The 132,686-nt window shown below is 38.0% G+C and overlaps 1 protein-coding gene across 6 annotated transcripts; it reads right to left on the bottom strand.

Moving 5' to 3' along the window:
• Positions 1 to 31,186: 31,186 nt before the first annotated feature.
• GOLM2 (golgi membrane protein 2) lies at positions 31,187 to 115,822 on the bottom strand (the record flags this gene model as incomplete). 6 transcript variants are annotated; one of them, XM_084239646.1, is made up of 10 exons in its annotated part: positions 31,187 to 31,257; positions 38,171 to 38,338; positions 56,134 to 56,292; positions 57,463 to 57,561; positions 69,856 to 69,936; positions 70,513 to 70,657; positions 74,860 to 74,950; positions 82,576 to 82,678; positions 87,523 to 87,577; positions 115,496 to 115,822. In XM_084239646.1, the coding sequence occupies 10 exons, from the start codon at positions 115,820 to 115,822 to the stop codon at positions 31,187 to 31,189; spliced, it is 1,299 nt and encodes a 432-aa protein (XP_084095772.1). The 6 variants fall into 6 exon arrangements, with proteins under 6 accessions (XP_084095772.1, XP_084095773.1, XP_084095775.1 ...); XM_084239647.1 differs by having other exon boundaries at positions 70,513 to 70,654; XM_084239649.1 differs by lacking the exon at positions 38,171 to 38,338.
• Positions 115,823 to 132,686: the final 16,864 nt, after the last annotated feature.

The following is a 132,686-nucleotide window of genomic DNA, read 5'->3' as shown; positions in this document are numbered from 1 at the left end:
GGAATTTACAACGTAGTGGAAAAAACCCTCAAAGAATGAATTTATTCCATGAACAGGATTCTAATAATCAACAATTAATATGTTAACAAGAACAGTTTTATCACTTATGGGACTGATCTTACTGTACACAGCAATACTCTAAAAACTGATTCATTGGGGGCCTCCCTGTTGGCGCAAGGGGTTAAGCACCACACTATGAAGCAATCCGCAGCCTCTGTAGCACGAGTTCGATCCCCAGCCGGCCAGCGAGAAACCTACACGTTGCAGCAGACCTCTCCTGTCTCGCCTGCTACTCCCCTTAGCAGTGTATTTCAGTCTGCCTGCCTGTTCTGTTTCCCACTCTGTCTCTGGTGAATCCTCTCACCTCTCTCTCTTTGGCCTGTACCACGGCTCTTGTATGCATAAATAAATAAATCTTAAAAAAAAATAAAAACTGATTCACATCACTAAGAAAACATGAGAAAATCTAACTGAACTCTCATTTTATGAATGAGAAAATTAGTGGTTGGCAAAATAGTCCTAAGAAGACTCAGAAAGAGTTAAGAAAATACCCTGAATCAGAGTTTGTGAAACAGAATACGGAAAGTGCTAAACTGAGAATTAAGAGATATGAATTCAAATCCCACTTCAATCATTGCTAAGCCATAATCACTTAATGGCATTTTTGTCACCTGGTAAAGCCTTTTATCATACTACCATCTTGAGGTTCAAAAAAAGGTACCAGAAAAAGCTAAACAGTGCAGTGGACTATTCAAAGTGATTGCATTCACAGAAAAGTCTAATTCCATTTAAGCACTCTAAACTATTAAGAGTGGAGAAAGTTCTGGCAAAGAGTAGGGTCTTCACTGAGAACCTTAATAAGTTATGCCTTTGCTTATACAACACAATGGTCATAGAAAAGAAGTTAGAAATCCCTTTTTAAATACAGAAACCACATATATAGTATTTAATTCAACAACCCCCCACCACCTCCCGAACTCAAAGGATTCACCAGAGGAATTGCAAACAACCATTATTTCCTATCCCCAAAACGGTGCTCAGTTTAAAACTGCCAGTCCCAGAAAAATAAATACTGCCTTTTCTACTACAGAGTCAATGTTAACTTCTAACGGGATTTATCATTCAAAGTACCTATTATTTACTTAATAGCTCTATTTACTGTTTATCTACAGTGCATAAATTCTTTTTTTTTTTTAAATAGAGGCATGTCTTTTTTTAAAATTTTTTTTATTTGTTTGTTTGATTGTTTTGTTTGTACATGCACTGGGTACAGTCAGAAGCGCGGGAGGGTGAGAGAATTCACCAGAGCCAGAGCGGGGAGCAGAGCAGGCAGAAGGACCTAAGTACACTGCTGAGGGGAGCAGCGGGCGGAGAGAGCAGCGGGCGGTAGGAGAGGTCTGCGCGCCATGCGGGACCCTCCTCCGGTGGCCGGGGAGCAGCCAGGGATCGAACCGGCGCCGCAGAGGCTGAGGGCAGCTTCGCAACCCAGCGCTCAACCGCTGTGCCGCCGGGGAGGCCCTACAGTGCATAAATTCTTAATCCTTTTTTTTCAGCACAGTACTCTGTAGAAAAGGAAAATTCCCATGTAGCAATGCATGGGAGAATTTTTCAAAAAGGTTATTTTTAATCAATTTTTGTATATTTTAACGAAGTCTTTAAAAAAATCCATAACCCATTAAATAAAAGTATAAAACTTTTTTAAAAAAGATTTATTTTTATTTATCTATGCATACAAGAACAGGGGTAGAGGCCAGAGGAATGGGGGGGGGGTGAGAGGATGCACCAGAGACAGAGTGGGGAACAGAGCAGGCGGAATGACTGAAATACACTGCTGAGAGGAGCAGCAGATGAGACAGGAGAGGTCTGCTGTGCTATGTGGGTCAACTCCCTGGCCAGGGATCGAACTCATGCTACAGTGGCCACAGACAGCTTCATAGTGCTGCGTTTTAAACCCTTGTACCACCAGGGAGGCCCATATAAAGTATAAAATTTTATGAAATAATATACTAATATAAAGTAGGTCTTAAAAAAACTAAAGACATAGTTATTCCGTTTTATGAGGTTCATTTCATTAAAATTTAAATACTTACTGGTCATCTACTATCAGAATGGTAATAAAAGGATAATACAATAACCTCTGCCCGTAAGAACCAAAAAGGCTAGCAGTTAAGTATATAGCCATGTAATGGCTATATGCTCCGACAACGTAAATAAAAACAACTATTTAGGAGGGCAGGAGAACACAGCAAAAAAGAAAGTGCGGAATACAGTTTCAGTAATCATACATACAGTGATAGTACTGAGATTGCTATTCTAAGACTTGTAGATCAATATTATTGTTAGATTTCTAATTTCAAGTCTGTCATCCACTAAGTCCTTTGGAACCAATACAAAGTATGGAACAAGAAGACAGAGATGTAAGATAGATGTTAAATAAAATCCTCAGAATTCTGCCACCAAGTTAGTAAGTCAACAATTCTCCATCCAAAAAAGCAATCACACAGTTGGACAAAATGATAAAAAATGCTATTTTAGCACTCTGCAAATCAATAAAAGGCATACAATAATCTGAGAACGCCCAATTTTGGGTAGTGACATTGCAAGTCTGTGCCATTCTTGTCTGGTACTCCTCTGCCCCCTCTCCCACTCCCCAAAATCAGATGATTTGGCAGACTGAGCAAACTGGCAACTTTGAAATCAACATAAAAAAGACACATGATTTAGAGAAATTAGATAAAGACCACACTCAGTGGTGTCAACAGCATAAATGACAATTTTGAAATAAGTGATCATCTCTGTGACAGGCAAACTTGGAAGGCTACTAGCCTGAAGTTGCAACACTCACCTCTGGGCAGCACACATGCAGGGCAGACTAAAGGTACAAGCTATCCACATTCTTGGCCAACCAGAGAGTTTCACATAGGACATGGGATAAGGAAACATACAAGTGAAAAATAAGAGCCGGGATAGGAGTACTATCAAGCTATCCTCCAGCCATTGCGGCCTAACTTCGATCCCAGGCCAGGGAGCTGACCCATATGGCGCAGCAGACCTGTCTTGCCCGCTGTTCCCCTCAGCAGTGGAATTCAGTTGATCTGCCTGCTCTGCTCCCCACTCTGTCTCTGGTGAATCCTCTCACACCCTGGACCTCTGGCCTACATCCCAATATGCATAAATAAATCTTTTTTTAAAAGATTTATTCATTTATGCATATAAGAGCTGGGTACAGGCCATAGATGCAGAGGGGTGAGAGGATTCACCAGAGACAAAGTGGGGAGCAGTACAGACAGACTGACTGAAATACGCTGCTAAGGGGAGCAGCAGGCATGACAGGAGAGGTCTGCCTCGCCACGTGGGATTCTCCCTGGCTGGCCAGGAATCGAACCGGTGCTGTGGAGGCTGCGGATTGCTTTATAGTGTGGTGCTTAACCCCTAGCACCAGCAGGGAGGTCCTGCATAAATAAATAGTTTAAAAAAAAAAAAAGGAGCTGGGATAGATGTGGAAAAGGTTGAACTGTGAATACACACCCTGACACAGATGCATAGGCAGAAACAAAAGTCTTACCATGCAAGATATTAGGACAATATTTGTCCAGGCATTAGCTGACCACAGGCTATGCATACTCAGGGGTGAGTCCTACACTAAGCCAAGTTTAAAAATTAAAATAAAATACTAAGTAGAGATATTAGTGGCTGCATACTGTAGAAGGACAGATCTCAGATTTTGCCTACGAAAGTTACCAAACAACAACCTGCAGAGAAAAAAAATTTTAAATCCAGAGTAATGTTATCAAAAAAGTATGAGAGATGCAAAGAAACAAGAAAATAACCCAAACTCAGGGGGAAAAAATACAGTGAGTGTATATTATTTGTCAGGCTTACAACAACCCAAGGAGAAATATAGGTAACTATTTACATATGACGAAATTCACTCCTGGATCTCTTCTGAGTCTGAAAAATTGTCTATTTCAGATGGATACAAGCTTTTTGTCTGATTACAAAATATACACTTTAGAAAACTTTAAATATACACAAAAATATGAACAAAGCCCACAAAATTCCTCAATACAGATCCAAAATATACATGATATAATATTCTGCTTGTATATATATTTTTCATTGATACTTAGAATTACATTACATACAGAATGGTATAACTTAATTTATTCCCCTTTTATACTATAAACTTTTAACAATCTGAGAATTTTTTTAAAGATTTATTTATTTATGCATAGAAGAGCTGGGGTATAGGCCAAAGGTGCGGGGTAGGGGGGAGGGAAAGAAGGGAGTAATTCACCAGAGAGAGTGGGGAGTAGAACAGGCAGATCCACTGAAATATACTGCTAAGGGGAGCAGTAAGTGAGACAGGACAGATCTGTTGCGCCATATGTGGGTTAGTTCCCTGGCTGGAGATCAAACTGAGGCCGATCTGAGGTGACAATACTGAGATTTCACCCCTACTCCACTAAGGAGATCCAAAATCTTGGAATTTTAATAGTTACATAATACTCCAGGTATGATCACTGACCTTTTGGAATATTAAATTGTTTATACTTACTCACTAACATATCACCTCAAGTATTTTAACTTTGTACATAAATTTCCACCCATATATCTGATTTTTGGGTAATGAATTTAATAGCTCAAAGATAGTTAAAATTATTAGTACCTCTAAAAATACTATCAAACTGCTTTTTGAGAAAGGTAGTTTCAATCAGCAGGATATAAAGAGTAGCTATTTGACTGAATCTTACACCAGAAATATTTGCTTGTTGAAAGTAAAAATTTTAAAAAAGTGAAAATAATTTTAAATTTAATCATAACTAGAAAAACTAAATGTCCAAATTATATTTATGTAATTATAGTTACCTCTTATAGTTTCCATTTTGTTAAATACCTGCTTATGTCCTTTTCCTATTTTTGCCTAAGACTCTAAAGCTGAAAATATGCTAGTTCAAACTCCCCAACCAAAGTAAAAATCTTTTAAGTAGCATTCCTGTTGAAAAGTAACCTAAAGTCTGCTTGAATGACTAAGGAGACATGTAACTGACTACTTCATAACACAAATATTTACAAATGTTAATATAAATTTTCTGAACAGAATGGAATCTGCAAATATTTTCTGTCAATTCCCTTACTTAATAATAAGTTCTAAGAAAAATTTAGCAACTTGGCATAATTTTCCTTGTTTTAAGCCCCAAATTTTAAAACAAATGCTCATTTTAATGCTTAAAATGAGATATTCATGTAACTTAAGTACATCTTAAGAGTTTACATATTTGAATTATTTCTACCCCATCTCCCAAAATAATGGGACTATATTTAAGGGCCTCCCTGGTGGCGCAACAGTTGAGCGCTGGGTTGCGAAGCTGACCGCGGCCTCTGAAGCGCTGGTTCGATCCCTGGCTGCTCCCCGGCCACCGGAGGAGGGTCCTACATGGCGTGCAGACCTCCCCTGCCGCCCGCTGCTCCCCTCAGCAGTGTACTTTGGTCCTTCTGCCTGCTCTGCTCCCCGTTCTGGCTCTGGTGAATTCTCTCACCCTCCCGCACTTCTGACTGTACCCAGTGCTTGTATAAATAAATAAATAAAATAAAATAAATCTTTAAAAAATAAAATAAAATAAAATACTTTCCAAGGATCTCGATAAATATCTGCAAAATTTAATCTCATTGCATTTTCTGCTTATTACTAAAATTCTAAAATAAAGATTTAAATGATTATGCTTACTTGAATACTGAAACAAAATCCAATAAAAGACACTACTAAAACACTGTATAAGAAATAGTGTTATTTTCTAAGAAGTTCCTTACCTGCTGACTTCAGAAAAACTATCCTTCAATCTATTATTTTCAAAAATAAAGTACTTGTTTTAACTATATCTGAACATGGGAAAATCAAAATGATACATAGGCAATTAACATTCCTTTATTAACCAAAGTATTGTCCTCAATGCTTTCAAATACATTATTACACTTAATCTTTCAACAACATAGTGTCCTTTATTTGCATTTTAAGACTGAGGAAAGTGAAGAAAAAGGCATAAGTGCTTTAATTAATAATTTCTGTATATTGATAGAAAGCCAGCAGTGTAAAAATAGTATATTTATCATCAATAAAAAATTTTAACTAATTAAAAATTACTCAAAAATACCAACTTCCCATTACTCTCTAAAGTTTGTGTTTTTTCTATTTTTCCAAACAGTCGTCCATAATGAGTGATTTTCCGGCAGAACCCCTGGTAACGAAAGTCTTAAAATAGGGTCAGACAGTGTCCAAACACCTGTGTTTTCAAACTGGCACTAGGGAGCACAAAATCAAAGTTCTCATAGAAATTATGTTACAAATGGGTGGGGGGTGTTACAGCTCCAGGGTAGCATCTATGGCATATTTCTAACCACAATATAATTGAATAGAAAAAGCTAGACTAACCCTTCACACAATGTGAAAAACCATATTACATATTTCAACACAAGGCCTTATTCGTATCCACACCAGAACTATAGACTCATGTTGCTAAGAAAACTGAATATCCAAATGGAAAAAAATGAAGTTATAACCTTATCTTATACCATATATAAAAATTAACTCAATGGATTAAGACCTAACTTAAAATTACAAACTCTTAGAGGAAAACTTCATGATACTTGTTTTGATAAGTATTTCTTGACTATGACACCAAAAGCACAGATCTCACACACACACACACACAAAAATAGTACACCAAAATTTAAATCTTTTGTGCATCAAAGGGCATTATTAACAGAGTGAAAAAGGAGCCTATGTAAGGCGAAACACTACGTGATATGCACATCAAAGACATCTTTACAGACACATCACCCAAAGCAGTGATAGTGAAGGCAAAGATAAACAGCTGGGACTACATCAAATTAAAGAGCTTCTGCACAGCAAAAGAGACAATAACAAAAACAAAGAGAAACCCCACCGACTGGGAGAACATTTTTGCACAAAACACTAATGATAAAGAACTGATCACAAAAATCTGCAAAGAGCTGATGAGACTCAACAACAAAGAAAATAATCCAGTCAAAAAATGAGCAGAAGAGCTAAAAAGAAACTTCTCTGAAGAGGAAAACCAAATGGCCAACAGGCATATGAAAAAATGTTCAACATCACTTGTCATCAGGGAAATGCAAATCAAAACTACCATGAGATACCATCTTACACCAGTGAGAATGGCACATATTAAAAAAACTAGCAACAGCAAATGTTGGCAAGGATGTGGAGAAAAAGGAACTCTCCTGCACTGTTGGTGGGAGTGCAAACTGGTCCAACCACTATGGATAACTGCGTGGCGGTTCCTCAACCTGCTAAAGATGGAGCTTCCATATCACCCAGCAATATCCCACTCCTAGGTATTTACCCAAAGGACACAGAAACATCAATTCCAAAGAACACCTGCACCCCTATGTTTATAGCAGCACTATACAATAGCTAAGCTTTGGAAACAACCCAAATGCCCAAAAGTAGATGACTAGATCAAGAAGATGTGGTCCATATACACCATGGAATATTACTCAGCATTCAAAAAGGATAAACACATGCAATTTGCAGCAACATGGATGGCGCTGGAAGGGATCATGCTCAGCGAAATAAGCCACAAAGAAAAAGAAAAATACCGCATGGTCTCACTCATAGCAGGAATCTAGAAAACTTAAATAAGGGACCAGGAAAATGAATAACTATAAGAAAGTGAAAATCAAAATCAACAAAAAAACTATGAACCAGAGACACTCTATGGGGGAGGTGGGGGGCGGGGAGGGGAGGGATTGGGGTCAAAATAAAAGGGTTGAATTGTATGGGGAATATAAAAATAAAGTTTATTTAAAAAAAAAAGGAGCCTAAGTAAAGGGAGAAAATATGTACAAATCATGTATCTTCACAAGAGGTTACTATCCAAAATACATAAATTCTTAAAAATGACACTTCAACAAACAAAAAAAAGCAACCTTACTCAAAAACAGGCAAAATACTTGTATAGACACATTTCCATAGATGATAAAATTGTGAAGAAACGCGTGAAAAAAATCCTATCATTAGGGAAATACAAACCATAACCATATACTCACTAGGACAGCTATTATCAACAAAAAGCAAGTTTCAAGGATGTAGAGAAATTGGAACCCTTATGCATTTTTTAAAACAACACTAAGTTTTAGCGGGGCTTTTTTGGCACAAAAAACCTGGGTGTAGGCCAGAGGTGCAGGGGGTGGGAGGATTCACCAGAGACAGAGTGGGGAATAGAACTGGTAGATTTACTGAAATACACTGCTGAGGGGAGCAGTGGTCTAGACAGGAGAGGTCTGCTGTGCCATGTGGGTGAGCTCCATGGCAGAGGATCAAACTCTGGTCACAGTGGTGATAGCACTGAGACTTAATCCCTAGGCTACCAGGGAAGCCCGCCACTCGTGCATTTTTGTTGGGCATGTAAAATGGTTTAGCCATTTCCCATGCTGTGGAAAACAGTATGGCAGTTTTCAAAAAAATAAAAATAGAATTACCAATACTAGGTATATATTTCAAAGAATTGAAAGCAGGGGCTCAAAAGGTTATTTGTATACCCACATTGAGAGCAGTATCATTCACAACAGCCAAAGGTAGAAGCAAAACTCATCAGTAGATGAGTCAATAAACAAAATGTGGTATAAACATGAAATGAAATATTCAGCCTTAAAAAGGAAGGACATTTTGCAATGCGCTGTAATGTGGATGGCACTTAAGGTAAATATGCTATGCAAAATTAAGTCAGTTTTCATAACTGACAAATATTGTATGATTTCATCTATATGCAGTGCTCAGAGTAGTCAAATTCATAAACAAAAAGTAGATGGGTCAAGAAAGGAGGAAAAAGAGAGTTGCTTAACATATATGGAGTTCTCGTTTGGGAAGATGAGAAAATCGTCGAACTGTAGAGTGGTAATGGCTGGACAGGATGAATGTACCTAATACTACTAAGCTATTAATCTTTAAATGAATAACATGGCAAATTTCATGTTAATGTATATTTTACCACAATAACAACATTTAAAAAACTACAGATCTCTACCTAATCCCTCTTTCAAAGACAATGTAAGGTAAAGGTTTCCAATAGGGTGAGAGATGGGGGAAAAACAGAATCTATTATTTTTTCCTTTTTGACAAACTATAATGAAAAGAGACTAAAATGGTGATAACTGAAAAAGATTTCTAGAAAATGAAAAGGATTTCTAGAAAAAGGGACCTAGAAAACACTTATTCTGCCTTTTAAATATTAACTTCTTATAAAAGAAATGACTTAATCTGTAAACCATAATGATGGACTGTCAAGAATACAAAGGACAGAAATATTTCATCTAAATTTCAGATTAAAAAAAATCAAAATATACCTATTTTTTCTGGGCATTTCATAACAGGAAATGGAAGGACAAGCAGGGCTGGGAGAAAGCGAGGTTCTGGGGAAAGATAACAAAAAATTTAGAGGAAGAGCTGACCACAAGATACTTTTGGGCAAACCAGAGGAAAAGGTAACCTAGGTTATTTAGAGAATTATTCTTTCTATATCTAGCCAATTTGATAATTTGGTCTAAACCTTTTCTTTCCTGAGATCTAAGCCAAAGAGCAAACAAGGAAGTATATACCAACCAACCATATCAAATAAGTCACAGAATTACAAACTACAGCTCCAGAAAAGAAGAAGGTTCCAATGACTAATTGGAGTTTTGTCTAAAGAGCCATTTTTACACATTAATTGGGTTCTGCCTATGCAATATGTCACCAGCCTGCCAACAAGAAAAAAAAAAAAATGGGATGAACCATAAAATTAAACTTTCTTAAACTGATAAGAGCTGAGAACTCAGGACAATTAAAGATTTAAGAAAAGCCAAGAAACGGGATGTCAGCATTGGCTCACCTGTGGCAGAGCAAGGGAAGAGAGAATGGTCTGATAAAAACAGATACAAAGAAGTAATCTAAAATTGTTAATAAACCCCTAAAGGCAGAGCAAAGGCTAGCATAAGCATGTACTTCTGAGAGCTTTAGAAACAATGGGAATTAAAATGTGTTTGTAGGATTTTTGCCACAGACCTCTACCAGATGCTCACTATATGGGTACATGAGACTGAATGAGGCTGAAGAGTCCTCTTCTGTGGTACAGGGCTGGAAGAGGTGAGCAGCCTCTACGAATGGAAAGTCCAACCCCTACCAGATCCTTCTTCCCTAAGGAACAAAAACTTTAAGACTGAAGGAGCATCAAGTCCAGTTTTTGTCCTATTCATGATACCCAGCATTGAAAAAAAACTGCAAGGCTCACAAAAAGGGAAGAAAATACAACCTACAGTGAAGAGGCAAAGCACTGAACAGAATCAAAAATCAATGAAGTTGAAAACAAAAAAGTCAATGAAACCAAAGATAGACTTAAAAAAATAAATCAATAAATTGAGAAACAAGAGAGGAAAGGACACAAGTTACCAACATCCGGCATAAAAAAATAAACACTACTCACCCTAGAGGAATGGAAAGAAAAAGTATGGAATAATACTTTATACCCACGCATCCAATAATTTAAATGAAATGATCAAATTACTCAAAAAAATGTGAACCACCGGGCCTCCCCGGTGGCGCAGCGGTTGAGAGCTGGGTTGTGAAACTGCCCGCAGCCTCTGCGGTGCCTGTTCAATCCCTGGCTGCTCCCCGGCCATCGGAGGAGGGTCCCACATGGCGCGCAGACCTCTCCTGCCGCCCGCTGCTCCCCTCAGCAGTGTACTTTGGTCCTTCTGCCTGCTCTGCTCCCTGCTCTGGCTCTGGTGAATTCTCTCACCCTCCCACGCTCCTGACTGTACCCAGTGCTTGTATACATACATACATACATACATACATAAATCTTAAAAAAAAAAAAGATTAAAAAAAATATGAACCACCAAAGTTCACACTAGAATTAGTCCTATATCTATTTTTAAAAACTGAAATCATAGTAATATAAAAAACTCTAGGTCCAGGTAGTTTTACTGGAGAATACCGCTATACTCTGCCATTATATATAATTACTACTAGCTCTCTCATTCTTTGCACTCCATTAGTAAGTTTCCTGCTTACATAAAAGAGATAACTGCTTCTGTTCCCCTGTTAGGGATGGATTTTTGATTGCTATTTTTGATTGCTGAATAGTATTCTATTGTGTATCACATATTCTTGCTCCAGTCATCTATTTTGGGGCATTTGGGTTGTTTCCATATTTTACCTATTGTAAATAGTCAGCCCAAGGGGCCTCCCTGGTGGCCCAGGGGTTAAGTCTCAGAGCTGTCACCACTAATAGACTCAGTTCATCAAGGGCCATTGAGCTAACCCCACATGTGGAGCAGCAGACTTCTCCTGTCTCCCCCACTGCTCAATGGAGCAGTGTATTTCAGTAGATCACCTCTTCTGCTCGCTACCCTGTATCGGGTGAAAACTCCCTCTTGGCCCCCAGCACCTCTGACCTATACCCCAGTACTTCTACCAAATAAATAAATTTGTCTTAAAAAACTAAAGTTCAGGGCCTCCCTGGTGGCGCAGTGGTTGAACGCTGGGTTGTGAGGCTGCCTGCAGCCTTTGCAGCGCCAGTTCGATCCCCGGCCACCAGCGAGGGTCCCACATGGCATGCAGACCTCTCCTACTGCCCGCTGCTCCCCTCAGCAGTGTACTTCATCAATCTGCCTGTTCTACTCTCTCTGCTCTGGCACTGGTGAATTCTCTCACCCTCCCTCGCCTCTGACTGTACCCAGTGCTTGCATAAATAAATAAATAAATCTTTAAAAACAAACAAACAAAAAAAAAAAACTAAAGTTCAACCCAAGTACTAGGCATCCCAGTAAGTAACTACCTCTACACCAAGTCTATAAAATTGGGATTATTTCACCTTACTTCTTCATAAATGACACTGAAATAATCTGTTAACATATTTTTAACTATACTAGACTCAGTCTTGAAGGCAGAGATCTTATCTGTAACTCCTTTAACTTGGCACACAAGATAACTCAAATTTTGTTGAAATGAGACATAATTTTTCTCATTTTCCTCAGAGAATAGAGAATGGAGGAAACAACTTTATCAATGAAACACAAACAATCCTCACTATAGAAACCAATCCTGCTCACAGAAAAGGGCCTTAAAAAAAACTGAAATTGTTCCTTCCTTATGACATTTCCTTCCTCTTCACAAAATCCCTGATCCCAAGTAATATTTGAGGCAAACAATTATGGTTGCAAATTGCCTTGTGTTTAAAAAAAGACTGTAATAATGATAAAAGCATAAACCCAGTTGATAATTTGTTATTCAGGTCTGAAGTACACAAATCTCCATCAAAGCAACAAAATAGCTCAATTATTCTTAACAAATTATCTAGCACTATGCTAATACGCAAAAAAAAAAAAGTTTCTTAGTAAAGGAAAGAAGGAAACAAAAAGCGAGAAAGTAATATGTATAAATATTTTATAAAGAGGTCACAAGCCAAACTTTAAAGGAACAAAGTCTAGATTTTTTCCATAAATTTTAGGTATATGTAAATTGTAAGTTGCCTATATAGAGATTAATACATGCAGACAAGATTCTGGAATAGCCTCCTGAGGGAGTTATAAGAGGAATAACTTCCAGTTTAGAAGGTATCAGTCTCTCAATCGATCACTATTTAGCTGCGACACTGATGAAGTCAGAGAATCATTCTAGCACTTCATTTCCTCCACAGTCAAAGAAGTTATAGAATGTCAGACCAATGCATTTCACTACATATAAATTTTACCTTTAAAAAAAAAGGTGTCAAAATGGGAGATGAGTCATTCATCTCTGCTGTCTTTATCCTTCTGCCACATACACTTTATCCCACATCACCCTAATTATGAAAAACATTTACTATGTTATAAAGTTTTCAGAATGGTTCATCATTAATAAAACAATTACTGGAGTAGAAGACTCCTTTGTCTCCTCTAGCTCTAAATTCCTATGGGTTGCAAATTTTACTCTATTGCAAATGACATTACTACTAAATTTATATTATAACTCATTCTAAAAGAAAAAGCTAAAAATCACTGCGTTGGTAGACACAAAATGACATTTTCAGCAATTGTTTCCATTACCTGTATTTCTAGACTAATATGAGGCCAAGAGTTTCAGGTATTGTAACTGTCTACTTTTACTCTCTACTATTACTTCCCTAAACTTTCATTGAAAGACTTCAGAAGAGATTTCTCTGTTCCTCCTAATTGCTGCCTAATAAAAGTCAAAAGTTAACTAGGCAGAAGGAATAGTAGAGGAGTACTATATAAAACATCAAGACAGAAGATTCTTTTCACTAAACCCTTTCCGATAAAGTGTATGCTGAAGACCACTGGTCTTTTTGGTCCTTACTACCTTTGATCATGACTTTTCATTAGCTAATATTATAAGACTCTTCAGAAACTACTAAATAAACTATACTAAAAAATTTGCAAAACCACAAGGAATATACAAAAAAGAAAAGAGCTGCTGAGATAGGTTGGTAAAAACTACAGCTTTTTCCTTCTTAAAGTTTCCTTCAATGAACAACTAGAGGATGTTTTTTTCTAAAACTATCACCCATTACTTTTTCTTTAGAAAAACAAAACATATGTGTTGTTAGTTTGACTAAAAAGTATAAAAATATGATTTTTTTAAAGATGGCTTTGTTCAGCTGTTGATCACTGAAAATACTTAAGGTACAGTGACTCAAATACATGTTTTAAAATAGTTCTAGCACCCAAAGCTGAAACCTTGTATGTCCTCAGCAGAAATATTAGGGCAAAGTCATTACTGTTATGAACAAAATGAGACAGAATGCCCTTCTGCTGAGGATATACTTTATTTCTTTAATTTTTAACAGAACAATAATTTGGAATCTTTTAACTACCTTCTGTAAATAAAATTTAAAAATCTTGTAAGAAAGAGCATCCTAACTGCATGATATGAAACAAATTCATACCAATAAATCTTTATAACACCACATGCTACTTTAACAAAAATGTTATAAATTCATAAGAAATGAAAAATGAACTTTTTTTTATTTTTTATTAAAGATTTATTTTTATTTATTTATTTTATTTATTTATACAAGCACTGGGTATAGTCAGAAGCGCGGGAGGGTGAGAGAATTCACCAAAGCCAGAGCAAGGAGCAGAGCAGGCAGAAGGACCGAAGTACACTGCTAAGGGGAGCAGCGGGCGGCAGGAGAGGTCTGTGCGCCATGTGGGACCCTCCTCCGGTGGCCGGGGAGCAGCCGGGAATCGAACGGGCACTGCTGCGGGCAGCTTCGCAACCCAGCGCTCAACCGCTGCGCCACCCAGGAGGACCGAAAAATGAACTTTTTTTCCAAAATGTTCATAGGAGACTTGTCACTCCAGTCTATCACTTTTCATCACATTACTATTCTTTCTATAATACACATATATATTCCAACATATTTTTAAATTTACTGATGTCACTTGTATACATACAAGTTACGATGCACTTACTGGTACATCAACAAAGAAAATTTGAAGATTAAAAAGTGAACTTAATTTGGGCAGAATTTTCCAAAGAATGCTTTCTACTTAAGTAGTCCTCACCAAAACTGGGTGAGAGGGCAGAGATATAAATGTTTATTTATACTCTTACCAAAAAAATTCTATTTAAAGAAAATTTTTCATTAACTGTAGTCTCAGGACAGCAGAAAGCTGAAACCCTCAGCACACATTAATTTGGTAAGAAAAGAATTAACGAGATGTTGACAAAAAAAGTTATCCACTTAAAAATCTTTAAAATTATGAAGTACAGACAAAACATCAAGTCCTTTGCCCAAAATAAAATTTGCACTGCATATAAGAAATATTATTATTATTACCACCTTCCATGGAAAATTAATCATTATGGTTAGGATAAATTGAATGCAAGAGTTTCTAAAGATTGCATTTTTTAGGGCCTCCCTGATGGCTCAAAGGGTTAAGTAGCAGCATTATGAAGCCACAGGAGTTCAATCCCCAGGCAGGGAGCTACCCACATGACTTGGTAGAACTCTCCTGTCTCGCCTACTGTTCCCCGAAGCAGTGTATTTTTGCCCATTTTGCTCCCCACTCTGTCTCTGATGAATCCTCTCACTCTCCCCATGCCCCAACACCTCTGGCCTATACTCCAGTTCTTGGATGCAAAAATAAAATGAATCTTAAAAAAAAATTGAATTTTTATTTAAATTACTAGTAAAAGAGGACTATAATTGTAATTTGCTAAAAGAAGTTCTCTCTTATTTGCTACTACTAAAATAAAATTAAAAATACATGATTACTTGAAATGTGATTGTGTGTGTATATATATATATAATTTTTATCAGTACATCAAAAAAAATTAAAGGATTATATAATTATCTATTTAACAAAAAATACAGGATTACCTGTAAGGTTAGTGAGAGGTTAATCACCTTCACCTGAACAGGATAATCATATATGGTGAATACCAGGAAGAAAGCAATTATTACTAAAACAATTAATAAAAATAATAATAGTTTTACTCAACTAAAAAGACACCTATGTGTTCTGGATAATTTTCTTTAACAATATATTCTTAATGGAACAGTTTTTGGCAGCTCCCCTGCCCACCTGTGTCTATGCAGGCATCCTCGCCTTTCCTTTTTTTATATAATAAACCTGCCCTTTTGGGTATTAAAAAAACACATACTTTAGGGCCTCCCCGGTGGCGCAGCGGTTGAGCACTGGTTGCGAGGCTGCCCGCAGCCTCTGCAGCGCCGGTTCAATCCCCGGCTGCTCCCCGGCCAGCGGAGGAGGGTCCCACATGGCGTGCAGACCTCTCCTGCCGCCCGCTGACTCAGCAGTGTACTTCGGTCCTTCTGCCTGCTCTGCTCCCTGCTCTGGCTCTGGTGAATTCTCTCACCCTCCCGCGCTTCTGTCTGTACCCAGTGCTTGTATGTATCAACCAATCAATCAATAAATCTTTAAAAAAAAAAAAAACACATACTTTAAATTCCTACTTAAACATTACTTTAACTGGCTCCGTGAGAAACTTAAACGATCAGGTTATTCAGCTAAAGGGTCTTAATCTTTCCCTTACATATTTTTAGCAATGTCTCTGCTTTTTCAGTTTCCAGTTTCTCAGTATAGAAGTATTTAGTCCAAAGAAAGAAAGCTATGTATTCCTATAAACTATTCTTAGAACTTTAGAAATATTTAGCCCAATGAAACCCATTCTTCCTAAACTATATGTCACTATTACTACTATTATTTCTGAAGTATCCAAGTGCCTTTTAATAGTAGTTTTATGGTTCTTTACTCAAAGTAGTAAACACATTTCTTTGCTCTAAAATTATTATAATCATGAAAAACTGATTGCTAGAACCACAAGTCAAAGCACTTTGGATGATTCATGTTTAATCTAGACGTACTTCCTTTTCTACAATCTCTCTAAATTAACACAGGAGAGCCTATGAATATTATAAAATATGGGGTTGTTAGACCTTATATTAAAGTTAAGACTTTTTATGTAAATATTTTACAACAGATTTTTCAATGGCATTTTAGTGTTTCCATTCACATTTTCTCTAAAAATGCTCTACTAACTGGAGGGCCTGCAAATGAGGTAAACAAACAAAAGGTTGGCCAAATCTATAAACCATATTTGTCATTAATATCCTATAATTATTCTTAGAACCACACTTAGTCTCACCCTTCATTACTGTCAGATTCACAAGATTTCCAAAGAACCTCAAGAGGTGAAGCTTCTCACAATTGACTACCTCCATCATGCCTTTCTCCCCAAGACAATATACCACAACACCCCTGATCATAGTGCAAAAAATGTACTTTTACATTCACACTGCCTCTGAACCATTACCTGTTTTGTGGCATCAGCAAGTTTATTTGATAAACTCATCTGTGCTAATATTGTTGATAAAAGACAACAGTTTAAAGTTTCTTTTCCAGAGAATATAATTTTTGACAGAGGATTTGAGAAAGAAATCCATTAATACAAGAGAGACAAAGTTTGGCATTGGCAGTTCTTAATACCATATGCAATGTAAATCCAATTATAAGTTTAAATTAAAAATTGATGTAGAGATGCAATCAGTAGTGAATGTATGTCTGGCTTAGATATGTGCCTCATGGCAAATGTCAAGAGGAAACTAAAATTGCTACTGTATGGTTTTATTGTAAGTCCCATATCTGTTAAATGTTCTGATCTTCCATGTGGAACAATGACTTCTTATAATCAATCCAGGTAAAAGGATTAGGGAACTTTTTTTTAAAATTTTTTAAATTGTTTATTTATTTATTTTTTAAGATTTATTTATTTATACAAGAACTGGGGTAAAGGCCAGAGACACGGGAGGGTGAGAGAATTCACCGAGAGAGGGGGGAGCAGAACAGGCAGATGGACCGAAGACACTGCTGAGGGGAGCAGCGGGGGAGACAGGAGAGGTCTGCTTTGCCATGTGGGTTTCTCCCTGGTGGGCCAGGAATTGAATCGGTGCTGCAAACCTATGCAGAGCCTCACAGCTCAGTACTCAACCCTCTGAGCTAAGGGGAGGCCCCCCCGGGTCAGGTAACTAATCTACCCAAAGAATTAATCCACATTGGTCCTCCCTGGTGCCACAGGGGTTAAGATGCAACCTATGAAGCTGTCTGCTGCAGCGTGAGTTCGAGCCCCAGCCAGGGAGCTACCCACATGGCGCAGCATACCTCTCCTGACTCACCCGCTGCTCCCCTCAGCAATGTATTTCAGTAGATCTGCCTGTTCTGCTCCCCACTCTGTCTCTGGTGAATCCTCTCACCATCCCCCCCCGACCCCACATCTCTGGCCTGCACCCAGCTCTTGTATGTATAAATAAATAAATCTTAAAAAAAAAAAAAAAAAAAGGGCCTCCCCAGTGGCGCAGCGGTTGAGCGCTGGGTTGCAAAGCTGCCCGCAGCCTTTGCAGCACCAGTTCGATCCCTGGCTGCTCCCTGGCCACTGGAGGAGGGTCCCACATGGCACGCAGACCTCTCCTGCCGCCCGCTGCTCCCCTCAGCAGTGTACTTCGGTCCTTCTGCCTGGTTTACTCCCCACTCTGGTTTTGGTGAATTCTCTCACCCTCCCGCACTTCTGACTGTACCCAGTGCTTGTATTAAATAAATAAATAAACAAATCTTTAAAAAAAAAAAAAAGAATTTACTTTCACATCACGTGTAGGTCCTCTCAGCACTTAAGCAGACTTTGAGTCTTAAGACACTTAAGGTGTTTTCACAGTAACTTGGTAAATTATAAATATAACTAATATTATTTATTTCACATTCTGACAAACCACTTTAATCTTTAATGCACTAATGCAAAGCAGTCTCCTATAACTAAGAAAACTTAACACCATTTTATCCAATCTGCAATTAATCCTTTAGTTTTAATAACAGTCTAAGTACATCCTTTCTGAAAAACAGGTCCAAGATATTTTTTAAACAGATCTGGATGGATTCTGTTACATGATAATCTTGAGAAGAAACCTCGTTACCAGAAATATCAAACATGGTATTAACTAGATGAATTTGGGAAAGAGAGAACTTCACCAATTCTTAATTTCTCACCAACGATAAAAGAATAACATTACTAGCTCAAATGAAATGCCGGAGAGATACTATGTAGAAAAGATCATATTGGGTTTTTCTATACAATACTATATGAAATTTCTACACAACTACAAGTCCACAAACATTAATAATATACCAGTAAAGAGCTTTTATATACATCCTTTCAACCTAGACTAAAAAGAGTATTAAAAGACTGCAGACACTGATTTAATTAAAACAATTTGGGAAAATTCTGGAATATAAATCTACATAATAAAGTGTGTTCTACAATTCAAATCTTATTGAAAACATTAATGTTTTATAAGTTATCCCAAAAGGTCATAAAAACAGTCTACTCTAGACCAACAATTTATTTTACATCATTTTAACTCACATATTTGGCCCTATTTTTAAAATGCATTAACAAATACACCATGCACTCATTTCTACTTCCCACCTCCTCCTCTTTTGGTCCTAGAATTACGAAATTCAACTCTATCCTAAAAGACTGCTCAATCTAAGAACTACATTTTGCTTTGACTTTCTTTATGACCTTGGAGGGGGGAGAGAAACCTACCAAGTGATGACTGTAATGATGTTTATGAGTTGCTATTTATTATTGAAATTTAATCCTCATCTCATGTTAACAATAGTGAAGTCTTCTAAACTACCTAAAGAATGGAAAACTTGTTATATGCATCAAAGATAAGCGACATGAAGCCTATTTTTAAAAATTTACTATTTAAAAAAAAAATTCTAAGGTCCCAAATTCAGCAAGATTGAAAAATAAATTCTGAAAAACACCAAGACCTATGGCTTTTCCTTCTAGACAACTGGCCTGCAATGGGGGGGGGGGGGGGGAGGAGAAGGGGGAGGACCACTAAAACTAGTTTTAACTTGCCATTTCCTTGCTTTTATAATGACAACAGCTGGAGGACAGGCGAAAATTTAAAACTTGGCAAGGAACGGGCAGACGGTTATACAAAGAAATCTACAATCTGAAAATTACCAAGATAAGTTTGTTATTCAAGACACTAATTTGTATAACCCATGTATACAAATCACCTTGGCACTGTTTATTAGCATTAGAAAGATCCCTGCCTTGGAGGAACATCTACTAAGCACATTTCATTTCAGGATCTTAGGGCAGTTTACGAGCACTATCTCCTTAGGCATCCCTAAGGTACTCTAAAGTGCTTAACATCATTCACACATGCAGCCACCACTAGGGTGAAAAGTAAGTAAACACGATTTACTTATGCAATTATTTACCACAGAATTCTAGTCAAGAATGCAAAAGTAAACACCGATACAGGCATTCAATACCCAAAGAAAGCGTAGAATACCACGGCTCATAAGTCACTCTTAACTGATCACGGAAAAGGAAAAAAAAAAAAAAAACACAGGGGCCAGAGGCCTTCCACATGTCTGTTCTTTACTATCGCTCTTGATCTGAAAAAGTAGTAACAACGTCAACTCGCTATTTTAACAGTACAGAAGATAAACACAAGTTAGTGAAATCTCTCCCTCCAGAGCCTCACAACATGTTTATAAAAATTAAGAGCAACGCCCCCTAAAAAACACTCTCACTAAAAAAGAAGGAAATATCGAAAACCCGAGGTGAACCAAGGTGAGAGAAGCTGACTGAACCCCATTACCTGCAGAGACCCCAGGGTGTGGGACCAGGAACGTGAGATCGGGGTGGGGGTGGGTAGCAAAGTGAAATCTAACCCCAGAAATCACAACACAGGCCGCAGCCTCGGAGCTGAAGCTGGCGGGAAGTGAGCTCCCTTTCTATTCTTAGGAGAAAGTCCAGAAAAGAGAGGCTCTCCCCAGCGGACATCCGAGGCGCCCATCGTGCATGCCTACCTCGGCGCCGGAGCCGCTGGAGGACCCGGTTGAGAAGGGGAGGAGATCCCGGCAGACGGCCCTGGAAGAGGAGGAGGACTAAGGTTAGGAGCAGCGGCAGCGTGTGGACGAGGGGGATTACCTAACTGTGACGACAGAGAAAGTGTCCTCAGGCTCCGGCGATGGTCCGGACTGCGCAACGTGTGGTGTCTTTCCCGCTTAGCCCGCAGCAGCAACACAACCAGCTCCTTCAGCCAGTCGCCATTTCCCGCCTACCGACCTGCTGCACCGCACGGACAGGGACCCGGATGGAAAGCGGCCTCTCCGCGCAGGCGCCTTGACGTCCTCCTCCCCCTCCCGCCACAATTCCGCGAGGCGGGAGGGAAGGAATGCGGCCGGCTACAGCTATGGGGGGGGGGGAACCCCACAAAAACAACAACTTTTACTTCCGCGAAGAGCGGTGGCGTTCCTGCCGCCGGAAGAAACTCGGGAGGTGGAATTTCTCACAAAAACTGAACGCGAGGCCTTGACAAGGGATGGAGTAACGAGGACAAAACCTACGCGGCTACGCCGGGCCCCGCGGGATGTTTGTACTTCAGGAGCCGCCGTAGCCGCCTGTGGTGGTCGCAGGGGGAGTAGGGAGGCGAGCGTTGAGAGTGGAGAGGCGGGGACCCGGAGGACGGTTTTCCTCCCACTGCTAACGGAACGGCTGAGCCGGAGCTGGGAGGGGGAGTGCTCGCCCGGCCCGGAGGCGGGGCCAAGGAATGCGCCGCGCTCCCTGGCGGCGGGGCTGAGGGAGCCGGGCGCGCCGGGTGGGTGGAGCTGAGGGAGCTTGGGGCGGGGCTAACGGCTTGGCGCGCTGGAGGTGGCGTGTGGCCCCCGCGACCGTGGCCGAGGCGTCGCGGGTTAAGCGTCTTTTCTAGGAGCCTGGTGACCCCGGAAGGGCCGCTTTCCCGCACGGTTCCCAGAGGGCGCAGCGTTGCTCGTGGGTCTTATGGGCGAGCCCGGGCTCTTGGACTCCACGTGAAGGCGGCAGCGGCTCTGCTAAGGAGTCGTATCGTCATGCAGACAAATGGGTTCCTGCCTGTGCAGGCCTGGGCCAAAGGAACAGTCCGCCTCAGGGGCTGCAAAAATGTGTCCATCTTGAACGTGCAGTCCTGGTGGAGTGTCGGAAAACCAAGCCTCGTAGCGGGCAAGCATTGTGTTTACTCAAACTCTGCACCACTCTTATTATACAATCAAGAATTTATTGAAAAACTACAATGTGTTAAGAGCAGACTAGAGCTGGGGTGTAGAAAGGTGAACAGGCAGACACGGACCCTGCCCTTACCGGAGTTCCGTCTGTTGACAATTTAAATACGGTGTGATTAAATGACCAGGAGTTGTAAGAGCACAAGAGAGGTGTGAGAGAATCTTGGAAGGCTTTCATGAAATGACTTGTAGGTGAGAACAAGAAGGAAGAGTTGCTTTTACAGAGGAAGAACTACTTAGGTAAAGAGAACAACGGATGGAAAAGTCCAAAAGGAGATTTCATTGAGCAGTTGGAGTAGTAGTTCTGGGCGCCTGGGACAGAGTAATTTGGGGAATGATAGCGGAGAGAAGGCTGAGAAGTGAGCAGAAAGCCCTGGTGACTCTGATTCTTTCTCGGTGTGGAGCCAGATGGGTGGTCTTCTGAAAGCCTTAATGCTACAGATCTATCAGACCTCAGCGTTCATTTGTACCCTAAAGCTTCCTTGTGAAAGAATGTTTTGAATGCGAGTTATCGAGAGCCTCCATGGCACACAGCTCGCAGAACTACAAAATAGTTCACAAAATAAGAGAGGCCTGAAAAAGTAGTTGGGAATCAACATCTGATTACCTGGTTACATCTTGGGAGGTAATAGAACATAAACTAAACAACCTAACTGATAGTAAAATGACTTTTAAATCAGGTAAGAATTGGAAATATTCCTGAGATATTCCTGAGATAGTCCGAGTAATAGTTTTTTCAAACCTTCAGTCTCCCAAAACTTTACATGTAAAGTGGCCCGTTCACAAAGCATTTTTATATACGTTTTGATTTTCCCAACAACTCCGTGAGAGAGGTGAAATAGATACATATATTAGACCTCCACCCACTACTCTTCAGTTTAAGACACTGAAATTTAAAAAAAAAAAAAAAGTGGGAGGAAGCTAAGTGACAAATCCAAAGCAGCCAGTAAGATACACAACCAGAACTGGAGCTCTCCTTGTGCACAATATACCACATCCTACAGTCCCCTATGACAATGTTACTATTGGATGTTAGATTTAGAAAGGATGCTGATAGCCTAAATGCAACGTTTTTAACACCATTTTTTCACAAAGGATAAAGAGTGTTTTTCACCTTACTCATTAAAGAGTCAGTGGTCCCTTTTACTGGCCTCTTTTCTGCACTATAGTGGATTGTTGTGAAGATCAAATGAGATTATTTATGGAAAGTACTTAGCAAGGTGTTTTCCTTGCTCCTTAAATGGTAATTGTTAATGTCAAACTTTAGTTATAACAACCCTTTCCAAGATTTCAGAATAAAGGTCAAAAATACGAACTTCAAAAAAAAGTATGTATTTAGGTGCAAAGCAGTAGCCACAGGGGAAAAAAAATATTTTTCAAAGATTTATTTACTTATGCATACAAGAACTGGGGTATAGGCCAGATGTGCTGGGGCTGGGGCAGCGGGGAGGTGAGAGGATTCACCAGAGACAGAGTGGGGAGCAGAACAGAATAGGTAGATTGATTGAAATACACTGCTGAGGGGAGCAGTGGTGAGACAGGAGAAGTCTGTTGTGCCATGTGGGTTAGATCCCTGGCCAGAGATGGAACTTGTGTGCAGTGGCTGCAGATAGCTTCATAGTGCTGCTACTTAACCCCTTGCACCACCAGAGAGGCCCAGAAAGGAATATAATTTTAAAAAACTAATTACATGCATGCTTTTTAAATTATTCAAAACTATTGCTATATGAAAACATTAATGCAACAGGATGTCCACTAAGGAGTGCAATAAAAGTATCTTGGATCTTTTAGTAGGTTCCTATTTCAAAGTATATGTAGTGATTTACCTTTTACCTGATAATAGAAGGCTGCAGTATCTCATAATCCATTTCTATATTAATATTCTATCTCTATGAGTTATATATTTTATCACTTGTTGCAATACACTAATAAATATTGAAATATTGTAGCTGTCATTTTGCTGGAATATTGTAATCACTTGATGGCAATGACCATCTGAAACTTAACATTCAAAACAAAACTCTTTTCAACTTGCTCTGTGTTCTCCATTTTGTAGAATAGAGTTATTCCCCACATTTCTAATATTCGATCCATTGCAAGTCCAATAAACTTACCTTCAAAATATATCCTGAATCCAAACACTTATCTCAGCTATCTCCTAGTTCAAGAACCATCATTTCTCACCTAGAATACTATAAAAACTTTTAAAAGGTTTTTTGGTTATTGGGTTTTTTAGATTGTATTTTTTATATTATTTTTAAAAAATTTTTACATCATGTTCATTTTTAAACAATATTTGCTTCCCCCCACCCTCTCAGGTGTAGTCCTCATAGAGTTTCCTTCCCCAATGCACCCGTGCACCAATGCACCCGTGCACCCGTCCACTATGCTCCTTTCTCCCTCCCTCTGATCCCTCTCCCTCCTCCTCCCCAGCAGTGTGTCTCTGGTTTATAATTGTCCATTTTTGCTTTGTTGTGTTTTGTACTGTTTTTTTTTTTTTTACACTGTTGTCTTATTTGGTTCCCCTCTAGTCCTACTATAAGTGAAACCATGGATATTTTCTTTTTTTCCTTCGGGCTTATTTCACTGAGCATAATTCCTTCTAGCTCCATCTAGTTGCTGCGAATGGCATGTGTTTAGTTTTTTTTTTTGATTGCTGAGTAATATTCCATTGTGTATATGTACCACATCTTTTTGACCAGTCATCTATTTTGGGGCATTTGGGTTGTTTCCAGGTTTTACCTATTGTAAATAGTGCTGCAGTAAACATAGGGGTGCACGTGTTCTTTTGAATCAGTGTTTTTGTGTCCTTTGGGTAGATCCCTAGGAATGGAATTGCTGGGTCATATGGTAGCTCCATTTTTAGTAGACTGAGGAACCTCCAGATAGCTTTCCATAGTGGTTGGACCACTTTGCACTCCCACCAGCAATATAGGAGAGCTCATTTTCACCCATCCTCGCCAACATTTGTTGTTGCTTGTTTTTTAATGTGTGCCATTCTTACTGGTGTAAGGTGGTATCTCAATGTGGTTTTAATTTGCATTTACCTGATTAAAAGGGATGTTGAACATTTTTTATATGCCTGTTGGCCATTTGTATTTCCTCTTTGGAGAAATGTCTTAAGTTCTTCTGCCCAGTTCTTGACTGGATTGTTTATTTTGTTTTTGTTGAGCCATGTGAGTTCTTTGTATATCTTTGTGATCAGTCCCTTATCAGTTGACTGGAGTGTAAAGATTTTTTCCCAAACAGTGGGGTGTGTCTCTGTTTTGGTTAATATCTCCTTTACTGTGCAGAAGCTTTTCAGTTTGATGTAATCCCAGGTGTTTATCTTTTCCTTGACTTTCTTTGCTTTGGGTGATGAGTCTTTAAAGATGTTATTGCAATGTATGTCTTGTAGTAAAACTGTTAAAGTTTTCATGTTTTACTCTTGAATCTCCTTCAGTCTTTCCAACATAGCAGCCAGAATATGTTAAACCTTTTTAAATTTTCCATCATCTTATTATGACACACAAGGCCCCTCTTCAGCTATCTCATTGACTACAGTCTTTGCCTCTTGCTTTTTGTACTCCATTTATATTGGACAAACTAACTGTCCTTTTGAAAAGTGTTTTCCTGTTTTGTATTTGTTACTCCTTGTGCCTTCATTCTCTTCCCCTAGGCCTGGGCCATTTAATAGCCACTAGCCAGTAGCCACATGTAGCTACTTAGCACTAGAAATGTGACTACATGTGACTGAGGAACTTAATTTTTAATTTTAATTAATTAAAAAATTAATACTTGAATAACTGTTTAACAGGGCTTTTATTTGGAGTGATGAAAAACCACTAGATAGTGGTGATGGTTACACAACATTGTGAATGTACTTAATGTTACTCAGTTGTGCAATTTAAATGTAAAAGTACAATTTTATGTGTATTTTGCTATAACACAAAAATCACTCTTGGTATTTACCCAAATGAGTTGAAAATTTATGTCCATACAAAACCTGCACATGAATGTTTATAGCAGCTTTATTCATAATGGAGTATCATTCACATAAAAAGAAATGAGGTATCAAGCCTTGAAAAGACACAGGGGAATCTTAAATGCATATTACCAAGTAAAAGAAGCCAATCTGAAAAGGTTACATACTATATTATACCAAATATGTAACTTTCTGGAAAAAATTAAACTTTGGAGACAATAAAAATATCAGTGATTGCTGGGGTTTAGGGGTAAGGAAAGAGAAATCAATGGAAGACAAGGGATTTTTTTAGGGCAGTGAAACTATTCTGTGTGGTATTATAATGGTGGACACATGAAATTATATATTTGTTTACACCCATAGAATATACAACAAAAAGTGTGAATCCTAGTGTAAACTGAGCAGTTTTATTGATAACGATGTATCAGTTTATGTTGGCTTATCAATTTTAATGATTCTACCCTGTTGTAGGATGTTGATGGTGGGGAAAGGGATATGTGTGTGTGTGTGTGTGTGTGTATAGGAATGAGGTATGTGGTGACTCCATACTTTATTTTTTTTTTAAATAGCATATTTTTTCCTTTCTTTGTAAACATTTATTTATTTATACAAAAACTGGGATACAGGCCAGAGGTGCGGGGGGTAATGGATTCACCATAGACAGAGTGGGGAGCAGAACAGGCAGACTGACCAAAATACACTGTTGAGGGGAGCAGCAGGCCAGGAGAGGTCTGCCACACCATGTGGGTATCTCCCCCAATGACTGGGATCGAACCTGCACTGCAAAGGCTGCGGACAGCTTCACAACACAGCACTCAACCGCCTGTGCCACCAGGGAGGTCCAATACTTTCTTCAGTTTTACCATGAAACTAAAACTGTCCTAAGTAAAGGTCTTTGAAAATTCAGTAATACTTGATTCAGCTATTAGATTTTAAGTATGCTTGGAGCATGAGTATGTAAATACACTTATTCAACAGTAAATTTTTATGAACTCTAAATACCAATCAAATACTTCTCATGGGGGCCTTCCTGGTGGTGCAAGGGGTTAAGTATCAGCACTATGAAGCAATCCACAGCTACTGCAGCAGCAGTTAGCTCTGATGCAAGGGAGCTAATCCACATGGGGCAGCAGACCTCTCCTGTCTCACCACTACTCCCCTCAGCAGAGTATTTCAGTCAATCTGCCTGTTCTGCTCCACACTCTACCTCTGGTGAAACCTCTCACCCACCATACCCCAGTGCTTCTATGCATGAATAAATAATCTTAAAAAAAAAAAAAGAGAAACAGCACTATATCATTACTGTTCCTGTATTCTGATTTACTTTTCTCGTATCACTTTACTCTAGCATATAATAACTACAGGAAAAAATTCTATCTCCCTTAGGCATTTAAATTCTGTGAAGAAGCGGGCTTTGTCTCTGCTTTTTTTTTTTTTTTTTCTTTTTTGGCGTGGAACTGGCGTGTATGCTAGAGGTGTGGGGCGGGGAGGGGAGGTGTGGGTTGCTCCCTGGATGGCTGGGGATTGAACTCATGCTGCAGAGGCTGCGGATTGCTTCTTGGTGCTGTGCTTAACCCCTGAGCCACCAGGGAGGTCCTATGCCAACAATTCTTGACCTCTGGCATCGTTCTATTCTCAATTCTGTAGCAAGTTACCACATAAGCATCAAGGGTCTTACTCTGATTATATACAGACACCTTTCAGCCATGGACTTGTGGGGACACCTCTGATGAGGACTCTCTGGTGCCATAGTGTCCAACTGCTTTAATTGCTCCCCACTATGATCAGTCTTCTCAATTCAGCATTTCAGCTCTTTTTTTTTAAAGATTTATTTTTATTTATTTTTACAAGCACTGGGTACAGTCAGAAGCACGGGAGGGTGAGAGAATTCACCAGAGCCAGAGTGGGGAGCAGAGCAGGCAGAAAGATCGAAGTACACTGCTGAGGGGAGCAGCCAGGGGCAGGAGAGGTCTGTGTCCAATCGGCGCTGCAGAAGCTGCAGGCAGCTTCGCAACCCAGCGCTCAACTGCTGCACCACCAGGGAGGCCCTGCAGCACTTCAGCTCTTTATACTCAAGGCAGTTGTGTGATTATGGAGCTCAACTGCTTAAATTTCCCTTCTTTCAGAAAATTTATATTGTCTGAAAACAGTTGCTTAACATATCTTGTCCAGTTTTATAGTTGCTTTTAATCCAGGAGGATTAGTCAAGTTACTCAATCATAACCAAATGCAAAAGACTTCCCTCAGATATTTTGAAGTGAAACTGAAGAAAGAGGAGGTGACCTTTTCAGGTGGCAAAACTAAGAAAGTAAGATCTGCTAGAAGTTTTGGTTAAAGCTTTAGGGGGAAGTTGGTTGAGAGAATGATGGTAGTAGCAAGTAGAAAGAAGTAGAAATAGGAGTTGGTGCAACAAAGTTGGCAGAATTTAAGACTTTGTTTCAACTGTCCTCATATTCAGGAGATTCAGAAGATTTTTGTCCTTTAGTTTGGACCAGTAAATTTCCCTTTTTTGGAATAGTTTATTGCATTTTAATTTGGGAACTGTAGTAATATTGATGGCCCAGATTTGATGTTAAAATTCAATAATCTAGACTTTGGAAAAAGTAATGTTAATGTCACACTATCTTATTGGAACCATGAGGTCAGACGTGTGAAAGAATCAGTTTCCCAGGTCAGTCATTATGGGAAGTAACTATCCTTCAGAATTATTTTTTTTAACATTCTTTATCCTTATAATCCAGCAAATTTAGTTTTATAGAATTAATCTATTGAGAAGACAAAAAGGCACATAATCTTAAGATTTTTTTTCAAGAACCTTAGAGATTAGAATCTTGGAACTTTTATTTTTTTTATTTATTTATTTTTTTTTATAGAGGCATGTTTTTATTTATTTATTTATTATTATATTTGTTTGTTTTGTTTATACATGCACTGGGTACAGTCAGAAGCGCGGGAGGGTGAGAGAATTCACCAGAGCCAGAGTGGGGAGCAGAGCAGGCAGAAGGACTGAAGTACACTGCTGAGGGGAGCAGCGGGCGGCAGGAGAGGTCTGCGCACCATGTGGGATCCTCCTCCGGTGGCCGGGGAGCAGCCGGGGATCGAACCGGCGCCGCAGAGGCAGCGGGAAGCTTCGCAACCCAGCGCTCAACCACTGCGCCACCGGGGAGGCCCGGAACTTTTATTTTTAATAGCTTATCACTATTTAAAATTAGTTGGTTCATGTGTTTACTTGTACATTGTCTGACTGCTCCCACTTGAATGTAAGCGCCACGAGAACAGAAACCTGGTCTATTATCAACTACAGTATTCTTACTACTTAGAGCAATGCTGGGTACGTAGGAAGCAACCAATGTTTGTTAAATAAACTAGCCCTAGTGTAAACATTTCTGCCATTTTAGTTTAGCTTAAAATGAATTCTAGATTTACTCAGATTTTGGCGTTGAAATGTAACTATTTGCATCACATGAGGGTGAGTGTGTGTGTGTATTGTGTGTGCGTGCGTATATAAACATTTATATATATATATACACACACACCAGATTCAGCAGAAAAGTTGAAACAAGTTTAATTTTTAATTTATTAGAACCCAGTAAGTGATGATTTTAAAAGCAGAGTTTCCATCAAATTAACACTTAATTCAGGGCAAAAATACATTAAAAAAACCTAAATCTTAAGGCAGAAGTAAAACATTATAAAATCAGCATGTCTAATAAAGACTGCAGAATATCAGACTTTTAAGAGTCACATATTTTATAGTGCTAAAGTGTTAATACAGTCAGAAATATTATCAATTGGTCCAAGATTTCTCAGTTTATAAAATGTCTAGACTGCTAATTCAAATTTTGCTGTGTAAGTAATAGCTTCCAAAAAAAAAAAAAAAAAAAGTAATAGCTTCCATAGAGTCATGTGATTTTTATGACAAAGGAACTAAGGCAGAGAATTTTATGATTTTCATTTGTAAAGATTTTACAGTATTAAATATAAAGTATTAGGAGTAATTTTTAGATTCACCTTCTCATCCTAATGCCTAAAAGATGTACAACAATTCTCTTTAACTCCATTTTTAAAAATTTTGTGAAATACCATAACTACTCATTGTAGGCCTGACTCTACCATTAGCAAAGGCATGAGTTGCTTACTTCGATACAGTGGGAAAAACAATTTCACCAAATCACTACATCTTTTCAAACTAAAGTCTAATAATTTTTCACCTTCAATAAATGAACAATCTGTTTTGCTTTACCTCTATAAGTTTGAATTTTTACTAGAACCTGTGTATAGAAAGAAAAAAAAAATCACGTTTATACACAGCTAATAACTTAAAAATTTCTCCTTGTGATCAAAGCCTTTTATTGGGGGGTCAGGGAAGGGACTTAAATGTTTTAAATCAGAACACAAGAATTAGCTAGCTTATATATTCTACTGAATAGTGTCAAGACAAATGTGTTTCAAATAATTTTGTAAGTCTAGCAAATAAGGTTTATGGGTTCTTAACTAACATTAAGTAATTACAAAGATTCTTCATCTTTATTACAAACTTTTAAGCTATTTTAATAAAATGCTATAGACCTCATCACAGTACTCTATTCATCTGTGCATTAATAAAAATCTGTTAAAACTTCTTACTTAGTACTTCTGAAAAAGTCTAGTCAAATAAGAACACAAAAACTACCAGAGAGGCTAGTTTTACTGACTAGATTTACCAATTATAGATTCATTTCAAAGTTGATTTAGCTAGCCTCTTTCAGAATCTGACATTTAAATAATGAATACCCTCATCAACTTGAACTCTGAAAATATAAAAATTTTAGCCAGTTCTAGTTACACAATACTGGTATTATGTGGGGGGGAAACCTGAAAATATATTGTCAATCATGCATTTCACAATTTCATGGACTAAAATAAGTCATATATATTGTTAAGTCTTTGCAGGTTATCTCATGTTCCATTAGGCCTCAGCTGAAAGCCTATCTGCCAAAACACATCAGTACTCATGTAAAACAAAAGTAGGGAAGTGATTTTGCACATATGATGCCCAGTGTTTGCTTCCAGGTTCCCCTCTTATTTAACTATTCTCAGTATAACTCCTTGAAGATCATGAGAAGAGGGACAAATTGTACAGAACACCTGTTGAGCTAACAAGAATATGTTAGTATGTGAAAATTTTTCTCAGTGGAGGAACTGTTCTCACTGTGGTTATGCTATGCACAACATATAAACTGTACAACCATTTTTTCCTATTTGTCTATTTGTGGAAAGAATTAGCCTCAATAAAATGTAAAATATACATTAATTTGCTTTAAATGCAAAGGTTACAGTTTTGCTTACTTTGTTTTTGGCTCGACTGTATAATAACCAAAAAGTCTCTTCTTTGATAATACAATATGAAAAAGTTCACATATGTACATGGGTACATTTCTTCATTAAAATTTTTCCTTAAATCTATGTCAATGTATCTTTACAACTGATACAACTGATCTTTACAACAAAAGTCAAAAACAATATAGTAGAAATGATTCCATTTTACAGCACTTTAGGTTTTACGAAGTTTTCCTGTAGGGTTCAAAGGACATCATTGAAACGTTGCTTTCCATAGTCTGCAGGATCCATTTGAAGTTCTCGTTCTTCATCATCTGTAAAGGAAATAATTATGTATCAAGAATATTGTTTTTTAAATCACTTGTGGAATTCAAATATGCCTCATTCTCAGTCTTAAGGTAGTTTTCTGTTTGCTATTTTATGCCTTCTACAAATAGAGTTCTATTTGTTAGTTGCTTCTCTATAGAGGGAAAAGTGTAACTATTTTGGAAGATTGCTTAATTTTAATAACTGTTGATGACAGGAAGGAAGAAAAGAAGAAGAATGGAAGAAGAGCTAGAGAGTAAAACTTCAGGAACCCACAAACATTGAGGAGTTTGATCCTTTTATATGAATATAATGTTAATATATAGATGAAGATTAGTCTTTCAAATTAAAACTTTGGTAGAAACTTATAGATACATTTTCATGCCTTTAAAATCAATTTTTTAATTGTAAAATTAATCCATCTTCTAAATTTCTAAATAAGTTTAGAAAATAAATTTTCTAAATTTTACATAGTCACCATGTAATTTTACATAGTCACCATGTAAAATTTAGAAAATAAGTTACCCATAATCCCAAGATATAACATTTTTAGAAATTTTGTTTCTCTGCAGAGCTTACCAGTAACTTCCTAAAAAGAATATTTGAACCAAAACTTAATCTGTTCTTTACCAAAAGAAGAGTTATTACATTATATTGTTAGAGAATAAGAACCTCAGAGTCACTTTGAATGGTAATAGTAAACGACCCCATATAGAGTGTGACTTTTTGGCTATTAGCAGGTTTTTCTGGCTCCTTGACTATCAGCTGTCATTTCACATTAAAAACTTTTCCTTCTTGTTTTAACATATTTTTTAATACTTTGACCAGTCTTATTTCAAAAACTATACAGCAAAATTAGAAGAACTACTATCTGCAGGTAAACTGACAGTAAATACTAAGTATGTGTATTTGTACTATGTGATATATATGCTATGTATTAACTTTCCATAAGATGTTATTTCTTCTTTACATTTATTCATAAAAAAGGGCAAAACAACATTTTCTTGCCTTTTGATAACTTTCTTGTTAAACTTACAGAAATTCTTATTTAGAATTGCAGACCATTTTTCATCATATTCTAATAGAGTGATATCTTTAATAGTGTAGTTCACTAGGTATGACAGTGCCAAATCTGTCATGTGTAAAGGTTGAAATTATATTCATAATCACTTGTATTTTAAAAATATGCTGATAAATCTCTTATCAGAGGACTCCTTTGTAACTTTAAAAAATTATCATTCTTTTTTTTTAAAAGATTTATTTATTTATACAAGAACCAGGGTACAGGTCAGAGGCACGGGAGGGTGAGAGAATTCACCAGAGAGAGGGGGGAGCAGAACAGGCAGATGGACCGAAGACACTGCTGAGGGGAGCAGCAGGCAAGACAGCAGAGGTCTTCCATGCCATGTGGGTTTCTCCCTGGTCGGCCGGGAATTGAACCTGCACTGCAGAGGCTGTGGACAGCTTAACAGCATGGCGCTCAACCCACTGCGCCACCGGGGAGCCCCTATCTTTCATTTTTAAAAAGAAAATAATCATTGGCATCTCTCCAGAAAGCACTCACTAGGATTCATGTTTTGGGACTTCCTGTACAGATATAAACACAGCCTTTTTTTTTTTTTTTCAAAGATGTATTTATCCATGCATACAAGAACAGAGGTATGGGCCAGATATGTGAGAGGGTGAGAGGATTCACCAGAGACAGAGTGGGGAACAGAACAGGCAGACTGACTGAAATACACTGCTGAGGAGAGCAGCAGGTGAGACAGGAGAGGTCTGCTGCACCATGTGGGTATCTGTGGCTGGCTGGGATCAAACCCATAACGCAGAGGATGTGGACAGCTTCACAGAGCTGTGCGCAACCACCTGTGCCACCAGGGAGGCCCTGTATATAAACACATCTTTCAGGACTTCACTAATTAATTAAATGAATACCCAATTACCATGAAGCATTGGAAAAACCTACTTACATATATAAAGGAGAATTTCTAGAAAAGTAATAGGAAATTTATTGAAGGAAAACTACTGCTACTTTTTTGGATTTTTAAATGAATAAGAATAAAGAGAAAACAAGGTAATAGTAAAGATCTAGGAATAGAAAAATTGAATTATACTCCTGATTCAGACACTTAACAAACCAAATATATTTCCTATGCCTCTTTGGACCTCTAATTACCTTCTCAGTACAATAGGGCTATCAACTGCTTTTCCTGCCTCAAAAAAAAAAAGTGTCTAATGGCAGTCTTTACTTCCAAAGTCCTATAAATATAAGGAGGAGTTTGTAAGGAGGAGTTGGTTGGTTTTGTTAACTTACGCTACTTAGCAAAGTTTTAATATGGTGCCTTCATATTGTTTTTCAGAAGTATAAAAGACAAAAGCAATAGTGCATTCTTCTTACATTGAACTATCATTTACATTAACTAGAGTCCATTTTCAGTGTATCTGATACCAGAATTCAAGTTTCTACCAACAATTTTTGTAACAATAAAGTATGATGAAATTACCTAACCAAATCTGACACAGAATAACAGATAATGACGAAATATTATTATATGGGCTAATATTTTACAAAACAGCAAAGTCTACAAATAGCTCATCAACATAAAATAATTATTAAAGGAAATAAAATATAGACATTCATAATTTATTACATAATTCCTAAAATCCTTCAAGTCAAGAAAGGATCACTCCGTAAAGTAAGCCCTACCAAACAAACATAGACATTAATCCATAGACCAAGTGCAATTATCCACTAAAGCAAGCAACCCAGAGGAAAAAATTCTAGATTTGCATTTACTTATTATTATTAAACAATTACACAGTGCTTACTATGTGACAGACCCTGATCTAAGTGCCAAATATTCAAATCATATAATCTACATAACAACTGTTGAATTAAGTAACTATATTTATCCCTATTTTACAGAGGAGCAAATAAAGGTATAGAAGTCAGGTAATTCACAACATCACATAGGTAGTAAGTGGTGGAGCTAGAATTCAATTTCAGGCAGTCTGGCTCCAGATTCCAGGGGATTAAGCACTATGTTAAGCTCCCTTCCATAGACATTCTTTGTAGTATTTATGCATTTCATATTCTGTTAAACAAATTTGGAACTTCTATGAATTAAAAATACAAGTAAAGGGAATCTGTAAACATACATTGCCTTATTATAATAAAGAACGAATTAAAAGATATCCATCATATGTGTAGTGTTTGCAGTGTTAATTTTTAGTTTATCTTTGTATTGAGTAATTAAAAGTCAGAGAAGGTTTTTACACAAATGTAAATAAAAAAATATTTCTTTTAGGATGCTTCAGGAATCAAGGGATTAAAAATAAAAATAAACCAGTATTGTACACAGGAAAAACAGGCTTCACTAATTCTAAAAGAAAACACAAATTCTAATCTACAGGTAGTGCTGACCAAGTGACCTATACATACAAACAGTCATCAGAAAGATAAACCTGGAATCCTCCATTTGGCAGAAATGTTGTCAAAGCCTCTATTTCATAATTCTGATTTTCAGAGACCAAAGCGATGTGTCCCTAATTGATGCCAGAACCTCAGTCTTGTAGCCGGAGTTTCTAATCCTAGGAACCTGACAGCTTGGGGGGGGGGGGGGAACAACACCAGGGAGAACAAAGAGCTTCTACTGCTAGAACCCTAACAGCGCTTCTGAAGCATATGCTTCAAATTTTTAAAAAAGATTTATTTATTTATATATACAAGAACTGGAGTGTAGGCCAAAGTGCAGAGGAGGGTGTGTGAGAGGATTCACCAGAGACAAAGTGGGAAGCAGAACAGGCAGATCTACTGAAATACACTACTAAGGGGAGCAGCCAGCAAGACAGGAGAGGTCTGCTGCATCATGTGGGTCACGTCCCTAGGGCAGGGAGGGGATCAAAAGAACTGCTGCAGTGGCTATGGACAGCTTGATTGCTCTGTGTCTTTAACCCCTGCGCCACCAGGGAGGCCCCAATATATGCTTCAATTTTTGATATCTCTGGCTGTAGAGTCTCAATGACAGCAGTCAAATTTCTATTTTCTCTCCTGAGTTTGGGGAAAGATGTGTTTCAGCAGGCAGAAATCTGAAACAATTTCCCATAGTAGTACTTGTATTATATATATAGTGATTCCACTGTGAATGTGACCATAGAATTTTAGAACTGAGAAGAACCATTTATTCTAGCTTAACATTCTCACATTAGATGAAGAAATTGTGCTCACAGTGTTTAAGGGACTTGAAAAGCAATACACATCTGGCCTCCTAACTCTCAGGCTAATTTTTTTTCTATTCTATTTCAGTGACTGCTTTGACAAGTGCAAACTGGCCGAGGAACTCAACCATTAAATCTACATTGAAGCTATAAAGAAATCTTTTAAATACCAAATATTCTAACAATAATAAACTTTTGGAGCAGCAGCTTGTTGACAAAATGAGGAACAGCCACAATTCACTCTCCCAGCATTTTGGACAGTTAATACCATACCTAAAGAATATCTGAAAATATGTTTAAAATCATTTGGGTCCCCACTGTTCTTTCAGTCACTTCACCTAAACTTATCCCCTTCACTTACTGGAGCTTATGTTTTCACATTTTTCCACTGATATGGGATATCATTTCCTATGATAAGGGAGTCTCCTTAGTAGCTGCCCTATCCTGCTAAAATCCAGAGAGCTTCAAAGTGGGTTAAATAAAGGGCCTCCCTGGTGGCGCAGAGGTTGAGCGCTGGGTTGCGAAGCTGCCCGCGGCCTCTGCGGCGTCGGTTCGATCCCCGGCTGCTCCCCGGCCACCAGAGGAGGGTCCCACATGGCGCGCAGACCTCTCCTGCCGCCCGCTGCTCCCCTCAGCAGTGTACTTCAGTCCTTCTGCCTGCTCTGCTCCCCGCTCTGGCTCTGGTGAATTCTCTCACCCTCCCGCGCTTGACTGTACCCAGTGCATGTATAAACAAACAAACAAATAAATAAATAAATAAACATGCCTCTATTAAAAAAATTTTTTAAAAAAAGTGGGTTAAAAAATGTTAAATGATAACACTAGCTTAAGTAAGAATCAACTGAAAGTGAGGAAACACCCAAATTTAACAACTCCTCCCTACCTCACTAAAGATATCATCTTAGGTCATTATATTTCTTAGAATCGATGGATTTATTTTCTTGTGTAAGGAAATACAGGACAGCAAGTGGGTACTGGGGATGTACGGTAGAAACTGGCAATAAGAACTTGGGGAAAGGAGAAGGGTATAGGAAAGAGAGATGGTACTAAAGATAAATGAATCTACTATAGATAAAAATAATAAGCTGAAATCTTGTGATAAAAGTCAGCAACTTTAAGGCATCCACGAAGATAAGAAATGATTTTCAGTTATGGTTGAAATTAATTGTTCTAGTGAAAAATGTCAAAATCATCTAATAAGATGATATAAGCCCTTATGAAAGAAAACTAGAACATTTTAATTGAGCCAAGCAAGCTTATAAAACCTGAAGTTAAACAATGATTATTCCTACTCACAGTTATAAGACTAAAATCTCAATGAGAAAGGCATAAAATTATCAGTTAACAACACTTACTGAGGGCCTATGTGTACTAAGTATTATGGGGTGATGGGGTAAATATGAAGGTAGAAAAGAATACCAACAAACTAAAAGGCAAAATAAAATTCCTGCCCTCTAAGAGCTCACAATCTAATTGGTGATATGATGTACAGGCATAAAAAAGCCTTACAGCAACATTACAAATAAGTGCAAATAAATATAATCCAAACAAATCACAAAATGAGAATAAATGATAAAACTTAGGAAAAATGGATGATAATTAGTATAATTTATTCAATAGAACCAAAAAGTATTTGTGAGTTCTCATTAATATGTCCTTATAGAACTCCTAGCATTTAATTTCTATGTCTAATAATCATTCTTCCCAAACCAGAATGTGTTACCAAAACAATGCCTGGGTGAAAGTCAGTCTTTAGTTTCCCTTTTCCTACTAACTATATGGCATTCTAGAACAACTACCTTTGTGAATCTTATAAAAACAAATCTTAAGTTATTCTAAATAAATTTTAATTACTTTTAACGAGTTTAGGGAAAAAATTAGGTTATATTGAAAAATATTTCATGCATATTATAAAATCTAATACACCACACATTCAGTTCATAATCAGTTTTGATAGAAAAGAAGAAAGCTCCACAAATACTATTAAACACTATAAGCAGGCAGAAAATAGGCCTAAAATTTTGCAATTGAACAACATACTCTGATAGCATGCATAGGCAGGGCTGCATGCACACAGGTAGATTCTGAACTTTCACAAAATTAAAAGCTCAGAAGTAACACAGTTAACAAGGAATATATGTTGAATCTGTGTATTTAACATAAAGCAGACAAATTTTCACAAATTATTGTTAAATATAAATTTTAAGCCTCTCAGAAAAAATTTCAGTAACAGCCTTCCTATGCTGAATCAGTAGTGAAATAAACTTATCTTCTTGTGGAGGAGACCAATCCCTTCGTGGCTTCCCATATAACAAAAAGGCTGATCATATTGGTACCAAGAATAATAAAATGATTTCAGATGAGAAACTGGAAATAATTCTTTTCTGGGAGTGTTTGCCATATGTAAAGTCTTGAGGCATTTTAAACAATTCAATTCTAAAATTTCTGAAGTTCCTGAGTTTCGAATTGTAACTACATCAATAAGACATATAACTAACAATTAAAATAATTTAGAAATGACTTATTTACATTTCTAAAAATGCCACTATCACAAAATGGTTTGAAAATAAAATTGAAAAATTGGACAGAACCTCTTTCTATTAAGATTTTGCTGCTAAGTAGGGAAAATTCTACACAAATTCAACCATAAAATGTAAGTGGTGGGTTTCACGGTCACAGCATGGAAGCCAGGCCCACGCTCACCTTGGACGTCTTCCTCTCCACCATCACCATCTTCTTCCTCATTGTAAGCCAGCTCGGCCTGCTTGTCTGCCTCATACTCACCTACGTTACCATCATCCCCATTATAATCCGCCAGTTTAGAGCCATGTTGCGGATCAACAGGGGATTCATTCTCATCAAAGAATCGGCCTGTGAAGTAGGTAGAGGATTAATTCAAAAGTAAAGAGAGTAGGAAAAAAGGGACCTGGAGACAGACCAGAAAAAGTAGACAAGTGAAACCTGGCAATTTTCAGGGTACTGGTGATAACAAAAAGATCCATTTTGTGAAGATTATCCAAGATAAAAGGAAATCAGAATGAAGACTGAAAATAATCTTTATTTCAGACTCTTTTGCGTTAATTTTAGTACTTGCCACTTAAGGACTGAATATATTCTTAAAGAAAAGTTTGCCATTTTCAAGACTGTTTTGCTAATAATGACTTCTGATAAAAGCATTTCCCTAACATTTTAAGAGAAGAATAAGTACTTGTATCACTAGATATAATACATATTGAAATTAGTGCTTTTCTGTTGCTTTATTAAATACCACTTTCCATAAATAAATTTTATAAGTAGTTTTTAAATAAAAATAAGTACTGGGAATGCTAGTTTCTTTGTTGGACACTAAGACTAACACACCTGAGGATTAGCTCACATTCCTTCAGTAACAGTGATTCACTAGGATTTCCAAGGAAGGAGGGTAGAAAGAGCAAACTATCAGAATCTGAACTGGGAATGTGTTTTGAAGAAACACCCTTAATAATTCGCATGTATTCTTTTTCATTTCCTAAACCAGATATTTGAAAGTCAGTGATATAGGAAAAGTTGACCTACAGGTGGCCATTATATGGTACAAATTCCTAACAATTAGAAATGAAGGAGAAGAACAATAGACATAACATCTACTGGAGAAAGCTATGCAACAATTAGACACTGAAAATAAAAGTGTAAGGCACACTAAGATCTGATTCAAAAATACAAGTTAAACTCTTCTTGACACTAGTAAATAGTGTCTTGTAAAGACACTACTTTACAAGTAAAAATTAATTTTATTTACTTTCCATGAATAAATTTTATAAGTAGTAAAAATAATAGTAGTAAGAAGTAAATTTTATTTCAATCCCTAAAACTAACACACTTAGAAACTTAAGACCTAAAAATTATAAAAACTTTCTGTGATAGGTTAAACTTTTTACAATTATATTTTTATAATTTACACTGCATTTAGGACATTTAGGGGGAAAAAAACACCTACTTTTGCTTGCAAAGAAAGGTTAAGTACAAATGGAAAGAATTATGCAGATATTAGTCAATTTTACAGATGGCCTGCCACATGATGAGGTCAAAATACTTCTAATTGGTAGACAGAGTCAAGCGGGAAAATAAGGATCAAATCACACTTACATAGACTTTTAAGGGAGTGGGGTATTACAACAGGACATAGAAGTAATTGGGACCAATAAAATGAGCCTCTATTCTAAAATAAGATTGGGCATATATATTACATAAATATATGAAGTTGGTGAAACAAAAGAAATGGATATGCAAGAGTTGAAAAAGGAAAAACAAGAATAGGTAGGCTATTTGAGAAAAAGATAACTTGTCTCTTAAAACAGTAATGCAAAACAAAATGTTCTGGTGGCTTTTTTTTTTTTTTAACTATAAATGATGCCAACGTAAGCAGGAAAAAGGGAGATTTATGGAAATCTATGTTTTCTTTTTCTTAATATGCAGTATTTACTCTGGACAAATCAGCTGGATCAATTAATCTTTATGCAAAGATTAATTAGTTACCAGTGAGTTCCTCAAAGTATCCTATTTTTTTCCAAAAACACTTGGAAAAAATTGCATTTTTCACATCAGAGTTATGAAATAGAGAAAACTAAACAATTAGTCTAAAACTTACTGCAAAATATAATTAATTAGTACTATCAGACATGGTACATTAACTAAAGAAATGGCCCACCTGCACCTATTATTAGTACTTCAACATAACCATTTATAAAGTTTCTTTTTCTTTTTTGAGGCACTCAATGATATGACTAACCCGAATTCAGTCATAAAACTTAAATACTACAATTACAGTGACACTTAGGTAGTCAGTCAGAAAATCAATAACAAGCACAATATTTGCCCATCTATCCTTTGTTAAATAGCAATTTATGCTATCATATAAATAAAATTTTCAACTATGGAGAAAGATGTAAACTTTAATATTGGGTTTCCAATACTATGATAGACAACAAGATAGAAGGAAAACAGCTATCTTGCCAGTCAAGTTAGGAATATCAGAGGAACAGTGAATGAATATGACATAAATAAAAATGCGTAATGCTAATCAATATAACAGAATGCTAAATTATATAACTGCTAGATAACATATTTGCAAAAAGCTATACAAGGGAGAAATCAGTGTGGATTAGAACTAAAAGGAAAGTTTTCAAAAAAGAAGTAAATATACTGGACCGTGACAGAGTGAAGGGAAAAGGCATTCAAAGAATTGGTAAGAATGAACATGGAGGGCCCCTCTGGTGGTGCAAGGGGTTAAGCACTGCACTGTGAAGCAATCCGCAGCCTCTGCAGCACAAGTTTGATCCCTGGCCGGCCAGGGAGCAACCCACATGGCACGGCAGATCTCTTCTGTCTCACCCGCTGCTCCCCTCAGCAGTGTACTTAAGTCAGTCTGCCTGTTCTGTCCCCACTCTGTCTCTGGTGAATCCTCTCACCCCCCCCCAACATCTCTAGCCTGTACCTCAGCTCTTGTATGCATAAATAAATAAATCTTTATTTTTATTATTTTTTAATTAATATTTTATTTTATATAATTCTTACATCATTTTCATTTTTGCACAATGTATGCACTTTCATTTTGGTTATATTCTTCATACAATTGCACCCCCCCTTATTTTGACCCTAATCCTTCCTCTCCCCGCCCCCGTTCCCTCCCCCATAGTGTGTCTCTAGTTTATAGTTGCTTGTTGATTTTGATTTTTAATTTGTATTAATTAGTCTTTTTCCTGGTTCCTTATTTAGGTTTTCTAAATTCCTGCTATGAGTGAGACCATCTGGTATTTTTTTTTCTTTCTGACTTATTTCGTTGAGCATGATCCCTTCCAGCTCCATCCATGTTGCTGCAAATTGCATGTGTTTATCTTTTTTGATTGCTGAGTAATATTCCATGGTGTATATGGACCACATCTTGATCAGTCATCTATTTTGGGGCATTTGGGTTGTTTCCAAAGCTTAGCTATTGTAAATAGTGCTGCTATAAACATAGGGATGCAGGTGCCCTTTAGAATTAATGTTTCTGTGTCATTTGGGTAAATACCTAGGAGTGGAATTGCTCGATCTCCCATTATCCACTTTACAAGGTCATTGTTAGAATGAAAGGCAAAATATATTAAATTATCTACAATGTTCTTTCATCCATTGAGGCAACAAAGATTCACTGATGTATGTGACGGATACTATGACACAAAAATAAATTCGCCATCTCCATCTCCAGTATCTCAGTGTAGTAAGGAAGTTAAACATGTAAACAAAGAATTAGAAAGCGATCCTTTGTATGTTGTAACCCCAATGATCTAGAAAGTGATATTCGAACATGGAGTCTATTGCTACTGTTGGTTTCCATTTGACAGATGAAGTGTGCACTTTGTAGGAGGCATTAGGTATTAGTCATGATTTTTTTAAAAATATTTATTTTATTTATTAATCCATACAAGAGCTGGGTATAAGTCAGAGGTGGGGGGTGGGGAGGAGTGAGAGGATTCGCCAGAGACAGAGTCAGGAGCAGAACAGGCATATCCACTGAAATACACTGCTAGGAGAGCAGCGGAGGAGACATAAGAGTGTCTGCTGTTCCATGTGGGTTAGCTCCCTTGCCGAGGATTGAACTCATGCTGCAGTAGCTGGTGATTGCTTGACACTGCTGGGTCTTAACCCCTCGCACCACCAGGGACGCCCTATAGTCATGATTTTTTTTAAAGCTCTCTGAGAACAGGTTGAATCTGCCTTAAGTACCACAGTATCTTTGATGTCTATTCAGGTAACAAGCTATGAGAACTAAGACTAGGAAGATATCAGAATAGGTAAATCAAGTTTATTTTGAAATGATAAAGTGAATATATAGCATAAGGGGGGTGGGAAAGAGTCAGGAATGATTCTATAATTCTGTACTAGAAACTAAAAATAAATAATAGTGTCTAGCTCCAAAATGGAATAATTGGGAAGATAAGGGAAAGCAAATGCCACTTTAGGTATACTAAGCTTATGATTACACTAAGACATCCAAATAAAAATGTTTCATAGACAGATGGAAATATGGACTAGATTCAAGGTGGAAAGCGAGGGCTAGATGTATAGAGTCAAACTCATAAATGTAAAGGTAAGTTAATTATGAGATCATTTCTTTTAGGAAGTTTTTACAGAAAATGCCTAAGTGAAAGAAATGCTTTTGGGGGATGACTACAAGAAGGGGAATAAAGTAACAAAGGTGAAGTTATCCCCTGATGTGTTTCAATAGGATTTAAATATTTGACTTCATCACTGAAACATTTTATCTACATAATGATTTTTAATTCAGTTCTATCTCTCAGTAACCAGAATACTAAAGCTGTACCCAGCTAAATATGGTAATTATATTTAGTTTGGACTGCTCAAATTTCCTTAAATTATAGCAAAATTCAATTGTGCACTTGAATATTATTTATAGTGGCTGGTTGAAAATGATTAACTTAGACTCTTTAGTAACAAAATAATTTTATACCAACAATTTAAACATGAGAACACAAAGAAAGAAGCAACATATACTAGCTACTGAAAAACTGGGAATATCAAACTGGAAAAACATATAGTAAAAGATTGTTGATAAGCTTTCAGTTCAGTTCACTTTAAACAGTGTAACAGAACTTCACATAGAATGATAAACAGCGAAATAGCTCAAACCTTAGGCTTGCAAACTTCAAGCCAGCAGGAAATTAAAGGATAAAGACAACTACATTTCTCAAACACAGAAGGCATTTTAAGTCAAGAAAACTAGACTGTGTATTTTAATTCTATACTATAAATAAATGAAACAACACGATAAGCCATATTTTTGCTTCATTAGCTTAAGATTCCTTTAAATGGGGTTTTAATTTCTCAATTATCCTATTAAAGAAATTTGTATTTGCATGTCATTCTTTTAGTACTTTCACTATTATAACAAAATAAATCAGTCTAAGTTGGTTATAACTCTACAGAGAAAGAAAAGGAAATTTTACTATAAAGAAAGCAAACTTTTTTCCCTAGCTTTCATCCACTAGTAATATCCACTTTGTGCCATTCATTTGACACTTAACACATTCAACTGATTCGTACATTAGTCAGTTCAACATGTACAAATGGACTACTTCAGATATGCCTGAGGGTCCATGACATATGATGATTTGTAACCCGTTAGGTATGAGTTAGTCATGAGTGCCAGGAAGGTAAGTGTGCAAATTGTGACAAAACTATTACTGCAGGCTTTCCTCACAAAAAAATTACATAGGAAAAACTATGATTGGCTTTTTAATTACTTACTTTGATTTCATTATCAGGAATATACTGGGGCAAAAACATCATAATTATTTTTTATCTAAGACATAGGAACTGTATGTAGTACACACAAAAAGGAATCTATTAACTGACTAGAGTTCTGGAAAGTAAAGAGAAACCAAGGGATTGAGAGAAGCCTGGTAGTTAGAATTTGTGACTAAAAGCATCCAATCTTAACACCACCACCCCCAATCCCAAGGCAAAGCAGTCAACCTCCCTTCTTTACATTATTCAATGGCTGCCCTTTCCTTATTCTTTCAGACTAATTCTGTGAAGGGGAAGGGAGGAGAAAGGAAGGGAAGCACACGATTTGTTGTATCTCAAGGTCAAAATCTGTTCTCCTTTGCCTCTTCCTTTTTTGTTTCACGAAAACTATCAGGTGAGCCTTAGCACCGCCTAGGCTAAAGGGGCCCAAAGTGGGAAGTAATTTGCTACTTTTTGAAGAAGTAATATCAGGCATATATCAAATATGTATGACAGTTACATTCATTTTAAGTGCTTTAAATATTTGGACAATCCAATGCCAGAATAAATATGGCCATAATATAACTGATTAACAAGTTCTGGTATGCCAAACTTGATTATCTTTGTGAACCCACATCAAGAAAAAAGTCACCTCAAGGAAATACTGTAGCATATTTAAGAATGGAGCAAACCATTTTTCAAATATTTCACAAAAAAAATTAATGTAGCTCTGTGATTTATGTTATAGAAAAGTATAACAGGTTTGTTTATTTTATCATTAAATATTTTCAGATCTATAAGAAATATGCAGAACATAACATACATGTCCACATCATCTAGAACTTTGTCAAATGTATTATTTTTTGACATATTTGTTTCGGAGCTTATAAAGTTATAACTTATAATGAAATAAAATATTACAAATACAATCAAAATTCCCTGGGTACCTCTTCCTAGTATTCTCCCTCTACTACAAAAGCAGCCTCTATCTTAAATTGGGTGTTAAGCATTTCCATAAAGTTATATATTCATTAAAAAACAGTATTGATTGACAGGCCTTTTAAACAATATATTTAGCTTCTAGGCAGGAAATGGTTAACTCAGAATGCTTAGTTTGATTAAAGGCAATAGATTGCAAAGAAAGGACCAGTCCTTTACTAGGTCTTGGGAGATAACTAACTACTGAGCTCTGAGAGTATTCTACCTGATAAGTACTTTTGTATGCTTAAGGGTTTGGCCACTGTCTTTAACAGTTTGATCAGATAAGTTTATTTCAACAAAGTGATTTATGGGGAACATTTATTTTTCCTTGTTGGTGATGAAGAGAAAGCTGGGTTATGAATAGCTGAGGTCAGTGATAAGTGCACTGCATAACTGGATCCTGATAAAAACCCTGACACCAATAGAGTCCAAGAATCAAGTGAGCTTCCCTGGTAGGCAACACTTCACACATGTTGCCACACATCTTCCTATGGCAATTAAGCACATCTCCATGCACACAAGGAGGGGGCACCTGAAAATTTGTATTTGCTTTCTTCTGGACCTTGCCTCATGAGTCTTCCATTTCTTGATTTTAATCAGTATCTTCTTGTATTAAACTACAACTGTGAGCATAACCACTCTTCTGGGTTCTCTGAGAATCTGAGGGTGGTTTTGGTCCCCTATTCATTTTTAAGTGTACATTTCAGAGGCACTAAATACGTTAACATTGTTGTGTCATCATCGCCACCATCCACGTCCAGAACTTTTTCTGTCATTTCAAACTGAAACTCAGTATTCATGAAACAGAACCCTGGAACAATCACCACTCTACTTTCTATCTCTATGAATATGACTACACTCAGTACCCCATATAAGTAAAACTGTATTTGTCTTTTTGCAACAGGTTTGTTTCACTAGCATAATGTTTTCAAGGTTCATCCATGGTTAGCATGTGTCAGAATTTCCCTCCTTTTTAAGGCTGAATTAATAGTCCATTGTACATGTATGTCACATTTTATTTATCCCTTTACCTATCAGTGAACACTTGGCTTGCTTCCAGCTTTTGGATATTATGAATAATGTTGTTACAAATATGGGTGTATATACATATCTGTTTGAGTCTCTGTTTTCAGTTCTTTTGGGTATACACCCCAAAGTGAGAGATACCCCTTAATGTCCCTTTATTTCCACATTTTCTGTGTGTATGTGTTTATGATTTAGTTGTAAATACTATATAGCTGATTTTGTTTCTATATCCTTTTTTCTCTGTCTTTTAACAGACAACTTTAATCTGTTTCTACATATGGTTTTTGTAGTATGTGACCTTGTTTTTTAAAGATTTACTGCTTAGACTACCATTTTGGGGTTTTCTCCATCCTTTCTTTCAATATTGTCTCCTTTTCCTCCTCTTCTCACTGTTGGATAGAACTACTACACTATTCTTTTAGTGATTACCTTAATTTTTAAACACACTATAAATTTTTCTAGCAAAAATCCAAAAGTATTCAGTATTTCTATCCTCTTTCTGAACACTTGAACAGTTTCTCTATCTTTTATCATTATTATTGTTTTTGCTGTCTTAACAGAACAATAGTTTTTTTATGACTTTTTTACTTTTTTAAAATTTTTATTTATATATTTTTTTTACATTGTTGCTCATTTTTGTACATTGTTTGATTTCTCCTGTCAGGTGTAACTGCCATAAAATCACCACCATCAAGACAACTGAGAACTGTCACCATAGTCTCTTGTGCTCTTTCCTCCCCGATTTTGCACCCTCCCCTTCCCCTGCTGAATGATAGTTTTGTTTTGTTTTTTCTTTATTCCTGATCTCTTGTTTTAAGTCAACAATTAAGTTTACCAATAGCTTTCTTTGATTAATCTGAGTTTCCTTTTTTTGTGGGGAGGTCAGTTGTTACTATGCCTCTTCAATGTTCTTGTCACTGAAGAATTGTTGGAGGGAAAGGACGTCCTGAACAAATTCCACAAATAGGGCTTATGGACCCCACCCCCAGGCCAGACCAAAGATGTCCAAGACACTAAGAACTATAAATCCCATAATGTCATCACCACTGAAGGGAGGATTACTGGGAATAGAGGGTGGAGTTAAGCAGCCAGGGTTGGTACATAATCAGACATGTGGGCCTTGGGGGTGCTTGGTTTTTCCCCAGCTCTCAGTGTGCTATTGGGGTTCCAGCCCAGTGGAACTGGTAGGACACATTCACCAATTTATCTCTCCCTCTTTCTTCCTGAGTTTTTCATTTCTTCATTTCCCCTTTTTGTAAATAAACCCTTTGTTAACCTTTTTGTGTGTGCCTACAGTTGAATCTCTCTTTTTTTTTTAAAGATTTATTTATTTATGGGGTACAAACCAGAGGTTGGGGGAATGAGAGGATTTACCAGAGACAGAGTGGGGAACAGAACAGGCAGACTGACTGAAATACACTGCTGAGGGGAGCAGCGGGCGAGTCAGGAGAGATCTGCTGGGCCATGTGGGTAGCTCCCTGGCCAGGGATCTAACTCATGCTGCAGTGGTTGTGGATAGCTTCATTGTGCTGAGACTTAACCCCTGTGTCACCAGGGAGATCCCAGTTATAAGTCGCTTTTAATTGCATGGGTGAGGACCCACAGTCAGGCCAACACATTTCACATTGGGGTTGCCCTGTAACAGAATAGCCTTTACACTTGTTTCATGGAGGATCTATGAGGGGTAAACCCAGTCTTGTATAATTGAATGTCTTCATTTTATTCTCACTGTCCTCAGCAGCTAGTATAAAACTCTATGTTGGCAGTAATTTTCACTTATCATAGTGATGATATTATTATACTAAACCTTTGGCATTTGGTTTGCTGATGAAAAGTCTGCTGTCAATATAATTACCATTCCTTTGAAATAATTTACATTTACATTTTCTAGTATTAAGATTTTTTCCTTTATTGTTTGTATAATCCGAAGTCTTGCTACAATGCCTAAAAGCAAGGATTTATCCTACTTGACATTCAAACAAACTTAGCAAACTGCTACATAAAATTATTTTCATGTTTCAGTTATTGATATGTTGGCAATCCTCCTTAGCATTACTATTTTTCATGTTTTGGAATTTTGCTTTCCTGATTAATTTTCAGTGTGTAGAGGATATATATGCTTTTTCTTTTTTTCTGTCTGTTCACCCATATTATCTTGTTACTTTAAAGTTGCTTTCACCAGATCCCCTGTCTGAGACTTTACAATCACATTTCAGATTCTATTTTATGACGGTACTGTGGATAGTGAAGATTCAGTATAAAACCAATTGGTAGTATAATTTAATGCAAGTTCCTATCTCCATAAGTCTTTTATAGCTAAACATTGCAGTTTTTGATTATAGTCAACAATAGCTTAATATTCTGCACCCTCTGCCAAAGAACCCAGGGTAATAATCACATGCTGGCTTTAAGCAATAAGCTTGGCTTCCATTTTTAGTGGCACCATTCTATCCTTGTTGCTCTTAATAGTCAAATACCTAGAAACTTGATTTTCAGACCCATAGCCTAATAAGTCTAATCATTCAATTCCTTTCAGCATTTTGTAATTTTCCTTTGTTTTCTGATCACAGAAGCGCTTAATATATTTTTGAGGCTATTGATAAATGTTCAGTTTTTTTTGTATTATATCATTGCTATGTATGTGAGCAGGGAAGATATGTCAAAGGTTAATTCGGAGTCATCTGGACTAGAAGTTAAAAAAAATACTTAAAAAATCCAAATGTAAAAGAAAATTTTAAAAAACCCAGTGTATTAGTATTCTCTAATACACTAGCTTTTCTCTCAAATGCTGTTGAGAAACATTAACAAAGGTTAAATAAAACAACCCCGGCTCTATTACCACTGGAGCATGCAATACAGAACAGCCTATAAGAGAAGCGGCTCTATCAACAACCATCACTTACTGTTTGGAGTAACTGCCCTTGTGACTTTTCAATATGGAGCTGACATTTGAAATGAACTGTCTTTTTATTTAAAACATGTAAATAGGGCCTCCCTGGTAGCACAAGGGGTTAAGCAGAGCACAATGAAGCTGCCAGCAACCACTGCAGCATGAGTTCAATCCCCTGTAAAAGTATCCCTCCAGGAGACTTTTATTTTTTTAATAAGTTTGCTTCCTTTTTTAAAGATTTATTTATTTATTTATTTATTTATTTATTTATTTATTTATTTATTTATTTATACAAGCACTGGGTACAGTCAGAAGCGCAGGAGGGTGAGAGAATTCACCAGAGCCAGAGCAAGGAGCAGAGCAGGCAGAAGGACCGAAGAACACTGCAGAGGGGAGCAGCGGGCGGCAGGAGAGGTCTGCGTGCCATGTGGGGCCCTCCTCCGGTGGCCGGGGAGTGGCCGAGGAGCCAACCCACGCTGCAGAGGCTGCGGGCAGCCTCGCAACCCAGCGCTCAACCGCTGCGCCACAGGGGAGGCCCAGGAGACTTTTTTTTTTAAGAAATATTTTATTTATTTATGCATACAAGAACTGGGGTCTAGGCTATCACCAGCCACTAAAGCCTGAATTCAATTCCCAGCTAGGGAAGTAAGGCCAGAGAGATAACCCATATGGCACAGCAGACCTCTCCTGTCTCGCCTGCTGCTCCCCTCAGCAGTGTATTTCAGTAGATCTGCCTGTTCTGCTCCCCACTCTGTCTCTGGTGAATCGTCTCACTCCCCAAAGCTCTGGCCTATATCCCAGTTGTTGTATGTATAAATAAATAAATAAATAAATCTTTAAAAAAAACATCATTTTGTAACCATATGAATTAATTGCTTTTATATTCATTACCTATTTACATTTCTACTTTTAATATGTACTTGTTGATCTCTCCATATATCTTTGGTCTTTAGGTGAAGTAAAATCAAATGAAAATATTGATTGAGATAACTATACTGTCTCCATGATGCAAAAGCAGTTAAGTGGGAAAGAAAAAGAGATTCCCTCACATACTCAGACTCTTTCTTCCTATTCCCACTTCGTAGTTTCCTTTTATTAACGAGTCTTCGTTATAATGGTATTCTACCTTTGGCATTTTCATTGTAGTACCATTTTAAGACCAGGATCTCCTCATGTACCATTTTTAAATACAATTTCTCAGTCTGATGCTCCTTAGTTGCTAAATTTCAGTTAATACTTCCCTCTCAAATACAGTCCAACCTCATGTACCTGTCATGAATTCCAAATCGCTAAGCCCTTGGCCTGAATCAACTACAAGGTTTCTCTTCTATATGTTCATGTAATATAAAAGGGGCCACAAACTCAAATACCTACAGATATCAGACAAGTAAAATAAATGGATGTACTGTGTCAGAGTAGGGTTATGAGAAACAGAGCAGGGCATATTTCATTCTAAGGGGAACAGTCATAATTACTTATTATGTCAAATTACTTATTAGTGATTACATCAAACATTCTGATTTAAAAGAATCCAGACTCTGGTAATTTTTTGTGAAATGTCTTGATTTTTAACTTTGGCAACTATTTCAAAATTTAAACATCACTGTAGAACAAACCAAACCCCTATGTTGGCATGATATGATGATGGATCTTCAGTTTCCAATCTCTGCAAAAGATTACTTTGGCGATTTAACAAAGATTTGGAAACAAAACACACAGATCTACATTAATATAAGATCAGATTCTTCAAATTTGATGAAAGCCTGGCTATTACTATAAGTCTCAATCTAATCTCCTTAATGAAGAAACAGGTTTATCCCTCACCTACTACTCTAGATCCTACTCTTTTTTTACCTATTCAGAATACAAATGGAGAAATGAAACCAGAAAGAAAAAAAAAGTCCTTAAAGTTTCTTTATGGAAAACAAAGTCTTAATAGAGTGACAAAATATTCTTAAAAGACAGTAAACATGAAATATAGTATATAAAAATTTGTATTCAAAAATTCAAACAAGAAAGGAAAAACTGGGGTTATAAGTGCATATGGTTTGATTAGCAGTCATTTAATAAAAGTTTAAGTGAAGAATTTGCTTTTAGGTATCTACCTAAAGACATAAAAAGAAAATAAAGTGACAAGTCCCAAGTAGTGAATTTTAGAGTAAAGAAATTAAAGGTAGGGAAATTCTCATAATTATGTTAATATAATTTATGACCAAGGAAACATTTGAATATAGTAACTAAAGAAATATAAAATTCCAAAACCGATGTAATAAGTAACAAATATTTAACTAATGTGTACTATGTACTAAAAGACTTGGAAAATAAAAATAAGAAGACAGTTTCTGCTCTCATGGGGTTACCACTTTAATAGAGAAGACAGACATATAAATAGTTGCAGGATTCAGGGCATGCCATCCAACACTGTTGTCTCTTCAATGTTTTATTTTCCAGATTTAAGGAAATTTTTCTCTTAAGCTATTTATAACTTAACAGCCAGTAGTAGAGTATACCTTTATGAATAAAAGTGAAACAACTGTTTTTTTCTCCCTAACTGATCCCTCTAGAATTTGGAACTCTTTTAAAAGTTTATTTATTTATTAAAGGTTTGTTTATTTAATTTTTAATTTTATTTTTTTTTAAAAGATTAATTTACTTATGCATACAAGAGCTGGGGTACAGGCCAGAGGTGTGGGGGTGATGAGAGGATTCACCAGAGACAGAGTGGGGAATAGAACAGACAGATTGACCGAACAGAACAGCAGCAGGTGAGTCAGGAGAGGTCTGTTGCACCATGTGGGTTGCTCCCTGGCTGGCAGGGAATGAAACTCGTGCTGAGTGGCTGTGGATTGCTTCAAAGGTTGCATCTTAACCCCTGTACCACCAGGGAGACCCTAAGGTTTATTTGTTTATGCATACAAGAATTGGGGTGTAAGCCAGAGGTGCAGGGGGTGAGAGAATTCACCAGAGAGAGTAGGGAGCATTACAGGAAGATCTACTAACATACACTGCTGAGGGGAGCAGCAGGTCAGACAGGAGAGGTCTGCTGCACCATGTGGGTAGTTCCCTGGTAGGCTGTGGATAGAATTCCTGTTACAGTGGCTGGCTAGATAGTTTGAAAGCTGGTAGCGAAGGCACCAGCAAGACCCCAGAATTTGGAACTCTTAACGAATAATCTACATTCATGGCAATACAGTTATTTATGTAAGTTCCTATTTTATGCAAGTGCATACAATAAGACACATGTGATAACTTCATTTATATTATTACTAAGACTGACAAGAATGCCATATTTAAGAATGATGCATAAAATCAGGCATAATCAGAAAGGTTTAGGGAAATAACACTGAATTTAAAGAGCTGATGCTCATAAAAGAGCCCTTGGAAAAACTAGTCTATACCTTGCATACAGGGTTTCCAGGCAGCCTTACAGGTGAGTTATAAAGGTCACTTCCTGGCAAACAAAGGCAACTCTGGATATGCTGGGAACCTTGAGTAGAGAAGAATTCACATAAGTGTATAATTATTGTAGACGGAGTCTCATAGAGAGGCTTGGCTTGGCTTCCTAGCCTCAAGATGTTTTTCAAAGTCCTATACGTGATTCCTTATGAAAAGTTTCAGTAAAACAAACTGAAAATATTTATTTGGCCAATCATTTTAGTGCAATCTTGTTGCTAATATAAATTACCAGACCAAGTTTAATGAAACTAGACTGATTTTGTAAATTAGTCTTACTTTATTTATCTCTACAGCAAATGGGGGTCACTCTCGAGAGAAAAATGATGCTTCAGTAGAAAACTACAGCATTGCCTGGTGGGTATTAAATCCTAGTTGAATTCACTGTTATTACCTTCCTGAACTCTTTAGTTTTCTCCAATATCTGACTACAACTTAAAAGTTTCCCTTGTCCCAAGCCCTACAGGCTAAAGCTGAACAATTTGATATAAATTTAGGAGAAATTATGACAGCATGTGGGTCACTCAGAAAGTTCACTGTTACATATGGGTCGCTCAGAAAGTTCACCAAATCAATTAACAAGATCACCAGAGAACATTCAAAGTGTACAGCAGGAAAAGAAAGTCTATCATCTGGCAGTATTTGTCTCATTTCATCTAAAGACATGTCAAAGCAAATCTCTAGGACATCTTCGCAAATGACTGATCTTCTGGACTAAAAAGCTGAGTTTATAGTTTGTTCCAAACACTAACTTTTGTATTTCTTTTGTTCCCACAGAAATGCCCAGGGTTGTGAAAAAGTTCAATGCATAGATATTATGGGTGATTTTGCCAACTCAATTTCAGGTGGGAGATTGACAAAATATGGTACCTTGGCATATTAAATACTTCAAAGTAAAGAATTTGACAAATGGGATGTGCAGGAAGGACTTTCTCACCTTTCCCTGAAGTGGATCATAAAACCCTCAAGTGAGAGAAGTCCCCCCATATCTGGAGGACAGGAACATCCTTATATTCAAGATCATAAAACACTGAGAAGAATCTAAACACAGAGACCTTGAGGGTCTAAATATAGAGAATACATAAAAAACAATTAAAAACTCAACAACAAAGACAAACAGCCCAATTAAAGGACTTAAACCAACATTTCTACGAAAGGAATATCCAAAAAGCCACAAGGACATGAAAAGATGCTCAGTGAAAAGATGGACATTAGGGTAATACAAATGAAATCACAATGAGATCCCACTTTACACCCAAGGCGGCAATGGTTAAAAACAAACAGAAAATAATAAGTATTGACAAAAATGTGAAGAAATTAAAATTCATGCATTGTTAGTAAAATTATAAAGTGGTGTAGTCACTGTGGGATATAAATTTTCAGTTACTTATAAAGCTAAACACAGAATTACCATATGACCCAGCAATTACACATCTAGGTATACACTTGAAGAAATTGACAAATGTTCACAAAAACTTGTAAATGAATGATTATAGCAGCACTATTCGCAATAATCAAAAAATGGAAACAAACTCAAATGTTTATCCAATGGATGATAGGAGAAAGAGAATGCATTAATATAATTGAGTATTATCCATCATAAAAAGGAGTAAAGTACTAATACATGCTACAACATGACTGGACCTTGAAAACATTATGTCAAGCAAAAAAATCAGACAGAAAGGCTATATACCATGTGATTCTATGTATATCAAATATCCAGAATAGGTGAATCCATACACTCAGAAAGAAGATTAGCTATTGCCAAAAACTGTGGGTAGGAAAGAATGAGAGTTAAAATGGGTTTTCTTTTGGGGGAATAAAAATGTTATGGAACAAGACAATCAGGATGATTGCACAGCATTTTGAATGTACTAAATGCCACTCAGTTGTACACTTTGATGAATTCCATGTGTATTTTACTACAAATTAAAAAAAAATTAATAAAAAAATAAAATTCTTTAAAATATTGGCATGCTAAAAAACTGTGATAGGATAATTTATAAAAAGTACCTTAATTATTTATAAAGGTTCGATACAAAGATATAGTATCAGTCTCAGAAATTATCAGGCTAGGTAATCAAAACTGATGCACAGATTATATACCAAGAAATAATTATTGCAAAATTCCTCACATAAAAATGGACAGGCTACCAGAAAGTAAATGCTCATTGAAACATTATATTCCAAATGCCTTATAAAAAAATTTAAAAGTACATATGACCAGGCCATATGGAAATAAATTTATTTTTTTAATTTAAATTTTTTTTTTTTTTTTTTGCAAAGAAGAATTGGGTATAGGCCAGACATGCTGGGGATGAGGACCCACCAGAGACAGAGTGAGGAGCAGAACAGGCAGATTCACTAAAATTCACTGCAAAGGGGAGCAGTGGGCGAGACAGGAGAGGTCTGCTGTGCCATATGTGGGTTAGTTCGCTGGCCAGGGATCAAACTCAGGCCATAGTGTGATAGTGCTGAGACTTACCCCTAGGTCATCAGAGAGGCTCCATATGTAAATAAAGTTAAACACCTCCAGTAACAAAGTGAAGTTTTTCAACAGAACAGTCTCACAAAATATAACAGGAGCTAATCAAACAAATTAACCTAGTAATTTCAGTTTGGGTACTGTACTTAAATGAATGCCCAAGATAGAGGACAAAGGAAATGCTTTGGAAAAAAAGACACTCATAGCCATGACAACTAACATGAGAAAATATAAGTTAAATAGTAAAAGAGGAGGGTTAAATCAGCTATTATTATTGCTTAAGCACAATGGAATAAAGAGAAAGATCATATACATATATGTGTCTATATACATGGGTCTATACATATGTGTCTATGTGTGTCATTATATGTATAAATATATATAAATGATATATAAAAATATATTTAAAATAACTACACAACTATGGTAGTGTAAGAATTTAAAATTCAACAGGTTCTTTTTAAAATAAGTTGTAGTACAACTATAAGTTTAGAAGAAAATCTTAAGCAACCAAAGTTATTTTATTTTGTCACACCCTTATTCTAAACCTTTTTTTGTTGAGATAAATGTTTTCAAACTAATCCTTCCAACAAGATTTTGAGGAAATATTTTTTTCATTGTATTAAAAATATTAGCCACATTCTTATAAGCTCATACAATAATTTGGTCAAGAACATACATATGCTTTAAAATTTCAAGGAAGGAAAGTCAATCATGTGCAAGCTATATATTCACATAATACAGAAATTTGAATAACTATGACAAGACCAACAAAAATAACTTGAAAAAAACAAAAAACGTAATGCTGTAGTTATCACTGAACAAGTAATCTACAAATGACTACCTCTGAACAGCTGTTGCCATAGAAGTCATCATAACAAACAAAAATAAACTGGAGCTTTTAGACAATCTGTCTTTTCAGAAATTGAGGAAAGGAAGAGGCCTTGAAAAAGCAGAAGTGGTAAAACAGAATAGTAAACTGACCTAAAATATACTGTCCTGCCTCAAAGTATCTACTTCTTATATTTCTTGAGAATTCTAAACTTAGAGTTATACAGATTAATAAGCAATGTCCATTTAACAAAATTGAAATTTCTGAATCATTAAGTAGTCATATCTCATTACAGGATATTCTGAATTTGACCATGTTCTTCCATTTCTCGACTAACACCTAAACGGAGCAAACTGTAATTACTAGGGATCAAAAGAGCAGCAGCATTAAGCCTTCATTTTTACTAGCTTAACAAAATATATCTTTTCGACTTTTTCTACAAAGAAACTTATAGTAATATGAATTAGTAACAATTTTAAAATTAACTCACCTGAAATTTTATTATTTAACTTTGGTGAACAACAGAAGTTTTTTTAAAGTCTTCTTTAAAGAATCTCTATTTAAAACTTGCTTTTCTTTTATATTTTAATACCATCAAACTTTCTCTTCACCAGGGTATTACAACTATACATTCTTTTGTTAGAGATTATAATAATAAAAACCGTAATTGAGCCTTGTAAACAAACATATTTAAAGAAATCTTTTCAGCATAATATTCATCAGCTGATTCTTACTTTGCTTCAACTTATGGAAGTCACCAACTCTCTCCTTGGTAGCCAGCTTTAGCGTATCTGCTTGAATTCTGGATTCACTCTCCAAGTTTGGGCCTGGAATTAAACGCTGAAGAGGATTGGAAGGTTTCTGTTTTGAAGTACCAGGGTTTCCATGAGAATCTATGACATAAAAACATCAAATTAAGTTCATATTTACCAAAGAATTTCTTAGAAGAGCTAAGACATACTGTTGTCTGATAGTGAGTAGTCGTATAACTTTTTAAAAAAGTGCTATTCTAATTTCTTCAATCAAATCTTGTAACCAGTGTGGTTTTAGCTGAGTGAAATCATTCCCCCTTATCTCCAGTACAGATTTTAAGTCTATCCATGAAAGGACTATATAGTAGAAACACAGAGATTAAATGGCAATGACCTATGGATTTTTTTTCCTCCCTCCAAATTCTACATTGCTGTCAGAAATATTCAAAATCCAGTAAGGCTTTTAGTACTTCTAATATCTTAAGTAATTTTCACTAATATACTCTCACAACTATTAATTCTTGATTCTTTTTCTTCCCTAACATCCTGTTTTCACTCATCAAAACCTGGATTTAGATCCTTATAATAATTAACTTTAGTCATATCAACTCTCATTTTCAGGGAACATTTCTGTTAAATAGAATAGGTATTTAGCAGAAAACAAATAGATGCATTTATAAATACTAGGTAGAGTTTAATATAGGTTAAATATAGAAATTTATAGAAGCCCTCTAAGATACAAATTTGAATACAGTTTGAAGAAATACAGACTGGCAGAGATGAAAGGTAATGTAGCCCATAGTGGCAGAACAAGTAATTCTTCTGCTTTCAATAATTCATTAGACAAAGTGCATTTTTATTTTATTTTTTTAAAGATTTATTTATTTATGCATATAAGAACTGGGGTACAGGCCAGAGGTGTGGGGGTGAGAGGATTCACCAGAGACAGAGTGGGGAACAGAACAGGCAGACTGACTGAAATACACTCTTGAGGGGGGTATCAGACAAGACAGGAAAGGTCTGCTGCACCATGTGGGTCACCTCCCTGGCTGGGGATCAAACTCGTGCTTCAGTAGCTGGGGATTGCTTTATAGGGCTGACGCTTAACCCCTTGTGCCACCAGGGAGCCCCCAAAGTATATTTTTAAATCATTATTTCTCCCAGAGCTCTTTTCAAGTCATTAGTAAATATATAATATTACTTATAATAATGAATACTACTTTACTATGCTGCTAAATAATATGTTTTAGTCACTATATAACAATAGTGGTCCAATTAACTGGCTTTTTTCATAAGAATAAGACTTCATACCTGGAACTAAATTTGAGGAGAGAGGTTGTCTAGTTGCGAGATGAGAGACTGCTTGATGACTTTCATATTGAGAGACAGAAATTGGGGGCTTCCTTAAAGCTAAAAGAAAAATTAGATATATATTATTTCCAATTATACTGAACTAATCCTATGATTCCTATTCTAATTTTGTAATCTTTACAGTTGATATACTAAATAATTTATGGTCAGTAAATTAGTTGATTGGCACCTAACAAGAACACAATGAAAATTCAATGAATGAGTGGATAAATGACTCTCTTTAGATACAGTGATTTTTCAACAGTAGGACTTTTTTACATAGAGTGTAAATAATTGGCATTTACAGATTAAGTGAAGCAATGAGAATATGCTATTTTAAGTTGCTTATATTTTATTATTTTTTTAAAGATTTATTTTTATTTTATTTATGCATACAAAACTGGGGTGTAGGCCAGAGGTACGGGGGTGGTATGAGAAGATTCACCAGTGGCAAAGTGGGGAGCAGAACAGGCAGAACTACAGAAATACACTACTGAGGGGAGCAGCGGGTGAGGCAGGAGAGGTCTGCTGTGCATATGTGGGTTAGCTCCAGGCAACCAGAGAGGCCCTAAGTTGATGAGATTTTAAATAAAGATTAATATGACATGCAACATGTTGAGATTTTATTTTTGAAGACACGTTTTATGTAAAGGACTTTACTAACAAAAATGTACACATTTATAGTTGCACTTTCTTCTCCTATAAGAAAAGAATGCAATAAGGAAAGAGATTGTTTTTCATTAACTACCACTGTACTACAAACTGGGAAGCTTGCAGAGAGCAAAGAAAGAAACTAGAGAAAAGGGAAACAGATAAAGAGAAAAAAAAAATAGAAAGTCCACTTACAAGATATGACTAGTGGCACATTTTAGTGGCAGGGACAATGCTATGTGATCCTATTTCATTGCATTTTTCATTTTTTTTTTTTTAAAGATTTATTTATGTATACAAGAGCTGGAGTACAGGCCAGAGATGCTGGGGGGACGGGTGCGGGGGGGGGGGTTGTTAAGGATTCACCAGAGACAGAGTGGGGAACAGAGTAGGCAGAATGACTGAAACTCCTGAGGGGAGCAGCAGGCGAGACAGGAGAGGTCTGCTGCACCATGTGGGTTGCTCCCTGGCCGGCCAGGGATCGAACTCGTACTGCAGAGGCTGTGGATGCTTCATAGTATGATGCTTAACCCCTTGCGCCACCAGGGAGGCCCCTCTTTGCATTTTTCTTGAGCGCACAGGAAAATCAGTCTTCCACTGATAAGACTGGGTTCTGAACAAGAGGATGTAGGTGAAACTGAAAGTTCCACTTCCAAGTCTAGAGATAAAAATCTATGCAAATCACCTACAGCCTCTCTTCCCTTTTTACCATAACTTAGAAAGCTACATATGAAGATGTTGTCATCAAATAACAGAAGGGGTCACTGCCTCGAGAGAACTGCAGTGAGCAGGCATCAGACTAATATGAATAGTAAATAAAACTTTATTGTTTTAAGTCACTAAAATTTGAGGGTTGTTTGTTAATATATCATGGCCTAGTCAATCCTAACTAGTACACTTGGGTTATTTTTATAAACCTCAAAATTCATTTCAGTGACAATATTTCATTTATTATTACATGGAATTCTGAACTTAAGGATACAAGAAATTAAAAATTTTCTCTAAGGAACAACCTACTCAAATTTATGGAAAGTTGAGGTTTTCTGTATCTCACTGGGTTCCCATTACCTTGTTCCTATTGCCAGTTAATGATGCCCAATATCCACTTGTGCACATAAAAATAGCTAATTAGCAAAAATCAGCTAACATCTTAAAAGAGCAGTACTTTGCCAGGTTTGATTTGCTAACACACTTTGATGACACTAGGGATCTGGTTGATATATTTGGAAAGAGGAGTCAGTTACAATCTACAAATCTGTTGATTTCTGTTAGACCCTATCTGGTTTTAGCACTATACAAGCCAGAAAGACAAGGAAAGGCACCTCTATTACTAAACAAGAATTGATCATTCATGTCATTAACTTTTATAATAGTGCCCTATGATTTAGATAGGTAGAACAAAGCTGGATTTAAAAAAGGTTTTATAAGCCATAATCATCAAAACAGCATGGTATTGGAACAAGAACAGACATACAGACCAATGGAATCAAATAGAAAATCCAGAAATAAACCCACAGATCTATGGTCAACTAATCTTTGACAAAGGAGCAAAGACTATGCATTGGAGCAAAGAAAGTTTGTTCAATAAATGGTGCTGGGAAAACTGGGTTGCTACATGCAAAAGAATGAAGCTTGACCACTACCTCACACCATACACAAAAACCAACTCAAAATGGATTAAAGAACTAGACATAAGACCTGAAACCATAAAATACATAGAAGGAAATATAGGCGAAACACTACGTGATATTCACATCAAAGACATCTTTACAGACACATCACCCAAAGCAGTGATAGTGAAGGCAAAGATAAACAGCTGGGACTACATCAAATTAAAGAGCTTCTGCACAGCAAAAGAGACGATAACCAAAACAAAGAGAAACCCCACCAACTGGGAGAACATTTTTGCACACAACACTAATGATAAAGGACTGATAACAAAAATCTACAAAGAGCTGATGAGACTCAACAACAACAAAGAAAATAATCCAGTCAAAAAATGGGCAGAAGAGCTAAAAAGAAACTTCTCTGAAGAGGAAATGCAAATGGCCAACAGACATATGAAAAAATGTTCAACATCACTTGTCATCAGGGAAATGCAAATCAAAACTACCACGAGATACCATCTTACACCAGTGAGAATGGCACATATTAAAAAAACTAGCAACAACAAATGTTGGGGAGGGTGTGGAGAAAAAGGAACTCTTCTGCACTGTTGGTGGGAGTGCAAACTGGTCCAACCACTATGGAGAGCTGTGTGGAGATTTCTGGACCTACTAAACACAGAGCTTCCATATGATCCAGCAATTTCACTCCTAAGTATTTACCCAAAGGACACAGAAACATCAATTCCAAAGAGCACCTGCACCCCTATGTTTATAGCAGCACTATTTACAATAGCTAAGCTTTGGAAACAGCCCAAATGCCCAAAAATAGATGACTGGATCAAGAAGATGTGGTACATATATACCATGGAATATTACTCAGCATTCAAAAAAGATAAACACATGCAATTTGCAGCAACATGGATGGCGCTGGAAGGGATCATGCTCAGCGAAATAAGCCAGAAAGAAAAAGAAAAATACCGGATGGTCTCACTCATAGCAGGAATCTAGAAAACTTAAATAAGGGACCAGGAAAATGAATAACTATAAGAAAGTGAAAATCAAAATCAACAAAAATCTATGAACCAGAGACACTTTTTGAGGGGTAGGGGGCGGGAGCGGAGGGATTGGGGTCAGAATGGGGGGGTTGCAATTGTATGGGGAATATAAAAATAAAATTTATTATTTAAAAAAAATAAAAATAAAAAATAAAAAAGGTTTTATAAAACAACCAGAGGAACTTAGAACTGATACAATAGAAATAAGAGTATTAAGGTCCCCTTACAAGTGTGACATTAATAATACATGTTTCTAAGAAGTCTTAAAAAATAGAAAAGTCCAAAGAAATATAACAATAATCTATGATATTCAAGCAGTTCTAACTATGTATTTCACTCCGGTCCTCTCCACTGAAGATCACTGGGAGTAAGGAGAAAATATGTATGTCAAAAGAGATTAACATGCTGTTATCAGATATATCATTAATAATCATTATTAAGGACAAGTAAAAAAGATAAAATGATAAAATCTATTTACCATAAAGAAAAAAGACAGGATACCAAAGGCACAGAGCACATAGATTTTATCCTGATACTTATGGTCCTGGGTTTTCTATTTCTTTTTTTTTTTTTTTTTTAAAGATTTATTTATTTATTTATTTATTTATACAAGCACTGGGTACAGTCAGAAGCACGGGAGGGTGAGAGAATTCACCAGAGCCAGAGCGGGGAGCAGAGCAGGCAGAAGGACCGAGGTACACTGCTGAGGGGAGCAGCGGGCGGCAGGAGAGGTCTGCACGCCATGTGAGACCCTCGCTGGTGGCCGGGGAGCAGCCGGGGATCGAACTGGCGCTGCAGAGGCTGTGGGCAGCTTCGCAACCCAGCGCTCAACCACTGCGCCACCGGGGAGGCCCTGGGTTTTCTATTTCTTACAAAGAACTACTGGTATGGAAATTCATTCTACAATATTAAGTGTCTACTATATACTAAGTATTGTGTCAAAATATGGAGATTCAGCAGTGGGGGGAAAAATAAACCCAAACCAAGTTATCACCCTGAGAAGATAGCATTCTTGTTGGGTAGATAAAAACAAGTTAATAAAAAAGTATGAATAGAACATAAATGTCAGAGTGAAAAGTGTTATGTAGAAAGTAAAATAGAGAGGTTTATGACAGAGTGGTGGGAGATTCTATTTTAGAAACGAAGGCATTTTTGGGGAAGAGTCATTTGAGCAGAGGTATGAAGAAGAACATTTAGGCAGATTATAAACAATTATAAATAAAAACAATCAGATAGGAGCTTGTCATAGTATATTTGAAGAACCACAAAAGAAAGGAGTGAGGGGAAAGAGAAATGAAGTCAGAGAGGAAAAGAAGAAATCACATTAGAGACACAACAGTAAAATTCTTAGGAATAAGAAATAAATAAGTGGTTATAGTGTTGGGGGACTGAGAGTAGGAACTACATTTCATAATTGTAAAGGAAGAAATAACAGTACTAATTATAATAACAGTAGCTCCTATTTTCTAAGTACTCAGGATAAGCCAGGCAGTAATTTCAAGTCACACTTACATTTATCTGAGATAGAATCATCTCCACACATGAGAAACTGAAACTCATGACAGTAGAGATGAGTCTTACCTCTCATTAGAGTGAAAAATTTCAAGTAGTCATTTCTGGAGAAACTGGCTTACAAAAAGTAAACGGTTTGGGCTAATCTTCCTCCACTTCTCACTTAGCCCTCAGTTGTAGTCTTTACCTGAGAGTCAAAATAGAATTGTCTTTTACTCTCATTTTCTTATTCCAGTGACAGGGCTACAATTTAAAAAATGCCTATATTTCCAGTTTTGGAATATGGGCCTAATTAATGGTCTTCAGCTCTGGCTGCACTTTAGTATTACAGAAAACAGCCCAAATATACTTAAAATGGGAGTGGTATTGAGTATCTATATGTATTAAAAGCTCCAAAGGTGGTTCTACTGCGCAATCAAGAAAATAATATATACAATAAAAAGCATAGGCTTTAGGGCCTCCCCTGGTGACCCAGGCGGTTGAGCGCAGCACTGTGAAGCTGTCCGCCACCTCTGCAGCATGGGTTCGATCCCTGCCAGCCAGCGAGGATCCCACATGGCATGGCAGACCTCTCCTGTCTTGCCTGCTGCTCCCCTCAGCACTGTATTTCAGTCAGTCTGCCTGTTCTGGTACCCGCTCTGTCTCTGGTTGATCCTCTCACCCTCCCGTGAATCTGGCCTGTATCCCCGTTCTTGTATAAATAAAAAATAAATCTTGAAAAAAACAAACAAACAAACAAAAAAGCATAGGCTTTAGAGTTAGACAGAACTAGGGTTCAAACCATGACTTAATACTTTATAATTTGGGGTTAGTGCCTACTTTCTGTATTCCTCAGTCTTCTAAAAAACAGGAATAATGCCATTTACCCTGCATGATCAATGTGAGGACTACGTGAGAATAATTGCTCATGGAGTATGATACAAACCTAGCAAATAGTAGGTGTTCAATATATAATGAAGTATTTAGAGTTGTCAAAATTAAGTATTTATGGGGCCTCCCTGGTGGCGCAGTGGTTGAGCGCTGGGTTGCGAAGCTGCCCACAGCCTCTGCAGCGCCGGTTCGATCCCCGGCTGCTCCCTGGCCACCGGAGGAGGGTCCTACATGGCGCGCAGACCTCTCCTGCCGCCCGCTGCCCCCCTCAGCAGTGTACTTCAGTCCTTCTGCCTGCTCTGCTCCCCGCTCTGGCTCTGGTGAATTCTCTCACCCTCCCGTGCTTCTGACTGTACCCAGTGCTTGTATAAATAAATAAATAAATCTTAAAAAAAATTAAAATAAAATTAAGTATTTATTCTTAGAATGAAAAAAGGATCCAAGATTCACATTGAGAAAACAAACATTTTAAATGTAAAACTTCCAGCCCTAACTAATTTATTGAGTCTCCTGATCACTCTCATTTAGGAGTGAAGATTGAAGTTTACTTATAGTAATTGAACTAATTCCATGAAACTCTGACCAGCAATTGCCATACAAATAGTAATCATTCTAAAGCATGAGCATTAAACATAAAATAATGATGTAACAGTTTTGCATTACTTTGCTCTGCATACATGATCAGACAAAATAATCTTAACATTGTTCAAATACTGGTCAGTGGGACCATCACAGTCCTTCAAGAAACACAGGTACATGTCTATAGAGAATATTAAAACAATGTTCTCATATGGCCCCAAAGACCTGGTCTACTAATGGAAGTTCCCTCAAACTTGGAGATGCATTTATATTATTTAAAAATAACAACATGGAACTTCCACTACTAGTCATGACAGAGTAATCAGTATTGGGTTTAACCTCCAAACGCTAAGCAATTTTTAATTGCTTTATGGCTCAAATAGATAAGATAAATTTTTTTTAAAGATTTATCTATTCATGCATACATACAAGAACTGGGGTACAGGCCAGATGTGCAGGAGGGTGAGAAGACTCACCAGAGACAGAGCGGGTAACAGAAAAGGTAGACTGACTGAAATACATTGCTGAGGGGAGCAGTGGGCGAGACAGGAAAGGTCTGCTGTGACATGTGGGTATCTCGCCGGCCAGCTGGGATTGAACCTGTGCTGCAGAGGATGTAGACAGCTTCACAGCGCTGCGTTCAACTGCCTGCGCCACCAAGGGAGGCCCCAAGGTAACTATTTTCAAGCATTAACAAAACATGCAGCATAAGACTACAGTTCTTGAAATAGGAGATAAACATGAGATGGGTTATCTCAGTGAGCCAATGATGCAGAGATCATCAGGGTTTGGGTGGCCAAGGAGGCTGTAATTCATAGGACAGAACACTACAGAGAAAAAAGTTGTTTGGGGTGAAATGGAGTGGAGGGAGGGGAGGGAAATAGAAATCTGCACACGTAAAGTCCCCTTGGGTCTTTGGCTGAGACCTGGGCTGTGTAAACGCAGGTTACTACTAGATGGGATTTATCAGAGAATACCTCCCACAGGGCTCAAAACTAAATAGAAATAACAGATGTCAAATAGCACTTCAATGGATCTCTGGTCCAGACACTGGCCCAGAGAACTAAGAATCTTCACTGAGCATCTTGGGCTTTCAGATGAAATGCCACAAGTCTTACTTTAAAAGTCGCTATTGCAACCTAGAGTTAAGGGCTATAAATAACTTCAGACTTATAAGAAAAATCAAGAGTCAAGTCTAGTAAAACATAAAACCAAGTCTGACACAATCAAGAGTATCTGCCAGTAATTTTCCTGTGTGCTACCATAAAACTCAACACCCTTTAAAGTAGACAATAAAATCCACATTCTCTTAATGTCATTGATATATTACATGATAAAATTACCATACAAAGAAGCAAGGAAATATGACTCATAATCAAATAAAAAGCAATCAATGGAAACAGATTCAAATATGAACCACTTGTTGAAATTAGCAGACAGGAACTTGCAAACAACTATTACATATTTGTACAAAGACTGAAAGAAAATACGGAGATATCTAAGAGAGAAATGGAGACTAAAAAAAGAAGCAAATGACAATTCAAAAACTGAAAAAACAATATCTAAAAAAATACACTGATGGCCTCTTAAGGGTGGATTAAATGGAGCAGAAAAGGGGGCAAAGGAATTTGAAGACAGATCAAATACATTAATCAATTGAAATAGGAAAAAACTGCAAAAAACTGAACAGAACTTCAGTGACGTTTGGGACATTAAGCAGTCCCAAAACACCTAAGTAACTTGAGTCCCAAGGAGAAAAAAAGAGAGCCTTGAACAGAAAAAATTTTAATAAAATCTGAATTTTAATAAAAGTTGAAAATTCCTCAGATTTGATTAAAAAAAATCAATTCACAGATTGAAGAACTTTAGAGACTCCCAAATTATGGCTAGTATAAATACAAAAATAAAACCAAGGCATACATGAGTCAAATTAAAGTTAAGCAGAAAAATAGTTTAACAATACACACTAAAAAAGAGCACAACAAGGGCCTCCCCTGGTGGCGCAGCGGTTGAGCGCTGGGTTGCGAGGCTGCCTGCAGCCTCTGCAGCGCCAGTTCAATACCCAGCCACCGGCAAGGGTCCCACAAAAAAAAAAAAAAAAAAAAAAGGCACAACAAAAAGAATAATGGCTGACTTGTCAGAATCAATGGCGGCTAGAAGACAGTGGAATTGCATTTTTAAAAAATATTTATTTATATATGCACACAAGAGCTGTAGTATAGGCCAGAGATGCGGGGAGTGAGAGGATTCACCAGAAACAGAGAAGGGAACAGAACAGGCAGACTGACTGAAATACAACTGCTGAGGAGAGCAGCAGGTAAGACTGGAGAGGTCTGCCTCAACATGTGGGTTTCTCTCTGGCCAGCTGGGGATCGAACTCGTGCTACAGAGGCTGCGGATTGCTTCAAAGTGCAGCGCTTAACCCCTTGCACCATGAGGGAGGCCCCAGAATTGCATTTTTAAAAGTGCTTATAGAGAAAAATCATCAACTGAAATTTCGAGATCCACTAAAGTATCCTACTCAAAAATGAGTATGAAATAAAGATGTTTTTGGATAAACAAAAGATGAAAAATTTTGTTGCTAAAACGTCTTGTTCAAGAAACATACAGTTGTTTAGACTTAAGAGAAAATGATTATCAAGATAAACTGGAATCCACAGGATGAAATGAAGAGCATCAGATGTAAAATATATGACAGAATAGAGCAAAGGATGAAGTGAAATAAATGGATTTTTTAAAACGATTTATTTATTTATACAAGAACCAGGATACAGGTAAAATGTGCGGGAGGGTGAGAGAATTCACCAGAGACAGAGTGGGGAACAGAACAAGCAGAATGACTGAAATACACTGCTGAGGGGAGCAGAGGGCGAGACAGAAGCAGTCTGCCCCACCACGTGTGTATCTCTGAGGCCAGCGGGGATCGAATTGGCACTGCAGAGGCTGTGGACAGCTTCACAGTGCTGCGCTCAATCACCTGTGCCACCAGGGAGGCCCAATAAATGGAATTTTATCTTTGTAAGGTTCTAACATTTTACATGAGTTGGTGCAATATTATTTCTATGAAAACCATGTTAAGTTACAGATGCACATTGTAATTCCCAGAATAACCACTAAAGCATAGTACTTATGAAAGACAGTTTTTAAAAAGTCAAGAAATAGCACCAGTTAAACTCAACTCAAACTATTCTACCTGAGTCCTAACTACATTATTCTCCTTGGATGGTATTTGCTGGTTTTAAGATCCTATTTTGATTCCTTTTTCCCTAATTGTGACTGGTATAAATTGTGGCCCCACAAAATATGAAATTAAAAAAATGTCTTTCAGTTATAAATCCAATGTGTCATTAGAAGTAGTGATGTATCTTTGGCAGGAATTTTCAGGAATACTTAAAATTTGACATTATACTTGTACAAATTATTTTTCTGAAAAATAATGTCCAATTTTATATAATTTGATTCTTTTAGAACAGAGACCTTTGAGAACTTTTTTCTTAAAAGTCCAGATAACACATCAACAAATGAACATGGTAATGTTTCAATAAAATTACTTAATAAGGGGCCTCCCTAGTGGCGCAGCGGTTGAGCACTGGATTGTGAAGCTGCCCACAGCCTCTGCAGCGCCAGTTCGATCCCTGGCCGCCAGGCAAGGGTCCCACATGGCATGCAGACCTCTCCTGCTGCCCGCTGCTCCCCTCAGCAGTGTATTTTGTCGGTCTGCCTGTTCTGTTCCCGGCTCTGGCTCTGGTGAATTCTCTCACCCTCCTGCGCTTCTGACTGTACCCAGTGCTTGTATAAATAAATAAATAAATCTTTTAAAAAAAATTACTTATTAAGATAAGCAACCAAGCTGTAGTTTGCCAATTCCTGGTTCACAAGATGCTAACAGAAAAAAATGTATTTAATTAAATCTACACTGATTAAATTTGTTAAAATATTTTAAAATGTTTTTATAAATTTAGGTATTTTTTCCTGTAACTTTTAATCCTGAGAGAAAGAATATAAACATTTTTTAAAAAAACACTGCTTCTTTAAAACATTATCTTTTTTCTCTCAAATATCACTGTATTTCTCTCTATTTTACCTTTAAAAACTATTTTTAAATAGGTTATGAAATTACCTTATGAAATTTTGAAAGCAAAACTCAAAGCTTTGTTCTCAGTTGTTTCCCTAGAGTCAACCATTATCACCATTTTCAATCTAGAACAGTGCTACCCAACAGAACTGTAGTGACATGTTTTATATCTGTGCTGTCCAAGACAGTAACCACTAGTCCGGTGACTGCTAGAACTTGAAGTATGGCTAGTTTGACTGAGCAACTGAATTTTTAGTTTTATTTAAGTTTAATTAAGTAGCTACATGTGACCAGTGGCTACTGTATTAGTGCAAATATAGAGAATCCTCCTAGAGCTATGGTTTCCTACCTTGTCCTCATAGTACAATTACCTAGAAAGCATTTCAAAAGCCAGTGCCCAAACCACACATCAGAATAAATATATCAAAATCTCTGGCCTCTAGCATCAGGTCCCTCCCCCTGCCCCACCAGAGATTCAAATATACAGCCAAGGTCAAAAGCCTCTGTTATAGAAAATTATCTTATAAGTAGAAAATATCAACCTACTATTAAAAAAAAAACAAAGACGTAGACTTCTCTTCTATGGTATTAATTTAAAAATAACGTCTAATTGCTCAGGTGCATATAAATTTTTATGTCTGTATTAGGTTTTCTCCAAAGTAAATCATTAGAGGCAATCTTTACTGAGATTTGATTGGATCTTAAAACCAGAAAAATGTTTCCAAGTAAGAAATAAGATTTTCCTCTTCGTTGTTTCACATGACATTAAAAAAAAATTTTCATTACATACTAGTAAAGGGCTCTTAAAAGAAAAATACATTTATCTAATAGAAAAATGGGCAAAAATGATTACCAGGCAATTCATAAAGGCAATCAAAACAGCTCATATTATGAAGAGATGCTTAATGATACTAGCACCAAGGCAAATTTAAGTTAAAATGAGATACCATTTCATAAACATCAAATCGGCAAAAAATTAAAAGTATAACAAACCCAAATGTTAGTGAGGATGTGGATCAACAGAAACCTTCATATATTACTAGAAGTATAAACTGTATAGTGAAGCTGAAGATAATCTATGATGCAACAATCTACGTTTCAGTTCATATCCTTGTACACGGCTTTATAACCAGTGTGCAGGGAATTGTTTAAGGGTTACCAGTGTGCTGAGTTATTGATGTCCTCAGACCTCAGTGAATAGGTAGGTAGATTTAGTGATAACTAGATACCTGGACCTGTCCTCTAGCCAGCAGGAACCTTACCTTTTTATCTCCATGTACTAATTCAATATTAGAAGTATCTGGAGAATCTCATGTGTGCAAGAAGTCACAAAAGAATGTTCACTATAGTATTGTTTGAAATAAAAAAAGACCCGAAGTAACCTAGTTGTATATATTCTATGTGAAAAAAATATACCTGTCTATACAATTATAACTGTTAAAAGGAAACAGATGTAACATGGATGACTCTCAAAAGCATAATACCAAGGGAAGAGGTAAGTTGCAGAATAATATAACACAATAAAACACCACTTATTTAAAGTTTAAGCAGTAGACTAAACAATACTTTAAAATTTTATATATGCTTACAAATGCAGTAAAAGTCTAAAAACATGTATGGGAATCGATACACACGGATCTTAGTATAGTAGTTACCTCTGCTTTCCCATTCCACATGTAAGGAACTTAGAAGTTGCCACTCTGTCCTAACACATAAAAGGCTGACCAGGTTGAAAAATCAACAACTCTTCTTGGGACTGTTACATGGACATCTCCATAAAAGGCAGAGGTACCATTTTCCTCACTTTAGCACAAGTTTTCAAAAAATTATATCCAAGCAACAGGCTATAGAACAATTATATTCTGATAACTAATGGGTACTTAATTAGAAATATCAATCATCCAGAGAGCTGTGACTTTTTTAAAGCATTACTCAAAAGGAGAACAGGGTCACATGAAAAATAAGATGACTGCTTTAGTTAAATTCTTCACTATTCTTTACTTACCAGTGGGAAGGTCGTCAGCTTTTGCCAACTCATTCTCTTCTATTCCAGGCATTCCTGCATCACCACCTCTTTTGATTTGTTCTGCACACACAACAAACGTTAATTCTATATTTCTCCTTATATGGTTTGAAGGAACGTAAAAATCAGCCTAAGAGGTTACTCTGACTTGATCTTGCTTTGAACATAGTTGCAACTCAAAGAGAACTTAATTCTGTTTTCTCCTTTATCAAAGGACCCAACTTTGCAATACCAGACACTAAATCATAATGGAACCAAAATAAAACAATATTCTTTATGATTGAAAATGTTCACTTGAAAGGGCCTCCCTAGTGGCACAGGGGTTAAAGTCTCAGCACTATCAAGTTATCTCCAGCCACTGTGGCATGAGTTCGATCCCCGGTCAGGCAGCTGGCATATAGTAGCAGCAGACCTCTCCTGTCTCTCCCGCTGCTCCCCTCAGCAGTGTATCTCAGTAGATCTGCCTGTTCTGCTCCCCACTCTGTCTTTGGTGAATACTTTCACCCCTACACCTCTGGTCTACACTTCAGTTTTGCATGTAGCAATAAATAAAAATAAATCTTTAAAAGAAAATGTTCACTTGAAAATGAGATAACAAAGTCAGTGTCCTATTAACACAAAACAAAACAGGAGTAATACCTTTTCCATGTGGAACATGATTGCTTGAGGGTTCTTCATTCTTCTCTGCAGCGTTCTCAGCTACTTTTGGTATATTTTTTGGTATTACATGATTGTTCATATCCAATTCATTTTCACCTTTTGATTGAACCTTGTTGACCTCTTGCTGCTGTTAGATAAAGATTTGTAAAGTAGATATTTTTCAGTTCAAAACATTAAACTATTGATACAACTATTAATTAATTAAATATTATGAAACACTTCATGTTTTGGAAACATAAACCATAGGTCCAAATTTCAAATACTTGCAGATGTGGGATATGATATTACTTTCTGTTCAGTTATTATACCTGATACAAAGTGAAATCACTTTTGTACTTTTATGCACTTTTAAAAGCCTCTCACCAAATAAATATTGACCTAAAATGTTAAGCAGAGGTAATTCTCTTTGGTTATACTTGAGGGAGTAATTCTGAAGCAGGAAGTTGCTAAGTCTGCTGCTTGGGGGAGTCTGCTGCTTAGATTCTGCTGCTTGCTGGAGTGGAGAAGTTGCTGGGTATACTGCTTATCCACAGTAGTAGCCACAGCTACCTTGATCCCCTTCCCAAACAATAGAGAATGACTATGCTATGATGGATGGGATGACAAGTTTCCTCATACAACCTGTATAAAACCCTGCCATTTCTGCTCTTTGGGGCTCAGACTTTTGGGAGTGATCCCAATGAGCTCACCAGTGTGACAATTAAATCTTTCTCTCCATCTCTCTGGGTGCCACCTGTTTTCTCTGGGAAACTGCTGTAACAATTCTGCAAGAAGACAGTCTCACTGAGCACTGTTGCTGTGGAGTATGACTCTTGGGCCCGATGGGCAGGGAGGGTTCTCTATAGGTACATCTTACAATCAATCAGGATAGGAGAAAGCAGGAGGAACATGGTGCCTCCTTAAGTGTGATAGATAGCTACTATTATCTCTCATTTAAGAAGAAAAAGTAAAGGTAGAAAACAAGCAAACTTCCTCCAGGCGCACTGGCAACCTATGCATAGACAGGAATGGCAAAACAATACACATGTGAGTCAACCTGCTGCAAACCATGTCATCTCCTTGGAAACTTAAATCTTCAGGTATACAATTAGGTCTGATTCAATTCTATTGATGGGACAGTTGTTTCTCTTGGTTGCATCACCTCATGGAAAAGTGTGACAGGTAAGGAGTCAAGTACACATTCCGGTTACCACATAGGTCCTTCTACTTAATATTTTATACATACATAAATGCTTTGTGAACTCTAAAGCACTATGCAATATAATTATTAGTAATGTTATTAAATGCAAAAGAACTAGAAATCAGTACGAAATCTAGAAAACAAGCCAAATCTTAGGATTTGTCACAATGAAGAAGAGTACTTTAGCAATCAGGTGTATATTCAAGTGTACCTGGCAAATAAAAAACAAAACATCTGCAATGTGCATCACATTTTACAAATTACTTTCAAATCTATCCTCTGTAGAGATAAATGAATAGTTTTAGGGAAATCAAATAAAACTGAGGCATAAAGAAGAAGGCTTACGTAGCTTGAGCAAGGTCACAAAGCTACAGAATTATAGAGAAAGAACTCAATCCAGTCTTTCTCATACCCACATTTTCTGGGAAGTTGGCATACCATAGCTAATTCTGAGGGCTTAATTGTTAATGAGAGAAATGACTGAAATTTTTGAACATGTCATTATGAAGACCAAGGGTGAGAAAATTCATGAGGTATACAACCTGAAGAGCCTTCCAGCATCTCTACATTTTTCTCTTAATACTGTATCATAAGACTATTTTCTATAGTGTTCCACTGTCTTGTAGATGTGGATAAGACAAAAATTAAAAGTCAACAGACTACTGTTCAAAAGTAATACTTCATTTAAAATAGTTAATAAAGATGTCATCCCTTTCATGCATTACTACTAACAGTACCTTTATGTGAATGGACATTAAATATTCTTGATAAAATAACTTTCTATGACACATTGGTGATTTGCTAAGGGGGCCATCTAGTTGTTTTTAAATAAACTGAAATAATACATTTTTTCTGAAATAATTTTAGATTTACAGAAAAGTAATTATCCTAATGCAGTTTCCCTTAATGTTAACAAATTACACAGCATAGTACATTTATAAGATCAACATTAGCATATTATTAACTAAACTCCAGGTTTTATTTAGAGTTAACCAGTCTATCCATTAAGTTCTTTTTCTGTTCCAGGATCCAATTCAGCATACTATACTGCATTTAAGTCCTCAGATCTACTTAGTCTCATTTGGTCTGTAATAATTTCTCTTCCTTTGTAGCATAAAAGTAGTAAACAAATGAGTATGGCTCTGTTCTAATTCAATTTATAGACACTAAAATGCGAATTTCTTACAATTTTCTTATATCATAAAACATTCTTTTGATTTTCACCATTTTTAAATATAATAATGATTCTTTACTCATACACAGTACAAAAATAGGCAGGAATTGGATCTAGTTTGCTGACTCCTTCTCCAGAGGAATTTCTAAGATGTGCTCAGTTAAAAAATGAAATCCCTAAATATAACCTATGTTTCTTTCATACAGCTAACACTGAGGTTTTTTTCCTATTAAAAAAACAACTCAAATTTCACAGACCCAACTTGTTTTAGTTGAAGATTAGATCTGAAGATTATAGTCATCTTTGTAAACCAGTGCTACTGCAATAATACACGAGAAATATATAAAGATAAACTTGTTTGGGTCATCTACTCAAAACAAAAACAAAAACAAAAACAAAAGATACAGTAGTCAGAGCATAAAGCCTGGTATGTTACCCTAGAAAGGAGTTCTCTAAGCATCTCTGATATTTGTTCCATTTAGAGTAAGATAATGGGGAAAGAAAAATTGGAGAGAACAATAATTAAAAATATAAATAATTCCTAATATAGACAGAAGAGCAGAAAGAAAGAACTACACTAGTCTTAATTCCTTGATCTGTTGCCCACACTGAAAACTAAATTACAAAGTCATAGTCATTCTTTTAGACTATTTTGTTGTCCTTGGGAGGCAAGAAGATAGCAAATTAATCCTATTATTTATATGCTGGGCTTGTAATAATACAATTGCAACAGCAACCTCTCTTCCCACCCCTATCTCTTCTGCATTCTACCATGTTCCTCAAACTGTTCAATGTCAAAATAATACTTCTGGCTGCCGTCAGTGCCTCTCCTTCACTATGGTATCTCACTCAGGCCTTTCACGGCTTAGTAATCCATCCTCACATCTCTTTTCAAGGTAAACTGCAGTGAGATAGTAGTTGTTCTAATTTGTTGATTCAAAAAATGAAATAGGAAAAAGAAATGATGCATTTAATATCCTGTTGTAAAGTAGTGAAATAGTCAAGAATGAAAATAAGGTTTCCTTAACTTTTAGTTCTCCAGGTGAGGTCTGCCAAAGATCAAAATAGTTTTTGCTATTCAACTTATCTTTACTCTAAATCACAATACTTTATAAAAACCATGGTTAATCAAATAAGATTTCAGGATGTAAAAAATTGAAACATGTTCTAATGACTTATCTTCAGACAATTTCCTCCATTTCTACAACATACATATGTATCAACAGAAACTGGATAAATTAATAAAAGTATTTGTTATCCCCCAAAATATGAATAAGAAATAGCTAGGGGTGGGCCTCCCTGGTGGCACAGGTGGTTGAGGACTGTGAAGCTGTCTGCAGCCTCTGCAGGGCGGGTTTGATCATGGGTGGCCAAGGAGAATCCCACATGGTGCCACGGACCTCGCCTGCTGCTCCCCTCAGCAGTGTGTTTCATCAGTCTGCCTGTTCTTTTCCCCACTCTGTCTCTGGTGAATCCTCTCACCCCTTGCGCATCTGGCCTGTACCCCAGTTCTTGTATAAATAAATAAATCTTTAAAAAAGAAAAGAAATAGCTAGGGGCTACTGTCTCATTTATGCATTTTACAAAAGAAATTCAAAGTAACAAATACTGATAATTAGGGGGAAAGATTCTCAATTTTTTCCTGTTTCTCAAAAGCATAAAATAGGAAGTAATTGATTTTTTTTTAATAAAATGTTATCCCCTTTACAATCTAGGAAGTATATTAACAGTGAATTTATTTTTAATAGTCAGATAAGAGATATTTAGCTCAAAATTAACTTTAAACGCTGAGATTATATTTTTGCAAAAGTCTAACTTATTCAGCAATAAGGCCACTTCAAGTCATTTTTAGAATTAGGCAGCCTTAGAATACTTAAAATACAATTGTAATGACAATAAGTACATATTTTAATTTCTAAATTGTAAGATTTATAACAAGAATATATTTTGATTGAAGTATTTTTTTAATTACCTTCTGCTCCTGCAAAAACTGGTCTGCTAACTTTTTAATATTTTCTTCATGTTGTGCTCTTAATTCCTTGATCTGTTGTCCACACTGAAAACTAAATTACAAAGATATCCTTTTAGACTATGTTATTCTCAAAAGTTGTCTAGAAGTTGACATACATTTATAAAAATAAAGCATTCTATTAACAGGAGAGTGACAGGGAAGAAGAAAGAGCAGACACAAAATTCTTAAAGCATTTGAACCTTTAACAGATTGTAAAGAATGCTAATAAAGCTAATTAAAAAAACAGAACCCAGAAAGATGAAAACAATTACTTTTCTATAATTTTTATAAACTGCATTTACAAAGAAACAATTGTCAAAGTGAACATCACTCACAGAAGAGAAAAACTTTTTCGTAAAGAAAACTGCTCAAGTCTGGCAAGATGGCAGCAGAGGGAAGGCATGGCTTACCTTTTCCATAAAATCACAACTAAACTGCAGCAGAACAAAGTTAACAGCCCCTGAGGAATAAAGAGATCACTACAGCATACAGCAGGAGTCACTGACAGGGAAAAGGGGTAGGAAAACTTTTTTTTTAAGATTTATTTTTATTTATGTATACAAGAGCTGAGTGCAGTCCAGAGGTGCCAGGATGGGGGATGGGGGAGGTGCGAGGATTCACCAGAGACAGAGTGGGGAGCAGAACAGGCAGGGCCACTGAAACATACTGCTGAGGGGAGCAGTGGGCAAGACAGGAGAGGTCTGCTGCACCATGTGGGTCAGTTCCTGGGCTGGGGATTGAACTAGTGCTGCAGTAGCTGCAGACAGCTCCATAGTGCTGAGACTTAACCCCTTGCGCCACTAGGGAGGCCCAGGAAAAACTTTAATTAAATTGTTTGCAGGGATACGAGACAGTATGGTTCACAAGAGGGAGGGGTAGCTGCCATGCTGAGCCATCCTAGAGCTACGGACTCCGGGGCACAGGCCCACATCAGGGAATTTGTTGTCCTGGCACTGCACTGGATAAGGGGTTATAGAGAGCTGGCATCCAGGACAGAGGGTGCAGGATTGGAGAATTATAGGAACAGAGGTACAGAGTATTACTACCTAGTTTGAACCTGAGACTGTCGTTATAGAACAGCTAGATAGTCAACCAGCTGCAAGAGCCAGGTCAAATCACCCATTTCCTCATAAAGGAGGCTGTTACTTATAGCCTGAAGATGTGATACTGTGATCACCTCCAACCGTTTCCCCTACTCTTGGGGTCAAAATCCAGACAACTAAACACTTTCACTAGCCAGAATTCAAGCACCTGAATCTTAACAATAGATGCAAGTACACTAGAGTAAGGCTCTGCACTGGAAAAACAAATAGAACATAGCCCAACTTTGTCTCAACTACAATCCATGTCTATTGCTAATATCTGGTGCTCAAACATAGCACAGAGGATAAAGCTGTTATAAGACAAGGGCCTCCCCAGTGGTGCAGCGGTTGAGTGTTGGGTTGTGAAGCTGCCCGCAGCCTCTGCAGAGCCGGTTCGATCCCCAGCCGCTGGGCGAGGGTCCCACATGGCGCGCAGACCTCTCCTGCGGTCCGCTGCTCCCCTCAGCAGTGTACTTCATCAATCTGCCTGTTCTGCTCTCCGCTTTGGCTCTGGTGAATTCTATCACCCTCCTGCGCTTCTGACTGTACCCAGTGCTTATATAAATAATAAATAAATCTTAAAAAAAAAAAAGACTATATGAAAATATTTAGGTTGAGGAGTTGGTCTAGAGGAGGAGAAAAATGAGGATCCCTACTATACAACTTTGATACCCGGAGTAAAGTAGGAAACTTGAATCTCTGATAATCACTGGAGGTGACTCTTCACTGTCCTGCTATCTCGGTTCCTCCTACCTGTTACCCCTTGCCAGTACCAGTTCTCTGGACACCTGAATAGATGCAAAGGTAAATAAATTTATCCCTACTATAACCTATAAAAACTAACAAGGAAGAGACAGAAAAAGGTATCACAAATGCTGGAGCAAAACACCCCAGGAGAAGTCTCTTCAGAACTGCAGCGTATGCCTGAAGAGGAATTCAAAGAGTTTCTAACAATGCTTACTGAACTAAAAATAAAAATGGATGATGTTAAAAAGGAAAATAAAGACCAAAAAAATATGAGACTGTTACTACTAGAATTAATGGACCTAAAAAAATACTATGATTGAATTTAAAAATATAGTAGAGGGTCTTAATAGCACACAAATACAACAGATAGAATTAGTGAATTTGAAAGCACAGTGTCAGAGAACACACGACTAGAACAACAAAGAGAAAAAAAGAATAAAAAAAAAAAAGAAAATATTGTAAAGACCCTTTGAGACACATAAAAAGAAACACCACCTGTGTTGTGTGTATTATTATTGGTATCATTGTAGGGGAGATGGGAGGGTGGTCCCAGAAGGAAAAAGGAAAGAAAAAGGCATAGAAATTTTATTTATGAAATAATCACTGAGAACCACTGCTACTTAGGAAATTAACCAGACACCCTGATACAAGAGGCCACAGAGTTCCGAACTAATACCAGACAGATACACCATAAGACATACTATAATAAAACTCTTGAAAACCACTAACAAGGACAGAATACTAAAAATATGGAGGAAAAAAGGGGCTAAACTATAAAAGAACAGCAATTAAAATGTTCATGGAATTTATCAGTAGAAAATATACAAGCAAGAAGCGAATGGCATGAGACAGTTAAATTACTCTGAGAAAAAGATTTCCAGTCCAGGGCCTTCCTGGTGACACAAGGGATTAAGATGCAACCTCTGAAGCTATCAGCAGCCACTGCAGCATAAGTTTGATCCCCGGCCAGGGAGCTATCCACACAGCACAGGAGACCTCTCCTGACTCACCCACTGCTCACCTCAGCAGTGTATTTCCGTCAATCTGCCTGTTCTATTCCCCACTCTGTCTCTGGTGAATCCTCTCACTCCCTCACACCTCTGGCCTATACCTCAGTTCTTGTATGCATAAATAAATATATCTTAAAAAAAAAAAAAAAGATTTCCAGTCCAGAATTCTTTATCCTGTAAGATTAACACTCAAGATATTCAAGTTTTTGCTTCACTGATAAACAAAAACTAAAAGAATTGATCAATAGGGGCCTCTCTGGTGACGCAGGGGTTAAAGATGGTGCTATCAAGCTACACCAGCCACTACAGCATGAGTTTGATCCCCATCAGCCAGGGAACAAACCCACATGGCGCAGCAGACCTGTCCCGTCCCACCCACTGCTTCCCTCGGCAGTGTATTTCAGCAGATTTGCCTGTTCCACTCCCCACTCTGTCTCTGGTGAATCCTTTCACTGCCCCCGCTATCCCTACCCCCGCCCACCTCTGGCTCACACCCCAGTTCTTGTAAGCAAAAATAAATAAATCTTTTTTAAAAAGAGAATTGATCAATAACAAGTCAGACATGAAAGAAGTACTAAAGGAGTTATTATAACAGCAACAGAACAACAAATATAGAGGTAACAATCACTTAAATTATATAACTATCTAGATTTAACAACTCAACAATAACATATATAGAGAAAAAATACTGTCCACGACCTCAATGATAAAAATGACTTTGGAGACTCAACTCTTATGGTAAGGGAAAGAAAAGCAAAAATGAACAACTGGGATTACCTCAGTGGAAAAGCAATTACACAGCAAAAGAAAATATAAGTAGATTAAAAAGGCATCCTACTGAATGGGAGAAAATATTTACATATTACATAATTGACAAGGGATAAATACCCAAGATATATTAAAAACTAACAGAATTCAACAATAGAAAATAAGCAAGGCAATTATTAAGTGGGCAGCAGATCTAAACAGACAATTCATCAAAAAAGGATATCCAGAAGGCCAACATGGAAAAAATGTTTACCATCACTCCCAATAAGAGAGGTGCAGGTTAAAAACACAGTAAAATATCATCTCACACTTTTAATAAGTGAGAATGGCACATATTAAAAATACTCCTAACAAAAGCTGACAAGAATGCAGAGAAAGAGGGGCCCTATTATACTGTTGGTGGGAATGTAAACTGTATAGATTGTATAGATTGCTTATGTATAGATTGCTTATGGAAAGCAATCTGTATTTGCCTTAAAAAATTGAAAATGAAAACACCATTTGATCAGCAATTTAACTCTTAGGCATGCTTCCAAAGAATGAAACTATGAATCCAAAAAAACTATATGTTCAACAATGTTTATTGCTGCAATATATACAATAGCTAGGATATGAAAACAACCTATGTGTCCACTATAGAGGATTGGATCAAGACGATGTGGTATAGATACACAATGGCATACTATTCAGCCATAAGGAAAGATTAAATGATGCTATTTATGATGAAATGGAAGGAATTCAAGAGAATTATATCTATAGTAAGGAAAGTCACAATGACAAACAAATGCTGGACATTTATATAGTGAGCAATTTGACAAGGCAAAATTTCTAAAAATACTAGCAAACAATAAATGAAATGAGGCTTCTAAGGTTAATAAGGGAGAGGGACAATTGGTTAAATGTGGTAAGGGGAAAAAGAAAAGAAAAAGTCGTTTCTCCTATTTTCATGCATGTTTTTAATGAGTACATGTGAAAAGACATTCTCTACATATAGGTTCTCAATTTTCCCTTATTTTTTTTAAGATTTATTTTTATTTATTTATGCATACAAGAAGTGGGGTGTAGGTCGGAGGTGCAGAGGTGGGAGGATTCACCAGAGACAGAATGGGAAGCAGAACAGGCAGATATACACTGCTTAGAGGAGCAGTGAGAGACACAGGAGAGGTCTGCTGCGCCATGTGGATCAGTTACCTGGCCGGAGATTTAACTTGGCTGCAGTGGCTGCTGATAGCTTCACTGTGCTGAGACAACTCCTTGTGCTACCAGGGAGGCCCCCTCAATTTTCCCTTGTAATGGAAGGTAGTGATAAATCAGTATGCAGAAATCCATAAATTTATCCAAAGTCCTTTTTTAATCTTAACTTAAAAAAAAAAGACTTCTCCCCAAAACCTCAATACAAGAATCACAAAAGAAACTGTGAGACCAATATATAATAATAGATGAGAAAGCTAGAATTATGAGTTGATGAAAGGTGATGGCAGATGGTTCATCCACTAATACTTTAAAAATAATCATAAAGGCCTAAATCATGTAAAGAGTAGCAATAGAAGAAGAATAAAGAAGATCGAATAGAAACATCAGGAGAATGTGTAAAGGAACAAAACAGACTAAATAGTATGAATTTTCACTTGACAACTAATCAAAGGATACAAATAGATCATTCATGCAAGAAGAAACTTATAGTTAAGAAATATAGGGCTTCCCTGGTGGAGCAAGAGGCTGAGATGAAACCTATGAAGCTATTTGCAGCCACTGCAGCATGAATTCAATCCCCGGACGGCTAGGGAACTATCCACATGGCACAGCAGACCTCTCCTGTGTTTCCCACTGCTCCCCTCAGCAGTGTATTTCAGCCAATCCACCTATTCTGTTCCCTGCTCTGTCTCTGGTGAATCCTCTCGCCCCCCCCCCAACACTCTGGCCTATACCCCAGTTCTTGTATGCATAAATAAATAAATTGTTAAAAAAAAAAAAGACATACACAGAAAATGTTACCTTTCATATTAAAATGCAAGTTAGACTTCTCAGTCCTATACTAGTAAAATTACGTTAGAATTATAAAATAGTCAATGTTGGTGGGGCTATATTATATTACATATTATAAATTAGTACCATCACTTCAGAAAGCAATCTTTCATAGGTGTGATGAGCACAACAAAACCGATAAAACATTGTGTCTCAGGAATTCATTATTTAACAATATAAACCAGTTTATATTTATTTAACAATATAAACTCATAGGTTATGAGTTTATATAACCTATGCGGGGGGAAAATCCTTTGTGAATAAACATTTTCATAGCTGATAAGCCATTATATGAGAAGAGGTAAACTCCTACAATGGTATAACTACTAAGAAAGATTAAACACGCTTTGGTACATTAATATAATATAATGGAATAATATATTACTTTAAATGTGTTAAATTTTTTATTCTATAGATATATGGGAAAGTATTAAATAAGGTTAGGTTAAAATACAGTATTTTTAGTGATGGAAGCTATCAGTAAAATAAAAAGACACCCTTTTGAATGGGAGAAAATATTTGCATATCATACATCTGACAAGGGGTTGATATTTAAGATTTATAAAGAACACATGCAACTCAACAAAAGAAAGCAACCAATCAAAAAATGGGCACAAGAGCTAAATAGATACTTCTCCAAGGAAGACATATGGATGGATGGCCAACAAGCACACGAAAAAATGGTCATCATCACTTATCATTAGGGAAGTGCAAATCAAAACCACAATGAGATATCTCAAAACTATGATGGTGGCACATATCAAAAAGACCAGAAAAAATAAGTATTGGTACAGATGTGGAATCCTCTACCACTGTTGGTGGGACCAGCCCCTCTGGAAAACAGTATGAAGGTTTCTCAAAATATTAAATCTAGAACTAACATATGATCCAGCAATTCCATTCTTAAGTATCTACCCAAAGAATGCAAAAACACTAATTTGAAGGGAAATATGCACTCCTACATTCACTACAGCACTAGTTACAATAGCCAAGTTATAGAACAACCTAAGCGCACAAGGACAGAGGAGCGGAGCAGAAAAATGTGCTAGGTATACACAATGGAATATTATTCAGCCATATAAAAAAAAGATGAACTCTTGCCATTTGTGACAACATGGATGGAACTGGAGGGGATTCTGCTAAGTGAAATAAATCATAGGGAAAAAGAAAAATAACAGGTGGTTTCACTTATATGGAGAATATAGAGAAACAAAACAAAGGGTCAGACAAAACCAAACCAATAATCCCTAGTAATCTGACTGGAACTGAGGTTACCAGATGGGGAGGAGGTAAAACAGAGGAGAGGGAATACAATGGATCATAGTAGGATCTAAGGGGTGCCTTGGTGGTGGGTGTAGTGTAGTGACATGCATCTGATTAGGTGTGTTCCTATGTCTCTGAATCACATACAGTGTCATAAAGCAATGTTACCTCAAGAAAAAAAAAATCAAGAAAACAAAAATAGTGCTTTAAAATGTGGCTAATATTTAACATTTTTGGTGCACAGACCTAAAAAATACCTGTCACAAAAAATTAAAGATAAAGATATGATAAACATTTTTAAAGAGTGATTGCTAGACAGGTCCCTAAGAGTTACCCTGACCTCGTCACTGAGTATGAAGGTGTAAGCAAGGGAACTAAAATGTGGACAGGGGAAGCAGCTAGCACTTGGTCCTTCTCTTCTGGGGACATCTCCCAGGGTCAGCTTTATCTTCTGGATGCCCTTCAAAAAGAACCACAGAATCTTTTCCAATCTTTGCCACATCTAATTTGATAAAGCTTAGGTCTTATAAGATTTTCTGTATCATAATAAATTCTACTACAGGGTAGATTCAACATGTTGTAATAAATATTTACATGGTGTTTAACATTAAAAAAATAGTGTATGAATCTCAAAGACATATAGAAAGACAATAAGGAAGGAATTTAAAAGATCTAAGAAAACAAGAGAAGAACAACAGACGTCAGAAAGGAAGAAATGAATTGTCCAAATGTTGGACAAATATTCCAGAGTTATAAATATCTGTTGCCATGTAGCATCTTACCTCTCATATTCTAATCTCTTCACAAGGTAAGTATTATTTTTCCTATAGTCCTGAAGCTGGTCTTCTTGTCGAAGAAACTCCTGTCGAAGCTCAGCAAGTTGCTCTATTCAACAAGAAACAAAGGAATATAGTTTACTCTAATGCTTCCTATTTGGAGGTTATAGAATCTTTTTTAATTATATTTACTTTTTAATTTCTTTACTCATACTGTTAATCAGTTAAATTCTATAACTAATATCACATTTGATTGTTTTTTAACACATTCTTGGGCAATAAAATTAATTTTGAAAACATTAATCAGAAATATAAAAGATTGCACATCTTTTCACCTACTGGAGACAGTACAAAAAAACTATCTCTTTAAACCTATCTAACTTTATGTAAGTAGGGAAAAAAAATCATACTTTTTAGGTATGTTGGCTATGGACACAGAATTCAAGGTTTCCTTTTCATTTTATTTTTTTAAAATTTTAAACTTGATAATCTTTATTTATTTATGCATACAAGAGCAGGTGTGTAGGGGTGTAGGCCAGAGGTGTGGGGAGTGCGGGGAGGGTTTTCACCAGAGACAGAGAGGGGAGCAGAACAGGCAAACTGACTGAAATACACTCTGAAGGGAGCAGTGGGAGAGACAGGAGAGGTCTGCTGTGCCATGTGGGCTAGCTTCCTGGTTGGATAGCTTCATAGTGCTGAGACTTTTTTCCTTTTTAAAATTTATTTATTTATGCATATAAGAACTGGAGTACAGGCTAGAGGTGCAGGCAGTGAGAGGATTCACCAGAGAATTAACCCCTTATGTCACCAGGGAGGCCCACCTTTTCATTTTAGATAGTGTTTGACTCTGAATTTAGATGCCAATCACTTTAAATATCATTTGTACTACTTCTACTGATGCTAAGCTTACTTATACTATAATTCAGTTTTCAGAGCTCATAATTTCTGGACTAGGGATAAAAATTTTATTAATTGTTATGAAAAACATGAAAGTCCAAGCTGGATAGTAAATTAAAAGCTGGGCCAGCTGCTCATTTGTGAACTTTTATCCATGATCATTGGCCCTCATTTTCTATGTCTCTCCCTCAGTATCTGACTACAAATAAAAAAAATGCCCAGAGAAGAGTAAATGCCAGTTTTTTGTTAATTAAAAAATTAGCTAACAGCATTAGCAGTTAAATAAAAGTAGTAGTTAAGAAAGTCTTAATTTTTATAAATGGGAACAGAAGTTTACAGCAGGGTCTAAGAATACTAAAACATATCTAACCATAATATATCAATATTATAACTATACATAATATCTACTTTCATGAAAGACTTACAGAATTAGTTTTATTAGTTTTACTTTATTTTTTAAAAAGATTTATTGTTATTTATTTATACAAACATTGGGTAAAACTGAGGGAGGGTGAGAGAATTCACCAGAGCCAGAGTGGGGAGCAGAGCAGGCAGAAGGACCGAAGTACACTGCTGAGGGGAGCAGCGGGCGGCAGGAGAGGTCTGCGCGCCATGTGGGACCTTCCTCCGGTGGCCAGGGAGCAGCTGGGGATCGAACCGGCGCCGCAGAGGCTGCGGGCAGCTTCGCAAGCCAGCGCTCAACCGCTGTGCCACCGGGGAGGCCCTTATTAGTTTTACTTTAAAGGCATTCCAAAACTTTAGAATAAATGTTTAAAAAATAGAGGTATCCATATATTTATAATATAATTGTATCCATGTAAAATTTCTATCAGTAATTGTGCTTAGTGGCAGGATTCTGAGCACATTCTTAATTTCTCTACAAATTTTATTATGGAATCATAAATAACAATGACAATAAATAAAAAATTTTATATCAGGGGGCCTCCCTGGTGGCACAAGGGCTTAAGCACTGCACTGTTTTGTTTTGTTTTTTAAATTAAGGATATTATAAAAGCCAATACAGAGCAAAGCAAATTATTCTGATTAACTATACAGTCTCTAATATTTGAATAGATTTCACAGAGGATGCAGAGCAGTGTTTTGCTATCCTTTAATAAGAGTTCTAAGACTAATTTATCATTTTAACAAAAAGAAAGCTAATTTTTAGTTTTTTAAAAAGTTTTATTTATTGAGGTGACATTGTTTTACAACACAGTATATGCCTTCAGGTAAAAGGTGTACACCTCTACAGTTGCATGCTATTTCACCAAAGAACATTTAATATCTAAGTTGTTAGCAACTTTCAAGTATCATGCAGTATTGGTAATTGTAATCACCACACTGTTTATTAAATCCCCCAAATATAGTCATTTTAACATTCCCTTACCCCACCCAGCCCCATACTATCTTTCTATGAGTTCAGTCAAGACACATTTTAAATTTCTCTTTTCACTCTTTTAATTCTCCAGTATGTAAACATGACTGATCTTCATAGTTTTTCACCTATTACTCCACCTCGGATAAAAGTAACAAATCTGAAGGCAGGAAGCCCTGAATAACACATTCACCGTGCAGCTGATCTCTGGCCCATGTCCTAAAACACAGAGCTAGAGGTAGCAGGAGCTCTGGCCCAAGTGTGGATGTTGATTTTATAAGCTATGGACATTAATTTTACTTGTAGCTAAAGAATGGAATTAGTACAGTTAATCTGTGCTCAGGCAGAAATGGTTCTAGAACTGAAAAGTTACTCTCATTAAAAAAAAATATAAGTGGGCCTCCCCGGTGGCGCAGTGGTTAAGCGCTGGGTTGATCGCTGGATTGCGAAGCTACCCGCAGCCTCTGCAGCTCCGGTTCGATCCCTGGCTGCTCTCCGGCCACCAGAGGAGGGTCCCACATGGCGCGCAGACCTCTCCTGTCGCCCGCTGCTCCCCTCAGCAGTGTACTTCGGTCCTTCTGCCTGCTCTGCTCCCCGCTCTGGCTCTGGTGAATTCTCTCACCCTCCCGCGCTTCTGACTGTACCCAGTGCTTACATAAATAAATAAAAATAAATCTTTAAAAAAAGACAAAAAGAAAAAACAAATATAAGAAAACCAAAAATAAACAAAACCCAGCACCACTTAACATAGCAGCTACTAAGGAATGGACCTCAATTGGTGATCTTTAGAACTCTTTCTGATTTCTTTTTCCAACACAATAAAATAACCTAATTAACTACGTTTACCTTCAAAATGAACCTGAGGTTTAGTATGGTTTCAACATTTGGGATGGCTTCTCTGCCACCCCACAAAACTTCTCACTAACAGTATTTTAAATTCCTTTTTCAGGAAATAAAGTTTTCATTTCTAAGTGGAGAAAAAAGGCTTAAAATACAATTGATAAAGGAATACAAAACATCAGTATGAGTTTCAGTCCATGTAAAACATCAGATTCTTTTCTGTTTGAACACAGGGAAAGGATTCTAAAGTAGAGAGCTAATCAGTACTTTGAGTGAGTCACAAGACTTGAAAAGGGGGTTAAAAACAAGACCAGAAAACAAAAGGAAACACAAAATTTCCTATATCGCAGTTTACTTTCCACTGAACACAAAGATATCCCATATCTAGAGTGGTTCTTCTAGGCCACCACAGCAGGATTCTTAGAGTAACCTGAGATCAGATTGTGCAGGATGGTTTATCTCCCAACAGTAGACACTGGGGAATGTTATAGAGATATGGTACACTCCCCCAATTTAATTTCAAATGAGGTTAAGTATTTACTTCTTGAAAATTCTGATTTCAAATTTTCTTGTAGTAATATGAATAAGAATAAAGTAAGCTATTAAAAATAAATCAGTGTATCCTAGAATCTTAATCTATTAACTTAGGGGACTAAAACCAACTCTTTTTTTACACATATATTTTATTTTATATATTTCTTACATTATTTTTCATTTTTGCACAATGTATGCATTTTCATCTTGGTTATATTCCCCAGACAATTGCACCCCCCTCTAATTTTGACCCCAATCCTTCCTCTCCCCATCCTTCTCCCCCCCCCCCCCCCCGTAGTGTGCCTCTGGTTTATAGTTGCTTGTTGATTTTGATTTTTTCTTTATTATAGTTATTCTTTTTCCTGGTCCCTTATTTAGGTTTTCTAAATTCCTGCTATGAATGAGACCATCCGGTATTTTTCTTTTTCTTTCTGGCTTATTTCGCTGAGCATGATCCCTTCCAGCGCCATCCATGTTGCTGCAAATTGCATGAGTTTATCTTTTTTGATTGCTGAGTAATATTCCATGGTGTATATGTACCATCTTCTTGATCCAGTCATCTATTTTTGGGCATTTGGGTTGTTTCCAAAGCTTAGCTATTGTAAATAGTGCTGCTATAAACATAGGGGTACAGGTGCCCTTTTCAATTAATGTTTCTGTGTCATTTGGGTATATACCTAGGAGCAGAACTGCTGGATCATATAGAAGCCCTATCTTTTGTAGGTTTAGGAATCTCCACACAGCTTTCCATAGTGGTTGGACCAGTTTGCACTCCCACTAGCAGTGCAGGAGAGTTTCTTTTTCTCCACATCCTCACCAACACTTGTTGTTGCTAGTTTTTTCATATGTGCCATTCTCACTAGTGTAAGATGGTATCTCACTGTAGTTTTGATTTGCATTTCCCTGATGATAAGGGATGTTGAACATTTTTTCATATGCCTGTTGGCCATTTGCATTTCCTCTTTGGAGAAGTTTCTTTTTAGCTCCTCTGCCCATTTTTTGACTGGATTATTTTCTTTGTTTTTGTTGAGTCTCATCAGCTTTTTGTAGATTTTTGTGATCAGTCCTTTATCATTAGTGTTGTGTGCAAAAATTTTCTCCCAGTCATAAAAACCAACTCTTAATCATTATATATACAAGAAAATATTAACTACCACAAAGTAATTAATTAAAACACTTAAGGATAAATGTTTTGCAATCGGACAAGTTTTGTTCAGAAAATTTTATTTAGCTCTAAGTATTTCTTAATTCCTGAGGATTTTTGACATTAGTGACCTTTATCTTTAAGCTGTAATTAAGTTTCTTACCTTTTAAATGATGTATGTCTGCCATCTGATATGATATGTTGTTCTGTAGTTTAACCTAAAAAAAATTAAGTTTTCATTTTACTAAAGAATACGTAGTTTTGTTCACACTTTTTTTTTTTTTGCTTATATTCACTTTTAACTTGATCATAAACACAAAAGAAAAAACTTTAATTATTTATGTATACCCCACCTCTTTTCAAAAGGAATTACAGAAATTCTGGGGTTATATCACTCACTTTAAACTTGCACAAAAATGATAACAACTTACAAAAGCCTTAGAGTTTCAGCTGAATATTGCTCAATGCTTTCCCAAAACCTTACAAGAGGCAATCTCATCTCATATTTAAAAAAGAACTGTTTGATTTAATTAATGTCAAATCAAAAATAATCAATGCTTATCAAGCACCCATAGCATGACAGATACTACACAGGAGTCATTGCTATGGTCACCATCCTCCTATGAGTTAATATACCAAAAACACTAGGGACTTAAAATTGTACCAAAATATGACTCAAATTAAGGCTTGCCAGTTAATTTTAAAATGAAAACAAATCTCTGGATGAACTGGCTCATGCACAATGAAACACTGTGACACAATTCTTGCTTAAAAAGGTTTTACTTAATTGTAAAAGCAACTACAATATCACTGTAAATGAGTTCTCTTGTCAACTTCAAGAGTAACTTTACTTTGAAAGGCATAGTCAGATTCATTCTGCTCAGAAACCATGAATGGCAAAATAATTATATTAAACACTACTTCAATCTCTAAAGAACACTTTTAAATTTTTATATTGAATTAAGTATAGATTCACAGGAAATTATAAGGATAGCACCAGGAAATTCCCTTGGATCTTTTATACAATTTCCCCTAGTGGGTACATCTTAAATAACTATAGTACAGCATCAAAACCAAGAAACCAACATTGCTATAATGTATGTGTATAAGTCTAAGTCATTTTGTCATATCTACAGAATGATGTAACCACCATCAAATCAGATACAGAACTATTCCTTTCTTATAAAGATCTCCCTTTACCCCACTGTTTCTAAACCCTGGCAATCACTAATTTGTTCTCTATCTCTGCAATTTTGCCATTTCAAGAATGTAATATAACTGGAGTCATATAACATAAGACCTTTTGAAATTTTTTTCACTTAGCATAATACATAATTGCTCCATATATCAACAATTTATTCCATTTTTTGTTTGAGTAATATTCCATGATATGAATGTCCTTGATTTGCCAGAACATTCAACTACTGTAAAACATTCTGGTGGTTTCTGGTTTTGGTCTATTCTCAATAAAGCTGCTATGAAAAATTGTGTACAGTTTTTGGTGTGAACATTAGTTTTTATTTCTCTGGGATAAATGCCCAGAAATAAAATTGCTGGGTTGTATGGTAAGTGATTAGTTTTTAAAGAAATGGTCACACTGTTTTCCAAAATGTCCATGTCATTTTCAGTTAAGATTTTTAATAACTTGCTGTGTCAAGTTAAGTTCTGGATGGGAGAGTATAAAACAATTAGTTCTTGACAGGAGTCTCAAGAACTCAGCAGGCAAGGTATCATCTAAAGTAGCATAACTACTGTAGAAATCCAGTACCAGGTAGGGTCATTGAACTAGCCAACTTTAAATAGGTAGCAAAACCATTTTGGATAAAGAAAATGGCATAAAAAAGGCACAGAAGGGCCTCCCCAGTGGGTTGAGCACAGCACTTTGAAGCTGTCCACAGCATCTGCAGCGCAGGTTCAATTCCCAGCCAGGCAGGGAGACACCCACATGGCGCCGCAGACCTCTCCTGTCTCACCCACAGTTCCCCTCCGCAGTGTTTTTAGTCCGTCTGCCTGTTCTGCTCCCCGCTCTGTCTCAGGTGAATCCTCTCACCCTCCTGCACCTCTGGCCTGTACCCCAGTTCTTGTATGCATAAATAAATCTTTAAAAAATGTGAAATTCAAATTTCAGAGCCTAAAAATAAAGTTTTATGAGAAAACATTTATACTGATTCCATTACATATGGTCTATGACTCTTTTGGAGCTACAAGGATTGTGAATAACAAAGACCATATGGCCTGCAAAAAGCCTATTGTATTTACTATCTGGTCCTAATAGAAAAAATTTGCCAACCCCTGGTCTAAACTAATAGAATAAGAACAGAGAGATAAATATATGAGAGAGATTATGGGGGACAGTAAGTAGTCATGCTGACTGATTAACAAGAATAAAGAAGAAACATCAAGAATGATGTGTGGATTTCTAAAGTAGGGGGACTGGATGAGTAAGACTGCAAAAATACTCCATAATAAGGAAACACAGGAAAAACAGATTTGAGTAGGATGAAGAAGCAGGGAAATTATTTTCTCAGAATGGACCTGTAGAATTTAAGGTACTTTTTCTTAAGAGATCTTCAGTAGGCAGTGGCTATAGCTTGGGCCATTAGAACACAAATGGTGATTTAAGTTCCAGGAAGGAGATCATTAATGTAAAACTGCAGAAGCAGCAGAAATAAGTGATACCAATAACTTATGTGATCAATTGACCACTAAGAATTTATTTCTAATAACCTTTTTTTTTCTCACATCAGAAAGGTAATGTGTGGGCATTGTAACAATGTTTAAGGTTGATACATCTCACACAATGACATGAAGAATACCCAGTCATCATGCTTATGAACTGGAAAAGGATCTCTAACAAATTCTAATTAGCCTATGCTTATTTTCTTTACCCTTTCCTTTATTTCCATGATTCAATTTTTTTTTTTTTTGGTTCTTTTTGCCTCTCTAAAGAACATAGCCATCCTTTATTCTTGTTTTGAAATTTACATTACTTTGCTCTTAAAAATCCACTCTTAAGATGCTATTCCAGCTTTTCTGTATTCTTCATTTTAAACTTCAGAACCCAAGAATTGGATTTTAAACCCAAGAACTGCTATTCTTGGGCTATTCCCTGGTGGCTCAGGGGTTAAAGTTTCAGTGCTATCAAAGGTATGGCCAGGCCCAGTCACTGCAGCAAGAGTTAGATCCCTGCCCAGGCAGCCAACCCACATTGCACAGCAGACATTCTCATGTCTACCCTGCTGTTCCCCTCAGCAATGTATTCCAATTGAACCGCCTGTTCTGCTCACCACTCTGTCTCTGGTGAATCCTCTCACCTCCCTCCCCCCACCTCTGACCTGCACCCTGGTTCTTCTATGCATAAACAAATCTTTTTTAAAAAATAAAGAATAGGGCCTCCCCTAGTGGCGCAGCAGTTGAGCGCTGGGCTGCGAAGCTGCCCACAGCCTCTGCAGTGCCTGTTTGATCCCCGGTCACCAGGAGGGTCCCACATGTAGTGACAGACCTCTCCTGCTGCCCGCTGCTCCCCTCGGCAGTGTATTTCGGCAGTGTATTTCGTCATTCTGCCTGTTCTGTTCCCCGCTCTGGCTCTGGTGAATTCTCTCACCCTTCTGCGCTTCTGACTGTACCCAATGCTTGTATCAATAAAATAAATAAATAAAATCTTGAGGAAGAAAAAGCTTTAAAAATAAAAAAAATAAAGAATAGCAATTTCTTCTTTTTTAAAAGATTTTATTTATGCATTGAAGAACTGGCCAAAGGTGCAAGGGTTGTGTGTGTGTGGGGGGGGTAGGGGTGAGGGTTGGATTCACCAGAGACAGAGTGGGGAGCAGAACAGGCAAATCTACTGAAATACACTGCCAAGGGGAGCAGCAGGGTAGATGAGAGTGTCATGTGGGTTTAGCTGCCTGTCCAGGGCTCAAATTCAGGCTGCGGCAAAGATAGCCTGGCAGAGCTAAGATTTAACCCCTAGGTTATCAGGGAGGCCCAGAAATTGCTATTCTTGAAAACTAGGCCTGGACTAACTCTTCTATATCCTTATATACTTTACAAAAAAATTTAATGGTAGAGAAGAAATTCAACCTACAGACTACAAAAATAAAGGATCATATGAACAGTACAGCTTTATTCTTATCACTCTAATTTTCTTTTCAATCTTTTTTATTGGGAATTGGAAATGTTGATCCCAATATAGACTTCATATTTCAATAACTGCTCTGGAACTATTTATTTTACATGACATTAAAGAAAAAAATCATAGTTTATCTAAATAAAAGTCTTTCCTTAATCCAAGTATAACAAATTTGTTTCTGACCCCATTCCTTTGCCACATAAGGATTTTTCAGTTAAATTTTCAGACCCCTTGTATGAAATATTGTTTCTTTGACATCTCATGTTCTCTCTCATTTATTCTGTCAATCTCTCCAGAAGGATTCTCACAAAAGTCTTACATTCAGTGTTTGATATGATCAACAAGTACTAGTTTCTCTTACTTCCTATTAACATTAGTTTAACATTAATGCTAGTTACGTCACTTTCCATGTGCCTTTGAACAGAGGTACAAAGGATTTGCTCAGAGTCCAACTGGCAGATCATTAAACCTGGGGGTTGTCTTTTCTCTACGGTAATTTTATTATATTGTTCACTTTTAAAATGTATATGCCTGCTACTAAATTTGCTACTCATTTTTTTTGACACTACAATATTATAAGCATCTGATCCCTCCTCTCCATATTATACCTCCCAAATGTATACTCCTAAAATTCTTATCTAGCTTCTAAAACACTTTAACAAAGAATTTTTCTAACATTCAATGTTGTCATTTTAAGAAAATCTGATTGTATTTTTATCTACCATGATAATCCCTTGTATTCTTACACAATCTAAGAATGTAAGGCAATGACTTAATTTGGACTTTGATTTTATGTTTTCTACCATCTTGGGTGTATTTATAATGATTTCTCCCATTTGGTTTCTGACTTTTAATATTTGTTCCAATTTCTTTATCTTTGTACTTCTTTCATTAATCATTTCTGCACATAGATTAGACTCTTTAACTCTTCAACTCTTCTGGCTTTAACCATTGCTCTAAGAGCCCTTACTTCTAATATCATCTCATCACCTTTAAGAGGATACTGGGCTACCCTCATGATTATTCCTTTCATAATATTAATTTCTTCTGTTGCAACAAGAATTTGTTGATCTTCCAAATGACTCTGCCACAACTTCCCAGGTGTTGAGAAATTAGTCTTACTACTGCAAGACTGGAAAAAAGAGATTTCATTTTAATACATGTGCTCTGGGAACTGGCAATGATATCAGAATACTTTGTTTTTCTTCCACAGGTAATATAAACTCTAAGAAGCATTAGACCCTTATTTTATAAAAAGATTCTTGGAGGGGGGGGCCTTCCTGGTAGCACAAGGGATTAAGTATCAGCACTATGAAGCTGTCCCCAATTACTGCAGCACTAGTTCGATCCCCACCCAGGCAGGTGGCCCACATGGCGCAGCAGACCTCTCCTGTCTCGCCTCTGCTCCCCTCAGCAGTGCCTTTCAGTCAATCTGCATGTTCTGCTTCCCACTCTGTCTCTGGTGAATCCTCTTACCCTCTGCACCTCTGGCCTGTACCCCAGTTCTTATATGCATAAATAAATAAATCTTTAAAAAAATAATAAAGTACATTCACAATTCATAATCTATTAAAAAAAAAAGATTCTTGGGCCTCCCTGGTGGTACAAAGGACTAAGTCTCAGCACTATGAAGCTATTAGCAGCCACTGCAGCACAAGTTCCATTTCCAGTCAGGGAGCTAATAACCCACATGGCACAGCAGACCTCTCCTGTCTTGCCCACTGCTCCCCTCAGCAGTATTTTTCAGTCAATCTGCCTGTTCCACTCCCCACTCTGTCTCTGGTGAATCCTCACCTCCCCCACCTCTGTCCTACACTCCAGCTCCTGTAATCATAAATAAATAAAATAAATCTTAAAAAAAAAAAAAACAGATTCTCATTGTCTGGCTTCATAGGTCCCTTTTGGTTAATTTTAGACTTTTCCCCAAAATATCATTATTCACAATATGCAAGAAAGACACCAAATAATTATTTCCTCTCTAAATTTCTTTGGGGATGTGTGTAGATAGAAAGACAGACAAACAGACACACAAATACAACTTCATCCCCTTGTGTAATTTACATCTATGGTCAGATAGACCCCAATAGAAATTCCCAATATATCCTTCAAAAACCCATAATCTTCAAAATGCCTTGTCTGGCTCGAGTCTATTGGGAAGAATCTCATATTAGTTCTCTCAAAAACAAAACATTGTCCAAAAACAGAGGACTGGATCAAGAAGATGTGGTATATATACACACAATGGAATACTATTCAGCAATCACAAAAGATAAATTCATGCCATTTGTAGCAACTCAATGGAGCTGGAAGGTTTTATGAGCAGTGAAGTAAGTCAGAAGGAAAAAGAAAAACACTGGATGGTTTCATTTACAGGAGGAATACAGAGGAACCAAACAATACAGAGGAACCAAACAAGGGATCAGGAAAAAACAAAAACAAAAATAAAAACAAAACTAGGAGGCAAAAGATAAATGGGAGACATTCAGCAGGCGAGGGGGAAGGAAGAGGGATCAGAACAGGGGTGGGAAGAGCACAAGAGACTAAGGTGATGGTTCACGGGTGACTTGGTGGTGGGAATTCATAAAGATTACACCTGAGAGGAACAACAATGTAAAAAACACATATATAAATTAAAAAAAACCACATTATTTTATCACATAAGGTTCTACTTTTAATAAGAATGTCATCTTGTTTCCTTTCTACCCCCTGAGTTTATCAGAAATGAAAATCCCATGAGAACAGGTATTGTGTCTCACTCTATATGTCTATCATCTGGCATACTGCCTGATACTGATAAACAGCCAATAAATGTTTCATAAATAAATTCCTGGGCTTTTATGTTCCCTACTTTTTGAATGACATGCTGTTTTATCTTAACTGTACTTTATCCATTTTTATATATAATTCTAATTATCCTTCAAGACTTCTGAAATCCCTTATTTATTTCCTCTTGTTATCTACTTCTTTGCATTAAGCTTTACTTTACCTCTCCCCTTTTGCAATACTTGGGGATTTGGAGTCCCATAATAAATCTATCTTTAAGCTCTCTTCGGCCTTTTCCATGTTAGTCTCTTAAAATGTGTTTACTATCCTTCCAAGGCATATGTTATCTCTTTTTTTTTCTTCAGTAAAATGTAACTTCTCCTGATAATTGCTTTATAGCTTTTTGCTAATACACAGTTATTGCATATATTTCCCTCTAATCTTTCCCCAATACTTAAAACTTAATCTTTATTTTTCTACCACCTCTTTCTGAAGCTCTTTTAATGCTTTCCCCATCCCACATGGCTACTCTGAATTCATTCTGGTAGCTGTCACCAGCTCAGTTCTCTGCTTCTCTTTTCATTCTGGGACCTTGAAATTGGCTCAGCTGTCCATGTTTCACTTTCATTATGACCTGGGCAATCAGCACAACTATGACCATTGATCCCAAAGGTTATATACAATTCACTTTTTACTGATGTCATTTCTGGCTTCTTTTCCTGCAACATCAGAAACATTTTTTTCTGTTTATATCTCATTTTCAGTTGATTTCTAGAGAAAATTCTGTCTCCTATAACCTAACTATCAAAACCAGCTGAGGCTCAGAATCACCTGGGAGCTTTAAAAAAATACATATTCTTGCCTCTCACCCCACTTCAGTATGATATAGTGGTCTGGAAATGGGTTCAGGAATCTTTTTTTAAAAAGCTCAAGTGATTCTCATAAATAGACAAGTTTAGCGACTACTTACCTAAAATATATCTTTGGCTAGATGAAAATGGAGTATCACTGATAATAACTAATGGTTATTAAATGCTTATTTTGTGCCAGATCTTACGCTGTGCTTTATAAATACTACCACGTTTAATCCTCACAACCACCCTATGAACTAAGCACAATTATTTTCTCTATCTCACAGATGAGGAAATTATGCCCTAGATCACTAGGATATAGTCTGGATTCTCTCAAGCAGTCCCAGACCAGACTATGTGCTCATGACTATTGTGCATATAATAGATTAGGTAGGTGGTTAACGATTTTTCTTATTACTTTTACACTACACACATATTACTCAGTCAACATTCCAAATACATCAACAACTTTTATGTTATCTGTTAAATTATTAGTCTCTCTTGAAGCAAGTTTTGATTTAAGTTACACCAGATACATTTTAAGAGAATAAGCAAGGTCTTTGGTCCTGATTGGCTATAATGAACCACCAAGAGTTTTTCATTCATTCACTCATTCATTTTTATTTTATCAGTCATTTAGAAAGGACTTATTAAGTATCTACTACATGCTCAGAATGGGGACACAAAGTATCTGGTTTTGATCTGTTAAGAAGAATCACAAAAAATAACTATAGAGTTTGTTTTTTCATTCATTTTGTCAACCAGTTTAAAAAGGAAGCATTTATTAAGCACCTATTAAGTGAAAGATGCCGTTGATGGCTAAAAAATATACAATATTCAATAAACAAGAGGGAGATCTAGGTAAAGGATACACATTTTGGAATCATGACGATAATTGAAGTTTTCTGACTGAATATGATTACTTAGGAAAAGAGTAGATTAAGGAGAGGATCTCAGACAGAAAACTATGAAGAATATTAAATACTTAAAATCAGAATCTTTATTTTTTAGGTCAGAATCAAAATTCAAATTGATTCTACAGTAGCACGATGTTAACTTTTATAGATAAAAATGTCATTACATTCAACGTTCCTCTTCTTTCCAACATGCTTATGCATTCCACTGGAAAAAGAATCAGAAAAGAAGAATTTGAAGGAATGAATGGCTAGTGAAGTAGAAGGAAAGCTAGATTTTCTGAAAGCCAAGATGAAGAAAGTATTAGAGAAGGGAGTAATCAACTGTATCAAATGCTGCTCATACTTGAAGAAAGATGATGACTGAGAAGTAACTACTGGATTTAGCATCACTGAAATCACTGATACCTGTAAAGGGCACTGGGTGGTATGATAAGGGCAAAAGTCTGATTAGAGTGGATTTAAGCAAATGTGTTTAAATTGTTCCTAGCATAGGGTACATCAGGTAACTTCCTTTCAATAATAATCCTTTAACCTAGCATAAGACGAAAATACAGAGTTTCAGTTCACCTCCCTGTTTAAGTTACCCCAGCCAATCATACTCATTACTTTCAGAATACAAAACTTGGTGGTATATCAGCTCTTAGTCCTCTGATACTGATTTTCCAAGAAGTAATTGTACTAGAAAGCTGACTTCATTTTTCAGCTCCTACAATGAGTTTAGATTTTCTAAAGATTCTGATTTAATATAATTTTGTTCTTTTAATGAAAACTCCCTGTATATGCAATTGATAATGATTTAATTTTATGCCACTGCACGAGTTTTTACACAAAAATGTCTTCTCAAATCAAAAACATTCTTTTTCAGCCAGGAGCTAGGGATCACGGGGGAAAAGGGTTTTGCCCAATGGGTCAAGTTGCAGTTTTGCAAGATGAAAAAGTTCTAGAGATCTGTTGTACAATATGCATATAGCTAATACTATTGTGTACATAAAAATGGTTAAGATGGTAAATTTTATATGGTTGTTTTTTACCACAACATTAAAAAAATTCTTTTTCAGACATCAAGTCCTAATTTTCAATTTGGAAAATAATGGAGACTATGCTGTTAACTCATATAAATCCCTGATTAGATTCATTCCTGTCACCATGACATGAAGAGTAAATATTTTGTATTTGGGGGAGAAACACCATTTAAATAAGTAAAACCTGTTAATAAACTTGTCCCACACTAAGATGTAAAATAGTATACTTTCTTTCTCCACTTAAGGCAACAGTAGTAAAGGGCCTCCCTATTGGCGCTGGGGTTAAAGTCTCAGCACTATCAAGTAATCACCAGCCACTGTGGCCTGACCTCTATCCCTGCCCAGGAAGCTAACTCAGCAGACCTCTCCTCTGCCTGTTCTGCTCCCCTTAACAGTGTATCTCAGTAGATCTGCCTGTTCTGCTCCCCACTCTGTCTCTGGTAAATCCTCTCACCTTCCCCATCTCTTGCTTACACCTCAGTTCTTATATCCATAAATAAATAAAATAAATCTTTTAAAAAAATGACAGCAATAGAATATGTATAGATACAAAATTACTCTGCAGAATTTGGTATGCAAAGTTCATATCCATACACTTCAGTCGTATGTCATTTCAAAGTTTTTTCTATGTCTTTTTAATTGGCTACCAAGTGACTATTCTTTCACATGTGATATTTTAATTGTTTTTCTCTGGATCTTTCTTAAAATTATGTAATCAATATTGCAGGAAGTGTTGGGAATAAGGAAAGACTATGATTATGTACTATCATATGTTTCAAAGAAAAGATATATTCTATGTATGCCAGAAAAATGAGTTGACAGTGGGTCATTTTACATTACAGACTATTTTCAACATGTCTTCCAGAAAATCAGCATAATCAGATATGTGGATAATATCTGTGGTACCTCCAAGCACATATTTATGCATGTTTTGGTTCAAGAGCCAGTGCAAACTGTTGAATCAATCATCAAATATTTACTGAGTTCATAGGGCAGAATGCCAAACATCTAAGTGTTTATGACGTTTAGGCTAGATTTTTATAGTCAAGAAATTCACAATATGAAGTTGGATGACATTTAAGTTGGAAAAACAGATGCAGTATAAATGTGCGGATGCAGTCGCTTACTCAACAATTATTGGTTAACTGTTTGAATCAAGTACACAAAATATATGCAGATTGAGATATCGACTCTTAACTGAATGGGCTCAAACATTTATAAAAGTTATGACAGGAGAGGACTCCCTGGTGGCACAGGGGTTAAAGACACAGTGCTATCAAGCTATCACCAGCCACTGCAGCACAGCCAGGGAGCTAACCCACATGTCACAGCAGACCTTTTCTATCTCACCCACTGCTCCCCACTCTCTGGTGAATCCTCTCAATCCCGCACCTCTGGCTTACACCCCAGTTTTTGTATGCATAAATAAATTTTTTTTAAAGTTATGACAGAAGTTGCAGGAATACAAAGATAAATATAAACCTATATCCCTGCCTGGCTCATAAACAAGTTATAAACAATTTAAATGACAGCACAATAGCCAGCTTTGTCTTCCTCTCTGGAGCTACTCTTTCTTGAGTCATTTAAAACTGCTTCTCTTCTACCATATGCTTAAATGCTGGAGGCTCTGTCTTATGTACTTCTTTTCTTACTCTACAATTTAGATCACTCTTATAACTTCAAGAACCCAAAATAAATGATACCATTAAATGTGTTCCTGATCTATCCTTTCTACATATTTCCAGAAGTGTATTTCCAGATGACTATTTGCTATTTCACAGATTTCTCAAACTCAACTTTATGTAAAACCGTACTGTTCGACAACTAATTTCTAATGTAAGGTTCCTATCTCAGGTCATACCACCACCATCACCACCATCACCACCAGCTGGGTTATACCAACTATTATTATCAAGGGATTCGTCTGACTCACTGTCAACACATCAAATATATTACAAAATCTTAATTCCATTTCTATACCTTAATGATCCAGTGTTTCTCCATGAAGGAGCTACTACTGACTTTGAGTAGGACAACTCTTCATTGTTGGGGCCCTCTCCAGAAATATTGAACATTCGGCATTCTTGGCTCCAAACAGAAGTGCCTCCTAAGGCTTGTACTGCCTCGGTTAAGAACTACATTGTGCTTCACTGAAGACTCTATTATCCCTCATTTGTACTAATAGTTAAATAAAACCTGAACATTAGGCCTTCCTCGTGGCCCAAGGGGTTAAGCACCGCAATATTAAGCAATCCACAGCCTCTGCAGCACAAGTTTGATCCCTGGCCGGCCAGGGAGCAACCCACATGGTACAGTAGACCAGACTCGCCCACTGCTCCCCTCAGCACTGTCAATCTGCCTGTTCTGTTCCCTGCTCTCTCTCTGGTGGATCCTTTCACCCCCTGCATCTCTGGCCTATACCCAGCTCTTATATGCATAAATAATTCTTTGGGGGAAAAAAAACCCTGAAAATTATTTTCTCTACAGCTAGTTTTTCTTCTCTCTAATCCTCTCTTCTGTAGCCAGAGTAGCGTTTTTAAGATTAATTCGCTCAGGGCCTCCCTGGTGGTGCAGGCGGTAGAGCACGGCACTGTGAAGCTGTTCACAGCCTCTGCAGTGCTGGTTCATCCCCGCAGGTCGTGGGGATGCCCGAATGGCAAGCAGACCTCTCCTGTCTCGCCTGCTGCTCCCCTCAGCAGTGTATTTCAGGCAGTCTGCCTGTTTTGTTACCCACTGTGTTTCTGGTGAATCCTCTCACCCTCGCGCACATATGGCCTATACCCTAGTTCTTGTATAAATAAATAAATAAATAAATAAATCTTTAAAAAAAAAGATTAATTTGCTCAAATAACTCCTACTTAAAACCATTTAATGCTTCTAGGGCCTCCCTAGTGGCTCAGGGGTTAAGCACCACATTGTGAAGCAATCTGCAGCCTCTGCAGCACGAGTTCAATCCCGGGCTGGCCAGGGAGAACCCACACGGCACAGTAGACCTTTCCTTTCTTGCCCGCTGCTCCCTTCAGCAGTGTATTTCGGTCAGTCTGCCTGTTCTGTTCCCCACTCTGTCTCTGGTGAAATCTTCTTACCCCCCTCACCTTTGGCCTGGACCCCAGCTTATATGCATAAATAAATAGATCTTTAAAAAAAAAAACCTTTTAATGCTTCTAATCTTAAGAGAAAGTATTTAGTCTTTCATATTAAGTATAATGTTGGCTGTGGGGTTTTAAAAAGATACCTCTTATGGGGCCTCCCTGGTGGCGCAGCGGTTGAGCACTCGGTTGCAAAGCTGTCCGCAACCTCTGCAGCGCCCGTTTGATCCCCAGCTACTCCCCGGCCACCGGAGGAGGGTCCCACGTGGCCTGCAGACCTCTCCTGCCGCCCGCTGCTCCCCTCAACAGTGTACTTCGGTCCTTCTGCCTGCTCTGCTCCTCGCTCTGGCTCTGGTGAATTCTCTCACCCTCCCGCACTTCTGACTGTACCCAGGCTTGTATAAATAAATAAATAAATCTTTTAAAAAAAATTTAAAAAAAAAATAAAGCACATACAAAAAAATTAAAAAAAAAAAGATACCTCTTATGAATTTGAGGAAGTTTCCTTTGATTCCTGTTTTGTAAGTGATTTTTGTCAAAAGTTTTATCTACAGATTTCCATTCTAACCGCTTTTATTTAACATTGTAGTGAAAGTGCTAGCCAGTACAATAGGGAAAAAAATAAAAGCATCTAATTGGAAAAGAGGGGAAACTTGTCTTTGTTTGCAGATGAAACAATCATATGCAGAGAGAATTCTAAAAAATCTACCCCCAAAAGCAACTATTAATGAGTTTTAGTGACTTAGATTCCTTGGATTCCATTAACCAAAACCGAGAGTTCTAGTGCAAGGAAACTATCAATATATAAACATTAGTAACATTTCTACACACCTGCATTAAACATATGGAAAATGGAATAAAAGATACAAATGCATTTTTCATAGTATCAAATACATGAAATACTTGGGAAAAATGAAAGAAAGTATGTGCAAATCTTGAGTAACTGAAAATTTTAACATGTTGCTGCAAGAAATTGAAGGATACCTTAAAAAATGGAGCTACACTATGTTCATGCAATGTATTATTCAATATCATTAAGATTCAAATTACTCTATATTGTTTTTAGATTTGACATGGGTTGAATTATGGTTCTAAAAAGTTACACTTAAGTCCTGTCCACCATCTCTACTCCATCTATGAATGTAACCTTTCTTGGAAATACGGTCATTACAGATATAATCAAATTAAAACAAAGTCATGTGGGTTTAGGGTAGGCCTTAATCCAGTATTATTGGTGTCCTTATAAGAAGAGAAAGCAGGAGCATCCCTGATGGTGCAAGGGGTTAAGTCTCAGCACTTGAAGCAATCCGTGGCCACTGAAGCACAAGTTCAATCCTCAGCCAGGGAGGTGACCCACATGGCACTGCAGATAGCCTGTCTCACCCCTACTCCCCTCTGCAGTGTGAGCCTGTTCTGTTCCCCACTCTGTCTCTGGTGAATCCTCTCACCCCCTGCACCTCTGGCCTACACCCCAGCTCTTGTATGCATAAATAAATCTTAAAAAAAAAAAAGAAGCAAATGCAGAATAGGGAAAAGATGCCATCTGAAATACAGCAATATACTGGGAAGTCAGCCACAGAAGATAGAGGCATAGCCTTGGAGATATGCTGCTATAAACCAAGACCACCCAGGTGGTCAGAAGCTAGAAGAACTCTCCCTTAGAGACTCCTGTGGAGAATGGCCCTACCAATATCTTAATTATGGACTTAAATTCTCCAAAATTGTGAAATGATAAATTTCTGTTGTTTTAAGCCATTCAATTTGTGGTGCTTTGTCACATTAGTCCTAGGAAAATAACACACATAGCGAAGACTCAAAAGTTATTTGATTTGTTGGATAGATAACTGCTCTTATATAATGATATATATATGTATTATATATAGTATGTATGTATGCATAGAATTTTCTTATATAATTTTATATATTCTAATGTTTTATATATATAAAAAGTACTGCATGGCAATATAATTTATTGGAAAAAATAAAGGCATTTGGAATCAAACAGATCTGAGTTTAGAATTTTTCATTCTCTTACCTCTGTTAAGCCTCCTTGTTCAGTCACATAATGAGAAGGATTAATAAAATAAATTATGGAAAACCTGTCTAGTACAGAGTGTGACATTTAAAAGTGCTGCTTCCTTTCTTTCCTTAGTACATAGGTATAGTTAATCTTGAAGAAATTTGGTCTTGTAATGTTTTCTTAAAGCCCAAATACATTAATTAAATTGACAAAAATATATACTGCCATACTCTGTACTAAAAAGATCTCAGAAACATGGAGAAAACTCTTATTTTCTCCCTCTCTTATATTCATATTTCTCCACTTTCTCCCCACAAAGGACTGAGTAATTTGAGAGGTTCCATGGAAATCATAAAAAGAAAGTGGTGGAAAAATGAGTTAGGATTTAGTTATGCAGAGAAAAGGTAAAAGAACATTGAAGGAGTTTCTTCCTTCCACCCACTCTTTAGAGGAAAAGAAACAATTTTTTAATGTGGCATGTGGTATCTGTCCTCTGAAGTAATAGGGAGTACTTTTTGAACTGTGACTATATAAGAACTATGATTTTTATGATGAAGACCTAAGACTTCCCTATTTCAGCTTCTTTCTTGGAAGAGATTTAACATTTCTTTTGATTGAACATGCAAGCTTACCTCAAGGCACAGGATATGCATGCAGTAATTTCAGTTTCTCACAGTGCTCCTAGTTTTTGTTTCTCATTCCTAACCATCTAACTTTCTTACCTCACTTTTCCTGGCCGTGCAGCTCCTCCTTGAACAACGTTGCCTCAAAGTTTTTGATCAGTTGCCTGCCATGTCTGATTTTTTCCTCTCTGCCAAATTAGGTCCCTTTGCCTGAGTTCAAAATTTATCTCCAGGAAGGTTATTCTATTTAATATAAAATGATTTACTTTCTCTTTACAATTTCAATTCTATATATCTAATGTTCTTTCCTATATATCTCATTTAAATTTAACTTGGGGCAAATTTTTTTCTCATTTGATGAGAAATTAACAAAGGCCTCATCAACCATCATTCTGGCCATTCTAATCTCTGTATCTTTTGTACTGTTTATCTTTCCTGTCTCTCCTTCTTAAAAAGGAGCTCTCCTTTGCAGCTCTTCTGCCAAGACTACCTACCTGTCTCAATGGAGGTGTATCTTTTCACAAACTTTTTCCCTTTGCAGCTCTTTCTGCCCTCTTGTGTCTGTGCAAGAGTCCTTTTCTTTTTTTATATAATAAGCCTACCTTTAGAAGTTTCTCCTTTATCTTCCATCCATCCATTTTCTCTCAGCCTTTCTCTCTTCTACTCAATGATTATATACCCTGTACTTCTTTCTTTAACCCCAATTTTATCTCTTCATTCATCAGACACTTTTGGATTCTTATTCTGGGTCAGTTCCTATACTAAAAGCTGTGGGTACAGCAGAGAACAAGAGGCAGATACAGTATACATGGCTAAGGAGTTTATAACTCAGCAGAGAATTTGAGAGGAGGCCCTAAACCTAGTTTAAGGGCTCAGGGAAAATAGTTTTTTTTTTTCTTTGTTTAGGTAAGACTGCATTGTATATGATTCAGAGATATAGGATCATACCTCTATTTTAATTTTTTTCTATTTATTATATGTATTGACATAACATTGATTTATAACACTGCATGTTTTAGAGAGAAAGGCACATACCTCCATAAACATGTTATCACACCATGCCCAGTAATTGCCCCCCTATAGTCCCTGGGAGTCCCCATCCTCACTTTGTTCCCACGCACCCCTGCCTTCCACTTCTAGTAGCCTCCATTCTACAGTCAGATTTCAAGAGTTTGTTCTGCTGTTCCTTTGCTTTCTTTCTTTCTTTTTATTTTTTTAAAGACTTATTTATGCATACAAGAATTGGGGTACAGGCCAGAGGTGTGGTGTGTGAGAGGATTCACCAGAGACAGAGTGGGAAATAGAACAGGCAGATCGACGGAAATATACTGCTGAGGGTAGCAGCACGCGAGTCAGGAGAAGTCTGCTGTGCCACATGGGTTGCTCCCTGGCCGGGATCAAACTCGTGCAGCAGTGGCTATGGACAGCCTCACAGGCTGCGTCTTAAGCCCTTGCACCAATAGGGAGGCCCTGTGTTGTTTCTTTACACTCCATATATGAGTGAAATTATATGGTATTTTCTTTCTCCTTCTGATTTATTGGAGAAGACATTCTGGAGAAAGTTTTACTTGGAACTTAAAAAACAAAAGATTAGGCTTCAGTGAGGTAAAGAACAAGGGAGAGGTTTGTAGTAAGAGTCTAAAGGTTTGCAAGAGATGTCTAAAGAAGTTTCCAAATTAAAGACATTCTATGTTTCAAAGCACAGAGTAGGGAAAAGCAAGGAGAACTGAGCATCTGAAAGTTCAATATGTGGGTTGGGAGGGAGAATGATGTATTTGATGCTGGACTGCAAAGCAAAGCTGGTGTCAAATTAAGAAAAGATTTGTGAGCTGTATTAAGAGCAACAGGAAGTCACTGAAGCAATAGGAAGTAACTACCACTACAACCAAGATTAACCACATTTTTACCACCCCCTCAAAGTTTCCTGTCACCCCTCCCTGTGACCTCAGGCAATAACTGTTCTGCATTCCCTCATTAGAGATTAGCTTGTTTTTTTCTAGAATATTACATTCTAGAACAGCATGAACCTTTTGTGCTGGGTTTCTTTCACTCATTATAATGGCTTCAAGGTTCATCTATGCTGTTGAGTGCATCAATAATTCATTCCTTGGGCCTCCCTCGTGGCACAAGGGGTTAAAGCGCACCCTGTGAAGCTGTTTGCACATACTGTAGCACAAGTTCCATCCCCGGCCAGGGAGCTACCCACATAGTGCAGCAAACCTCTCCTGACTCACCCGCTGCTCCCCTCAGCAGTGTATTTCAGTCAATCTGCCTGTTCTGTTCCCCACTCTGTCTCTGGTGAATCCTCTCACCTACCACACCTCTGTCCTGTACCCCAGTTCTTGTATGCATAAATGAATAAAAAAAATTTTAAAAATTCATTACTTTTTATTGTTGAGCAATAATCTGCCACATGGATTTATCACATTTTGTTTATTCATTAATTTTAGACATTGGGTTTTTCCACTTTTTGGCTTTTATGTATATGGCTACTATGGGTGTTTGTCTTTGTGTGGTGATGTTTTTATTTCTGTTGGATAAACACCTAAAAGTACAATTGTTACAGGACCCTTGGATCTAGACTTTGCTTGCCTAACCTTCACCCTTTAACCTGCAGAGGCTCCCCTCAGCAGTGTCTTCAGTCTGTCTGCCTGTTCTGCTCCCCACTCTGTCTCTGGCGAATTCTCTCACCCCCCCACGCCTCTGGCCTATACCCCAGTTCTTGTATAAATAAATAAATCTTTAAAAAAAAAGCATAATTGCTCCACATACACATTAATATTTTTATTGTCAGGAATTTTCTTTTTTTTAAGATTTTATTTATACATACAAGAGCTGGGGTTATAGGCCAGAGATGGGTGTGTGTGTGTGAGAGAGAATTTACCAGAGACAGTGGGGAACAGAACAAGCAGATTGACTGAAATACACTGCTGATGGGAGCAGTGGGCGAGGCAGGAGAGGTCTGCCCCTCCATGTGGGTATCTCTGTGGCTGGCGGGGATCGAACCAGTACTGCAGAGGCTGCGGGCAGCTTCACAGCCCTGTGTTCAACCACCTGCGCCACCAGGGAGGACCTCTGCTGGAGTTCTTAATCTTATATTAGTTTCCTAGGGTTTCCATAACAACATTCTACCAACGTAGTGTCTTAAAACCACTAAAATTTATTCTCTCATAAATCTGGGGGCTAGAAATCCAAAATTAAATTGTTTGTAGGGCCATATGCTCTCTCTAAAGACTCTTGGGCAAGATCCTTCCTTTCCTCTCTTTTAGCTTCTGGTAATTGCTCACATCCTTGGCAGAGCTTGGCTTATAGATGCATCACTCCAATCAAGGCCTCCATATTCGCATGGCTTTCTTCCCTGAGTGTCTTTCTATATCAGTGTCCAAAATTCCTCTTCTTACAAGAACAGAAGACATTGGATTAGGGTCTATTCCAATCCAGTAACTGCTAACACTTTGTATCAGTACTAGGAACAATCAAAAACCTATAGGAAGTTGGATCTCCCTGGTGGCGCAAGGGGTTAAGCACTGCACTATAAAGCAAACTGCAGTCTCTGCGGCACGAGTTCGATCCCAGCCAGGGAGCAAACCACATGGCAAGGCAGACCTCTCCTGTCTCGCCCACTGATCCCCTTAGCGGTGTACTATGGTCAATCTGCCTTTTCTGTTCCCCACTTTGACTCTGGTGAATCCTCTTATGCCCTACCCCACACCTCTGGCCTGTACCCCAGTTTGTATGCATAAATAAATAAATCTTTTTAAAAAAAAAACTATAGGAAGAAATTTTAAATATGGTCTTTCCTCAAGGAACTTAAAACTTTGTTAAGAAGACAAGGCTAACATATAAGAGGCTATAAGTGAAAAATTATAAACAAAATTACTTAGTGTGGTTCAAACAATAAGTGCAAATTGCATATAAAGAAGGAAAAGCGGGCCTCCCTGGTGGCACAAGGGGTTAAGCACCGCACTATGAAGCAATTTGCAGCCTCTGCAGCAAGATTTTGAATGCCAGCCAGCCAGCCAGCCAGGGAGCAACCCACATGGCACAGCAGACGTCTCCTGACTCTCCCGCTGCTCCCCTCAGCAGCGTATTTCAGTCGATCTGCCTCTTCTGTTCCCCACTCTGTCTCTGGTGAATCCTCTCACACACCCCATCTCTGGCCTGTACCCCAGCGCTTGTATATATAAATAAATAAATAATCTTAAAAAAAAAATAAAGAAGGAAAAGCATACTTCAGGTTAGAAGTCCCAGGGAGCTTCATGGTAGAAATAAATCAGAAGTTGGATAAAAGACTAGTAGAACAGATACACAAAAAAGAGGCAAGAGGCAGAGTGTCAAAAGGCAGGAAAAGAAGTTAACATGATATATGAAGGGAATCGAGCGGACAAAAGTAAGCAAAACAACCTGTCTGGAACATGGTTTGGATATGGAGATAGTGGGAGACATAGGCTGGAGCCACTCCAAGGAAGCCCTTAAAGGTCAGAGAACAGAGGGCTAACTTGCAGTGAGTGATACAGCCACTCTAAAAAGCAAGGTCTGAAAGATCAGGTTTGCTTAAGGTGAAGAACTGACTGAAAAGGAATAGAGACCAGGACAAAAAGATTAGTTAGAAAACTATTGCTTTCTGGGCCTCCCCGGTGGCGCAGCGGTTGAGCGCTGGGTTGCGAAGCTGCCCATGGCCTCTGCGGCGCCGGTTCGATCCCCGGCTGCTCCTCAGCCACCGGAGGAGGGTCCCGCATGGCGCGCAGACCTCTCCTGCCGCCCGCTGCTCCCCTCAGCAGTGTACTTCGGTCCTTCTGCCTGCTCTGCTCCCCGCTCTGGCTCTGGTGAATTCTCTCACCCTCCCGCACTTCTGACTGTACCCAGTGCTTGTATAAACAAAACAAACAAATAAATAAAACATGCCTCTATAAAAAAAAAAAATTAAAAAAAGAAAAAAAAAGAAAACTATTGCTTTCTGTTTTCCAACCAGAGTGATGTCTTAACTCAATTTGATTAACTGATCTGCATGATAAATTACTGAATATGAGAGGCTGAAGAAATCAAAGATGACACAAAAATTATATAATCTCAGTTTTAATAATGGTCTCATGAGCATTATTTAGAGGGACAAAGAAAGGGGTATAGTTTCGAGAGGCAGAGTAAATTCTGCATGATTTATGAATAACTTGAGGTAACAAATTATGGCTAGAATGTGACTAGATTATGACTAATGAAGTCTGGGCAAAAGCACAAATTATCATGTGCAGCATATCAAAACTATAAAGGCTGACATTCAAATTATAGAGGAATAAGCAGGCTCTAGTGAATAAGACAATATGGGAAGAATCAACTAATCCTAAGTAGAAATGGAGCAGGATGGGGCCTCCCTGGTGGTGCAAGGGGTTAAGCACAGCACTATGAAGCTATCTGCAGCCACTGCAGCACGAGTTTGATCCCTGGTCAGGGAGCTACCCACATGGTGCAGCAGACCTCTCCTGTCTTGCCTGCTGCTCCCCTCAGTAGTGTATTTCAGTCAATCTGCCTGTTCTGCTCCCCATTCTGTCTCTGGTGAATCCTCTCACACCCCCTCCCACCCCACACACATGCTTCTGGCCTATACCACAGTTCTTGCATGCATAAATAAACAAATCTTTAAAAAAAAAAAAAGAAGAAGAAGAAGAAAAGAAAAGAAAGAAAGAAATGGACCAGGAAATAGCAAAAAGAAAGAAAGAAAAAAAAAGCAAGATAACCAGGAGCAAAGGGTGAGGTAGGTAGATTACAACTGTGACCGGATCTTGGGCAGGAACACAAAAAGTCCCCCGGAAAGAAGGCAGTGCACAAACAAGGAAGTAGCTGTGGAATAATAGCTAACACAACACTATTACACATTTCTTTTTTTTTTTTTTAAACTATGTGGTAGGCATTGTTGTAAGCATTTTAATGAATTTATTCACTTAAACTTCATTTTACAGATGAAGAAACAGGGGCACAGAAAAGTAGAGTAACTGCCCAAGGTTATACACATACTAAATGGCAGAGCCAGGATCTGAGTTCATAACACCTGTTATGTACAAGGGTCTCTACATATATATATTTGGCAAACACTGAGCTTATGGGGTTTTTTGGCAGGGGGAGGGGTAGTAATATGCTTCTCATTCTCCTTTCTGGAACATGACCTTTCACTATTCAACCAAAGGCATATACTACCTCAGGAAGGATTATGGTTGTTAAAGGGAAAAGAGGTTATTTACTGTTCAGCTTCAAAACAAAACTGATGCTTCTTTGGATTTGTAAGAAAGCAACACCTTCAGGGAGGATCTTTTTTATTTTCTAATAGCTCCTTTTGTTTATCAAGAGATTGACATGGTTCACCTAGACCCACACAGCTTTCATACAAGCTATAGGTAGTAAGATTTCAAGTTAGGATAAGAGGAATACCCTATACCCAGGAGGAAAGAGGAATGAAAAGACAATGTGTGAATCATAGATCCCCTTGTTATGGGCTGAAATATGTTCTCCCAAAATTTACACTTTGTGGACTCAACCCCTAGGACCTCAGATTGTAATGTATTTGGAAACAAAGTCTTTAAAGTGATTAAGTTAAAATAAGGTCAATAGACAGGGGTTGCGATCTAATGTAACTGGTGTTCTTATAAGAGGAGGAATAAACATTAGGGATGAAAATACACAGAGGGATGACCACGTGAGGACAAAGCAGCAAGAGGGTGGCCATCTATGAACTAAGGAGAGGGGGCCCTAAAGAAAACAAACCTGCTGGCACTTTAGCCTTGGACTTTGATATGCCACAACTGTGAGAACATAAATTTCTGTTATGTGGTATTTTGTATGGAAGCCCTAGCATAGTAATATACCCCTCTAGAATGGAACCTTATTGAATGAAGGTAAGAAATAAATTTGGGGGAATTCCAGAGAAGTGGGGCTTCCTTCTCACTCCTTGGACACTTATGGACAATTTCAAGCTCCCTTAAAGAATTTCTGTGTTGTAATTAGTGCAGGTAATAGACTGAAAAAGGCAGGACAGTACAAAAACTGAAAGAAGTCTATTATTACCATTCCTTTGGATTTCTAGATATCCAAAGGTCTGACAGTAGCAGTGTGCATACCTAGCAACTAGATCTTAGTCTCTAATACCATTTTCCAATAAAAAGAACCAGGGCTCATTGGAGAAATGACTGATAGTAGGACTACTAGGAAATATATAGGAAATATACAAGAAGAGGGAAAGAGTTGGTCACAAACATGGAGTATTACCCCAAAGGGAGATAAGAGTCAACTGAAAGAGCTCCCCAATAGCCAAGGCTGGAATAATTTGAGCAACAATATAAAGTAGCATTGGATTAAATGTATGAAATAAACATCCATGAGTCCATACTAGTATAAATAAAGGATTGAATAAATTAGTAAATGAGGAAGAAGAAATTAAGGACCATGTGGAATAATCCCAGATAATATGTTACTCTGCCTTAAGAAGGTAGTACATAACTGTCACTCATTAAGTATGGCTGCATAAGCAGTTGAGCGCTGGGTTGTGAGGCTGCCCGCAGCTTCTGCGGCGCTGGTTCAATCCCCGGCTGCTCCCCGGCCACTGGAGGAGGGTCCCACATGGCGCACAGACCTCTCCTGCTGCCCGCTGCTCCCCTCAGCAGTGTGCTTCGGTCCTTCTGCCTGCTCTGCTCCCCGCTCTGGCTCTGGTGAATTCTCTCACCCTCCCGCGCTTCTGGCTGTACCCAGTGCATGTACAAACAAACAAATAAATAATAATAAAAAAAAAATGCCTCTATTTAAAAAAAAAAAAAAAAAGTATGGCTGCATATAATGACTTTTTCCCAAAGCGAAAGGGACAAAAAAAAAGTAACTTTTCAATGAAGAAATCTGACAAACACTGCCTCCAGGCAGGTGAGCAAGGTTAAAAGTTATAGTGATAAATCATTTATGTACCCCTAAAATAAAGCTGTGAGAACGGCACCTTATATCTGTGATATTCTTTTTTTTTTTTAAAGATTTATTTATTTATTTATACAAGCACTGGGGTACAGTCAGAAGCGCGGGAGGGTGAGAGAATTCACCAGAGCCAGAGCAGGGAGCAGAGCAGACAGAAGGACCGAAGTACACTGCTGAGGGGAGCAGCGGGCTGCGCACCATGTGGGACGCTCCTCTGGTGGCAGGGGAGCAGCCGGGGATCGAACTGGCGCTGCAGAGGCTGCGGGCAGCTTTGAAACCCAGCGCTCAACCACTGTGCCACGGGGGAGGGCCCTATCTGTGATATTCTTACCAAAAACCATAATCCCAGTCTAATCCTGAGAAAAATATCAGACAAGGACATTCCATAAAATACCTACCCAGTAATCCTCAAAACTGCCAAGGACATCAAAAGCCAGGAAAGTGGACCTCCTCTGGTGGCACAGCGGTTGAGCGCTGGGCTACAAAGCTGCCCGCAGCCTCTGCAGCACCGGTTCGATCCCCGGCCACCAGCAAGGGTCCCACATGGCCCGCTGACCTCTTCTGCTGCGCCCGCTGCAACCCTCAGCAGTGTATTTCTCGTCAGTCTGCCTGTTCTGCTCCCCGCTCTGGCTCTGGTGAATTCTCTCACCCTCCTGCGCTTCTGACTGTACCCAGTGCTTGTATAAATAAATTAATAAATCTTAAAAAAAAAAATCACAAAACCCAGGAAAGTAAAAAACTGTCACAACCAAAAGGAGCCCAGAGACATGATGACTAAATGTAATGTGGTACCCTAGATGGGATCCTGGAATAGTAAAAGGATATTAGGGGGAAACTGAGAAAATGTGAAGTATGGATTTTAGTTAATAATAATGTATCAAAACTGGTTTATTAATTGTGACAAATATACCAAACTAATATAAGATGTTAATAACCAGAGAAATCAGGTATGGGGTATTCAATAACTCTGTACTATATCTGCAATAATTCATTCCATAAATCTAAAACATCTAAAATAAAATTTCATTTAAATAGAAAAGAATACAGCCTGGGAAAAGATTCCTTCCAACAGCCCCTATACATACATGCTACCAAAACAGCTCAGCAAGGATAAAGGAATCTTTGGTGTGGAACACTGCAATTCAAGAGTGTACATGGGGGTGATGCTGCCCAAAGATCCTGGTCTCCAAAAGGTTGTGAAGACAGTAGTCAAGCATCCAAACACCACCTGATACTTAATATAATGCCCCTAGAGGACTCTCAAAACCACATGTGGATTTAGATCATTCTGTGCATTGTCTTAGGAACATGTAAGATTTAACCTCTATCTCAGACACTAGCTTAGCACTGAGAATGTTAACATGACACCTTAGGCTACGACTTAGGAAATCTCAACTTGACCAGCTGTAACTATCAGGAAAAATTTTCATCTCACATTACAAGTGCCAATACTCTATTGTAATATCCCACTCTGTCATCTTCAGTGCCTTGGTTATTCCTTACTAACTTATCTTTATCTCCTGATACTTGCCTTGATTTCAGGTACCACATGCAGAAAGAACATCAGACAAGGGGACCATCTTTTTAAGCGTAACTTTTTTGAAGACACTGGTGAGGTATTTTGTAGCATGTCCTCTAATACGAGGCTGTTTAATGCTTTCTCATGAACAGCCTGGGGATTCTGGACTAGGGGTAATAATACCACAGAACTACAAATGCAGTTCTTTTAAGGAACAAGAAAACTTTCCTTCATAACTCACTAGTCAGATCATAAGCCCCTTCCTAAACTAATCACTGGGAAGAATTAAGAAATTACCATAATAGACTTAGACCAATCAGAACTTAGCCCTGAGTCATAAGTAAGAAGCACATATAGCAAGCAAAAATAGGGTTTGCCTGCAAATATGAAGGAAGTATGAATGGCTATTGACTAGGCCGCTCCCAGTGTCTACTACAGGCAAAAACTGAAAGGCAGAGCCTTTGCTCAAAAGAGACCACATTAACAAATGTGTTTTTAAATGGCAGAGATACTTTTAATGGTCAAATTTACTTTACCTTCCTCCAACATTATCACTATCCAGAGAGATTTTAGTTCAGTTGTACAAAATAAGAAGGTTTCAGGTTTTATTTTTTCCCTATAATTTGATTTGTAATGCGTCAAGTTGGATACGTCTACATATACGTGATCTTAAACCTGTACAATACCCAGGTAGGTGCTATGATCCCCATTTTACAGATGAGGAAATAGGTCCAAAGTACTTAAATAACTTTCTTAGAGATAATATAGCTATATGTACAGCCTTTTTTTAATATACCATGTAGTTCTCCAGATATTAAGGAAGTAGCAGTAATAAAGGAAATATCTCTGAAAGACAGGTTGCATCTATAGTTCTTTTAGACAAAGGCTACCATTTCTACTTGCCACTTAGAGTCTCCTCATTAACCCCAAGAACAAACATTCACGAGCACTACACAAAGATGCTATGGCTGGCTCAAAATATGGAATTAACATACAAGTAAGAGATATAAATTTCTGAGCCAGTTACACTTAGCCAAGTAAAGTCAAGATACCTAGGACAACATTTCCCACACTACTGTGTTACATTCTTCTGAACCATCATAACAAATATAACTTGAAAAATAGTAATCTGTGATCAAATTAACTGAAAGACACCATGTTAAAATTAAATCAACTTCTTTATTAACAGATTTCTAGGAGTCTTTATATGCTAGCAGGCATATTCTCCTAGAGGATACACTAATATTACTTAACATTTCTTTCCAGAAAGGGTTTTCTTTTTAACTCCTGACCTCCTTAGGACAGTATTCTTGTTTAACACTACTGTGAAAAAGATTGCTCTAAAAGGAAAGCAGAAAGAAATCCAAGAATAGAGTCTATTAAGTGTTGGAGGAAAAAAAAAATCCACCAAAGAATATAGTAAAGAAGGTAGAAAGCATATATGGAGAGTTTAACAATTAACAGGAGCAAGAAAGGAAAACTATTTCCCAAAATCTAGAGACAATCAACATTAAGAGAATAAGTAGGGGGTAAAAATAATAAAGATGCTTTTTAGATTTGACTAGGAAAACTGTCACCTGTGCCCTTCATGAGAATAGTTTCAGAAAAGGGATGGAAAAAAGGATGGCAGATAGAAAAGGAAAAGATTTAGGATTGGGGAAAAAAGATTTAGGATAGAGAATGAAAAAGAGGAAGTAGAGAGCATTTACAGACCACCACTAATTGGAATTCAGCAGGGACAGTAAAAAAGAAATAAGTTGATTAGGAGAAAGGAAGAACAGAAAAAAATTTAGAACAGGGACACCTACACCTGGTTGAAAATAAAAGGGACAGATTATAATAATCCAGGAGATGGAAGAAACAGAATCCAAAATATAAATTATAAGACATCTTTCCTTTCATATTACAGAATTTGAATAGTAATGCTTAAACCACTTCAAGTCTGAAGGCTTCATTTTAATACTCTAATATTTCATGGATATTTAATACTCTAATATTTCATGGATATTGGCCTTGGCCTGCAGCCGGCTGCTACTCTACACAACACTGATTTTTCAGTGTTTAGAGTTCAATGTGCAGTATGTGCATAGATTTGCTAATCTCGTGCCCCTCTCAGAGGAAGTCTTTCTATGTTGTGGTAAAGAGAAACACTTACCTGAGGGCCTCCAACTACCTTATGCAATAAGGTAGTTGGAAGCTAATGGAAATTTTAATCTATAATGATTTGCTATAAATAACTTTGATATACAAAATAAAAATTTGCAATTATAATAGGATCACATACCAAAAACTTGTGAATATTATCAAAGAAAGACATCCGCTTATCAAAACCAGAAATCTTCACAACTCTGCTACGCCAAAAGAAGTTGCAGAAGCCATAAGTTAGTAACATAGCTTCCAATATGCTGGTGAAAACAATTTAATAGCAGCTATTGTTACAGTTTACCTTTAAACTTGTTAAATTCAAAACTTCGTGTGGCTTCTCATCTGCATAAAACACCAACACTAATAACTACCTCAGCATACAAAATTTCATTTTATTTCCTTTCAAGAACAATGAGGATAATGACATGAGATTCTGTTGCTTAGGACATATTTTTTTGAGTCTACCTTTTTTGGTTAATTTCATTAGTCAAACTGAAGTCATAATTTTGCTTTACCTATGTTCAAATGCAGTTCATATACGCTACTCCAGGGCCCATCTATCTTAACATTTTGATCACAAAAAGAATCAGTAAATTCTGATTCTTTAATTACTTAATAATCAATGTAATTAGATTTTTTAAAAGTCACAATGCTTAAAAGATACATTGTAACCGCCAAAGTGGAAGCGTTAGAGGCCCCATTCTTTAAATAAAGAAATTAATATTGCTCAGTATGCACTGAATAAGGATGAGGCAACAATACCCACACCAAATCTGGCAGTTTCCAGATTTGTCTATCTGTGAACGTAAGGCTGCCACATAGGCCAGATGATTACTACTGCCAGCTCAGCAGCTGAGCTTGGAGAAAACGCGGCATCCACACACAGGCCACTCTTGAGAATCAGAACTTGGAGCCAGCTTCGTCTGGCAGCGAGTGGAGAATGTGGCAGTGATAAACCGGGTAAAGTGACAGAAACAGGGTTGCTGGCGGTAAAGGTAGCCTCCAGAGTTGCAATCCTGGAAGGCACAAGGCAGCCGATGGCGAGCTAACCTCCCCACCCGGGGGGCTGAAAGAAAAAAAATTCCTAGGGTAGCGGGGAGAGGTTTGTCCTCACCTTGTCATCCTCGCATCTCTTCCCCAGGCCCTCCTTGGCCTGCAGCCGGCTGCTGAGGCGGCCGTAGTCGGCCTCCTTCTGGTCGATCTGTTTCTTGTGTGAGTCCACCAAGAGCAGGAGATCCGAATTGCGCTTCTCCAGGCGCCCGCGGGCCACCTCGGTGCGCTGGACCTGGCCCTGCAGCTCGGCCACCTCCTCCTGAAGCAGGACGTGGCGGGAGGAGATGCTCCAGTAGTTGAAAGCCAGGGCGACGATCACCACCAGGAGCACCACCAGCACGAAGGAGGGCAGGCGGCCCGCCCGCCGGTTGGCCCCGAAGCCCACCATGGGGCCGCAGAAGACAGTGCCCGGGTTCTCGCCACCGACACCTGCGGACAAAACCTCAGGCCTCCGCCGCCGAGTTGCCGGGGGGACGCGGCCCCAGGGCCGGCAGGAGGACGAGGAGGCGGGCCGATTCGCCCGCGGGAGAGCTGGAGAAGGGGGCGGGGCCGCAAGCCCCTCCCCGCCCCCCCTCCTCAAATCTGGCCAGAGCGCGTCCCGAAGCTGCGATACCAACCTGCACCCGCCGGGCGGAACCTGGAGAGCCCGGCCGCCCGCACTCCGGCCCGACACCTCAGGTTAGGGGGCGGGGCCAGAAGCCGGAAGGAGGCGGGCTTAAACCTGGCCCCGCCCACTCGCTGGGTCCGGGTCGCCTAGGGGGCCATTTCTTAATTTCCGCTGACGCCCCCTGTTCTCGCGAGAAAGTGGGCTTCTCTCGCCTTTTGCGGGCTTATCTCGCGATGGTTATCTGAGGGCGCCGCGCGCGTGTGGTGACTCTGCGTGTGGGGTCAGCTCCCGCACCTGGCTGCTCAGTTTCCTGGACCCAGGGTCTGTCTAGGGAGTGGCCGCCCTGCCGTGGCCCTCGCCAGTGTTTGTCTTTGAGGCGGTCTGGGGCTGCGAACACTACTTAGGGAAAACCTTAGGTGAGCTGCGGGCCCACGGGGTGACGAGAAAGGTTTTGTACTTGCTTCAGTGGGAGATTTTCTCTGTAAAATAGCGGTGCCCCAAACATTATAGAGAAAAGTAGGGGGAACCGAGCTTTGTGACAGAAAACGGTGGTAGCAGCTTGGTTTCCAAGGTTGCTGCTGTCTTGAACGCAGAGAAATTTAAAATGTGGTGAGCTCCAGTTCTTAAATTCGCTGTGCTTGCACCCCCCCACCTCCCCAACCCCCTATCCCCCCAACCCCCCATCCCCCTCACACACCCCCACCCCCACCCCCCTACGCCCCCAACCCCCAGCTGGGCTTTCAAATACAGAGACCAGAGACTACCCAAAATGATAACTGCCTTGTAACTGACGTCCAGCACATTTTCGTTACAAATAGTACTCTTCCAAATTGCTTTTGCTTGCCTAGCCTCTCAATAACACAGTGTTACAGATGAGGAATCCAAGGCACAAAGATGTTTACGAAATTTTCTTAAAGACCCATACTTGTTTGAAAAGGCTTGATCATTGTACAGTGATCAGAGATTGCATTTACCAGGTTGCCTGTTACTGTAAGCTCAGCGTTAATGATAGTGATTTTTTTCCTGAGTATTTCCTTTGTACTTGTATTGAAAAAATTTTCTTTTCCTTAAGCTATTGGATCTGTCCTGCTTGAGGAGAAAACGGAGTCACTTAATTTTTCAAACCTCAAGTTCAAGAATTTCCATGAGCTTAAAAATCAAGAGTGCAAAGGCTTATTTTCATCGAAATCAGAGTGGTATGATTTTTAAACCGGAAGACTTGCCATCTTTGAAACATTGTTTTATGCCTCCTGTTCATTTCAAAAATAGTTACTTGCCTAATTGTCCTAGAGTAGCCTGGAAGAATTATTGCACCTTCCAAGAATCATGATTTCTGTCAGACACAGTAAAACAACACCAAAGTTAGTAATTTAGCTAACATCAATCTTGAACTCTATCAAACATCCTAACAGCTAAGAAATTCTCTCTGGTTTCAGATAAAAAGCAGTCTTTGGAAAAGGTGAGCAAAGCAAAAGTGGGACATCATTGACTACTGGCCTTGTTTTGCTTAACCAGCAGTTGAAAAATCTATAAAGTGATGTTAACCATATTACTCTTTCCAAAAGTGTTCTCATTTTTGGATATGTAAAAGTATAATATTGTACAAAACACATTCAGAGACCTTTTTTTCTTCAGTACTTTTTTTTTTTTAAGATATATTTTATTTGTTTATAATAGCACTGGGTACAGTTAGAAGCACCGGAGGGTGAGAGAATTCACCAGAGCCAGAGTGGGGAGCAGAGCAGGCAGACTGATGAAGTACACTGCTGAGGGGAGCAGCGGGCGGCAGGAGAGGTCTGCTTGCCATGTGGGACCCTCACCCAGCGGCCAGGGATCAAACCGGCGCTGCAGAGGCTGCGGGCAGCTTAGCAACCCTGCGCTCAACCGCTGTGCCACCGGGGAGGTCCTCTTCAGTACTTTAAAAAAAGCTATTTGATAACCTTATTCATTGTTTTACAGGGAACCCCGATATGAAATGGGTTGCCTGTACAGATGCAGAAGTAACTTGCTCAAAGTCATACATAAGTGGGGTATAAGGTCATTCATGGGAGGTGTATTCTTTAATGTGTCACCCAGACCCCCTACAAGGAATGAAGGACTTATCCCCTAGGTCACTGAAAGTACTGCCAGCTCATACCCCTCAGCTGTCAGCATGCATCAGAATTTCCTCAGCTGAAGAATGAGGGCTTTCTTGAGAATACCTTCTCCCATCCCCATGGTACATGCAATACTGGTCAATACAATACACTTCTTATGTCACTTCCCTATGTCAAATCCATTGTTCACACTTATATAGCAAGAAGCAATATACTACAGGAGTATTGTGGGTTCTGAAATAACAGTGTGTGAAGTTTCTCCCTACCTCTTGCTAATTTTGTAGCATCAGGCCAGATATTTAACCTCAGTCCCCAGTTTTCTCATTTCCAAAATGGCACTCAGAATGAAGTTTGGATCTATATAAAGGGGAAAATAGCTTAAGGTAGGCTTTTCTTCTTTCTCACATAAATCCAGAAGCACAGAGTCCGGACTGCTAAGGCAGGAACTTTCCAACTCATGGTCTGTCATCCCTACAATATGGACCTCATCTTCCCTGCCAGACATCACTTTCTTTATCTAGGAAGCAGGAAGGATGAAAGGCACTCCCTCCTCCAACTTTTTTTTTTTAAGATTCATTTTCTATTTATTTCTATTTATTTATGCATACAAGAACTTGGGGTAGGCCAGAGGTGCAGGGGGTAAAAGGATTCACCAGACACGGAGTGGGAGCAGAACAGGCAGATCCACTGAAACACACTGCTGAGGGGAGCAGCAGTCAAGACAGGAGAGGTCTGCTATAACATGTGGGTTGGCTTCCTGGCCAGGGATTGAACCCAGGCCACAGTGGCTGACAACAGCTTGATAGCATGAAACTTAACTCCTGCGCCACCAGGGAGACACCCCCTCCAACTTTTTTTTTAAGATTTATTTATTTATTTATACAAGCACTGGGTACAGTCAGAAGTGCAGGAGGGTGAGAGAATTCACCAGAGCCAGAGCAGAGAATAGAACAGGCAGACGGACGAAAAACACTGCTGAGGGGAGCAGTGGGCGTGGCAGGAGAGGTCTGCGCACCATGTGGGACCCTCACCGGCAGCCGGGGATCGAACCATCGCTGCAGGGGCTGTGGGCAGCTTCTCAGCCCAGCACTCAACCGCTGCGTAACCAGGAGAGGCCCCCGCCTCCAACTTTCAAAATATCTGGAATGTACATTTCCACTTCTCATTGACCCGAAGTTAGTCACATGGACACCCTCAGAGACTAAGAAGGCAAGGAAGTATAATCAATATCTTCAGTTGAAAATTGGGCTCCCTCAATAAAGGAAAAAGTGTGGAAAAAATATAAAGAAGCAAAAACAAACTGACACAAATATGGTTGTGTACAGTGCTTAGAACTGCACTTAATAAGTACTAAATAAATGTTGCTACTGGGCCTCCCTGGTGGCTCAAGGGGTTGAGCGCTACACTATGAAGCAAACTGCAGCCTCTGCAGCACGAATTCAATCCCCAGCCGGCCAAGGAGCAACCCACATGGCGAGGCAGACTTCTCCTATCTCTCCCACTGCTCCCCTCAGCAGTGTATTTCATCCGTCTGCCTGTTCTGTTCCCCGCTCTATCTCTGGTGAATCCTCTCACCCCCGCATCTCTGGCCAATACCCCAGCCCTTGTATACATAAATAAACAAATCTTTTAAAAAATTAAATAAATGTTGCTACTACTGCTACCATTACCAGCAATGATTCTAAGCTTGTAGGAAGGACATGAACAAATCTATATGTTCGCTCACTTTTGTCCATGTATTGAATAAATACAATCACAATGATATTGCTAAGATAATAATTAAGAAATACTTAATTAGAGGGCTTCCCTGGTGGCGCAAGGGGTTAAGCACACCACTATGAAGCTATCCGCAGCCACTGCAGCACGAGTTCAATCCTCAGCCTGTCAGGAAGCTATCCCCATGGTGCAGCAGACCTCTCCTGTCTCACTCACTGCTCCCCTCAGCAGTGTATTTCAGTCAGTCTGCCTTTTTTGTTCCCAGCTCTGTGTCTGGTGAAAGCTCTCACCCACCCCTCCCTGCACCTCTGGCCTGTACCCCAGTTCTTATATGCATAAATAAATAAATCTTAAATACTTAATTGGAAGTGGTATTATGGTGTAATGCTTTTAGGTGAAATTTTTAAAAGTTCATCTTCATGGCACTATTATTGAAAGCCTGCTTTGTTCAAGGCTTTATATCGTGGAGTATGTATTAATTAATTGACTACTCAAGCATTCAGTGAGAGTCTGCTGTGTGCAGATATTGTTGTAGGTAGGAGGAGTTGCAGGGCATAGCAGAAACATAAAGGTCCTCATGAAGCTTCTAGTCTCTTCCTCCTTTACCAATGCCCAGCCAGGGAATTATTCAGTCTACCTACTTTAAATCATTTTTGAAACCTCGCACCCCCTGCTGCTCTCAAATAGAACTGACCACTGCTTTATTGTGCCTCCATGTGGTGTCCTCAGTTTATTTTGCTGTGTCACATCTGTCTCCTACTAGACTTTTTTTTTTTTTTAGAGGCATGTTTTTATTTATTTGTTTATTTTTTTATTTGTTTGTTTTGTTTATACATGCACTGGGTACAGTCAGAAGCGCGGGAGGGTGAGAGAATTCACCAGAGGCAGAGCGGGGAGCAGAGCAGGCAGAAGGACCGAAGTACACTGCTGAGGGGAGCGGCGGGCGGCAGGAGAGGTCTGCGTGCCATGTGGGACCCTCCTCCGGTGGCCGGGGAGCAGCCGGGGATCGAACCGGCGGCGCAGAGGCCGCGGGCAGCTTCGCAACCCAGCGCTCAACCACTGCGCCACCGGGGAGGCCCTCCTACTAGACTTTTGATAAATATTTTCCTGCAGGACTATCGTAATAGAGAGTACGGAATGGGTTGAGATTTTGTTTTGACTCCAGGTCTTTAGACTTTTTTCCCTTTCCCAGTGTCTGCCTCACACTTGTTTCTTTACAATGTCTTCAAACTTGTCTGAGACAGTTTTTGATATCTCTTAACTATTTCAACATATTTTTTTCTTACATTATGGAATTGTAGAACAGAAAGGGAATTTAGAGATTGCCTAACTTAAAAACTTCCATTTTATAGGGATGAAGATGAAAATCCACAGAAGTAGTATGAGTTGCTCAAAACTATTCAGTTCTTCCAGTTAAAGGCAGAATAGATAAGAAGCAAAGCATTCTTCTATATCCAGCAAAAGTCCTTCTATATCCAGCAAAAGTCCTTCTATATCCATAAAAGTCTTCCTCCAAGTTCAAACTTTAGCTCATCTCTTCCTCTTCTGAATTATGCACTTAATATCTACAAATTGAATAGTTTTTGGCCATAGTTATAGAGTTAAATACTGTCTTACATTGTTACTCAACTATTTCACATAGGTGTATCTTGACTGACCTCTGTTAGCTGTTGATAAAGCACAGATTTTGCCATTTTTATTTTTTCTTTCTTAGAAGTTACCATATAGTAGCTAGTAGATATTAAGAAATACATAGGAAGTGAACTAATGGGAACATGGTGGGTAGTTAGTAAATATTTTTAACTAATGGATCACACTTTTTACATATTTTTCCAAAATATAGTGGTTCTTGTTCTTTACATTGTACTGCACTTTTCTTGTTATTTTTAAAAACCAGACTTAAAATCTTGGCAGCTAGTGAAAAGATGGTCATGCCTCTGCACAGACAACTGCAATGTATTTTTTCTGGACTTGGCAGAAAACCTGAGGTTTCTGCCCTATTTTTTGTTTTCTGTACTGCAGTTCATCTAATCTTCTAGCTCTTGGTGGCTTTTTCTGCTAGACATTGTTCTGTAGAATGACCCAATTAAAAGTGGCCCCATTTAATGTAGTGGAACTTTATGTAGGGTTGGTTTCAAATGATCACCCTGTAATTTTCCAAACCTTTATTTTACTTACTTTGATTTTTGGATGCAGTGTAGCTGCTGCTGGTGCTAGTGATGTTCCAATAAAATCCTTCTGCACTGATGTTCATGTGGAAGATACTGCTTTGAGCAGAGCTAGTGCTGTGTCGTATGGTACCCTTTAAAGCAGATCCTTGTTTATCCATTGTTTGAGCTTAAGTAGAAACAAAGGGTCTTTATTTAACCTATAGAATTTTTCAGTAAATCTGTTGGTTTCAGTGTGTTGCTTGTGTTGTTTTCAGCAGTGCAGTCTCCTGATGTTTATCAAGTAAACATGATGATGGATTGAACTCACTTTACTGCCCCTGTTCAGGTGCTATGTTTTCAATCATCAGTACCTTGGAGAAGCATCATATTATACCCTAAGACAGAACAGAAACCAGAGTGTGCAAAAGACTACATTTTGAAGCAGGTTAGTATAGCAAATTTGAAATAATAATATGTTTTGAAATGTCTGGCAGCATTTCCTTATTAACATTATATTGGCATATACAGTGTTCTTTTTTTGGGCATCTGGACATTGTTAGAATTATTGTAAATCATATTAAAATTATTGGTATTTAAAAAAAAGATTTTTTATTTATTTATGCAAACAAGAACTGGGGTATAAGCCAGAGGTGCAGGGATGAGCGTATTCACCAGAGACAGAGTGGGGACCAGAAAAGTGAGATCTATTGAAATACACTACTGAGGTCTGTGGTGCCATGTGGGTTAGCTCCCTGGCGGGGGATTGAACTAAAGCCTCAGTAACTGGTGATAGCTTAATAGTGCTGAGACTTTAACACCTCTGCCACCAGGGAGGCCCAAATTATTGGTATTTTTTTTTTAAATCTGTTAGATCACTTTTGTAGTCAGGTAGTATTTGTGGTATGTGACTTGATCATGTTCTATGTACACTGTGGTATTTCACGCTCCCATGCCTTGGCATACTGTTTCTCTTTGAATATACTCTCTTCTCATTCTCTGAGTTCATTTAGATACTGTTTTTTTTTTTAAAGATCTATTTATTTATGCATGCAAGAACTGGGGTACAGGCCAGAGATGTGACGGGGGGTGGGGTGTGAGGGGATTCACCAAAGACAGAGTGGGGAGCAGAACAGGCAGATTGACTGAAATACACTGCTGAGGGAAGCAGTGGGCGAGTCAGAAGAGGTCGCTGTGCCATGTGGGTAACTCCCTGGCTGGGGATCGAACTTGTGCTGCAGTGGCTGCAGATAGCTTCATAGGTTGCGTCTTAACCCCCTGAGCCATGAGGAAGGCCCCATTTAGGTACTATTTGAATGCCTCTTCCAGAGCAGTTTCTTCTTTGTGCCACTGCTATGCTTGACTAACATGTCTGCTATTATACTTATAATACCTGCATCACAGCTATTAGTTTATATACTTTTCACCCTGTTAGATTGTGAGCTCTTTATTTTTTTTAATTAAAAAAATTTTTTTAAAGATTTATTTATGCATACAAGAACTGGGGTACAGGCCTAAAGTACAGGGGGTGAGAAGATTCACCAGAGATAGACTGGGGAACAGAACAGGCAGACTGACTAAAAATACACTGCTGAGGGGAGGAGTGGGCAAGATAGGGGAGGTCTGTTAAGCCATGGGAATTAACTCATGCTGTGCTGCAGTGGCTGCCTATAGCTCCATAGTGCTGAGACTTAACCCCTTGCACCACCAGAGAGGCCCTGTAACTACATATGGCCTAAAGAAAGGATGAGATCAATCTCCATATCTACTTGAAACTTGACAAAATTCCCAGGGTAAGATCACCAAGAGCAAAGGGCTGAAAAACTAGTGCAGGTAGTATCCAGCCTATCTATCTATTTACCTCTTTCTCTCTCTCTCTCTCTCTGATGTTTTTACAGTATACACATGTATATATATGTGTGTGTGTGTGTATATATATATATAGATATATAGATATATGTAGTGTTTCCCCCCAGTTTCTTTAGAAAATATTATTTTAAATGCATTTCCTGGGGCCTCCCTGGTGAAGCTATCAGCAGCCACTGCAGCACAAGTTAAAATCCCTGCCAGAGAGCTAAACCACATGGCAAAGCAGACCTCTCCTGTCTCGCCCGCTGCTCCCCTCAGCAGTGTGTTTCAGTCAATCTGCCTGTTCTGGCACCCACTCTGTCTCTGGTGAATCCTCCCACTCCCTCCACCCTGCATCTCTGGCCTACACCCCAGCTCTTGTAGGCATAAATAAATAAATCTTTTTTAAAAATGCATTTCCCTTATCTCAGCTGAATTAAAAGAAAAACAGCTTTTTCATACTTCCATCCTAGTGATTCCTAATTTATATGTGTGGGGGGCCATTAATATAATAATTAATGCTCTCAACTAAAAAGTAAGAGGACTGTGGGGTTTTTTTTGTATTTAGATAATAATTTATTTTCATAATTTTATTGAAATAACATCACATTGCACCATTATATGAGTTTCAGGTTTGCATCAGTAAAATCACCATGTGTATAGATGACATTAAATTCTCCACTGAAAGTCAAATTCTGTCTTCACCATGCAATTGACCCCTTTACCTGATTCTTCCATCCTCTCTCTGCCTCCTTTGTGGTAACCAATAATTTGGTCTTATCGTGTAAAAGTTTATTTTTATTTTATTTAGTTCATTCACTTTGTCTGTATACCACATTTAAGTGAAATTCATGCAGTGTTTGTCTTTCTCTGAATTATTTCACTAAGCATATTTTCATCTAGGTTCACCCATGTTGTTGCAAATGGAGGACTATGTTTTTAAAAAAAACATTTAAATTGATGCAGCTCTTGGAGGGCTGATCTTTTAACTTATTGACTCTTTTAACAATTGGATCTTGGTTTTGAACACCAACGCAGAAAAGATTTTTGGGGGGATATTTTATTTTTATTTATTTATTTTTTCAATTTTTTATTTTTTAAATTTTTTACATCATTGTTCATTTTTAAACAATATTCGCTTTCCCCCACCGCCCAAGTGTAGTCCCCACAGAATTTCCTTCACCAATCCACCCATGCACCATCACCACAGTACCCTGTGCTCCTCCCGCCCTCCCTCTGATCACTCTCCCTCCTCCTCCCCTGCAATATGTCTCTGATTTATAATTGTCTGTTTTTGCTTTGTTGTGTTTTGTACTGTTATTATTATTTTACATTGATGTCTTATTTGGTTCCCCTCTATTCCTGCTATAAGTGAAACCATCTGATATTTTTCTTTTTCTTTCTGGCTTATTTCACTGAGCATAATACCCTCTAGCTCTATCCATGTTGCTGCAAATGGCATGAGTTTATCTTTCTTGATTGCTGAATAATATTCTATTGTGTATATATACCACATCTTAAATTGATCCAGTCAGCTATTTTTGAGCATTTCGGTTGTTTCCAGGTTTTACCTATTGTAAATAGTGCTGCAATAAACATACGGGTACAGGTGTTCTTTTGAATCAATGTTTTTGTGTTCTTTGAGTAGCTCACTAGGAGTGGAATTGCTGGGTCATATGGTAGCTCCATTTTTAGTAGACTGAGGAACCTCCAGACAGCTTTCCATAGTGGTTGGACCAGTTTGGAGAGTTCCTTTTCACCACATTCTCACCAGCATTTGTTGTTGCTAGTTTTTTTGATATGTGCCATTCTTACTGGTGTAAGGTGGTATCTCAATGTGGTTTTGATTTGCATTTCCCTGATGATAATGGCTGTTGAACATTTTTTCATATGCCTGTTGCATTTCCTTTTTGGAGAAATTTCTTTTAAGTTCGTCTGCTCATTTCCTGACTGGATTGTTTACTTTGTTTTTGTTGAGTCATATGAGTTCTTAGTATGTTTTTGTGATCAGTCCCTTGTCAGTTGTATGGAATACAGAAATTTTTTCGCAATCAGTAGGGTGTCTCTTTGTTTTGGTTAATGTCTCTAGCTATACAGAAGCTGTTCAGTTTGATGTAATCCCAGGTGTTTATCTTTTCCTTGACTTTCTTTGTTTTGGGTGAAGATGTTACTGAAATGTATGTCTTGTAGTGTTTTACCTATATTTTCTTCTATATATTTTATGGTTTCAGGTCTTATGTCCAGTTCCTTTATCCATTTTGAGTTGATGTTTGTGCATGGTGAGAGGTAGTAGTTTAATTTCATTCTTTTGCATGTGGTGGTTTTGGGAGAGTTTATTTATTTATTTTTGCATAGAACAACTGGGGTGTAGGCCAGAGGTACTGAGGCTGAGAGATTCACCAGAGACAGAGTGGGGAGCAGAACAGTCAGATCTACTGAAATAACTCTGTTAAGGGGAGCAGCTGGGGAGACAGGAGAGGTCTGCTGACCATTTGTGGGTTAGCCACATATGTGGGAATCGAACTCAGGCTGTTACGGTGATATTGCTGAGACTCCCTAGACCACAAGGGAGGCCCCAACCCAGAAAAGATTTATAGTGTTTAAGAGTACAAACTTGTAACAAGTAGTAAATAAATCATAGAGAACTAATGTGTGGTATAATAAATATAGAAAATAAATTACCTATAATGTGATAAATATTGCAGTAATGGTAATACTATTAAATAAATGTATCAAAGCAACACGCCATTCATGTTAAAAATACATAACACTTCATGTCAAATTTATCCGATTAAAATAAAAATAAATAAAGGTAAAAATAAAAATAAAATAATAATCCACCTTTTTTAAGCCATAAGACTTGCTGACTTCCTTGGAATTATTATCCCATCGAACATGGGAAATTCTGCTCTCATTACCTTTGTGCTTAATTTCATTCCATGAGATGATTTCTCTTTGGGCCAATGTTTGCTATGTTTTCCTGTGGCAGTCACTTGCAACTTCATAAAATATTAAATCAGAATCTAACAGCCTGGGCATTTCCCCATATTTGCATCAATTAATTTGTAATACTGAATGGGGGTTAAAATGATCTGTCCTTCTCAAATGAATGGCCAAAGTGCTGGTTTAAAAATTGATCTAATCGATCAATCTTATATAGAAATGTAGACAATCTGAACTAATAGTGTACATGGTGGACAAAGTAAAGTTCCAAATTCTAGAGGTTGGATTGCTTTAAATCATATCTAATAGGGAGAACCACCACATAAATTATCAAAACAGGTTGTATAAAACTATTGGAAATTTATTACAATACATATTTTGAAAATTTTTTCACTAGTGAATTCTGTGGAACATTTTTTAAATATATTTTTTACATATATTTTCTTACCCTATGGTTAATTTTGGGCCATATTTGATTTCTCCCCTCAGCTATAGGCTCTGTAGTTCTACCACCACCATAACACCCATGATCTGTCACCACAGTCCTTTGTGCTCTTGCCATCCCTGTTTTGACCCCCTCCTCTCCATTCCCATGTTTGCCTCTGATCTATGGTCAACTTGCTAGTTTTGTCTTTTTCCTGATCCTGAGTTTGATATCTCTATATTCTCCCTATAAATGAACCATCTGATATTTAACTTTTTCCTTCTGAACTTACTTTGCATAGTATAATCCCTTTGAGCTTCATCCATGTTGTCACAAATGACATAAGTTTATCTTTTTTGATCCCTGAGTAGTAGTCCATTGTGTGTATATACCACATCTTCTTGATCCATTCCTCTAATTTGGGGCATTTAGATGGTGTCCACATTTTGGCTATTGTAAAGAGTACAATGCATATTATTTAACTAGCAAGTTTACCTTTCTAATTATGTTTCATTTAAGATATTGTTAAAATTTTCTAATAATTCTGAGTTCTCAGCTTTATTTGTTCTATGACACAAGAGGGATTATAATAACCAATATGATACTTGTCTCAGGTTATCTGAATTCCCTGCAGTCCTACCTTTTTATTCGCTACCCATGAAATATTACGGAATGCAAGTAAATGAGATTCCTTATAAAAGGAATCACTACTTGATTTTTCCGACAGGGAGCTAAGCTGGGCCTAACAAAATCAATATTCCTCTTGGAAAATATTTCAAACAAGTCACAATCAGAGTCAAACGTATTATTAGTACATTGGTGGTAAGATGGGAATAATGAAAGTGCAATAGAAAACAAGGTTTCAAGAAGAGATGGTCTCTTAGAACTCATTCCAAAGGAAGAAGTAATTACACACTGCCTTTCTCAGTTTATGCCTCTTGCCTTTGGGCCAGTCTTTTTAATAATATATTTGACCTTTAATAAGCCTTTTACTATTGGAAAGGTTGAACTAGCATCACTACCACAGTTTTAGAGAGCAGGACAGTGAGGGGGTCACCAGGAGAGGGAATAGTCATAGCCCATCCTTAGCTGATTTCTATTCTTTATCTGTTCAAATCTTGCTGTATTTTATTAGGTTCAGAATTTCCCCAACTCTGCTGCTACCATACCTCTCGTTTGATGAGAGTAGGAAGCATTGAATCCCATATTGATTCTGAAGAAGCCAGGATTCTTAAAGGTGACACTAATGACATTTGGGGAAGTTAAATCTTTGCTGGGATGGGGGCTGTCCTGTGCATTGTAAGATGTTTAGCAATATTCCTAGACTATACCCACTTGATGTCAATAGCATCACCTCCCCTCAGTTTTGACAACCAAAAATATCTCCAGACATTGTCAAATGCCCTATGAAGAGGAAAATGGCCCCACAACAGAGAATCACTAGGATGGAAGTATGAAAAAGCTATTTTTCTTTTAATTCAGTGGAGATAAAGGGAAAAATGTGTCTAAAACAATATTTTCTAAGGAAACTAGCGGTTTTAAAAAAGCAAAACACGGGGCCTCCCTGGTGGCCCAAGGTGTTAGGCACTGCACTATGAAGTGGTCCGCAGCCTCTGTGGCACGAGTTCAATCCCCGGCCGGCCAGGGAACAACCCACATGGTGCAACAGACCTCTCCTGTCTCCCCCGCTGCTCCCCTCAGCAGTGTGTTTCAGTCCGTCTGCCTGTTCTGCTCACCACTCTGTCTCTGGTGAGTCCTCTCACCCCCCTGTATCTCTGGCCTAGACCCCAGCTCTTGTATGCATAAATAAATAAATCTTTTTTTTAAAAAAAAAGCATACTGCTCAAAGCAAAATTCTCTTTTTTTTTTTAAAAAAAAGCCAAACACGAAAGTATTGTACAGTAAATAACAATGATGGTTATATAACATAATGAATGTACATAATGAATTGTTCAACTAAAAATGATTAAAAAGTAAGTTTCATGTTATATACATATATTTTTACTAATTTTTAAATAAGTATAACATTGTTCAAACACACAGATTTCTAAATCTATTTTAATTAAACTTTAATGACAGATTAGTATTGCTAGCTTAGTTTATCATGTACATATATCGAGGTTCTTCACATTGTTTCAGCATTGTCTAGGCATCTCTACCTGAGAACCCTTTTTTGGGGAGGTATTTTAATTTCTATTTTGTGCCAGGCATCTGAGCTAAATCTCCTAGCCAAACAGAATGTTGGGCTGCCAATTAGCTCACAGTTCACTATCTGAAAGGACATTATAGCAGACGGGATCTTGTCTTACAGCTATAAAAGTTGAGGTTAAAACAGATTGAGTGACTTATGCAGGTTCACAGAGATCCTCGAAGGATGTGCCAGGACCAGGCCCCAGATAACTGCTTACAGTTCAGGTCTCATACGGGCAAACTACACTATAGCTCATCTATGGATATACATTTTTATCAGACTCTGCAAGTGTCTTTTGGGGATTCCAACCGTTCTTATAAAAGGGGAAAGGCCTAAAGAGAAGAAAATGGATAAGGTAGGCGAGGGGCGGAGCAACATGGCGGCGAGGAGACGCTGCGAGTAAGATCTCCCATTAAAAAAAGTTAATAGGGAGGAAAAGCGGCAGGTCCCAGTGAGAACTGGGACACGGAAGATAAACGGATGACTCCAGCAAACTGCCCGAAGAAGAAAGTTGCCATAAAAGAGGACCAGAAGGGAGGGAAGCGCAGAACCCTGCTCCCCTCCCCCGCCCACAAAGTCGGCACTCTCCGACCGGCAGAGAGGAGGGAAACAACAAACCAAAACGGCCAACAAGAAAAACGGACGCAGCAAGTGGGACTGTGAGTGGAAAGGAACTATTTCAGCCACCACACCCCGTGAACGGGAGCTGTGGAGAACCCTGCAGGATCCGCCGTGGAGGTGAGCTCCAGGCGCCATTAAAGAGAGCCCCGCCCCCCAGGAGGAGACCAGCACCAGCACACAGCCCCGGCTGCCCGGTAAGCTTGCGCAGAAAGCGGCGCCCTGATCCAGATCGGATCGCAGCTGCCCAGGTCCCCCCGCCTGCGACCTAGGCTTGCGGGGAGACCGAGGAGGCCCTCCCTGAGTGAGCAGGAACAAGGCGCCCAGGCAGGGAAGCGGGATTCAAAAGGCGCCATTCCCGCGCCACTGATCTGGGCTACAGCCCGCGTCCTGGAACTGAGGGCTTTGGAACTGAGACCCGGGCACGAAATTAGGGGCGTGGGTTCCCCACGACGGTGGGGCACAAGGCAGACACAGCACCCCAAAGCCGTTGAGGTGTACCCTACCATCCGCGCTCTGCTCCCTGTCCCACGGGGTGGAAAATCAGCTCCCCAAGGGCTCTAGGAGAGATCTCTGGCGCCACCTAGCGACTTGAAGCCAGCACAGGCTCCTGAAGGAGCTAGTGGCCAGCTGGGGAGTTAGCCCACACTGGGCCCCTTCCGAACAAGTAGTCTGAGCCCACAGGGAGAGCGAGCACCCACAGCCGGGGCAGACCAGGCGCGCAGAAGAGTGTGCCTCAGACCAGACATGCAGGGAGTGTGTCCCACATCACCATTTTAGAACAGGGACATTTCTTCAGTAAAGACTACCTGCAGAAGGCTTCCTCAGGAGCCAGAGGTGAGCGGGGGAAGTTCGCCCACGCCAGACCCCCTCTGGCCTGCAGTCCAAGCCCAGAGGGGAGCAGGAACCCACCGCCGGGGCAGACCAGGCGCACAGGGGAGTGTGTCCCCACATCGGCATTTTTGAACAGGGACCTTTCTCCAGTAAAGACTGCTTGAAACTGACAGATGACTCCTGGAGGAACCAGAGGGGAGCAGAGAAGCCCACCCAAGATGCCGGCCAGTCCCAACAACACAGTGTCCCAACGCATACGGCAAATTAGAAAACAGACAGTAGGGAGGAGAAGAACCACACGCAACCTAGCAACTCTCCAGAGAAAAAGCACACCACAAAAAGAAAGCCAGCCCCCAGATTGCAACGACAATAACTTGGAAGAATTTCTGAGCCTTCCAGAAAGAGAATTTAAAATTGCCGTGATTAAAAAACTGACAGAAGTCATAAAGGAAAACAATGATAAGGGAAAAATAATCAACGATCAGAAGAATGCAATTGAGTCCCTAGAGAGGGAAAACAATGGTCAGAAGAAAGAAATTGAGTCCCTAAAGAGGGAAGTAAAAGAAATGCAGGAGATCAAAGAATTAATGGAAGAACTAAAGAATTCTGGGAAAAGCAATGAAAGCAGAATAGATGAAATGGAAGAACGAATAAGTAATCTTGAAGACACAGAAATAAAAAGAACCAAAACAGAAAAGGAAAGAGAAGTGCGAAGGAAAAAGAACGAGGAAAGACTTCGGGAACTATCTGACTCCATGAGGAAAGGAAATATAAGAGTTATAGGAATACCAGAAGGAGAGGAGAGAGATGTAGGAACAGAGAAAATATTCAAAGAGATAATTGAAGAGAACTTCCCAAATGTGAAGAAGGAGCTGAAAATTGATTTACAAGAAGCAAGAAGAACACCAAACTTCCACGACGAAAGGAAAAATACAGCAAGACACATAATAGTAAAGCTCCCAAGAATCCAGGACAAGGAAAAAATAATGAAGCTGGCAAGAGGGAAGAAACAGATAACATTCAAAGGAAAACCAATCAGGCTGACATCAGACTTCTCCGAAGAAACACTACGGGCAAGGAGAGAGTGGAGGGACATAGTCAACAGACTCCAAGAAAACAGATGCCAACCAAGAATACTCTATCCCGCAAAGCTCTCCTTCCTCTTTGAAGAAAGAATATGGACCTTCCCAGACAAACAGAAACTCCGGAATTTCATTGCAACTAAACCCCCACTCCAAAAAATACTACAAGGAGTCCTAAAGCCAGAACCTCAGAGGGACGAATAACAATGAAAGAAGGCCAAAAAAAAAAAAGTTATTAAAAGAATAAATAAATAAAATCAAAGGAAAGACAAACACAATGGCAAATACAGATGTTAACATATCAATATTAACTCTAAATGTAAATGGACTAAACTCTTCAATAAAAAGACACAGAGTTGCAGCCTGGATTAAGAAACAAAACCCAACCTTTTGCTGTCTCCAGGAAACACATTTAGCTACAAAAGATAAAAATAGGCTCAAAGTTAAAGGACGGAAAACAATCCTACAAGCAAATGGACCAAAAAAGAAAGCAGGAACAGCTATACTTATATCAGATAAAACAGATTTCAAACTCAAAAAGATAAAAAGAGACCCCAATGGTCACTACATTATGATCAAGGGGACAATACTTCAAGAAGAAATAACACTCATTAACATATACTCACCAAACGAAGGAGCACCAAAATATATCAGACAACTGTTGTCCTCTCTGAAAACAGACATCAGAGAAAACACATACGTAGTGGGAGACTTCAACACACCACTATCAACAATGGATAGATCAA

Source organism: Talpa europaea (assembly GCF_964194135.1).
Source record: "Talpa europaea genome assembly, chromosome: 8".
Taxonomy (NCBI): domain Eukaryota; kingdom Metazoa; phylum Chordata; class Mammalia; order Eulipotyphla; family Talpidae; genus Talpa; species Talpa europaea.
Note: the sequence above shows the minus strand (reverse complement) of the source record. Positions and strands in the feature narration are given on the sequence as shown.